At 46.5% G+C, this 122,373-nt stretch overlaps 36 non-coding genes and 12 pseudogenes across 36 annotated transcripts; all 48 read left to right on the top strand.

Annotated features, from left to right (window-relative positions):
- The first annotated feature begins 1,312 nt into the window (after positions 1–1,312).
- Positions 1,313–1,431, top strand: LOC147103876 (5S ribosomal RNA; annotated as a pseudogene).
- A 2,423-nt stretch (positions 1,432–3,854) lies between these two features.
- LOC147103875 (5S ribosomal RNA) lies at positions 3,855–3,973 on the top strand. The gene has a single exon (XR_015072607.1). It is a non-coding gene; the product is annotated as a 5S ribosomal RNA (ribosomal RNA).
- A 2,431-nt stretch (positions 3,974–6,404) lies between these two features.
- Positions 6,405–6,523, top strand: LOC147103874 (5S ribosomal RNA). Its single transcript, XR_015072568.1, has one exon. It is a non-coding gene; the product is annotated as a 5S ribosomal RNA (ribosomal RNA).
- A 2,427-nt stretch (positions 6,524–8,950) lies between these two features.
- LOC147103873 (5S ribosomal RNA) lies at positions 8,951–9,069 on the top strand (annotated as a pseudogene).
- A 2,435-nt stretch (positions 9,070–11,504) lies between these two features.
- On the top strand, positions 11,505–11,623 carry LOC147103872 (5S ribosomal RNA; annotated as a pseudogene).
- A 2,423-nt stretch (positions 11,624–14,046) lies between these two features.
- Positions 14,047–14,165, top strand: LOC147103871 (5S ribosomal RNA). The gene has a single exon (XR_015072463.1). It is a non-coding gene; the product is annotated as a 5S ribosomal RNA (ribosomal RNA).
- Positions 14,166–16,580: 2,415 nt separating this feature from the next.
- LOC147103870 (5S ribosomal RNA) lies at positions 16,581–16,699 on the top strand. The gene has a single exon (XR_015072770.1). It is a non-coding gene; the product is annotated as a 5S ribosomal RNA (ribosomal RNA).
- A 2,433-nt stretch (positions 16,700–19,132) lies between these two features.
- LOC147103869 (5S ribosomal RNA) lies at positions 19,133–19,251 on the top strand. The gene has a single exon (XR_015072567.1). It is a non-coding gene; the product is annotated as a 5S ribosomal RNA (ribosomal RNA).
- A 2,435-nt stretch (positions 19,252–21,686) lies between these two features.
- LOC147103868 (5S ribosomal RNA) lies at positions 21,687–21,806 on the top strand (annotated as a pseudogene).
- A 2,435-nt stretch (positions 21,807–24,241) lies between these two features.
- Positions 24,242–24,360, top strand: LOC147103867 (5S ribosomal RNA). Its single transcript, XR_015072765.1, has one exon. It is a non-coding gene; the product is annotated as a 5S ribosomal RNA (ribosomal RNA).
- Positions 24,361–26,773: 2,413 nt separating this feature from the next.
- LOC147103866 (5S ribosomal RNA) lies at positions 26,774–26,892 on the top strand (annotated as a pseudogene).
- A 2,423-nt stretch (positions 26,893–29,315) lies between these two features.
- On the top strand, positions 29,316–29,434 carry LOC147103865 (5S ribosomal RNA). The gene has a single exon (XR_015072606.1). It is a non-coding gene; the product is annotated as a 5S ribosomal RNA (ribosomal RNA).
- A 2,431-nt stretch (positions 29,435–31,865) lies between these two features.
- Positions 31,866–31,984, top strand: LOC147103864 (5S ribosomal RNA). The gene has a single exon (XR_015072566.1). It is a non-coding gene; the product is annotated as a 5S ribosomal RNA (ribosomal RNA).
- Positions 31,985–34,419: 2,435 nt separating this feature from the next.
- LOC147103863 (5S ribosomal RNA) lies at positions 34,420–34,538 on the top strand. Its single transcript, XR_015072754.1, has one exon. It is a non-coding gene; the product is annotated as a 5S ribosomal RNA (ribosomal RNA).
- A 2,423-nt stretch (positions 34,539–36,961) lies between these two features.
- Positions 36,962–37,080, top strand: LOC147103862 (5S ribosomal RNA). The gene has a single exon (XR_015072462.1). It is a non-coding gene; the product is annotated as a 5S ribosomal RNA (ribosomal RNA).
- Positions 37,081–39,495: 2,415 nt separating this feature from the next.
- Positions 39,496–39,614, top strand: LOC147103861 (5S ribosomal RNA). Its single transcript, XR_015072769.1, has one exon. It is a non-coding gene; the product is annotated as a 5S ribosomal RNA (ribosomal RNA).
- Positions 39,615–42,055: 2,441 nt separating this feature from the next.
- Positions 42,056–42,174, top strand: LOC147103860 (5S ribosomal RNA). Its single transcript, XR_015072564.1, has one exon. It is a non-coding gene; the product is annotated as a 5S ribosomal RNA (ribosomal RNA).
- A 2,435-nt stretch (positions 42,175–44,609) lies between these two features.
- Positions 44,610–44,729, top strand: LOC147103859 (5S ribosomal RNA; annotated as a pseudogene).
- Positions 44,730–47,164: 2,435 nt separating this feature from the next.
- LOC147103858 (5S ribosomal RNA) lies at positions 47,165–47,283 on the top strand. Its single transcript, XR_015072563.1, has one exon. It is a non-coding gene; the product is annotated as a 5S ribosomal RNA (ribosomal RNA).
- A 2,435-nt stretch (positions 47,284–49,718) lies between these two features.
- Positions 49,719–49,837, top strand: LOC147103857 (5S ribosomal RNA; annotated as a pseudogene).
- A 2,429-nt stretch (positions 49,838–52,266) lies between these two features.
- On the top strand, positions 52,267–52,385 carry LOC147103856 (5S ribosomal RNA; annotated as a pseudogene).
- A 2,423-nt stretch (positions 52,386–54,808) lies between these two features.
- Positions 54,809–54,927, top strand: LOC147103855 (5S ribosomal RNA). The gene has a single exon (XR_015072612.1). It is a non-coding gene; the product is annotated as a 5S ribosomal RNA (ribosomal RNA).
- Positions 54,928–57,309: 2,382 nt separating this feature from the next.
- On the top strand, positions 57,310–57,428 carry LOC147103854 (5S ribosomal RNA; annotated as a pseudogene).
- A 2,426-nt stretch (positions 57,429–59,854) lies between these two features.
- LOC147103853 (5S ribosomal RNA) lies at positions 59,855–59,973 on the top strand. The gene has a single exon (XR_015072674.1). It is a non-coding gene; the product is annotated as a 5S ribosomal RNA (ribosomal RNA).
- Positions 59,974–62,376: 2,403 nt separating this feature from the next.
- Positions 62,377–62,495, top strand: LOC147103852 (5S ribosomal RNA). The gene has a single exon (XR_015072672.1). It is a non-coding gene; the product is annotated as a 5S ribosomal RNA (ribosomal RNA).
- A 2,429-nt stretch (positions 62,496–64,924) lies between these two features.
- LOC147103851 (5S ribosomal RNA) lies at positions 64,925–65,043 on the top strand. The gene has a single exon (XR_015072409.1). It is a non-coding gene; the product is annotated as a 5S ribosomal RNA (ribosomal RNA).
- A 2,429-nt stretch (positions 65,044–67,472) lies between these two features.
- Positions 67,473–67,591, top strand: LOC147103850 (5S ribosomal RNA). Its single transcript, XR_015072774.1, has one exon. It is a non-coding gene; the product is annotated as a 5S ribosomal RNA (ribosomal RNA).
- Positions 67,592–70,020: 2,429 nt separating this feature from the next.
- LOC147103849 (5S ribosomal RNA) lies at positions 70,021–70,139 on the top strand. Its single transcript, XR_015072671.1, has one exon. It is a non-coding gene; the product is annotated as a 5S ribosomal RNA (ribosomal RNA).
- Positions 70,140–72,568: 2,429 nt separating this feature from the next.
- LOC147103848 (5S ribosomal RNA) lies at positions 72,569–72,687 on the top strand. The gene has a single exon (XR_015072562.1). It is a non-coding gene; the product is annotated as a 5S ribosomal RNA (ribosomal RNA).
- Positions 72,688–75,122: 2,435 nt separating this feature from the next.
- On the top strand, positions 75,123–75,241 carry LOC147103847 (5S ribosomal RNA). Its single transcript, XR_015072561.1, has one exon. It is a non-coding gene; the product is annotated as a 5S ribosomal RNA (ribosomal RNA).
- A 2,427-nt stretch (positions 75,242–77,668) lies between these two features.
- Positions 77,669–77,787, top strand: LOC147103846 (5S ribosomal RNA). Its single transcript, XR_015072623.1, has one exon. It is a non-coding gene; the product is annotated as a 5S ribosomal RNA (ribosomal RNA).
- A 2,404-nt stretch (positions 77,788–80,191) lies between these two features.
- LOC147103845 (5S ribosomal RNA) lies at positions 80,192–80,310 on the top strand. Its single transcript, XR_015072882.1, has one exon. It is a non-coding gene; the product is annotated as a 5S ribosomal RNA (ribosomal RNA).
- A 2,413-nt stretch (positions 80,311–82,723) lies between these two features.
- LOC147103844 (5S ribosomal RNA) lies at positions 82,724–82,842 on the top strand (annotated as a pseudogene).
- A 2,423-nt stretch (positions 82,843–85,265) lies between these two features.
- Positions 85,266–85,384, top strand: LOC147103843 (5S ribosomal RNA). The gene has a single exon (XR_015072605.1). It is a non-coding gene; the product is annotated as a 5S ribosomal RNA (ribosomal RNA).
- Positions 85,385–87,815: 2,431 nt separating this feature from the next.
- LOC147103842 (5S ribosomal RNA) lies at positions 87,816–87,934 on the top strand. The gene has a single exon (XR_015072753.1). It is a non-coding gene; the product is annotated as a 5S ribosomal RNA (ribosomal RNA).
- Positions 87,935–90,357: 2,423 nt separating this feature from the next.
- On the top strand, positions 90,358–90,476 carry LOC147103841 (5S ribosomal RNA). The gene has a single exon (XR_015072460.1). It is a non-coding gene; the product is annotated as a 5S ribosomal RNA (ribosomal RNA).
- A 2,415-nt stretch (positions 90,477–92,891) lies between these two features.
- Positions 92,892–93,010, top strand: LOC147103840 (5S ribosomal RNA). The gene has a single exon (XR_015072768.1). It is a non-coding gene; the product is annotated as a 5S ribosomal RNA (ribosomal RNA).
- A 2,443-nt stretch (positions 93,011–95,453) lies between these two features.
- On the top strand, positions 95,454–95,572 carry LOC147103839 (5S ribosomal RNA). Its single transcript, XR_015072560.1, has one exon. It is a non-coding gene; the product is annotated as a 5S ribosomal RNA (ribosomal RNA).
- A 2,435-nt stretch (positions 95,573–98,007) lies between these two features.
- On the top strand, positions 98,008–98,127 carry LOC147103838 (5S ribosomal RNA; annotated as a pseudogene).
- A 2,435-nt stretch (positions 98,128–100,562) lies between these two features.
- On the top strand, positions 100,563–100,682 carry LOC147103837 (5S ribosomal RNA; annotated as a pseudogene).
- Positions 100,683–103,117: 2,435 nt separating this feature from the next.
- Positions 103,118–103,236, top strand: LOC147103836 (5S ribosomal RNA). The gene has a single exon (XR_015072829.1). It is a non-coding gene; the product is annotated as a 5S ribosomal RNA (ribosomal RNA).
- Positions 103,237–105,671: 2,435 nt separating this feature from the next.
- On the top strand, positions 105,672–105,790 carry LOC147103835 (5S ribosomal RNA). The gene has a single exon (XR_015072622.1). It is a non-coding gene; the product is annotated as a 5S ribosomal RNA (ribosomal RNA).
- Positions 105,791–108,203: 2,413 nt separating this feature from the next.
- On the top strand, positions 108,204–108,322 carry LOC147103834 (5S ribosomal RNA). The gene has a single exon (XR_015072454.1). It is a non-coding gene; the product is annotated as a 5S ribosomal RNA (ribosomal RNA).
- A 2,390-nt stretch (positions 108,323–110,712) lies between these two features.
- LOC147103833 (5S ribosomal RNA) lies at positions 110,713–110,831 on the top strand. The gene has a single exon (XR_015072670.1). It is a non-coding gene; the product is annotated as a 5S ribosomal RNA (ribosomal RNA).
- A 2,426-nt stretch (positions 110,832–113,257) lies between these two features.
- LOC147103832 (5S ribosomal RNA) lies at positions 113,258–113,376 on the top strand. The gene has a single exon (XR_015072599.1). It is a non-coding gene; the product is annotated as a 5S ribosomal RNA (ribosomal RNA).
- A 2,414-nt stretch (positions 113,377–115,790) lies between these two features.
- Positions 115,791–115,909, top strand: LOC147103831 (5S ribosomal RNA). Its single transcript, XR_015072467.1, has one exon. It is a non-coding gene; the product is annotated as a 5S ribosomal RNA (ribosomal RNA).
- A 2,424-nt stretch (positions 115,910–118,333) lies between these two features.
- LOC147103830 (5S ribosomal RNA) lies at positions 118,334–118,452 on the top strand. The gene has a single exon (XR_015072669.1). It is a non-coding gene; the product is annotated as a 5S ribosomal RNA (ribosomal RNA).
- A 2,413-nt stretch (positions 118,453–120,865) lies between these two features.
- LOC147103829 (5S ribosomal RNA) lies at positions 120,866–120,984 on the top strand. The gene has a single exon (XR_015072466.1). It is a non-coding gene; the product is annotated as a 5S ribosomal RNA (ribosomal RNA).
- The last annotated feature ends 1,389 nt before the right edge of the window (positions 120,985–122,373 follow it).

Raw genomic sequence — 122,373 nt, 5'->3', positions numbered from 1 at the left:
GCTGCGGCCTAACTAGTGTTTTATACAGTTGAAGCATAACCTCCCCGCTCTTATATTCTACGCCTCGGCTAATAAAGGCAAGTATCCCGTATGCCTGCTTAACCACTTTATCTACCTGTCCTGCTACCTTCAGGGATCTGTGGACATGCACTCCAAGGTCCCGCTGATCCTCTGCATTTCTCAGTGTCCTACCATTTATTGTGTATTCCAACTGAATTCCATTTGCCACTGTTCTGCCCACTAGACGAGTCCATTGATATCTTCCTGCAGTCTACAGCATTCTGTTTCATTATTAACCACACGGCCAATTTTTGTATCATCTGCAAACTTCTTAATCATACTTCCTACATTCAAATCCAAATCATTGATATATACCAGAAAAAGCAAAGGGCCCAGTACTGAGTCGGTGCAGGCTCGATGGGCCGAAATGGCCTCTATCTGCACTGTGGGGTTTCTGTGATTCTGTGAGCCCTGCGGAACCCCACTGGAAACAGCCTTCCGGTCACAAAAACACCCTTCGACCATTACCCTTTGTTTCCTGCCTCTGAGCCAATTTTGGATCCAACTTGCCACTTTGCCTTGGATCCCATGGGCTTTTACTTTCGTGACCAATCTGGCATGCGGGACCTTATCAAAAGCCTTGCTAAAATCCATATAGACTACATCAAAGGCACTACCCTCATCGACCCTCCTTGTTACCTCCTCGAAAAATTGAATTGCGTTAGTCAGACACGACCTTCCGTTAAGAAATCCATGCTGACTGTCCCTGATTAATCCGTGTCTTTCTAAATGAAGATTTCTCCTGTCCCTCAGAACTTTTTCCAATAATTTTCCCACCACCGAGGTTAGGCTGACTGTCCTGTAATTATGCGGTCTATCCCTCTCTCCCTTTTGAAAGAGCGGTAGCACGTTAGCAGTCCTCCAGTGGTCGGGCACCACACCTGTAGCCAGAGAGGATTGTAAAATGATGGTGAGAGCCTGTGCTATTTGGTGTCTTACTTCTCTTAAGAGTGTGGGATAGATTTGATGCGGGCCTGGGTATTTGTCCAGTTTGAAAGATGCTACAGCCCTTAAGACTTGGTGTTTGAGCATGTTTATTTGATGTAATATTTGAATAGAAGGCAATGAAGGGTTGGGCTTGTAGTTTGTTTGTGTGGGAGGCAGAGCAGCAAGAAGAGGTGGAGGGGGGGTGGGGGGTTGCGGGAGGAGTAAAATTTGTAAATGTAAATTGAGTGTTGAATACTTGTATGAATGCGTAGAAGAGAAAAAAATGGGCGACAGCTTTAAGTAAAGAGAAAGCCAGCTAGCATATGCCTACGGCCATACTAGTCTGAATGCGCCCGATCTCGTCTGATCTCGGAAGCTAAGCAGCGTCAGGCCTGGTTAGTACTTGGATGGGAGACTGCCTGGGAATATCGGGTGCAGTAGGCTTTTGCTGCCGCCACAGGCTGCTCAACGTTTTGCACACACACGCGCACACACTGCTCTTAATCAATCAACATCCTTTTTGCTGCTCTCTCTCTCTCTGTCTCTCTCTCTCGCTTTCCTTTGACCATTTCTTCGCTGCACATTCTCCTGCTGCTACACAAATGCAAGGGGCTCCAGACACAGGGCCGAAATAAGCAGAAGAAGAAAATAAGATAGCCAAAATACACACACTGGCGGAGGGCCACCAGGACACAGCAGCAGAGAGGAGAGACAAGGTGCATAGAAAACTCGGAGGGACAAACAGCAACAGAACAAAGAAGAATGTAGAAAGAGCAGCAGTTAAATTCAGGAAAAAAGCAAAGCCAACTAGCATGCTGTTGAAATGCATGTGTGTTAATGCGAGGAGTGTTACAAATAAGATTGACGAGTTGCAGGCGCAAGTTGCCACATGGGGTTAGGCAATAGTAGCCATAACGGAGACCTGGCTTCAAAATGGGCGGAATTGGAAACTAAACAATCCTGGCTACAATGTAATAACATTTGTAGAAGTCGTGTGGGCAGATGTCACATGATCAGGCAGAATCATAGAAATTTACAGCACAGAAGGAGGCCATTCGGCCCATCTTGTCCGTGCCAGCCGACAAAGAGCAATCCACCCAAATCCCACTTTACAGCACTTGGTCCGTAGCCTTGTAGGTTACGGCAGTTCAAGTGCATATCCAAGTACTTTTTAAACGTGATGAGGGTTTCTGCCTCTACCACCCTTTCAGGCAGTGCATTCCAGACCCCCACCATTCACTGGGTGAAAAAATGTCTCCTCAAATTCCCTGTAAACCTCCTACCAATTACTTGAAATCTATTATTGACCCTTCTGCTAAGGGAAATAGGTCCTTCCTATCCACTCTATCTCGGCCCCTCATAATTTTACACACCTCAATTAGGTCTCGCCTCAGCCTCCTGTATTCCAAAGAAAACAACCCCAGCCTATCCAATCTTTCCTCATAGCTAAAATTCCCCAGCCCAGGCAACATCCTCGGAAATCTCCTCTGCACCTTCTCTAGTGCAATCGCATCCTTCTTGTAATGTGGTGACCAGAACTGCACGCGGCACTCTAGCTGCGGCCTAACTAGTGTTTTATACAGTTGAAGCATAACCTCCCCGCTCTTATATTCTACGCCTCGGCTAATAAAGGCAAGTATCCCGTATGCCTGCTTAACCACTTTATCTACCTGTCCTGCTACCTTCAGGGATCTGTGGACATGCACTCCAAGGTCCCGCTGATCCTCTGCATTTCTCAGTGTCCTACCATTTATTGTGTATTCCAACTGAATTCCATTTGCCACTGTTCTGCCCACTAGACGAGTCCATTGATATCTTCCTGCAGTCTACAGCATTCTGTTTCATTATTAACCACACGGCCAATTTTTGTATCATCTGCAAACTTCTTAATCATACTTCCTACATTCAAATCCAAATCATTGATATATACCAGAAAAAGCAAAGGGCCCAGTACTGAGTCGGTGCAGGCTCGATGGGCCGAAATGGCCTCTATCTGCACTGTGGGGTTTCTGTGATTCTGTGAGCCCTGCGGAACCCCACTGGAAACAGCCTTCCGGTCACAAAAACACCCTTCGACCATTACCCTTTGTTTCCTGCCTCTGAGCCAATTTTGGATCCAACTTGCCACTTTGCCTTGGATCCCATGGGCTTTTACTTTCGTGACCAATCTGGCATGCGGGACCTTATCAAAAGCCTTGCTAAAATCCATATAGACTACATCAAAGGCACTACCCTCATCGACCCTCCTTGTTACCTCCTCGAAAAATTGAATTGCGTTAGTCAGACACGACCTTCCGTTAAGAAATCCATGCTGACTGTCCCTGATTAATCCGTGTCTTTCTAAATGAAGATTTCTCCTGTCCCTCAGAACTTTTTCCAATAATTTTCCCACCACCGAGGTTAGGCTGACTGGCCTGTAATTATGCGGTCTATCCCTCTCTCCCTTTTGAAAGAACGGTAGCACGTTAGCAGTCCTCCAGTGGTCGGGCACCACACCTGTAGCCAGAGAGGATTGTAAAATGATGGTGAGAGCCTGTGCTATTTGGTGTCTTACTTCTCTTAAGAGTGTGGGATAGATTTGATGCGGGCCTGGGTATTTGTCCAGTTTGAAAGATGCTACAGCCCTTAAGACTTGGTGTTTGAGCATGTTTATTTGATGTAATATTTGAATAGAAGGCAATGAAGGGTTGGGCTTGTAGTTTGTTTGTGTGGGAGGCAGAGCAGCAAGAAGAGGTGGAGGGGGGGTGGGGGGTTGCGGGAGGAGTAAAATTTGTAAATGTAAATTGAGTGTTGAATACTTGTATGAATGCGTAGAAGAGAAAAAAATGGGCGACAGCTTTAAGTAAAGAGAAAGCCAGCTAGCATATGCCTACGGCCATACTAGTCTGAATGTGCCCGATCTCGTCTGATCTCGGAAGCTAAGCAGAGTCAGGCCTGGTTAGTACTTGGATGGGAGACCGCCTGGGAATACCAGGTGCAGTAGGCTTTTGCTGCCGCCACAGGCTGCTCAACGTTTTGCACACACACGCGCACACACTGCTCTTAATCAATCAACATCCTTTTTGCTGCTCTCTCTCTCTCTCTCTCTCTGTCTCTCTCTCTCGCTTTCCTTTGACCATTTCTTCGCTGCACATTCTCCTGCTGCTACACAAATGCAAGGGGCTCCAGACACAGGGCCGAAATAAGCAGAAGAAGAAAATAAGATAGCCAAAATACACACACTGGCGGAGGGCCACCAGGACACAGCAGCAGAGAGGAGAGACAAGGTGCATAGAAAACTCGGAGGGACAAACAGCAACAGAACAAAGAAGAATGTCGAAAGAGCAGCAGTTAAATTCAGGAAAAAAGCAAAGCCAACTAGCATGCTGTTGAAATGCATGTGTGTTAATGCGAGGAGCGTTACAAATAAGATTGACGAGTTGCAGGCGCAAGTTGCCACATGGGGTTATGCAATAGTAGCTATAACGGAGACCTGGCTTCAAAATGGGCGGAATTGGAAACTAAACAATCCTGGCTACAATGTAATAACATTTGTAGAAGTCGTGTGGGCAGATGTCACATGATCAGGCAGAATCATAGAAATTTACAGCACAGAAGGAGGCCATTCGGCCCATCTTGTCCGTGCCAGCCGACAAAGAGCAATCCACCCAAATCCCACTTTACAGCACTTGGTCCGTAGCCTTGTAGGTTACGGCAGTTCAAGTGCATATCCAAGTACTTTTTAAACGTGATGAGGGTTTCTGCCTCTACCACCCTTTCAGGCAGTGCATTCCAGACCCCCACCATTCACTGGGTGAAAAAATGTCTCCTCAAATTCCCTGTAAACCTCCTACCAATTACTTGAAATCTATTATTGACCCTTCTGCTAAGGGAAATAGGTCCTTCCTATCCACTCTATCTCGGCCCCTCATAATTTTACACACCTCAATTAGGTCTCGCCTCAGCCTCCTGTGTTCCAAAGAAAACAACCCCAGCCTATCCAATCTTTCCTCATAACTAAAATTCCCCAGCCCAGGCAACATCCTCGGAAATCTCCTCTGCACCTTCTCTAGTGCAATCGCATCCTTCTTGTAATGTGGTGACCAGAACTGCACGCGGCACTCTAGCTGCGGCCTAACTAGTGTTTTATACAGTTGAAGCATAACCTCCCCGCTCTTATATTCTACGCCTCGGCTAATAAAGGCAAGTATCCCGTATGCCTGCTTAACCACTTTATCTACCTGTCCTGCTACCTTCAGGGATCTGTGGACATGCACTCCAAGGTCCCGCTGATCCTCTGCATTTCTCAGTGTCCTACCATTTATTGTGTATTCCAACTGAATTCCATTTGCCACTGTTCTGCCCACTAGACGAGTCCATTGATATCTTCCTGCAGTCTACAGCATTCTGTTTCATTATTAACCACACGGCCAATTTTTGTATCATCTGCAAACTTCTTAATCATACTTCCTACATTCAAATCCAAATCATTGATATATACCAGAAAAAGCAAAGGGCCCAGTACTGAGTCGGTGCAGGCTCGATGGGCCGAAATGGCCTCTATCTGCACTGTGGGGTTTCTGTGATTCTCTGAGCCCTGCGGAACCCCACTGGAAACAGCCTTCCGGTCACAAAAACACCCTTCGACCATTACCCTTTGTTTCCTGCCTCTGAGCCAATTTTGGATCCAACTTGCCACTTTGCCTTGGATCCCATGGGCTTTTACTTTCGTGACCAATCTGGCATGCGGGACCTTATCAAAAGCCTTGCTAAAATCCATATAGACTACATCAAAGGCACTACCCTCATCGACCCTCCTTGTTACCTCCTCGAAAAATTGAATTGCGTTAGTCAGACACGACCTTCCGTTAAGAAATCCATGCTGACTGTCCCTGATTAATCCGTGTCTTTCTAAATGAAGATTTCTCCTGTCCCTCAGAACTTTTTCCAATAATTTTCCCACCACCGAGGTTAGGCTGACTGGCCTGTAATTATGCGGTCTATCCCTCTCTCCCTTTTGAAAGAACGGTAGCACGTTAGCAGTCCTCCAGTGGTCGGGCACCACACCTGTAGCCAGAGAGGATTGTAAAATGATGGTGAGAGCCTGTGCTATTTGGTGTCTTACTTCTCTTAAGAGTGTGGGATAGATTTGATGCGGGCCTGGGTATTTGTCCAGTTTGAAAGATGCTACAGCCCTTAAGACTTGGTGTTTGAGCATGTTTATTTGATGTAATATTTGAATAGAAGGCAATGAAGGGTTGGGCTTGTAGTTTGTTTGTGTGGGAGGCAGAGCAGCAAGAAGAGGTGGAGGGGGGGTGGGGGGTTGCGGGAGGAGTAAAATTTGTAAATGTAAATTGAGTGTTGAATACTTGTATGAATGCGTAGAAGAGAAAAAAATGGGCGACAGCTTTAAGTAAAGAGAAAGCCAGCTAGCATATGCCTACGGCCATACTAGTCTGAATGCGCCCGATCTCGTCTGATCTCGGAAGCTAAGCAGAGTCAGGCCTGGTTAGTACTTGGATGGGAGACCGCCTGGGAATACCGGGTGCAGTAGGCTTTTGCTGCCGCCACAGGCTGCTCAACGTTTTGCACACACACGCGCACACACTGCTCTTAATCAATCAACATCCTTTTTGCTGCTCTCTCTCTCTCTCTCTGTCTCTCTCTCTCGCTTTCCTTTGACCATTTCTTCGCTGCACATTCTCCTGCTGCTACACAAATGCAAGGGGCTCCAGACACAGGGCCGAAATAAGCAGAAGAAGAAAATAAGATAGCCAAAATACACACACTGGCGGAGGGCCACCAGGACACAGCAGCAGAGAGGAGAGACAAGGTGCATAGAAAACTCGGAGGGACAAACAGCAACAGAACAAAGAAGAATGTAGAAAGAGCAGCAGTTAAATTCAGGAAAAAAGCAAAGCCAACTAGCATGCTGTTGAAATGCATGTGTGTTAATGCGAGGAGCGTTACAAATAAGATTGACGAGTTGCAGGCGCAAGTTGCCACATGGGGTTATGCAATAGTAGCTATAACGGAGACCTGGCTTCAAAATGGGCGGAATTGGAAACTAAACAATCCTGGCTACAATGTAATAACATTTGTAGAAGTCGTGTGGGCAGATGTCACATGATCAGGCAGAATCATAGAAATTTACAGCACAGAAGGAGGCCATTCGGCCCATCTTGTCCGTGCCAGCCGACAAAGAGCAATCCACCCAAATCCCACTTTACAGCACTTGGTCCGTAGCCTTGTAGGTTACGGCAGTTCAAGTGCATATCCAAGTACTTTTTAAACGTGATGAGGGTTTCTGCCTCTACCACCCTTTCAGGCAGTGCATTCCAGACCCCCACCATTCACTGGGTGAAAAAATGTCTCCTCAAATTCCCTGTAAACCTCCTACCAATTACTTGAAATCTATTATTGACCCTTCTGCTAAGGGAAATAGGTCCTTCCTATCCACTCTATCTCGGCCCCTCATAATTTTACACACCTCAATTAGGTCTCGCCTCAGCCTCCTGTGTTCCAAAGAAAACAACCCCAGCCTATCCAATCTTTCCTCATAACTAAAATTCCCCAGCCCAGGCAACATCCTCGGAAATCTCCTCTGCACCTTCTCTAGTGCAATCGCATCCTTCTTGTAATGTGGTGACCAGAACTGCACGCGGCACTCTAGCTGCGGCCTAACTAGTGTTTTATACAGTTGAAGCATAACCTCCCCGCTCTTATATTCTACGCCTCGGCTAATAAAGGCAAGTATCCCGTATGCCTGCTTAACCACTTTATCTACCTGTCCTGCTACCTTCAGGGATCTGTGGACATGCACTCCAAGGTCCCGCTGATCCTCTGCATTTCTCAGTGTCCTACCATTTATTGTGTATTCCAACTGAATTCCATTTGCCACTGTTCTGCCCACTAGACGAGTCCATTGATATCTTCCTGCAGTCTACAGCATTCTGTTTCATTATTAACCACACGGCCAATTTTTGTATCATCTGCAAACTTCTTAATCATACTTCCTACATTCAAATCCAAATCATTGATATATACCAGAAAAAGCAAAGGGCCCAGTACTGAGTCGGTGCAGGCTCGATGGGCCGAAATGGCCTCTATCTGCACTGTGGGGTTTCTGTGATTCTCTGAGCCCTGCGGAACCCCACTGGAAACAGCCTTCCGGTCACAAAAACACCCTTCGACCATTACCCTTTGTTTCCTGCCTCTGAGCCAATTTTGGATCCAACTTGCCACTTTGCCTTGGATCCCATGGGCTTTTACTTTCGTGACCAATCTGGCATGCGGGACCTTATCAAAAGCCTTGCTAAAATCCATATAGACTACATCAAAGGCACTACCCTCATCGACCCTCCTTGTTACCTCCTCGAAAAATTGAATTGCGTTAGTCAGACACGACCTTCCGTTAAGAAATCCATGCTGACTGTCCCTGATTAATCCGTGTCTTTCTAAATGAAGATTTCTCCTGTCCCTCAGAACTTTTTCCAATAATTTTCCCACCACCGAGGTTAGGCTGACTGGCCTGTAATTATGCGGTCTATCCCTCTCTCCCTTTTGAAAGAACGGTAGCACGTTAGCAGTCCTCCAGTGGTCGGGCACCACACCTGTAGCCAGAGAGGATTGTAAAATGATGGTGAGAGCCTGTGCTATTTGGTGTCTTACTTCTCTTAAGAGTGTGGGATAGATTTGATGCGGGCCTGGGTATTTGTCCAGTTTGAAAGATGCTACAGCCCTTAAGACTTGGTGTTTGAGCATGTTTATTTGATGTAATATTTGAATAGAAGGCAATGAAGGGTTGGGCTTGTAGTTTGTTTGTGTGGGAGGCAGAGCAGCAAGAAGAGGTGGAGGGGGGGTGGGGGGTTGCGGGAGGAGTAAAATTTGTAAATGTAAATTGAGTGTTGAATACTTGTATGAATGCGTAGAAGAGAAAAAAATGGGCGACAGCTTTAAGTAAAGAGAAAGCCAGCTAGCATATGCCTACGGCCATACTAGTCTGAATGTGCCCGATCTCGTCTGATCTCGGAAGCTAAGCAGAGTCAGGCCTGGTTAGTACTTGGATGGGAGGCCGCCTGGGAATACCGGGTGCAGTAGGCTTTTGCTGCCGCCACAGGCTGCTCAACGTTTTGCACACACACGCGCACACACTGCTCTTAATCAATCAACATCCTTTTTGCTGCTCTCTCTCTCTCTCTCTCTCTCTCTGTCTCTCTCTCTCGCTTTCCTTTGACCATTTCTTCGCTGCACATTCTCCTGCTGCTACACAAATGCAAGGGGCTCCAGACACAGGGCCGAAATAAGCAGAAGAAGAAAATAAGATAGCCAAAATACACACACTGGCGGAGGGCCACCAGGACACAGCAGCAGAGAGGAGAGACAAGGTGCATAGAAAACTCGGAGGGACAAACAGCAACAGAACAAAGAAGAATGTAGAAAGAGCAGCAGTTAAATTCAGGAAAAAAGCAAAGCCAACTAGCATGCTGTTGAAATGCATGTGTGTTAATGCGAGGAGCGTTACAAATAAGATTGACGAGTTGCAGGCGCAAGTTGCCACATGGGGTTATGCAATAGTAGCTATAACGGAGACCTGGCTTCAAAATGGGCGGAATTGGAAACTAAACAATCCTGGCTACAATGTAATAACATTTGTAGAAGTCGTGTGGGCAGATGTCACATGATCAGGCAGAATCATAGAAATTTACAGCACAGAAGGAGGCCATTCGGCCCATCTTGTCCGTGCCAGCCGACAAAGAGCAATCCACCCAAATCCCACTTTACAGCACTTGGTCCGTAGCCTTGTAGGTTACGGCAGTTCAAGTGCATATCCAAGTACTTTTTAAACGTGATGAGGGTTTCTGCCTCTACCACCCTTTCAGGCAGTGCATTCCAGACCCCCACCATTCACTGGGTGAAAAAATGTCTCCTCAAATTCCCTGTAAACCTCCTACCAATTACTTGAAATCTATTATTGACCCTTCTGCTAAGGGAAATAGGTCCTTCCTATCCACTCTATCTCGGCCCCTCATAATTTTACACACCTCAATTAGGTCTCGCCTCAGCCTCCTGTGTTCCAAAGAAAACAACCCCAGCCTATCCAATCTTTCCTCATAACTAAAATTCCCCAGCCCAGGCAACATCCTCGGAAATCTCCTCTGCACCTTCTCTAGTGCAATCGCATCCTTCTTGTAATGTGGTGACCAGAACTGCACGCGGCACTCTAGCTGCGGCCTAACTAGTGTTTTATACAGTTGAAGCATAACCTCCCCGCTCTTATATTCTACGCCTCGGCTAATAAAGGCAAGTATCCCGTATGCCTGCTTAACCACTTTATCTACCTGTCCTGCTACCTTCAGGGATCTGTGGACATGCACTCCAAGGTCCCGCTGATCCTCTGCATTTCTCAGTGTCCTACCATTTATTGTGTATTCCAACTGAATTCCATTTGCCACTGTTCTGCCCACTAGACGAGTCCATTGATATCTTCCTGCAGTCTACAGCATTCTGTTTCATTATTAACCACACGGCCAATTTTTGTATCATCTGCAAACTTCTTAATCATACTTCCTACATTCAAATCCAAATCATTGATATATACCAGAAAAAGCAAAGGGCCCAGTACTGAGTCGGTGCAGGCTCGATGGGCCGAAATGGCCTCTATCTGCACTGTGGGGTTTCTGTGATTCTCTGAGCCCTGCGGAACCCCACTGGAAACAGCCTTCCGGTCACAAAAACACCCTTCGACCATTACCCTTTGTTTCCTGCCTCTGAGCCAATTTTGGATCCAACTTGCCACTTTGCCTTGGATCCCATGGGCTTTTACTTTCGTGACCAATCTGGCATGCGGGACCTTATCAAAAGCCTTGCTAAAATCCATATAGACTACATCAAAGGCACTACCCTCATCGACCCTCCTTGTTACCTCCTCGAAAAATTGAATTGCGTTAGTCAGACACGACCTTCCGTTAAGAAATCCATGCTGACTGTCCCTGATTAATCCGTGTCTTTCTAAATGAAGATTTCTCCTGTCCCTCAGAACTTTTTCCAATAATTTTCCCACCACCGAGGTTAGGCTGACTGGCCTGTAATTATGCGGTCTATCCCTCTCTCCCTTTTGAAAGAACGGTAGCACGTTAGCAGTCCTCCAGTGGTCGGGCACCACACCTGTAGCCAGAGAGGATTGTAAAATGATGGTGAGAGCCTGTGCTATTTGGTGTCTTACTTCTCTTAAGAGTGTGGGATAGATTTGATGCGGGCCTGGGTATTTGTCCAGTTTGAAAGATGCTACAGCCCTTAAGACTTGGTGTTTGAGCATGTTTATTTGATGTAATATTTGAATAGAAGGCAATGAAGGGTTGGGCTTGTAGTTTGTTTGTGTGGGAGGCAGAGCAGCAAGAAGAGGTGGAGGGGGGGTGGGGGGTTGCGGGAGGAGTAAAATTTGTAAATGTAAATTGAGTGTTGAATACTTGTATGAATGCGTAGAAGAGAAAAAAATGGGCGACAGCTTTAAGTAAAGAGAAAGCCAGCTAGCATATGCCTACGGCCATACTAGTCTGAATGCGCCCGATCTCGTCTGATCTAGGAAGCTAAGCAGAGTCAGGCCTGGTTAGTACTTGGATGGGAGACCGCCTGGGAATACCGGGTGCAGTAGGCTTTTGCTGCCGCCACAGGCTGCTCAACGTTTTGCACACACACGCGCACACACTGCTCTTAATCAATCAACATCCTTTTTGCTGCTCTCTCTCTCTCTGTCTCTCTCTCTCGCTTTCCTTTGACCATTTCTTCGCTGCACATTCTCCTGCTGCTACACAAATGCAAGGGGCTCCAGACACAGGGCCGAAATAAGCAGAAGAAGAAAATAAGATAGCCAAAATACACACACTGGCGGAGGGCCACCAGGACACAGCAGCAGAGAGGAGAGACAAGGTGCATAGAAAACTCGGAGGGACAAACAGCAACAGAACAAAGAAGAATGTAGAAAGAGCAGCAGTTAAATTCAGGAAAAAAGCAAAGCCAACTAGCATGCTGTTGAAATGCATGTGTGTTAATGCGAGGAGTGTTACAAATAAGATTGACGAGTTGCAGGCGCAAGTTGCCACATGGGGTTATGCAATAGTAGCCATAACGGAGACCTGGCTTCAAAATGGGCGGAATTGGAAACTAAACAATCCTGGCTACAATGTAATAACATTTGTAGAAGTCGTGTGGGCAGATGTCACATGATCAGGCAGAATCATAGAAATTTACAGCACAGAAGGAGGCCATTCGGCCCATCTTGTCCGTGCCAGCCGACAAAGAGCAATCCACCCAAATCCCACTTTACAGCACTTGGTCCGTAGCCTTGTAGGTTACGGCAGTTCAAGTGCATATCCAAGTACTTTTTAAACGTGATGAGGGTTTCTGCCTCTACCACCCTTTCAGGCAGTGCATTCCAGACCCCCACCATTCACTGGGTGAAAAAATGTCTCCTCAAATTCCCTGTAAACCTCCTACCAATTACTTGAAATCTATTATTGACCCTTCTGCTAAGGGAAATAGGTCCTTCCTATCCACTCTATCTCGGCCCCTCATAATTTTACACACCTCAATTAGGTCTCGCCTCAGCCTCCTGTGTTCCAAAGAAAACAACCCCAGCCTATCCAATCTTTCCTCATAACTAAAATTCCCCAGCCCAGGCAACATCCTCGGAAATCTCCTCTGCACCTTCTCTCGTGCAATCGCATCCTTCTTGTAATGTGGTGACCAGAACTGCACGCGGCACTCTAGCTGCGGCCTAACTAGTGTTTTATACAGTTGAAGCATAACCTCCCCGCTCTTATATTCTACGCCTCGGCTAATAAAGGCAAGTATCCCGTATGCCTGCTTAACCACTTTATCTACCTGTCCTGCTACCTTCAGGGATCTGTGGACATGCACTCCAAGGTCCCGCTGATCCTCTGCATTTCTCAGTGTCCTACCATTTATTGTGTATTCCAACTGAATTCCATTTGCCACTGTTCTGCCCACTAGACGAGTCCATTGATATCTTCCTGCAGTCTACAGCATTCTGTTTCATTATTAACCACACGGCCAATTTTTGTATCATCTGCAAACTTCTTAATCATACTTCCTACATTCAAATCCAAATCATTGATATATACCAGAAAAAGCAAAGGGCCCAGTACTGAGTCGGTGCAGGCTCGATGGGCCGAAATGGCCTCTATCTGCACTGTGGGGTTTCTGTGATTCTGTGAGCCCTGCGGAACCCCACTGGAAACAGCCTTCCGGTCACAAAAACACCCTTCGACCATTACCCTTTGTTTCCTGCCTCTGAGCCAATTTTGGATCCAACTTGCCACTTTGCCTTGGATCCCATGGGCTTTTACTTTCGTGACCAATCTGGCATGCGGGACCTTATCAAAAGCCTTGCTAAAATCCATATAGACTACATCAAAGGCACTACCCTCATCGACCCTCCTTGTTACCTCCTCGAAAAATTGAATTGCGTTAGTCAGACACGACCTTCCGTTAAGAAATCCATGCTGACTGTCCCTGATTAATCCGTGTCTTTCTAAATGAAGATTTCTCCTGTCCCTCAGAACTTTTTCCAATAATTTTCCCACCACCGAGGTTAGGCTGACTGGCCTGTAATTATGCGGTCTATCCCTCTCTCCCTTTTGAAAGAACGGTAGCACGTTAGCAGTCCTCCAGTGGTCGGGCACCACACCTGTAGCCAGAGAGGATTGTAAAATGATGGTGAGAGCCTGTGCTATTTGGTGTCTTACTTCTCTTAAGAGTGTGGGATAGATTTGATGCGGGCCTGGGTATTTGTCCAGTTTGAAAGATGCTACAGCCCTTAAGACTTGGTGTTTGAGCATGTTTATTTGATGTAATATTTGAATAGAAGGCAATGAAGGGTTGGGCTTGTAGTTTGTTTGTGTGGGAGGCAGAGCAGCAAGAAGAGGTGGAGGGGGGGTGGGGGGTTGCGGGAGGAGTAAAATTTGTAAATGTAAATTGAGTGTTGAATACTTGTATGAATGCGTAGAAGAGAAAAAAATGGGCGACAGCTTTAAGTAAAGAGAAAGCCAGCTAGCATATGCCTACGGCCATACTAGTCTGAATGCGCCCGATCTCATCTGATCTCGGAAGCTAAGCAGAGTCAGGCCTGGTTAGTACTTGGATGGGAGACCGCCTGGGAATACCGGGTGCAGTAGGCTTTTGCTGCCGCCACAGGCTGCTCAACGTTTTGCACACACGCACACACACTGCTCTTAATCAATCAACATCCTTTTTGCTGCTCTCTCTCTCTCTCTCTCTTGCTTTCCTTTGACCATTTCTTCGCTGCACATTCTCCTGCTGCTACACAAATGCAAGGGGCTCCAGACACAGGGCCAAAATAAGCAGAAGAAGAAAATAAGATAGCCAAAATACACACACTGGCGGAGGGCCACCAGGACACAGCAGCAGAGAGGAGAGACAAGGTGCATAGAAAACTCGGAGGGACAAACAGCAACAGAACAAAGAAGAATGTCGAAAGAGCAGCAGTTAAATTCAGGAAAAAAGCAAAGCCAACTAGCATGCTGTTGAAATGCATGTGTGTTAATGCGAGGAGCGTTACAAATAAGATTGACGAGTTGCAGGCGCAAGTTGCCACATGGGGTTATGCAATAGTAGCTATAACGGAGACCTGGCTTCAAAATGGGCGGAATTGGAAACTAAACAATCCTGGCTACAATGTAATAACATTTGTAGAAGTCGTGTGGGCAGATGTCACATGATCAGGCAGAATCATAGAAATTTACAGCACAGAAGGAGGCCATTCGGCCCATCTTGTCCGTGCCAGCCGACAAAGAGCAATCCACCCAAATCCCACTTTACAGCACTTGGTCCGTAGCCTTGTAGGTTACGGCAGTTCAAGTGCATATCCAAGTACTTTTTAAACGTGATGAGGGTTTCTGCCTCTACCACCCTTTCAGGCAGTGCATTCCAGACCCCCACCATTCACTGGGTGAAAAAATGTCTCCTCAAATTCCCTGTAAACCTCCTACCAATTACTTGAAATCTTTTATTGACCCTTCTGCTAAGGGAAATAGGTCCTTCCTATCCACTCTATCTCGGCCCCTCATAATTTTACACACCTCAATTAGGTCTCGCCTCAGCCTCCTGTGTTCCAAAGAAAACAACCCCAGCCTATCCAATCTTTCCTCATAACTAAAATTCCCCAGCCCAGGCAACATCCTCGGAAATCTCCTCTGCACCTTCTCTAGTGCAATCGCATCCTTCTTGTAATGTGGTGACCAGAACTGCACGCGGCACTCTAGCTGCGGCCTAACTAGTGTTTTATACAGTTGAAGCATAACCTCCCCGCTCTTATATTCTACGCCTCGGCTAATAAAGGCAAGTATCCCGTATGCCTGCTTAACCACTTTATCTACCTGTCCTGCTACCTTCAGGGATCTGTGGACATGCACTCCAAGGTCCCGCTGATCCTCTGCATTTCTCAGTGTTCTACCATTTATTGTGTATTCCAACTGAATTCCATTTGCCACTGTTCTGCCCACTAGACGAGTCCATTGATATCTTCCTGCAGTCTACAGCATTCTGTTTCATTATTAACCACACGGCCAATTTTTGTATCATCTGCAAACTTCTTAATCATACTTCCTACATTCAAATCCAAATCATTGATATATACCAGAAAAAGCAAAGGGCCCAGTACTGAGTCGGTGCAGGCTCGATGGGCCGAAATGGCCTCTATCTGCACTGTGGGGTTTCTGTGATTCTGTGAGCCCTGCGGAACCCCACTGGAAACAGCCTTCCGGTCACAAAAACACCCTTCGACCATTACCCTTTGTTTCCTGCCTCTGAGCCAATTTTGGATCCAACTTGCCACTTTGCCTTGGATCCCATGGGCTTTTACTTTCGTGACCAATCTGGCATGCGGGACCTTATCAAAAGCCTTGCTAAAATCCATATAGACTACATCAAAGGCACTACCCTCATCGACCCTCCTTGTTACCTCCTCGAAAAATTGAATTGCGTTAGTCAGACACGACCTTCCGTTAAGAAATCCATGCTGACTGTCCCTGATTAATCCGTGTCTTTCTAAATGAAGATTTCTCCTGTCCCTCAGAACTTTTTCCAATAATTTTCCCACCACCGAGGTTAGGCTGACTGGCCTGTAATTATGCGGTCTATCCCTCTCTCCCTTTTGAAAGAACGGTAGCACGTTAGCAGTCCTCCAGTGGTCGGGCACCACACCTGTAGCCAGAGAGGATTGTAAAATGATGGTGAGAGCCTGTGCTATTTGCTGTCTTACTTCTCTTAAGAGTGTGGGATAGATTTGATGCGGGCCTGGGTATTTGTCCAGTTTGAAAGATACTACAGCCCTTAAGACTTGGTGTTTGAGCATGTTTATTTGATGTAATATTTGAATAGAAGGCAATGAAGGGTTGGGCTTGTAGTTTGTTTGTGTGGGAGGCAGAGCAGCAAGAAGAGGTGGAGGGGGGGTGGGGGGTTGCGGGAGGAGTAAAATTTGTAAATGTAAATTGAGTGTTGAATACTTGTATGAATGCGTAGAAGAGAAAAAAATGGGCGACAGCTTTAAGTAAAGAGAAAGCCAGCTAGCATATGCCTATGGCCATACTAGTCTGAATGCGCCCGATCTCGTCTGATCTCGGAAGCTAAGCAGAGTCAGGCCTGGTTAGTACTTGAATGGGAGACCGCCTGGGAATACCGGGTGCAGTAGGCTTTTGCTGCCGCCACAGGCTGCTCAATGTTTTGCACACACACGCGCACACACTGCTCTTAATCAATCAACATCCTTTTTGCTGCTCTCTCTCTCTCTCTCTCTCTCTCTCTCTCTCTCTCGCTTTCCTTTGACCATTTCTTCGCTGCACATTCTCCTGCTGCTACACAAATGCAAGGGGCTCCAGACACAGGGCCGAAATAAGCAGAAGAAGAAAATAAGATAGCCAAAATACACACACTGGCGGAGGGCCACCAGGACACAGCAGCAGAGAGGAGAGACAAGGTGCATAGAAAACTCGGAGGGACAAACAGCAACAGAACAAAGAAGAATGTAGAAAGAGCAGCAGTTAAATTCAGGAAAAAAGCAAAGGCAACTAGCATGTTGTTGAAATGCATGTGTGTTAATGCGAGGAGCGTTACAAATAAGATTGACGAGTTGCAGGCGCAAGTTGCCACATGGGGTTATGCAATAGTAGCTATAACGGAGACCTGGCTTCAAAATGGGCGGAATTGGAAACTAAACAATCCTGGCTACAATGTAATAACATTTGTAGAAGTCGTGTGGGCAGATGTCACATGATCAGGCAGAATCATAGAAATTTACAGCACAGAAGGAGGCCATTCGGCCCATCTTGTCCGTGCCAGCCGACAAAGAGCAATCCACCCAAATCCCACTTTACAGCACTTGGTCCGTAGCCTTGTAGGTTACGGCAGTTCAAGTGCATATCCAAGTACTTTTTAAACGTGATGAGGGTTTCTGCCTCTACCACCCTTTCAGGCAGTGCATTCCAGACCCCCACCATTCACTGGGTGAAAAAATGTCTCCTCAAATTCCCTGTAAACCTCCTACCAATTACTTGAAATCTATTATTGACCCTTCTGCTAAGGGAAATAGGTCCTTCCTATCCACTCTATCTCGGCCCCTCATAATTTTACACACCTCAATTAGGTCTCGCCTCAGCCTCCTGTGTTCCAAAGAAAACAACCCCAGCCTATCCAATCTTTCCTCATAACTAAAATTCCCCAGCCCAGGCAACATCCTCGGAAATCTCCTCTGCACCTTCTCTAGTGCAATCGCATCCTTCTTGTAATGTGGTGACCAGAACTGCACGCGGCACTCTAGCTGCGGCCTAACTAGTGTTTTATACAGTTGAAGCATAACCTCCCCGCTCTTATATTCTACGCCTCGGCTAATAAAGGCAAGTATCCCGTATGCCTGCTTAACCACTTTATCTACCTGTCCTGCTACCTTCAGGGATCTGTGGACATGCACTCCAAGGTCCCGCTGATCCTCTGCATTTCTCAGTGTCCTACCATTTATTGTGTATTCCAACTGAATTCCATTTGCCACTGTTCTGCCCACTAGACGAGTCCATTGATATCTTCCTGCAGTCTACAGCATTCTGTTTCATTATTAACCACACGGCCAATTTTTGTATCATCTGCAAACTTCTTAATCATACTTCCTACATTCAAATCCAAATCATTGATATATACCAGAAAAAGCAAAGGGCCCAGTACTGAGTCGGTGCAGGCTCGATGGGCCGAAATGGCCTCTATCTGCACTGTGGGGTTTCTGTGATTCTCTGAGCCCTGCGGAACCCCACTGGAAACAGCCTTCCGGTCACAAAAACACCCTTCGACCATTACCCTTTGTTTCCTGCCTCTGAGCCAATTTTGGATCCAACTTGCCACTTTGCCTTGGATCCCATGGGCTTTTACTTTCGTGACCAATCTGGCATGCGGGACCTTATCAAAAGCCTTGCTAAAATCCATATAGACTACATCAAAGGCACTACCCTCATCGACCCTCCTTGTTACCTCCTCGAAAAATTGAATTGCGTTAGTCAGACACGACCTTCCGTTAAGAAATCCATGCTGACTGTCCCTGATTAATCCGTGTCTTTCTAAATGAAGATTTCTCCTGTCCCTCAGAACTTTTTCCAATAATTTTCCCACCACCGAGGTTAGGCTGACTGGCCTGTAATTATGCGGTCTATCCCTCTCTCCCTTTTGAAAGAACGGTAGCACGTTAGCAGTCCTCCAGTGGTCGGGCACCACACCTGTAGCCAGAGAGGATTGTAAAATGATGGTGAGAGCCTGTGCTATTTGGTGTCTTACTTCTCTTAAGAGTGTGGGATAGATTTGATGCGGGCCTGGGTATTTGTCCAGTTTGAAAGATACTACAGCCCTTAAGACTTGGTGTTTGAGCATGTTTATTTGATGTAATATTTGAATAGAAGGCAATGAAGGGTTGGGCTTGTAGTTTGTTTGTGTGGGAGGCAGAGCAGCAAGAAGAGGTGGAGGGGGGGTGGGGGGTTGCGGGAGGAGTAAAATTTGTAAATGTAAATTGAGTGTTGAATACTTGTATGAATGCGTAGAAGAGAAAAAAATGGGCGACAGCTTTAAGTAAAGAGAAAGCCAGCTAGCATATGCCTACGGCCATACTAGTCTGAATGCGCCCGATCTCGTCTGATCTCGGAAGCTAAGCAGAGTCAGGCCTGGTTAGTACTTGGATGGGAGACCGCCTGGGAATACCGGGTGCAGTAGGCTTTTGCTGCCGCCACAGGCTGCTCAACGTTTTGCACACACACGCGCACACACTGCTCTTAATCAATCAACATCCTTTTTGCTGCTCTCTCTCTCTCTCTCTCTCTCTCTGTCTCTCTCTCTCGCTTTCCTTTGACCATTTCTTCGCTGCACATTCTCCTGCTGCTACACAAATGCAAGGGGCTCCAGACACAGGGCCGAAATAAGCAGAAGAAGAAAATAAGATAGCCAAAATACACACACTGGCGGAGGGCCACCAGGACACAGCAGCAGAGAGGAGAGACAAGGTGCATAGAAAACTCGGAGGGACAAACAGCAACAGAACAAAGAAGAATGTAGAAAGAGCAGCAGTTAAATTCAGGAAAAAAGCAAAGCCAACTAGCATGCTGTTGAAATGCATGTGTGTTAATGCGAGGAGCGTTACAAATAAGATTGACGAGTTGCAGGCGCAAGTTGCCACATGGGGTTATGCAATAGTAGCTATAACGGAGACCTGGCTTCAAAATGGGCGGAATTGGAAACTAAACAATCCTGGCTACAATGTAATAACATTTGTAGAAGTCGTGTGGGCAGATGTCACATGATCAGGCAGAATCATAGAAATTTACAGCACAGAAGGAGGCCATTCGGCCCATCTTGTCCGTGCCAGCCGACAAAGAGCAATCCACCCAAATCCCACTTTACAGCACTTGGTCCGTAGCCTTGTAGGTTACGGCAGTTCAAGTGCATATCCAAGTACTTTTTAAACGTGATGAGGGTTTCTGCCTCTACCACCCTTTCAGGCAGTGCATTCCAGACCCCCACCATTCACTGGGTGAAAAAATGTCTCCTCAAATTCCCTGTAAACCTCCTACCAATTACTTGAAATCTATTATTGACCCTTCTGCTAAGGGAAATAGGTCCTTCCTATCCACTCTATCTCGGCCCCTCATAATTTTACACACCTCAATTAGGTCTCGCCTCAGCCTCCTGTGTTCCAAAGAAAACAACCCCAGCCTATCCAATCTTTCCTCATAACTAAAATTCCCCAGCCCAGGCAACATCCTCGGAAATCTCCTCTGCACCTTCTCTAGTGCAATCGCATCCTTCTTGTAATGTGGTGACCAGAACTGCACGCGGCACTCTAGCTGCGGCCTAACTAGTGTTTTATACAGTTGAAGCATAACCTCCCCGCTCTTATATTCTACGCCTCGGCTAATAAAGGCAAGTATCCCGTATGCCTGCTTAACCACTTTATCTACCTGTCCTGCTACCTTCAGGGATCTGTGGACATGCACTCCAAGGTCCCGCTGATCCTCTGCATTTCTCAGTGTCCTACCATTTATTGTGTATTCCAACTGAATTCCATTTGCCACTGTTCTGCCCACTAGACGAGTCCATTGATATCTTCCTGCAGTCTACAGCATTCTGTTTCATTATTAACCACACGGCCAATTTTTGTATCATCTGCAAACTTCTTAATCATACTTCCTACATTCAAATCCAAATCATTGATATATACCAGAAAAAGCAAAGGGCCCAGTACTGAGTCGGTGCAGGCTCGATGGGCCGAAATGGCCTCTATCTGCACTGTGGGGTTTCTGTGATTCTCTGAGCCCTGCGGAACCCCACTGGAAACAGCCTTCCGGTCACAAAAACACCCTTCGACCATTACCCTTTGTTTCCTGCCTCTGAGCCAATTTTGGATCCAACTTGCCACTTTGCCTTGGATCCCATGGGCTTTTACTTTCGTGACCAATCTGGCATGCGGGACCTTATCAAAAGCCTTGCTAAAATCCATATAGACTACATCAAAGGCACTACCCTCATCGACCCTCCTTGTTACCTCCTCGAAAAATTGAATTGCGTTAGTCAGACACGACCTTCCGTTAAGAAATCCATGCTGACTGTCCCTGATTAATCCGTGTCTTTCTAAATGAAGATTTCTCCTGTCCCTCAGAACTTTTTCCAATAATTTTCCCACCACCGAGGTTAGGCTGACTGGCCTGTAATTATGCGGTCTATCCCTCTCTCCCTTTTGAAAGAACGGTAGCACGTTAGCAGTCCTCCAGTGGTCGGGCACCACACCTGTAGCCAGAGAGGATTGTAAAATGATGGTGAGAGCCTGTGCTATTTGGTGTCTTACTTCTCTTAAGAGTGTGGGATAGATTTGATGCGGGCCTGGGTATTTGTCCAGTTTGAAAGATACTACAGCCCTTAAGACTTGGTGTTTGAGCATGTTTATTTGATGTAATATTTGAATAGAAGGCAATGAAGGGTTGGGCTTGTAGTTTGTTTGTGTGGGAGGCAGAGCAGCAAGAAGAGGTGGAGGGGGGCTGGGGGGTTGCGGGAGGAGTAAAATTTGTAAATGTAAATTGAGTGTTGAATACTTGTATGAATGCGTAGAAGAGAAAAAAATGGGCGACAGCTTTAAGTAAAGAGAAAGCCAGCTAGCATATGCCTACGGCCATACTAGTCTGAATGCGCCCGATCTCGTCTGATCTCGTGAAACTAAGCAGAGTCAGGCCTGGTTAGTACTTGGATGGGAGACCGCCTGGGAATACCGGGTGCAGTAGGCTTTTGCTGCCGCCACAGGCTGCTCAACGTTTTGCACACACACGCGCACACACTGCTCTTAATCAATCAACATCCTTTTTGCTGCTCTCTCTCTCTCTCTCTCTCTCTCTGTCTCTCTCTCTCGCTTTCCTTTGACCATTTCTTCGCTGCACATTCTCCTGCTGCTACACAAATGCAAGGGGCTCCAGACACAGGGCCGAAATAAGCAGAAGAAGAAAATAAGATAGCCAAAATACACACACTGGCGGAGGGCCACCAGGACACAGCAGCAGAGAGGAGAGACAAGGTGCATAGAAAACTCGGAGGGACAAACAGCAACAGAACAAAGAAGAATGTAGAAAGAGCAGCAGTTAAATTCAGGAAAAAAGCAAAGCCAACTAGCATGCTGTTGAAATGCATGTGTGTTAATGCGAGGAGCGTTACAAATAAGATTGACGAGTTGCAGGCGCAAGTTGCCACATGGGGTTATGCAATAGTAGCTATAACGGAGACCTGGCTTCAAAATGGGCGGAATTGGAAACTAAACAATCCTGGCTACAATGTAATAACATTTGTAGAAGTCGTGTGGGCAGATGTCACATGATCAGGCAGAATCATAGAAATTTACAGCACAGAAGGAGGCCATTCGGCCCATCTTGTCCGTGCCAGCCGACAAAGAGCAATCCACCCAAATCCCACTTTACAGCACTTGGTCCGTAGCCTTGTAGGTTACGGCAGTTCAAGTGCATATCCAAGTACTTTTTAAACGTGATGAGGGTTTCTGCCTCTACCACCCTTTCAGGCAGTGCATTCCAGACCCCCACCATTCACTGGGTGAAAAAATGTCTCCTCAAATTCCCTGTAAACCTCCTACCAATTACTTGAAATCTATTATTGACCCTTCTGCTAAGGGAAATAGGTCCTTCCTATCCACTCTATCTCGGCCCCTCATAATTTTACACACCTCAATTAGGTCTCGCCTCAGCCTCCTGTGTTCCAAAGAAAACAACCCCAGCCTATCCAATCTTTCCTCATAACTAAAATTCCCCAGCCCAGGCAACATCCTCGGAAATCTCCTCTGCACCTTCTCTAGTGCAATCGCATCCTTCTTGTAATGTGGTGACCAGAACTGCACGCGGCACTCTAGCTGCGGCCTAACTAGTGTTTTATACAGTTGAAGCATAACCTCCCCGCTCTTATATTCTACGCCTCGGCTAATAAAGGCAAGTATCCCGTATGCCTGCTTAACCACTTTATCTACCTGTCCTGCTACCTTCAGGGATCTGTGGACATGCACTCCAAGGTCCCGCTGATCCTCTGCATTTCTCAGTGTCCTACCATTTATTGTGTATTCCAACTGAATTCCATTTGCCACTGTTCTGCCCACTAGACGAGTCCATTGATATCTTCCTGCAGTCTACAGCATTCTGTTTCATTATTAACCACACGGCCAATTTTTGTATCATCTGCAAACTTCTTAATCATACTTCCTACATTCAAATCCAAATCATTGATATATACCAGAAAAAGCAAAGGGCCCAGTACTGAGTCGGTGCAGGCTCGATGGGCCGAAATGGCCTCTATCTGCACTGTGGGGTTTCTGTGATTCTCTGAGCCCTGCGGAACCCCACTGGAAACAGCCTTCCGGTCACAAAAACACCCTTCGACCATTACCCTTTGTTTCCTGCCTCTGAGCCAATTTTGGATCCAACTTGCCACTTTGCCTTGGATCCCATGGGCTTTTACTTTCGTGACCAATCTGGCATGCGGGACCTTATCAAAAGCCTTGCTAAAATCCATATAGACTACATCAAAGGCACTACCCTCATCGACCCTCCTTGTTACCTCCTCGAAAAATTGAATTGCGTTAGTCAGACACGACCTTCCGTTAAGAAATCCATGCTGACTGTCCCTGATTAATCCGTGTCTTTCTAAATGAAGATTTCTCCTGTCCCTCAGAACTTTTTCCAATAATTTACCCACCACCGAGGTTAGGCTGACTGGCCTGTAATTATGCGGTCTATCCCTCTCTCCCTTTTGAAAGAACGGTAGCACGTTAGCAGTCCTCCAGTGGTCGGGCACCACACCTGTAGCCAGAGAGGATTGTAAAATGATGGTGAGAGCCTGTGCTATTTGGTGTCTTACTTCTCTTAAGAGTGTGGGATAGATTTGATGCGGGCCTGGGTATTTGTCCAGTTTGAAAGATGCTACAGCCCTTAAGACTTGGTGTTTGAGCATGTTTATTTGATGTAATATTTGAATAGAAGGCAATGAAGGGTTGGGCTTGTAGTTTGTTTGTGTGGGAGGCAGAGCAGCAAGAAGAGGTGGAGGGGGGGTGGGGGGTTGCGGGAGGAGTAAAATTTGTAAATGTAAATTGAGTGTTGAATACTTGTATGAATGCGTAGAAGAGAAAAAAATGGGCGACAGCTTTAAGTAAAGAGAAAGCCAGCCAGCATATGCCTACAGCCATACTAGTCTGAATGCGCCCGATCTCGTCTGATTTCGGAAGCTAAGCAGAGTCAGGCCTGGTTAGTACTTGGATGGGAGACCGCCTGGGAATACCAGGTGCAGTAGGCTTTTGCTGCCGCTACAGGCTGCTCAACGTTTTGCACACACACGCGCACACACTGCTCTTAATCAATCAACATCCTTTTTGCTGCTCTCTCTCTCTCTCTCGCTTTCCTTTGACCATTTCTTCGCTGCACATTCTCCTGCTGCTACACAAATGCAAGGGGCTCCAGACACAGGGCCGAAATAAGCAGAAGAAGAAAATAAGATAGCCAAAATACACACACTGGCGGAGGGCCACCAGGACACAGCAGCAGAGAGGTGAGACAAGGTGCATAGAAAACTCGGAGGGACAAACAGCAACAGAACAAAGAAGAATGTAGAAAGAGCAGCAGTTAAATTCAGGAAAAAAGCAAAGCCAACTAGCATGCTGTTGAAATGCATGTGTGTTAATGCGAGGAGCGTTACAAATAAGATTGACGAGTTGCAGGCGCAAGTTGCCACATGGGGTTATGCAATAGTAGCCATAACGGAGACCTGGCTTCAAAATGGGCGGAATTGGAAACTAAACAATCCTGGCTACAATGTAATAACATTTGTAGAAGTCGTGTGGGCAGATGTCACATGATCAGGCAGAATCATAGAAATTTACAGCACAGAAGGAGGCCATTCGGCCCATCTTGTCCGTGCCAGCCGACAAAGAGCAATCCACCCAAATCCCACTTTACAGCACTTGGTCCGTAGCCTTGTAGGTTACGGCAGTTCAAGTGCATATCCAAGTACTTTTTAAACGTGATGAGGGTTTCTGCCTCTACCACCCTTTCAGGCAGTGCATTCCAGACCCCCACCATTCACTGGGTGAAAAAATGTCTCCTCAAATTCCCTGTAAACCTCCTACCAATTACTTGAAATCTATTATTGACCCTTCTGCTAAGGGAAATAGGTCCTTCCTATCCACTCTATCTCGGCCCCTCATAATTTTACACACCTCAATTAGGTCTCGCCTCAGCCTCCTGTGTTCCAAAGAAAACAACCCCAGCCTATCCAATCTTTCCTCATAACTAAAATTCCCCAGCCCAGGCAACATCCTCGGAAATCTCCTCTGCACCTTCTCTAGTGCAATCGCATCCTTCTTGTAATGTGGTGACCAGAACTGCACGCGGCACTCTAGCTGCGGCCTAACTAGTGTTTTATACAGTTGAAGCATAACCTCCCCGCTCTTATATTCTACGCCTCGGCTAATAAAGGCAAGTATCCCGTATGCCTGCTTAACCACTTTATCTACCTGTCCTGCTACCTTCAGGGATCTGTGGACATGCACTCCAAGGTCCCGCTGATCCTCTGCATTTCTCAGTGTCCTACCATTTATTGTGTATTCCAACTGAATTCCATTTGCCACTGTTCTGCCCACTAGACGAGTCCATTGATATCTTCCTGCAGTCTACAGCATTCTGTTTCATTATTAACCACACGGCCAATTTTTGTATCATCTGCAAACTTCTTAATCATACTTCCTACATTCAAATCCAAATCATTGATATATACCAGAAAAAGCAAAGGGCCCAGTACTGAGTCGGTGCAGGCTCGATGGGCCGAAATGGCCTCTATCTGCACTGTGGGGTTTCTGTGATTCTGTGAGCCCTGCGGAACCCCACTGGAAACAGCCTTCCGGTCACAAAAACACCCTTCGACCATTACCCTTTGTTTCCTGCCTCTGAGCCAATTTTGGATCCAACTTGCCACTTTGCCTTGGATCCCATGGGCTTTTACTTTCGTGACCAATCTGGCATGCGGGACCTTATCAAAAGCCTTGCTAAAATCCATATAGACTACATCAAAGGCACTACCCTCATCGACCCTCCTTGTTACCTCCTCGAAAAATTGAATTGCGTTAGTCAGACACGACCTTCCGTTAAGAAATCCATGCTGACTGTCCCTGATTAATCCGTGTCTTTCTAAATGAAGATTTCTCCTGTCCCTCAGAACTTTTTCCAATAATTTTCCCACCACCGAGGTTAGGCTGACTGTCCTGTAATTATGCGGTCTATCCCTCTCTCCCTTTTGAAAGAGCGGTAGCACGTTAGCAGTCCTCCAGTGGTCGGGCACCACACCTGTAGCCAGAGAGGATTGTAAAATGATGGTGAGAGCCTGTGCTATTTGGTGTCTTACTTCTCTTAAGAGTGTGGGATAGATTTGATGCGGGCCTGGGTATTTGTCCAGTTTGAAAGATGCTACAGCCCTTAAGACTTGGTGTTTGAGCATGTTTATTTGATGTAATATTTGAATAGAAGGCAATGAAGGGTTGGGCTTGTAGTTTGTTTGTGTGGGAGGCAGAGCAGCAAGAAGAGGTGGAGGGGGGGTGGGGGGTTGCGGGAGGAGTAAAATTTGTAAATGTAAATTGAGTGTTGAATACTTGTATGAATGCGTAGAAGAGAAAAAAATGGGCGACAGCTTTAAGTAAAGAGAAAGCCAGCTAGCATATGCCTACGGCCATACTAGTCTGAATGCGCCCGATCTCGTCTGATCTCGGAAGCTAAGCAGCGTCAGGCCTGGTTAGTACTTGGATGGGAGACTGCCTGGGAATACCAGGTGCAGTAGGCTTTTGCTGCCGCCACAGGCTGCTCAACGTTTTGCACACACACGCGCACACACTGCTCTTAATCAATCAACATCCTTTTTGCTGCTCTCTCTCTCTCTGTCTCTCTCTCTCGCTTTCCTTTGACCATTTCTTCGCTGCACATTCTCCTGCTGCTACACAAATGCAAGGGGCTCCAGACACAGGGCCGAAATAAGCAGAAGAAGAAAATAAGATAGCCAAAATACACACACTGGCGGAGGGCCACCAGGACACAGCAGCAGAGAGGAGAGACAAGGTGCATAGAAAACTCGGAGGGACAAACAGCAACAGAACAAAGAAGAATGTAGAAAGAGCAGCAGTTAAATTCAGGAAAAAAGCAAAGCCAACTAGCATGCTGTTGAAATGCATGTGTGTTAATGCGAGGAGTGTTACAAATAAGATTGACGAGTTGCAGGCGCAAGTTGCCACATGGGGTTAGGCAATAGTAGCCATAACGGAGACCTGGCTTCAAAATGGGCGGAATTGGAAACTAAACAATCCTGGCTACAATGTAATAACATTTGTAGAAGTCGTGTGGGCAGATGTCACATGATCAGGCAGAATCATAGAAATTTACAGCACAGAAGGAGGCCATTCGGCCCATCTTGTCCGTGCCAGCCGACAAAGAGCAATCCACCCAAATCCCACTTTACAGCACTTGGTCCGTAGCCTTGTAGGTTACGGCAGTTCAAGTGCATATCCAAGTACTTTTTAAACGTGATGAGGGTTTCTGCCTCTACCACCCTTTCAGGCAGTGCATTCCAGACCCCCACCATTCACTGGGTGAAAAAATGTCTCCTCAAATTCCCTGTAAACCTCCTACCAATTACTTGAAATCTATTATTGACCCTTCTGCTAAGGGAAATAGGTCCTTCCTATCCACTCTATCTCGGCCCCTCATAATTTTACACACCTCAATTAGGTCTCGCCTCAGCCTCCTGTATTCCAAAGAAAACAACCCCAGCCTATCCAATCTTTCCTCATAGCTAAAATTCCCCAGCCCAGGCAACATCCTCGGAAATCTCCTCTGCACCTTCTCTAGTGCAATCGCATCCTTCTTGTAATGTGGTGACCAGAACTGCACGCGGCACTCTAGCTGCGGCCTAACTAGTGTTTTATACAGTTGAAGCATAACCTCCCCGCTCTTATATTCTACGCCTCGGCTAATAAAGGCAAGTATCCCGTATGCCTGCTTAACCACTTTATCTACCTGTCCTGCTACCTTCAGGGATCTGTGGACATGCACTCCAAGGTCCCGCTGATCCTCTGCATTTCTCAGTGTCCTACCATTTATTGTGTATTCCAACTGAATTCCATTTGCCACTGTTCTGCCCACTAGACGAGTCCATTGATATCTTCCTGCAGTCTACAGCATTCTGTTTCATTATTAACCACACGGCCAATTTTTGTATCATCTGCAAACTTCTTAATCATACTTCCTACATTCAAATCCAAATCATTGATATATACCAGAAAAAGCAAAGGGCCCAGTACTGAGTCGGTGCAGGCTCGATGGGCCGAAATGGCCTCTATCTGCACTGTGGGGTTTCTGTGATTCTGTGAGCCCTGCGGAACCCCACTGGAAACAGCCTTCCGGTCACAAAAACACCCTTCGACCATTACCCTTTGTTTCCTGCCTCTGAGCCAATTTTGGATCCAACTTGCCACTTTGCCTTGGATCCCATGGGCTTTTACTTTCGTGACCAATCTGGCATGCGGGACCTTATCAAAAGCCTTGCTAAAATCCATATAGACTACATCAAAGGCACTACCCTCATCGACCCTCCTTGTTACCTCCTCGAAAAATTGAATTGCGTTAGTCAGACACGACCTTCCGTTAAGAAATCCATGCTGACTGTCCCTGATTAATCCGTGTCTTTCTAAATGAAGATTTCTCCTGTCCCTCAGAACTTTTTCCAATAATTTTCCCACCACCGAGGTTAGGCTGACTGGCCTGTAATTATGCGGTCTATCCCTCTCTCCCTTTTGAAAGAACGGTAGCACGTTAGCAGTCCTCCAGTGGTCGGGCACCACACCTGTAGCCAGAGAGGATTGTAAAATGATGGTGAGAGCCTGTGCTATTTGGTGTCTTACTTCTCTTAAGAGTGTGGGATAGATTTGATGCGGGCCTGGGTATTTGTCCAGTTTGAAAGATGCTACAGCCCTTAAGACTTGGTGTTTGAGCATGTTTATTTGATGTAATATTTGAATAGAAGGCAATGAAGGGTTGGGCTTGTAGTTTGTTTGTGTGGGAGGCAGAGCAGCAAGAAGAGGTGGAGGGGGGGTGGGGGGTTGCGGGAGGAGTAAAATTTGTAAATGTAAATTGAGTGTTGAATACTTGTATGAATGCGTAGAAGAGAAAAAAATGGGCGACAGCTTTAAGTAAAGAGAAAGCCAGCTAGCATATGCCTACGGCCATACTAGTCTGAATGTGCCCGATCTCGTCTGATCTCGGAAGCTAAGCAGAGTCAGGCCTGGTTAGTACTTGGATGGGAGACCGCCTGGGAATACCAGGTGCAGTAGGCTTTTGCTGCCGCCACAGGCTGCTCAACGTTTTGCACACACACGCGCACACACTGCTCTTAATCAATCAACATCCTTTTTGCTGCTCTCTCTCTCTCTCTCTCTCTGTCTCTCTCTCTCGCTTTCCTTTGACCATTTCTTCGCTGCACATTCTCCTGCTGCTACACAAATGCAAGGGGCTCCAGACACAGGGCCGAAATAAGCAGAAGAAGAAAATAAGATAGCCAAAATACACACACTGGCGGAGGGCCACCAGGACACAGCAGCAGAGAGGAGAGACAAGGTGCATAGAAAACTCGGAGGGACAAACAGCAACAGAACAAAGAAGAATGTCGAAAGAGCAGCAGTTAAATTCAGGAAAAAAGCAAAGCCAACTAGCATGCTGTTGAAATGCATGTGTGTTAATGCGAGGAGCGTTACAAATAAGATTGACGAGTTGCAGGCGCAAGTTGCCACATGGGGTTATGCAATAGTAGCTATAACGGAGACCTGGCTTCAAAATGGGCGGAATTGGAAACTAAACAATCCTGGCTACAATGTAATAACATTTGTAGAAGTCGTGTGGGCAGATGTCACATGATCAGGCAGAATCATAGAAATTTACAGCACAGAAGGAGGCCATTCGGCCCATCTTGTCCGTGCCAGCCGACAAAGAGCAATCCACCCAAATCCCACTTTACAGCACTTGGTCCGTAGCCTTGTAGGTTACGGCAGTTCAAGTGCATATCCAAGTACTTTTTAAACGTGATGAGGGTTTCTGCCTCTACCACCCTTTCAGGCAGTGCATTCCAGACCCCCACCATTCACTGGGTGAAAAAATGTCTCCTCAAATTCCCTGTAAACCTCCTACCAATTACTTGAAATCTATTATTGACCCTTCTGCTAAGGGAAATAGGTCCTTCCTATCCACTCTATCTCGGCCCCTCATAATTTTACACACCTCAATTAGGTCTCGCCTCAGCCTCCTGTGTTCCAAAGAAAACAACCCCAGCCTATCCAATCTTTCCTCATAACTAAAATTCCCCAGCCCAGGCAACATCCTCGGAAATCTCCTCTGCACCTTCTCTAGTGCAATCGCATCCTTCTTGTAATGTGGTGACCAGAACTGCACGCGGCACTCTAGCTGCGGCCTAACTAGTGTTTTATACAGTTGAAGCATAACCTCCCCGCTCTTATATTCTACGCCTCGGCTAATAAAGGCAAGTATCCCGTATGCCTGCTTAACCACTTTATCTACCTGTCCTGCTACCTTCAGGGATCTGTGGACATGCACTCCAAGGTCCCGCTGATCCTCTGCATTTCTCAGTGTCCTACCATTTATTGTGTATTCCAACTGAATTCCATTTGCCACTGTTCTGCCCACTAGACGAGTCCATTGATATCTTCCTGCAGTCTACAGCATTCTGTTTCATTATTAACCACACGGCCAATTTTTGTATCATCTGCAAACTTCTTAATCATACTTCCTACATTCAAATCCAAATCATTGATATATACCAGAAAAAGCAAAGGGCCCAGTACTGAGTCGGTGCAGGCTCGATGGGCCGAAATGGCCTCTATCTGCACTGTGGGGTTTCTGTGATTCTCTGAGCCCTGCGGAACCCCACTGGAAACAGCCTTCCGGTCACAAAAACACCCTTCGACCATTACCCTTTGTTTCCTGCCTCTGAGCCAATTTTGGATCCAACTTGCCACTTTGCCTTGGATCCCATGGGCTTTTACTTTCGTGACCAATCTGGCATGCGGGACCTTATCAAAAGCCTTGCTAAAATCCATATAGACTACATCAAAGGCACTACCCTCATCGACCCTCCTTGTTACCTCCTCGAAAAATTGAATTGCGTTAGTCAGACACGACCTTCCGTTAAGAAATCCATGCTGACTGTCCCTGATTAATCCGTGTCTTTCTAAATGAAGATTTCTCCTGTCCCTCAGAACTTTTTCCAATAATTTTCCCACCACCGAGGTTAGGCTGACTGGCCTGTAATTATGCGGTCTATCCCTCTCTCCCTTTTGAAAGAACGGTAGCACGTTAGCAGTCCTCCAGTGGTCGGGCACCACACCTGTAGCCAGAGAGGATTGTAAAATGATGGTGAGAGCCTGTGCTATTTGGTGTCTTACTTCTCTTAAGAGTGTGGGATAGATTTGATGCGGGCCTGGGTATTTGTCCAGTTTGAAAGATACTACAGCCCTTAAGACTTGGTGTTTGAGCATGTTTATTTGATGTAATATTTGAATAGAAGGCAATGAAGGGTTGGGCTTGTAGTTTGTTTGTGTGGGAGGCAGAGCAGCAAGAAGAGGTGGAGGGGGGGTGGGGGGTTGCGGGAGGAGTAAAATTTGTAAATGTAAATTGAGTGTTGAATACTTGTATGAATGCGTAGAAGAGAAAAAAATGGGCGACAGCTTTAAGTAAAGAGAAAGCCAGCTAGCATATGCCTACGGCCATACTAGTCTGAATGCGCCCGATCTCGTCTGATCTCGGAAGCTAAGCAGAGTCAGGCCTGGTTAGTACTTGGATGGGAGACCGCCTGGGAATACCGGGTGCAGTAGGCTTTTGCTGCCGCCACAGGCTGCTCAACGTTTTGCACACACACGCGCACACACTGCTCTTAATCAATCAACATCCTTTTTGCTGCTCTCTCTCTCTCTCTCTCTCTCTCTGTCTCTCTCTCTCGCTTTCCTTTGACCATTTCTTCGCTGCACATTCTCCTGCTGCTACACAAATGCAAGGGGCTCCAGACACAGGGCCGAAATAAGCAGAAGAAGAAAATAAGATAGCCAAAATACACACACTGGCGGAGGGCCACCAGGACACAGCAGCAGAGAGGAGAGACAAGGTGCATAGAAAACTCGGAGGGACAAACAGCAACAGAACAAAGAAGAATGTAGAAAGAGCAGCAGTTAAATTCAGGAAAAAAGCAAAGCCAACTAGCATGCTGTTGAAATGCATGTGTGTTAATGCGAGGAGCGTTACAAATAAGATTGACGAGTTGCAGGCGCAAGTTGCCACATGGGGTTATGCAATAGTAGCTATAACGGAGACCTGGCTTCAAAATGGGCGGAATTGGAAACTAAACAATCCTGGCTACAATGTAATAACATTTGTAGAAGTCGTGTGGGCAGATGTCACATGATCAGGCAGAATCATAGAAATTTACAGCACAGAAGGAGGCCATTCGGCCCATCTTGTCCGTGCCAGCCGACAAAGAGCAATCCACCCAAATCCCACTTTACAGCACTTGGTCCGTAGCCTTGTAGGTTACGGCAGTTCAAGTGCATATCCAAGTACTTTTTAAACGTGATGAGGGTTTCTGCCTCTACCACCCTTTCAGGCAGTGCATTCCAGACCCCCACCATTCACTGGGTGAAAAAATGTCTCCTCAAATTCCCTGTAAACCTCCTACCAATTACTTGAAATCTATTATTGACCCTTCTGCTAAGGGAAATAGGTCCTTCCTATCCACTCTATCTCGGCCCCTCATAATTTTACACACCTCAATTAGGTCTCGCCTCAGCCTCCTGTGTTCCAAAGAAAACAACCCCAGCCTATCCAATCTTTCCTCATAACTAAAATTCCCCAGCCCAGGCAACATCCTCGGAAATCTCCTCTGCACCTTCTCTAGTGCAATCGCATCCTTCTTGTAATGTGGTGACCAGAACTGCACGCGGCACTCTAGCTGCGGCCTAACTAGTGTTTTATACAGTTGAAGCATAACCTCCCCGCTCTTATATTCTACGCCTCGGCTAATAAAGGCAAGTATCCCGTATGCCTGCTTAACCACTTTATCTACCTGTCCTGCTACCTTCAGGGATCTGTGGACATGCACTCCAAGGTCCCGCTGATCCTCTGCATTTCTCAGTGTCCTACCATTTATTGTGTATTCCAACTGAATTCCATTTGCCACTGTTCTGCCCACTAGACGAGTCCATTGATATCTTCCTGCAGTCTACAGCATTCTGTTTCATTATTAACCACACGGCCAATTTTTGTATCATCTGCAAACTTCTTAATCATACTTCCTACATTCAAATCCAAATCATTGATATATACCAGAAAAAGCAAAGGGCCCAGTACTGAGTCGGTGCAGGCTCGATGGGCCGAAATGGCCTCTATCTGCACTGTGGGGTTTCTGTGATTCTCTGAGCCCTGCGGAACCCCACTGGAAACAGCCTTCCGGTCACAAAAACACCCTTCGACCATTACCCTTTGTTTCCTGCCTCTGAGCCAATTTTGGATCCAACTTGCCACTTTGCCTTGGATCCCATGGGCTTTTACTTTCGTGACCAATCTGGCATGCGGGACCTTATCAAAAGCCTTGCTAAAATCCATATAGACTACATCAAAGGCACTACCCTCATCGACCCTCCTTGTTACCTCCTCGAAAAATTGAATTGCGTTAGTCAGACACGACCTTCCGTTAAGAAATCCATGCTGACTGTCCCTGATTAATCCGTGTCTTTCTAAATGAAGATTTCTCCTGTCCCTCAGAACTTTTTCCAATAATTTTCCCACCACCGAGGTTAGGCTGACTGGCCTGTAATTATGCGGTCTATCCCTCTCTCCCTTTTGAAAGAACGGTAGCACGTTAGCAGTCCTCCAGTGGTCGGGCACCACACCTGTAGCCAGAGAGGATTGTAAAATGATGGTGAGAGCCTGTGCTATTTGGTGTCTTACTTCTCTTAAGAGTGTGGGATAGATTTGATGCGGGCCTGGGTATTTGTCCAGTTTGAAAGATGCTACAGCCCTTAAGACTTGGTGTTTGAGCATGTTTATTTGATGTAATATTTGAATAGAAGGCAATGAAGGGTTGGGCTTGTAGTTTGTTTGTGTGGGAGGCAGAGCAGCAAGAAGAGGTGGAGGGGGGGTGGGGGGTTGCGGGAGGAGTAAAATTTGTAAATGTAAATTGAGTGTTGAATACTTGTATGAATGCGTAGAAGAGAAAAAAATGGGCGACAGCTTTAAGTAAAGAGAAAGCCAGCTAGCATATGCCTACGGCCATACTAGTCTGAATGTGCCCGATCTCGTCTGATCTCGGAAGCTAAGCAGAGTCAGGCCTGGTTAGTACTTGGATGGGAGACCGCCTGGGAATACCGGGTGCAGTAGGCTTTTGCTGCCGCCACAGGCTGCTCAACGTTTTGCACACACACGCGCACACACTGCTCTTAATCAATCAACATCCTTTTTGCTGCTCTCTCTCTCTCTGTCTCTCTCTCTCGCTTTCCTTTGACCATTTCTTCGCTGCACATTCTCCTGCTGCTACACAAATGCAAGGGGCTCCAGACACAGGGCCGAAATAAGCAGAAGAAGAAAATAAGATAGCCAAAATACACACACTGGCGGAGGGCCACCAGGACACAGCAGCAGAGAGGAGAGACAAGGTGCATAGAAAACTCGGAGGGACAAACAGCAACAGAACAAAGAAGAATGTAGAAAGAGCAGCAGTTAAATTCAGGAAAAAAGCAAAGCCAACTAGCATGCTGTTGAAATGCATGTGTGTTAATGCGAGGAGTGTTACAAATAAGATTGACGAGTTGCAGGCGCAAGTTGCCACATGGGGTTATGCAATAGTAGCCATAACGGAGACCTGGCTTCAAAATGGGCGGAATTGGAAACTAAACAATCCTGGCTACAATGTAATAACATTTGTAGAAGTCGTGTGGGCAGATGTCACATGATCAGGCAGAATCATAGAAATTTACAGCACAGAAGGAGGCCATTCGGCCCATCTTGTCCGTGCCAGCCGACAAAGAGCAATCCACCCAAATCCCACTTTACAGCACTTGGTCCGTAGCCTTGTAGGTTACGGCAGTTCAAGTGCATATCCAAGTACTTTTTAAACGTGATGAGGGTTTCTGCCTCTACCACCCTTTCAGGCAGTGCATTCCAGACCCCCACCATTCACTGGGTGAAAAAATGTCTCCTCAAATTCCCTGTAAACCTCCTACCAATTACTTGAAATCTATTATTGACCCTTCTGCTAAGGGAAATAGGTCCTTCCTATCCACTCTATCTCGGCCCCTCATAATTTTACACACCTCAATTAGGTCTCGCCTCAGCCTCCTGTGTTCCAAAGAAAACAACCCCAGCCTATCCAATCTTTCCTCATAACTAAAATTCCCCAGCCCAGGCAACATCCTCGGAAATCTCCTCTGCACCTTCTCTCGTGCAATCGCATCCTTCTTGTAATGTGGTGACCAGAACTGCACGCGGCACTCTAGCTGCGGCCTAACTAGTGTTTTATACAGTTGAAGCATAACCTCCCCGCTCTTATATTCTACGCCTCGGCTAATAAAGGCAAGTATCCCGTATGCCTGCTTAACCACTTTATCTACCTGTCCTGCTACCTTCAGGGATCTGTGGACATGCACTCCAAGGTCCCGCTGATCCTCTGCATTTCTCAGTGTCCTACCATTTATTGTGTATTCCAACTGAATTCCATTTGCCACTGTTCTGCCCACTAGACGAGTCCATTGATATCTTCCTGCAGTCTACAGCATTCTGTTTCATTATTAACCACACGGCCAATTTTTGTATCATCTGCAAACTTCTTAATCATACTTCCTACATTCAAATCCAAATCATTGATATATACCAGAAAAAGCAAAGGGCCCAGTACTGAGTCGGTGCAGGCTCGATGGGCCGAAATGGCCTCTATCTGCACTGTGGGGTTTCTGTGATTCTGTGAGCCCTGCGGAACCCCACTGGAAACAGCCTTCCGGTCACAAAAACACCCTTCGACCATTACCCTTTGTTTCCTGCCTCTGAGCCAATTTTGGATCCAACTTGCCACTTTGCCTTGGATCCCATGGGCTTTTACTTTCGTGACCAATCTGGCATGCGGGACCTTATCAAAAGCCTTGCTAAAATCCATATAGACTACATCAAAGGCACTACCCTCATCGACCCTCCTTGTTACCTCCTCGAAAAATTGAATTGCGTTAGTCAGACACGACCTTCCGTTAAGAAATCCATGCTGACTGTCCCTGATTAATCCGTGTCTTTCTAAATGAAGATTTCTCCTGTCCCTCAGAACTTTTTCCAATAATTTTCCCACCACCGAGGTTAGGCTGACTGGCCTGTAATTATGCGGTCTATCCCTCTCTCCCTTTTGAAAGAACGGTAGCACGTTAGCAGTCCTCCAGTGGTCGGGCACCACACCTGTAGCCAGAGAGGATTGTAAAATGATGGTGAGAGCCTGTGCTATTTGGTGTCTTACTTCTCTTAAGAGTGTGGGATAGATTTGATGCGGGCCTGGGTATTTGTCCAGTTTGAAAGATGCTACAGCCCTTAAGACTTGGTGTTTGAGCATGTTTATTTGATGTAATATTTGAATAGAAGGCAATGAAGGGTTGGGCTTGTAGTTTGTTTGTGTGGGAGGCAGAGCAGCAAGAAGAGGTGGAGGGGGGGTGGGGGGTTGCGGGAGGAGTAAAATTTGTAAATGTAAATTGAGTGTTGAATACTTGTATGAATGCGTAGAAGAGAAAAAAATGGGCGACAGCTTTAAGTAAAGAGAAAGCCAGCTAGCATATGCCTACGGCCATACTAGTCTGAATGCGCCCGATCTCATCTGATCTCGGAAGCTAAGCAGAGTCAGGCCTGGTTAGTACTTGGATGGGAGACCGCCTGGGAATACCGGGTGCAGTAGGCTTTTGCTGCCGCCACAGGCTGCTCAACGTTTTGCACACACGCGCACACACTGCTCTTAATCAATCAACATCCTTTTTGCTGCTCTCTCTCTCTCTCTCTCTTGCTTTCCTTTGACCATTTCTTCGCTGCACATTCTCCTGCTGCTACACAAATGCAAGGGGCTCCAGACACAGGGCCAAAATAAGCAGAAGAAGAAAATAAGATAGCCAAAATACACACACTGGCGGAGGGCCACCAGGACACAGCAGCAGAGAGGAGAGACAAGGTGCATAGAAAACTCGGAGGGACAAACAGCAACAGAACAAAGAAGAATGTCGAAAGAGCAGCAGTTAAATTCAGGAAAAAAGCAAAGCCAACTAGCATGCTGTTGAAATGCATGTGTGTTAATGCGAGGAGCGTTACAAATAAGATTGACGAGTTGCAGGCGCAAGTTGCCACATGGGGTTATGCAATAGTAGCTATAACGGAGACCTGGCTTCAAAATGGGCGGAATTGGAAACTAAACAATCCTGGCTACAATGTAATAACATTTGTAGAAGTCGTGTGGGCAGATGTCACATGATCAGGCAGAATCATAGAAATTTACAGCACAGAAGGAGGCCATTCGGCCCATCTTGTCCGTGCCAGCCGACAAAGAGCAATCCACCCAAATCCCACTTTACAGCACTTGGTCCGTAGCCTTGTAGGTTACGGCAGTTCAAGTGCATATCCAAGTACTTTTTAAACGTGATGAGGGTTTCTGCCTCTACCACCCTTTCAGGCAGTGCATTCCAGACCCCCACCATTCACTGGGTGAAAAAATGTCTCCTCAAATTCCCTGTAAACCTCCTACCAATTACTTGAAATCTTTTATTGACCCTTCTGCTAAGGGAAATAGGTCCTTCCTATCCACTCTATCTCGGCCCCTCATAATTTTACACACCTCAATTAGGTCTCGCCTCAGCCTCCTGTGTTCCAAAGAAAACAACCCCAGCCTATCCAATCTTTCCTCATAACTAAAATTCCCCAGCCCAGGCAACATCCTCGGAAATCTCCTCTGCACCTTCTCTAGTGCAATCGCATCCTTCTTGTAATGTGGTGACCAGAACTGCACGCGGCACTCTAGCTGCGGCCTAACTAGTGTTTTATACAGTTGAAGCATAACCTCCCCGCTCTTATATTCTACGCCTCGGCTAATAAAGGCAAGTATCCCGTATGCCTGCTTAACCACTTTATCTACCTGTCCTGCTACCTTCAGGGATCTGTGGACATGCACTCCAAGGTCCCGCTGATCCTCTGCATTTCTCAGTGTTCTACCATTTATTGTGTATTCCAACTGAATTCCATTTGCCACTGTTCTGCCCACTAGACGAGTCCATTGATATCTTCCTGCAGTCTACAGCATTCTGTTTCATTATTAACCACACGGCCAATTTTTGTATCATCTGCAAACTTCTTAATCATACTTCCTACATTCAAATCCAAATCATTGATATATACCAGAAAAAGCAAAGGGCCCAGTACTGAGTCGCTGCAGGCTCGATGGGCCGAAATGGCCTCTATCTGCACTGTGGGGTTTCTGTGATTCTGTGAGCCCTGCGGAACCCCACTGGAAACAGCCTTCCGGTCACAAAAACACCCTTCGACCATTACCCTTTGTTTCCTGCCTCTGAGCCAATTTTGGATCCAACTTGCCACTTTGCCTTGGATCCCATGGGCTTTTACTTTCGTGACCAATCTGGCATGCGGGACCTTATCAAAAGCCTTGCTAAAATCCATATAGACTACATCAAAGGCACTACCCTCATCGACCCTCCTTGTTACCTCCTCGAAAAATTGAATTGCGTTAGTCAGACACGACCTTCCGTTAAGAAATCCATGCTGACTGTCCCTGATTAATCCGTGTCTTTCTAAATGAAGATTTCTCCTGTCCCTCAGAACTTTTTCCAATAATTTTCCCACCACCGAGGTTAGGCTGACTGGCCTGTAATTATGCGGTCTATCCCTCTCTCCCTTTTGAAAGAACGGTAGCACGTTAGCAGTCCTCCAGTGGTCGGGCACCACACCTGTAGCCAGAGAGGATTGTAAAATGATGGTGAGAGCCTGTGCTATTTGGTGTCTTACTTCTCTTAAGAGTGTGGGATAGATTTGATGCGGGCCTGGGTATTTGTCCAGTTTGAAAGATACTACAGCCCTTAAGACTTGGTGTTTGAGCATGTTTATTTGATGTAATATTTGAATAGAAGGCAATGAAGGGTTGGGCTTGTAGTTTGTTTGTGTGGGAGGCAGAGCAGCAAGAAGAGGTGGAGGGGGGGTGGGGGGTTGCGGGAGGAGTAAAATTTGTAAATGTAAATTGAGTGTTGAATACTTGTATGAATGCGTAGAAGAGAAAAAAATGGGCGACAGCTTTAAGTAAAGAGAAAGCCAGCTAGCATATGCCTATGGCCATACTAGTCTGAATGCGCCCGATCTCGTCTGATCTCGGAAGCTAAGCAGAGTCAGGCCTGGTTAGTACTTGAATGGGAGACCGCCTGGGAATACCGGGTGCAGTAGGCTTTTGCTGCCGCCACAGGCTGCTCAATGTTTTGCACACACACGCGCACACACTGCTCTTAATCAATCAACATCCTTTTTGCTGCTCTCTCTCTCTCTCTCTCTCTCTCTCTCTCTCTCTCTCTCTCTCGCTTTCCTTTGACCATTTCTTCGCTGCACATTCTCCTGCTGCTACACAAATGCAAGGGGCTCCAGACACAGGGCCGAAATAAGCAGAAGAAGAAAATAAGATAGCCAAAATACACACACTGGCGGAGGGCCACCAGGACACAGCAGCAGAGAGGAGAGACAAGGTGCATAGAAAACTCGGAGGGACAAACAGCAACAGAACAAAGAAGAATGTAGAAAGAGCAGCAGTTAAATTCAGGAAAAAAGCAAAGGCAACTAGCATGCTGTTGAAATGCATGTGTGTTAATGCGAGGAGCGTTACAAATAAGATTGACGAGTTGCAGGCGCAAGTTGCCACATGGGGTTATGCAATAGTAGCTATAACGGAGACCTGGCTTCAAAATGGGCGGAATTGGAAACTAAACAATCCTGGCTACAATGTAATAACATTTGTAGAAGTCGTGTGGGCAGATGTCACATGATCAGGCAGAATCATAGAAATTTACAGCACAGAAGGAGGCCATTCGGCCCATCTTGTCCGTGCCAGCCGACAAAGAGCAATCCACCCAAATCCCACTTTACAGCACTTGGTCCGTAGCCTTGTAGGTTACGGCAGTTCAAGTGCATATCCAAGTACTTTTTAAACGTGATGAGGGTTTCTGCCTCTACCACCCTTTCAGGCAGTGCATTCCAGACCCCCACCATTCACTGGGTGAAAAAATGTCTCCTCAAATTCCCTGTAAACCTCCTACCAATTACTTGAAATCTATTATTGACCCTTCTGCTAAGGGAAATAGGTCCTTCCTATCCACTCTATCTCGGCCCCTCATAATTTTACACACCTCAATTAGGTCTCGCCTCAGCCTCCTGTGTTCCAAAGAAAACAACCCCAGCCTATCCAATCTTTCCTCATAACTAAAATTCCCCAGCCCAGGCAACATCCTCGGAAATCTCCTCTGCACCTTCTCTAGTGCAATCGCATCCTTCTTGTAATGTGGTGACCAGAACTGCACGCGGCACTCTAGCTGCGGCCTAACTAGTGTTTTATACAGTTGAAGCATAACCTCCCCGCTCTTATATTCTACGCCTCGGCTAATAAAGGCAAGTATCCCGTATGCCTGCTTAACCACTTTATCTACCTGTCCTGCTACCTTCAGGGATCTGTGGACATGCACTCCAAGGTCCCGCTGATCCTCTGCATTTCTCAGTGTCCTACCATTTATTGTGTATTCCAACTGAATTCCATTTGCCACTGTTCTGCCCACTAGACGAGTCCATTGATATCTTCCTGCAGTCTACAGCATTCTGTTTCATTATTAACCACACGGCCAATTTTTGTATCATCTGCAAACTTCTTAATCATACTTCCTACATTCAAATCCAAATCATTGATATATACCAGAAAAAGCAAAGGGCCCAGTACTGAGTCGGTGCAGGCTCGATGGGCCGAAATGGCCTCTATCTGCACTGTGGGGTTTCTGTGATTCTCTGAGCCCTGCGGAACCCCACTGGAAACAGCCTTCCGGTCACAAAAACACCCTTCGACCATTACCCTTTGTTTCCTGCCTCTGAGCCAATTTTGGATCCAACTTGCCACTTTGCCTTGGATCCCATGGGCTTTTACTTTCGTGACCAATCTGGCATGCGGGACCTTATCAAAAGCCTTGCTAAAATCCATATAGACTACATCAAAGGCACTACCCTCATCGACCCTCCTTGTTACCTCCTCGAAAAATTGAATTGCGTTAGTCAGACACGACCTTCCGTTAAGAAATCCATGCTGACTGTCCCTGATTAATCCGTGTCTTTCTAAATGAAGATTTCTCCTGTCCCTCAGAACTTTTTCCAATAATTTTCCCACCACCGAGGTTAGGCTGACTGGCCTGTAATTATGCGGTCTATCCCTCTCTCCCTTTTGAAAGAACGGTAGCACGTTAGCAGTCCTCCAGTGGTCGGGCACCACACCTGTAGCCAGAGAGGATTGTAAAATGATGGTGAGAGCCTGTGCTATTTGGTGTCTTACTTCTCTTAAGAGTGTGGGATAGATTTGATGCGGGCCTGGGTATTTGTCCAGTTTGAAAGATACTACAGCCCTTAAGACTTGGTGTTTGAGCATGTTTATTTGATGTAATATTTGAATAGAAGGCAATGAAGGGTTGGGCTTGTAGTTTGTTTGTGTGGGAGGCAGAGCAGCAAGAAGAGGTGGAGGGGGGGTGGGGGGTTGCGGGAGGAGTAAAATTTGTAAATGTAAATTGAGTGTTGAATACTTGTATGAATGCGTAGAAGAGAAAAAAATGGGCGACAGCTTTAAGTAAAGAGAAAGCCAGCTAGCATATGCCTACGGCCATACTAGTCTGAATGCGCCCGATCTCGTCTGATCTCGGAAGCTAAGCAGAGTCAGGCCTGGTTAGTACTTGGATGGGAGACCGCCTGGGAATACCGGGTGCAGTAGGCTTTTGCTGCCGCCACAGGCTGCTCAACGTTTTGCACACACACGCGCACACACTGCTCTTAATCAATCAACATCCTTTTTGCTGCTCTCTCTCTCTCTCTCTCTCTCTCTGTCTCTCTCTCTCGCTTTCCTTTGACCATTTCTTCGCTGCACATTCTCCTGCTGCTACACAAATGCAAGGGGCTCCAGACACAGGGCCGAAATAAGCAGAAGAAGAAAATAAGATAGCCAAAATACACACACTGGCGGAGGGCCACCAGGACACAGCAGCAGAGAGGAGAGACAAGGTGCATAGAAAACTCGGAGGGACAAACAGCAACAGAACAAAGAAGAATGTAGAAAGAGCAGCAGTTAAATTCAGGAAAAAAGCAAAGCCAACTAGCATGCTGTTGAAATGCATGTGTGTTAATGCGAGGAGCGTTACAAATAAGATTGACGAGTTGCAGGCGCAAGTTGCCACATGGGGTTATGCAATAGTAGCTATAACGGAGACCTGGCTTCAAAATGGGCGGAATTGGAAACTAAACAATCCTGGCTACAATGTAATAACATTTGTAGAAGTCGTGTGGGCAGATGTCACATGATCAGGCAGAATCATAGAAATTTACAGCACAGAAGGAGGCCATTCGGCCCATCTTGTCCGTGCCAGCCGACAAAGAGCAATCCACCCAAATCCCACTTTACAGCACTTGGTCCGTAGCCTTGTAGGTTACGGCAGTTCAAGTGCATATCCAAGTACTTTTTAAACGTGATGAGGGTTTCTGCCTCTACCACCCTTTCAGGCAGTGCATTCCAGACCCCCACCATTCACTGGGTGAAAAAATGTCTCCTCAAATTCCCTGTAAACCTCCTACCAATTACTTGAAATCTATTATTGACCCTTCTGCTAAGGGAAATAGGTCCTTCCTATCCACTCTATCTCGGCCCCTCATAATTTTACACACCTCAATTAGGTCTCGCCTCAGCCTCCTGTGTTCCAAAGAAAACAACCCCAGCCTATCCAATCTTTCCTCATAACTAAAATTCCCCAGCCCAGGCAACATCCTCGGAAATCTCCTCTGCACCTTCTCTAGTGCAATCGCATCCTTCTTGTAATGTGGTGACCAGAACTGCACGCGGCACTCTAGCTGCGGCCTAACTAGTGTTTTATACAGTTGAAGCATAACCTCCCCGCTCTTATATTCTACGCCTCGGCTAATAAAGGCAAGTATCCCGTATGCCTGCTTAACCACTTTATCTACCTGTCCTGCTACCTTCAGGGATCTGTGGACATGCACTCCAAGGTCCCGCTGATCCTCTGCATTTCTCAGTGTCCTACCATTTATTGTGTATTCCAACTGAATTCCATTTGCCACTGTTCTGCCCACTAGACGAGTCCATTGATATCTTCCTGCAGTCTACAGCATTCTGTTTCATTATTAACCACACGGCCAATTTTTGTATCATCTGCAAACTTCTTAATCATACTTCCTACATTCAAATCCAAATCATTGATATATACCAGAAAAAGCAAAGGGCCCAGTACTGAGTCGGTGCAGGCTCGATGGGCCGAAATGGCCTCTATCTGCACTGTGGGGTTTCTGTGATTCTCTGAGCCCTGCGGAACCCCACTGGAAACAGCCTTCCGGTCACAAAAACACCCTTCGACCATTACCCTTTGTTTCCTGCCTCTGAGCCAATTTTGGATCCAACTTGCCACTTTGCCTTGGATCCCATGGGCTTTTACTTTCGTGACCAATCTGGCATGCGGGACCTTATCAAAAGCCTTGCTAAAATCCATATAGACTACATCAAAGGCACTACCCTCATCGACCCTCCTTGTTACCTCCTCGAAAAATTGAATTGCGTTAGTCAGACACGACCTTCCGTTAAGAAATCCATGCTGACTGTCCCTGATTAATCCGTGTCTTTCTAAATGAAGATTTCTCCTGTCCCTCAGAACTTTTTCCAATAATTTTCCCACCACCGAGGTTAGGCTGACTGGCCTGTAATTATGCGGTCTATCCCTCTCTCCCTTTTGAAAGAACGGTAGCACGTTAGCAGTCCTCCAGTGGTCGGGCACCACACCTGTAGCCAGAGAGGATTGTAAAATGATGGTGAGAGCCTGTGCTATTTGGTGTCTTACTTCTCTTAAGAGTGTGGGATAGATTTGATGCGGGCCTGGGTATTTGTCCAGTTTGAAAGATACTACAGCCCTTAAGACTTGGTGTTTGAGCATGTTTATTTGATGTAATATTTGAATAGAAGGCAATGAAGGGTTGGGCTTGTAGTTTGTTTGTGTGGGAGGCAGAGCAGCAAGAAGAGGTGGAGGGGGGGTGGGGGGTTGCGGGAGGAGTAAAATTTGTAAATGTAAATTGAGTGTTGAATACTTGTATGAATGCGTAGAAGAGAAAAAAATGGGCGACAGCTTTAAGTAAAGAGAAAGCCAGCTAGCATATGCCTACGGCCATACTAGTCTGAATGCGCCCGATCTCGTCTGATCTCGTGAAGCTAAGCAGAGTCAGGCCTGGTTAGTACTTGGATGGGAGACCGCCTGGGAATACCGGGTGCAGTAGGCTTTTGCTGCCGCCACAGGCTGCTCAACGTTTTGCACACACACGCGCACACACTGCTCTTAATCAATCAACATCCTTTTTGCTGCTCTCTCTCTCTCTCTCTCTCTCTCTGTCTCTCTCTCTCGCTTTCCTTTGACCATTTCTTCGCTGCACATTCTCCTGCTGCTACACAAATGCAAGGGGCTCCAGACACAGGGCCGAAATAAGCAGAAGAAGAAAATAAGATAGCCAAAATACACACACTGGCGGAGGGCCACCAGGACACAGCAGCAGAGAGGAGAGACAAGGTGCATAGAAAACTCGGAGGGACAAACAGCAACAGAACAAAGAAGAATGTAGAAAGAGCAGCAGTTAAATTCAGGAAAAAAGCAAAGCCAACTAGCATGCTGTTGAAATGCATGTGTGTTAATGCGAGGAGCGTTACAAATAAGATTGACGAGTTGCAGGCGCAAGTTGCCACATGGGGTTATGCAATAGTAGCTATAACGGAGACCTGGCTTCAAAATGGGCGGAATTGGAAACTAAACAATCCTGGCTACAATGTAATAACATTTGTAGAAGTCGTGTGGGCAGATGTCACATGATCAGGCAGAATCATAGAAATTTACAGCACAGAAGGAGGCCATTCGGCCCATCTTGTCCGTGCCAGCCGACAAAGAGCAATCCACCCAAATCCCACTTTACAGCACTTGGTCCGTAGCCTTGTAGGTTACGGCAGTTCAAGTGCATATCCAAGTACTTTTTAAACGTGATGAGGGTTTCTGCCTCTACCACCCTTTCAGGCAGTGCATTCCAGACCCCCACCATTCACTGGGTGAAAAAATGTCTCCTCAAATTCCCTGTAAACCTCCTACCAATTACTTGAAATCTATTATTGACCCTTCTGCTAAGGGAAATAGGTCCTTCCTATCCACTCTATCTCGGCCCCTCATAATTTTACACACCTCAATTAGGTCTCGCCTCAGCCTCCTGTGTTCCAAAGAAAACAACCCCAGCCTATCCAATCTTTCCTCATAACTAAAATTCCCCAGCCCAGGCAACATCCTCGGAAATCTCCTCTGCACCTTCTCTAGTGCAATCGCATCCTTCTTGTAATGTGGTGACCAGAACTGCACGCGGCACTCTAGCTGCGGCCTAACTAGTGTTTTATACAGTTGAAGCATAACCTCCCCGCTCTTATATTCTACGCCTCGGCTAATAAAGGCAAGTATCCCGTATGCCTGCTTAACCACTTTATCTACCTGTCCTGCTACCTTCAGGGATCTGTGGACATGCACTCCAAGGTCCCGCTGATCCTCTGCATTTCTCAGTGTCCTACCATTTATTGTGTATTCCAACTGAATTCCATTTGCCACTGTTCTGCCCACTAGACGAGTCCATTGATATCTTCCTGCAGTCTACAGCATTCTGTTTCATTATTAACCACACGGCCAATTTTTGTATCATCTGCAAACTTCTTAATCATACTTCCTACATTCAAATCCAAATCATTGATATATACCAGAAAAAGCAAAGGGCCCAGTACTGAGTCGGTGCAGGCTCGATGGGCCGAAATGGCCTCTATCTGCACTGTGGGGTTTCTGTGATTCTCTGAGCCCTGCGGAACCCCACTGGAAACAGCCTTCCGGTCACAAAAACACCCTTCGACCATTACCCTTTGTTTCCTGCCTCTGAGCCAATTTTGGATCCAACTTGCCACTTTGCCTTGGATCCCATGGGCTTTTACTTTCGTGACCAATCTGGCATGCGGGACCTTATCAAAAGCCTTGCTAAAATCCATATAGACTACATCAAAGGCACTACCCTCATCGACCCTCCTTGTTACCTCCTCGAAAAATTGAATTGCGTTAGTCAGACACGACCTTCCGTTAAGAAATCCATGCTGACTGTCCCTGATTAATCCGTGTCTTTCTAAATGAAGATTTCTCCTGTCCCTCAGAACTTTTTCCAATAATTTTCCCACCACCGAGGTTAGGCTGACTGGCCTGTAATTATGCGGTCTATCCCTCTCTCCCTTTTGAAAGAACGGTAGCACGTTAGCAGTCCTCCAGTGGTCGGGCACCATACCTGTAGCCAGAGAGGATTGTAAAATGATGGTGAGAGCCTGTGCTATTTGGTGTCTTACTTCTCTTAAGAGTGTGGGATAGATTTGATGCGGGCCTGGGTATTTGTCCAGTTTGAAAGATACTACAGCCCTTAAGACTTGGTGTTTGAGCATGTTTATTTGATGTAATATTTGAATAGAAGGCAATGAAGGGTTGGGCTTGTAGTTTGTTTGTGTGGGAGGCAGAGCAGCAAGAAGAGGTGGAGGGGGGGTGGGGGGTTGCGGGAGGAGTAAAATTTGTAAATGTAAATTGAGTGTTGAATACTTGTATGAATGCGTAGAAGAGAAAAAAATGGGCGACAGCTTTAAGTAAAGAGAAAGCCAGCTAGCATATGCCTACGGCCATACTAGTCTGAATGCGCCCGATCTCGTCTGATCTCGGAAGCTAAGCAGAGTCAGGCCTGGTTAGTACTTGGATGGGAGACCGCCTGGGAATACCGGGTGCAGTAGGCTTTTGCTGCCGCCACAGGCTGCTCAACGTTTTGCACACACACGCGCACACACTGCTCTTAATCAATCAACATCCTTTTTGCTGCTCTCTCTCTCTCTCTCTCTCTCTCTGTCTCTCTCTCTCGCTTTCCTTTGACCATTTCTTCGCTGCACATTCTCCTGCTGCTACACAAATGCAAGGGGCTCCAGACACAGGGCCGAAATAAGCAGAAGAAGAAAATAAGATAGCCAAAATACACACACTGGCGGAGGGCCACCAGGACACAGCAGCAGAGAGGAGAGACAAGGTGCATAGAAAACTCGGAGGGACAAACAGCAACAGAACAAAGAAGAATGTAGAAAGAGCAGCAGTTAAATTCAGGAAAAAAGCAAAGCCAACTAGCATGCTGTTGAAATGCATGTGTGTTAATGCGAGGAGCGTTACAAATAAGATTGACGAGTTGCAGGCGCAAGTTGCCACATGGGGTTATGCAATAGTAGCTATAACGGAGACCTGGCTTCAAAATGGGCGGAATTGGAAACTAAACAATCCTGGCTACAATGTAATAACATTTGTAGAAGTCGTGTGGGCAGATGTCACATGATCAGGCAGAATCATAGAAATTTACAGCACAGAAGGAGGCCATTCGGCCCATCTTGTCCGTGCCAGCCGACAAAGAGCAATCCACCCAAATCCCACTTTACAGCACTTGGTCCGTAGCCTTGTAGGTTACGGCAGTTCAAGTGCATATCCAAGTACTTTTTAAACGTGATGAGGGTTTCTGCCTCTACCACCCTTTCAGGCAGTGCATTCCAGACCCCCACCATTCACTGGGTGAAAAAATGTCTCCTCAAATTCCCTGTAAACCTCCTACCAATTACTTGAAATCTATTATTGACCCTTCTGCTAAGGGAAATAGGTCCTTCCTATCCACTCTATCTCGGCCCCTCATAATTTTACACACCTCAATTAGGTCTCGCCTCAGCCTCCTGTGTTCCAAAGAAAACAACCCCAGCCTATCCAATCTTTCCTCATAACTCAAATTCCCCAGCCCAGGCAACATCCTCGGAAATCTCCTCTGCACCTTCTCTAGTGCAATCGCATCCTTCTTGTAATGTGGTGACCAGAACTGCACGCGGCACTCTAGCTGCGGCCTAACTAGTGTTTTATACAGTTGAAGCATAACCTCCCCGCTCTTATATTCTACGCCTCGGCTAATAAAGGCAAGTATCCCGTATGCCTGCTTAACCACTTTATCTACCTGTCCTGCTACCTTCAGGGATCTGTGGACATGCACTCCAAGGTCCCGCTGATCCTCTGCATTTCTCAGTGTCCTACCATTTATTGTGTATTCCAACTGAATTCCATTTGCCACTGTTCTGCCCACTAGACGAGTCCATTGATATCTTCCTGCAGTCTACAGCATTCTGTTTCATTATTAACCACACGGCCAATTTTTGTATCATCTGCAAACTTCTTAATCATACTTCCTACATTCAAATCCAAATCATTGATATATACCAGAAAAAGCAAAGGGCCCAGTACTGAGTCGGTGCAGGCTCGATGGGCCGAAATGGCCTCTATCTGCACTGTGGGGTTTCTGTGATTCTCTGAGCCCTGCGGAACCCCACTGGAAACAGCCTTCCGGTCACAAAAACACCCTTCGACCATTACCCTTTGTTTCCTGCCTCTGAGCCAATTTTGGATCCAACTTGCCACTTTGCCTTGGATCCCATGGGCTTTTACTTTCGTGACCAATCTGGCATGCGGGACCTTATCAAAAGCCTTGCTAAAATCCATATAGACTACATCAAAGGCACTACCCTCATCGACCCTCCTTGTTACCTCCTCGAAAAATTGAATTGCGTTAGTCAGACACGACCTTCCGTTAAGAAATCCATGCTGACTGTCCCTGATTAATCCGTGTCTTTCTAAATGAAGATTTCTCCTGTCCCTCAGAACTTTTTCCAATAATTTTCCCACCACCGAGGTTAGGCTGACTGGCCTGTAATTATGCGGTCTATCCCTCTCTCCCTTTTGAAAGAACGGTAGCACGTTAGCAGTCCTCCAGTGGTCGGGCACCACACCTGTAGCCAGAGAGGATTGTAAAATGATGGTGAGAGCCTGTGCTATTTGGTGTCTTACTTCTCTTAAGAGTGTGGGATAGATTTGATGCGGGCCTGGGTATTTGTCCAGTTTGAAAGATGCTACAGCCCTTAAGACTTGGTGTTTGAGCATGTTTATTTGATGTAATATTTGAATAGAAGGCAATGAAGGGTTGGGCTTGTAGTTTGTTTGTGTGGGAGGCAGAGCAGCAAGAAGAGGTGGAGGGGGGGTGGGGGGTTGCGGGAGGAGTAAAATTTGTAAATGTAAATTGAGTGTTGAATACTTGTATGAATGCGTAGAAGAGAAAAAAATGGGCGACAGCTTTAAGTAAAGAGAAAGCCAGCTAGCATATGCCTACGGCCATACTAGTCTGAATGTGCCTGATCTCGTCTGATCTCGGAAGCTAAGCAGAGTCAGGCCTGGTTAGTACTTGGATGGGAGACCGCCTGGGAATACCGGGTGCAGTAGGCTTTTGCTGCCGCCACAGGCTGCTCAACGTTTTGCACACACACGCGCACACACTGCTCTTAATCAATCAACATCCTTTTTGCTGCTCTCTCTCTCTCTCTCTCTGTCTCTCTCTCTCGCTTTCCTTTGACCATTTCTTCGCTGCACATTCTCCTGCTGCTACACAAATGCAAGGGGCTCCAGACACAGGGCCGAAATAAGCAGAAGAAGAAAATAAGATAGCCAAAATACACACACTGGCGGAGGGCCACCAGGACACAGCAGCAGAGAGGAGAGACAAGGTGCATAGAAAACTCGGAGGGACAAACAGCAACAGAACAAAGAAGAATGTAGAAAGAGCAGCAGTTAAATTCAGGAAAAAAGCAAAGCCAACTAGCATGCTGTTGAAATGCATGTGTGTTAATGCGAGGAGTGTTACAAATAAGATTGACGAGTTGCAGGCGCAAGTTGCCACATGGGGTTATGCAATAGTAGCCATAACGGAGACCTGGCTTCAAAATGGGCGGAATTGGAAACTAAACAATCCTGGCTACAATGTAATAACATTTGTAGAAGTCGTGTGGGCAGATGTCACATGATCAGGCAGAATCATAGAAATTTACAGCACAGAAGGAGGCCATTCGGCCCATCTTGTCCGTGCCAGCCGACAAAGAGCAATCCACCCAAATCCCACTTTACAGCACTTGGTCCGTAGCCTTGTTGGTTACGGCAGTTCAAGTGCATATCCAAGTACTTTTTAAACGTGATGAGGGTTTCTGCCTCTACCACCCTTTCAGGCAGTGCATTCCAGACCCCCACCATTCACTGGGTGAAAAAATGTCTCCTCAAATTCCCTGTAAACCTCCTACCAATTTCTTGAAATCTATTATTGACCCTTCTGCTAAGGGAAATAGGTCCTTCCTATCCACTCTATCTCGGCCCCTCATAATTTTACACACCTCAATTAGGTCTCGCCTCAGCCTCCTGTGTTCCAAAGAAAACAACCCCAGCCTATCCAATCTTTCCTCATAACTAAAATTCCCCAGCCCAGGCAACATCCTCGGAAATCTCCTCTGCACCTTCTCTAGTGCAATCGCATCCTTCTTGTAATGTGGTGACCAGAACTGCACGCGGCACTCTAGCTGCGGCCTAACTAGTGTTTTATACAGTTGAAGCATAACCTCCCCGCTCTTATATTCTACGCCTCGGCTAATAAAGGCAAGTATCCCGTATGCCTGCTTAACCACTTTATCTACCTGTCCTGCTACCTTCAGGGATCTGTGGACATGCACTCCAAGGTCCCGCTGATCCTCTGCATTTCTCAGTGTCCTACCATTTATTGTGTATTCCAACTGAATTCCATTTGCCACTGTTCTGCCCACTAGACGAGTCCATTGATATCTTCCTGCAGTCTACAGCATTCTGTTTCATTATTAACCACACGGCCAATTTTTGTATCATCTGCAAACTTCTTAATCATACTTCCTACATTCAAATCCAAATCATTGATATATACCAGAAAAAGCAAAGGGCCCAGTACTGAGTCGGTGCAGGCTCGATGGGCCGAAATGGCCTCTATCTGCACTGTGGGGTTTCTGTGATTCTGTGAGCCCTGCGGAACCCCACTGGAAACAGCCTTCCGGTCACAAAAACACCCTTCGACCATTACCCTTTGTTTCCTGCCTCTGAGCCAATTTTGGATCCAACTTGCCACTTTGCCTTGGATCCCATGGGCTTTTACTTTCGTGACCAATCTGGCATGCGGGACCTTATCAAAAGCCTTGCTAAAATCCATATAGACTACATCAAAGGCACTACCCTCATCGACCCTCCTTGTTACCTCCTCGAAAAATTGAATTGCGTTAGTCAGACACGACCTTCCGTTAAGAAATCCATGCTGACTGTCCCTGATTAATCCGTGTCTTTCTAAATGAAGATTTCTCCTGTCCCTCAGAACTTTTTCCAATAATTTTCCCACCACCGAGGTTAGGCTGACTGTCCTGTAATTATGCGGTCTATCCCTCTCTCCCTTTTGAAAGAACGGTAGCACGTTAGCAGTCCTCCAGTGGTCGGGCACCACACCTGTAGCCAGAGAGGATTGTAAAATGATGGTGAGAGCCTGTGCTATTTGGTGTCTTACTTCTCTTAAGAGTGTGGGATAGATTTGATGCGGGCCTGGGTATTTGTCCAGTTTGACAGATGCTACAGCCCTTAAGACTTGGTGTTTGAGCATGTTTATTTGATGTAATATTTGAATAGAAGGCAATGAAGGGTTGGGCTTGTAGTTTGTTTGTGTGGGAGGCAGAGCAGCAAGAAGAGGTGGAGGGGGGGTGGGGGGTTGCGGGAGGAGTAAAATTTGTAAATGTAAATTGAGTGTTGAATACTTGTATGAATGCGTAGAAGAGAAAAAAATGGGCGACAGCTTTAAGTAAAGAGAAAGCCAGCTAGCATATGCCTGCAGCCATACTAGTCTGAATACGTCTGATCTCGTCTGATCTCGGAAGCGAAGCAGAGTCAGGCCTGGTTAGTACTTGGATGGGAGACCGCCTGGGAATACCAGGTGCTGTAGGCTTTTGCTGCCGCCACAGGCTGCTCAACGTTTTGCACACACGCGCACACACTGCTCTTAATCAATCAACATCCTTTTTGCTGCTCTCTCTCTCTCTCTCTCTCTCTCTCTCGCTTTCCTTTGACCATTTCTTCGCTGCACATTCTCCTGCTGCTACACAAATGCAAGGGGCTCCAGACACAGGGCCGAAATAAGCAGAAGAAGAAAATAAGATAGCCAAAATACACACACTGGCGGAGGGCCACCAGGACACAGCAGCAGAGAGGAGAGACAAGGTGCATAGAAAACTCGGAGGGACAAACAGCAACAGAACAAAGAAGAATGTAGAAAGAGCAGCAGTTAAATTCAGGAAAAAAGGAAAGCCAACTAGCATGCTGTTGAAATGCATGTGTGTTAATGCGAGGAGTGTTACAAATAAGATTGACGAGTTGCAGGCGCAAGTTGCCACATGGGGTTATGCAATAGTAGCCATAACGGAGACCTGGCTTCAAAATGGGCGGAATTGGAAACTAAACAATCCTGGCTACAATGTAATAACATTTGTAGAAGTCGTGTGGGCAGATGTCACATGATCAGGCAGAGTCATAGAAATTTACAGCACAGAAGGAGGCCATTCGGCCCATCTTGTCCGTGCCAGCCGACAAAGAGCAATCCACCCAAATCCCACTTTACAGCACTTGGTCCGTAGCCTTGTAGGTTACGGCAGTTCAAGTGCATATCCAAGTACTTTTTAAACGTGATGAGGGTTTCTGCCTCTACCACCCTTTCAGGCAGTGCATTCCAGACCCCCACCATTCACTGGGTGAAAAAATGTCTCCTCAAATTCCCTGTAAACCTCCTACCAATTACTTGAAATCTATTATTGACCCTTCTGCTAAGGGAAATAGGTCCTTCCTATCCACTCTATCTCGGCCCCTCATAATTTTACACACCTCAATTAGGTCTCGCCTCAGCCTCCTGTGTTCCAAAGAAAACAACCCCAGCCTATCCAATCTTTCCTCATAACTAAAATTCCCCAGCCCAGGCAACATCCTCGGAAATCTCCTCTGCACCTTCTCTAGTGCAATCGCATCCTTCTTGTAATGTGGTGACCAGAACTGCACGCGGCACTCTAGCTGCGGCCTAACTAGTGTTTTATACAGTTGAAGCATAACCTCCCCGCTCTTATATTCTACGCCTCGGCTAATAAAGGCAAGTATCCCGTATGCCTGCTTAACCACTTTATCTACCTGTCCTGCTACCTTCAGGGATCTGTGGACATGCACTCCAAGGTCCCGCTGATCCTCTGCATTTCTCAGTGTCCTACCATTTATTGTGTATTCCAACTGAATTCCATTTGCCACTGTTCTGCCCACTAGACGAGTCCATTGATATCTTCCTGCAGTCTACAGCATTCTGTTTCATTATTAACCACACGGCCAATTTTTGTATCATCTGCAAACTTCTTAATCATACTTCCTACATTCAAATCCAAATCATTGATATATACCAGAAAAAGCAAAGGGCCCAGTACTGAGTCGGTGCAGGCTCGATGGGCCGAAATGACCTCTATCTGCACTGTGGGGTTTCTGTGATTCTGTGAGCCCTGCGGAACCCCACTGGAAACAGCCTTCCGGTCACAAAAACACCCTTCGACCATTACCCTTTGTTTCCTGCCTCTGAGCCAATTTTGGATCCAACTTGCCACTTTGCCTTGGATCCCATGGGCTTTTACTTTCGTGACCAATCTGGCATGCGGGACCTTATCAAAAGCCTTGCTAAAATCCATATAGACTACATCAAAGGCACTACCCTCATCGACCCTCCTTGTTACCTCCTCGAAAAATTGAATTGCGTTAGTCAGACACGACCTTCCGTTAAGAAATCCATGCTGACTGTCCCTGATTAATCCGTGTCTTTCTAAATGAAGATTTCTCCTGTCCCTCAGAACTTTTTCCAATAATTTTCCCACCACCGAGGTTAGGCTGACTGTCCTGTAATTATGCGGTCTATCCCTCTCTCCCTTTTGAAAGAACGGTAGCACGTTAGCAGTCCTCCAGTGGTCGGGCACCACACCTGTAGCCAGAGAGGATTGTAAAATGATGGTGAGAGCCTGTGCTATTTGGTGTCTTACTTCCCTTAAGAGTGTGGGATAGATTTGATGCGGGCCTGGGTATTTGTCCAGTTTGAAAGATGCTACAGCCCTTAAGACTTGGTGTTTGAGCATGTTTATTTGATGTAATATTTGAATAGAAGGCAATGAAGGGTTGGGCTTGTAGTTTGTTTGTGTGGGAGGCAGAGCAGCAAGAAGAGGTGGAGGGGGGGTGGGGGGTTGCGGGAGGAGTAAAATTTGTAAATGTAAATTGAGTGTTGAATACTTGTATGAATGCGTAGAAGAGAAAAAAATGGGCGACAGCTTTAAGTAAAGAGAAAGCCAGCCAGCATATGCCTACAGCCATACTAGTCTGAATGTGCCCGATCTCGTCTGATCTCGGAAGCTAAGCAGAGTCAGGCCTGGTTAGTACTTGGATGGGAGACCGCCTGGGAATACCAGGTGCAGTAGGCTTTTGCTGCCGCCACAGGCTGCTCAACGTTTTGCACACACACGCGCACACACTGCTCTTAATCAATCAACATCCTTTTTGCTGCTCTCTCTCTCTCTCTCGCTTTCCTTTGACCATTTCTTCGCTGCACATTCTCCTGCTGCTACACAAATGCAAGGGGCTCCAGACACAGGGCCGAAATAAGCAGAAGAAGAAAATAAGATAGCCAAAATATACACACTGGCGGAGGGCCACCAGGACACAGCAGCAGAGAGGAGAGACAAGGTGCATAGAAAACTCGGAGGGACAAACAGCAACAGAACAAAGAAGAATGTAGAAAGAGCAGCAGTTAAATTCAGGAAAAAAGCAAAGCCAACTAGCATGCTGTTGAAATGCATGTGTGTTAATGCGAGGAGTGTTACAAATAAGATTGACGAGTTGCAGGCGCAAGTTGCCACATGGGGTTATGCAATAGTAGCCATAACGGAGACCTGGCTTCAAAATGGGCGGAATTGGAAACTAAACAATCCTGGCTACAATGTAATAACATTTGTAGAAGTCGTGTGGGCAGATGTCACATGATCAGGCAGAGTCATAGAAATTTACAGCACAGAAGGAGGCCATTCGGCCCATCTTGTCCGTGCCAGCCGACAAAGAGCAATCCACCCAAATCCCACTTTACAGCACTTGGTCCGTAGCCTTGTAGGTTACGGCAGTTCAAGTGCATATCCAAGTACTTTTTAAACGTGATGAGGGTTTCTGCCTCTACCACCCTTTCAGGCAGTGCATTCCAGACCCCCACCATTCACTGGGTGAAAAAATGTCTCCTCAAATTCCCTGTAAACCTCCTACCAATTACTTGAAATCTATTATTGACCCTTCTGCTAAGGGAAATAGGTCCTTCCTATCCACTCTATCTCGGCCCCTCATAATTTTACACACCTCAATTAGGTCTCGCCTCAGCCTCCTGTGTTCCAAAGAAAACAACCCCAGCCTATCCAATCTTTCCTCATAACTAAAATTCCCCAGCCCAGGCAACATCCTCGGAAATCTCCTCTGCACCTTCTCTAGTGCAATCGCATCCTTCTTGTAATGTGGTGACCAGAACTGCACGCGGCACTCTAGCTGCGGCCTAACTAGTGTTTTATACAGTTGAAGCATAACCTCCCCGCTCTTATATTCTACGCCTCGGCTAATAAAGGCAAGTATCCCGTATGCCTGCTTAACCACTTTATCTACCTGTCCTGCTACCTTCAGGGATCTGTGGACATGCACTCCAAGGTCCCGCTGATCCTCTGCATTTCTCAGTGTCCTACCATTTATTGTGTATTCCAACTGAATTCCATTTGCCACTGTTCTGCCCACTAGACGAGTCCATTGATATCTTCCTGCAGTCTACAGCATTCTGTTTCATTATTAACCACACGGCCAATTTTTGTATCATCTGCAAACTTCTTAATCATACTTCCTACATTCAAATCCAAATCATTGATATATACCAGCAAAAGCAAAGGGCCCAGTACTGAGTCGGTGCAGGCTCGATGGGCCGAAATGGCCTCTATCTGCACTGTGGGGTTTCTGTGACAGCCTTCCGGTCACAAAAACACCCTTCGACCATTACCCTTTGTTTCCTGCCTCTGAGCCAATTTTGGATCCAACTTGCCACTTTGCCTTGGATCCCATGGGCTTTTACTTTCATGACCAATCTGGCTTGCGGGACCTTATCAAAAGCCTTGCTAAAATCCATATAGACTACATCAAAGGCACTACCCTCATCGACCCTCCTTGTTACCTCCTCGAAAAATTGAATTGCGTTAGTCAGACACGACCTTCCGTTAAGAAATCCATGCTGACTGTCCCTGATTAATCCGTGTCTTTCTAAATGAAGATTTCTCCTGTCCCTCAGAACTTTTTCCAATAATTTTCCCACCACCGAGGTTAGGCTGACTGGCCTGTAATTATGCGGTCTATCCCTCTCTCCCTTTTGAAAGAACGGTAGCACGTTAGCAGTCCTCCAGTGGTCGGGCACCACACCTGTAGCCAGAGAGGATTGTAAAATGATGGTGAGAGCCTGTGCTATTTGGTGTCTTACTTCTCTTAAGAGTGTGGGATAGATTTGATGCGGGCCTGGGTATTTGTCCAGTTTGAAAGATGCTACAGCCCTTAAGACTTGGTGTTTGAGCATGTTTATTTGATGTAATATTTGAATAGAAGGCAATGAAGGGTTGGGCTTGTAGTTTGTTTGTGTGGGAGGCAGAGCAGCAAGAAGAGGTGGAGGGGGGGTGGGGGGTTGCGGGAGGAGTAAAATTTGTAAATGTAAATTGAGTGTTGAATACTTGTATGAATGCGTAGAAGAGAAAAAAATGGGCGACAGCTTTAAGTAAAGAGAAAGCCAGCTAGCATATGCCTACGGCCATACTAGTCTGAATGCGCCCGATCTCGTCTGATCTCGGAAGCTAACCAGAGTCAGGCCTGGTTAGTACTTGGATGGGAGACTGCCTGGGAATACCAGGTGCAGTAGGCTTTTGCTGCCGCCACAGGCTGCTCAACGTTTTGCACACACACGCGCACACACTGCTCTTAATCAATCAACATCCTTTTTGCTGCTCTCTCTCTCTCTCTCTCTCTCTCTCTCGCTTTCCTTTGACCATTTCTTCGCTGCACATTCTCCTGCTGCTACACAAATGCAAGGGGCTCCAGACACAGGGCCGAAATAAGCAGAAGAAGAAAATAAGATAGCCAAAATACACACACTGGCGGAGGGCCACCAGGACACAGCAGCAGAGAGGAGAGACAAGGTGCATAGAAAACTCGGAGGGACAAACAGCAACAGAACAAAGAAGAATGTAGAAAGAGCAGCAGTTAAATTCAGGAAAAAAGCAAAGCCAACTAGCATGCTGTTGAAATGCATGTGTGTTAAAACGAGGAGTGTTACAAATAAGATTGACGAGTTGCAGGCGCAAGTTGCCACATGGGGTTATGCAATAGTAGCCATAACGGAGACCTGGCTTCAAAATGGGCGGAATTGGAAACTAAACAATCCTGGCTACAATGTAATAACATTTGTAGAAGTCGTGTGGGCAGATGTCACATGATCAGGCAGAATCATAGAAATTTACAGCACAGAAGGAGGCCATTCGGCCCATCTTGTCCGTGCCAGCCGACAAAGAGCAATCCACCCAAATCCCACTTTACAGCACTTGGTCCGTAGCCTTGTAGGTTACGGCAGTTCAAGTGCATATCCAAGTACTTTTTAAACGTGATGAGGGTTTCTGCCTCTACCACCCTTTCAGGCAGTGCATTCCAGACCCCCACCATTCACTGGGTGAAAAAATGTCTCCTCAAATTCCCTGTAAACCTCCTACCAATTACTTGAAATCTATTATTGACCCTTCTGCTAAGGGAAATAGGTCCTTCCTATCCACTCTATCTCGGCCCCTCATAATTTTACACACCTCAATTAGGTCTCGCCTCAGCCTCCTGTGTTCCAAAGAAAACAACCCCAGCCTATCCAATCTTTCCTCATAACTAAAATTCCCCAGCCCAGGCAACATCCTCGGAAATCTCCTCTGCACCTTCTCTAGTGCAATCGCATCCTTCTTGTAATGTGGTGACCAGAACTGCACGCGGCACTCTAGCTGCGGCCTAACTAGTGTTTTATACAGTTGAAGCATAACCTCCCCGCTCTTATATTCTACGCCTCGGCTAATAAAGGCAAGTATCCCGTATGCCTGCTTAACCACTTTATCTACCTGTCCTGCTACCTTCAGGGATCTGTGGACATGCACTCCAAGGTCCCGCTGATCCTCTGCATTTCTCAGTGTCCTACCATTTATTGTGTATTCCAACTGAATTCCATTTGCCACTGTTCTGCCCACTAGACGAGTCCATTGATATCTTCCTGCAGTCTACAGCATTCTGTTTCATTATTAACCACACGGCCAATTTTTGTATCATCTGCAAACTTCTTAATCATACTTCCTACATTCAAATCCAAATCATTGATATATACCAGAAAAAGCAAAGGGCCCAGTACTGAGTCGGTGCAGGCTCGATGGGCCGAAATGGCCTCTATCTGCACTGTGGGGTTTCTGTGATTCTGTGAGCCCTGCGGAACCCCACTGGAAACAGCCTTCCGGTCACAAAAACACCCTTCCGACCATTACCCTTTGTTTCCTGCCTCTGAGCCAATTTTGGATCCAACTTGCCACTTTGCCTTGGATCCCATGGGCTTTTACTTTCGTGACCAATCTGGCATGCGGGACCTTATCAAAAGCCTTGCTAAAATCCATATAGACTACATCAAAGGCACTACCCTCATCGACCCTCCTTGTTACCTCCTCGAAAAATTGAATTGCGTTAGTCAGACACGACCTTCCGTTAAGAAATCCATGCTGACTGTCCCTGATTAATCCGTGTCTTTCTAAATGAAGATTTCTCCTGTCCCTCAGAACTTTTTCCAATAATTTTCCCACCACCGAGGTTAGGCTGACTGGCCTGTAATTATGCGGTCTATCCCTCTCTCCCTTTTGAAAGAGCGGTAGCACGTTAGCAGTCCTCCAGTGGTCGGGCACCACACCTGTAGCCAGAGAGGATTGTAAAATGATGGTGAGAGCCTGTGCTATTTGGTGTCTTACTTCTCTTAAGAGTGTGGGATAGATTTGATGCGGGCCTGGGTATTTGTCCAGTTTGAAAGATGCTACAGCCCTTAAGACTTGGTGTTTGAGCATGTTTATTTGATGTAATATTTGAATAGAAGGCAATGAAGGGTTGGGCTTGTAGTTTGTTTGTGTGGGAGGCAGAGCAGCAAGAAGAGGTGGAGGGGGGGTGGGGGGTTGCGGGAGGAGTAAAATTTGTAAATGTAAATTGAGTGTTGAATACTTGTATGAATGCGTAGAAGAGAAAAAAATGGGCGACAGCTTTAAGTAAAGAGAAAGCCAGCTAGCATATGCCTACGGCCATACTAGTCTGAATGCGCCCGATCTCGTCTGATCTCGGAAGCTAAGCAGAGTCAGGCCTGGTTAGTACTTGGATGGGAGACTGCCTGGGAATACCAGGTGCAGTAGGCTTTTGCTGCCGCCACAGGCTGCTCAACGTTTTGCGCACACACTGCTCTTAATCAATCAACATCCTTTTTGCTGCTCTCTCTCTCTCTCTCGCTTTCCTTTGACCATTTCTTCGCTGCACATTCTCCTGCTGCTACACAAATGCAAGGGGCTCCAGACACAGGGCCGAAATAAGCAGAAGAAGAAAATAAGATAGCCAAAATACACACACTGGCGGAGGGCCACCAGGACACAGCAGCAGAGAGGAGAGACAAGGTGCATAGAAAACTCGGAGGGACAAACAGCAACAGAACAAAGAAGAATGTAGAAAGAGCAGCAGTTAAATTCAGGAAAAAAGCAAAGCCAACTAGCATGCTGTTGAAATGCATGTGTGTTAATGCGAGGAGTGTTACAAATAAGATTGACGAGTTGCAGGCGCAAGTTGCCACATGGGGTTATGCAATAGTAGCCATAACGGAGACCTGGCTTCAAAATGGGCGGAATTGGAAACTAAACAATCCTGGCTACAATGTAATAACATTTGTAGAAGTCGTGTGGGCAGATGTCACATGATCAGGCAGAATCATAGAAATTTACAGCACAGAAGGAGGCCATTCGGCCCATCTTGTCCGTGCCAGCCGACAAAGAGCAATCCACCCAAATCCCACTTTACAGCACTTGGTCCGTAGCCTTGTAGGTTACGGCAGTTCAAGTGCATATCCAAGTACTTTTTAAACGTGATGAGGGTTTCTGCCTCTACCACCCTTTCAGGCAGTGCATTCCAGACCCCCACCATTCACTGGGTGAAAAAATGTCTCCTCAAATTCCCTGTAAACCTCCTACCAATTACTTGAAATCTATTATTGACCCTTCTGCTAAGGGAAATAGGTCCTTCCTATCCACTCTATCTCGGCCCCTCATAATTTTACACACCTCAATTAGGTCTCGCCTCAGCCTCCTGTATTCCAAAGAAAACAACCCCAGCCTATCCAATCTTTCCTCATAGCTAAAATTCCCCAGCCCAGGCAACATCCTCGGAAATCTCCTCTGCACCTTCTCTAGTGCAATCGCATCCTTCTTGTAATGTGGTGACCAGAACTGCACGCGGCACTCTAGCTGCGGCCTAACTAGTGTTTTATACAGTTGAAGCATAACCTCCCCGCTCTTATATTCTACGCCTCGGCTAATAAAGGCAAGTATCCCGTATGCCTGCTTAACCACTTTATCTACCTGTCCTGCTACCTTCAGGGATCTGTGGACATGCACTCCAAGGTCCCGCTGATCCTCTGCATTTCTCAGTGTCCTACCATTTATTGTGTATTCCAACTGAATTCCATTTGCCACTGTTCTGCCCACTAGACGAGTCCATTGATATCTTCCTGCAGTCTACAGCATTCTGTTTCATTATTAACCACACGGCCAATTTTTGTATCATCTGCAAACTTCTTAATCATACTTCCTACATTCAAATCCAAATCATTGATATATACCAGAAAAAGCAAAGGGCCCAGTACTGAGTCGGTGCAGGCTCGATGGGCCGAAATGGCCTCTATCTGCACTGTGGGGTTTCTGTGATTCTCTGAGCCCTGCGGAACCCCACTGGAAACAGCCTTCCGGTCACAAAAACACCCTTCGACCATTACCCTTTGTTTCCTGCCTCTGAGCCAATTTTGGATCCAACTTGCCACTTTGCCTTGGATCCCATGGGCTTTTACTTTCGTGACCAATCTGGCATGCGGGACCTTATCAAAAGCCTTGCTAAAATCCATATAGACTACATCAAAGGCACTACCCTCATCGACCCTCCTTGTTACCTCCTCGAAAAATTGAATTGCGTTAGTCAGACACGACCTTCCGTTAAGAAATCCATGCTGACTGTCCCTGATTAATCCGTGTCTTTCTAAATGAAGATTTCTCCTGTCCCTCAGAACTTTTTCCAATAATTTTCCCACCACCGAGGTTAGGCTGACTGGCCTGTAATTATGCGGTCTATCCCTCTCTCCCTTTTGAAAGAACGGTAGCACGTTAGCAGTCCTCCAGTGGTCGGGCACCACACCTGTAGCCAGAGAGGATTGTAAAATGATGGTGAGAGCCTGTGCTATTTGGTGTCTTACTTCTCTTAAGAGTGTGGGATAGATTTGATGCGGGCCTGGGTATTTGTCCAGTTTGAAAGATGCTACAGCCCTTAAGACTTGGTGTTTGAGCATGTTTATTTGATGTAATATTTGAATAGAAGGCAATGAAGGGTTGGGCTTGTAGTTTGTTTGTGTGGGAGGCAGAGCAGCAAGAAGAGGTGGAGGGGGGGTGGGGGGTTGCGGGAGGAGTAAAATTTGTAAATGTAAATTGAGTGTTGAATACTTGTATGAATGCGTAGAAGAGAAAAAAATGGGCGACAGCTTTAAGTAAAGAGAAAGCCAGCTAGCATATGCCTACGGCCATACTAGTCTGAATGCGCCCGATCTCGTCTGATCTCGGAAGCTAAGCAGAGTCAGGCCTGGTTAGTACTTGGATGGGAGACTGCCTGGGAATACCAGGTGCAGTAGGCTTTTGCTGCCGCCACAGGCTGCTCAACGTTTTGCACACACACGCGCACACACTGCTCTTAATCAATCAACATCCTTTTTGCTGCTCTCTCTCTCTCTCTCTCTGTCTCTCTCTCTCGCTTTCCTTTGACCATTTCTTCGCTGCACATTCTCCTGCTGCTACACAAATGCAAGGGGCTCCAGACACAGGGCCGAAATAAGCAGAAGAAGAAAATAAGATAGCCAAAATACACACACTGGCGGAGGGCCACCAGGACACAGCAGCAGAGAGGAGAGACAAGGTGCATAGAAAACTCGGAGGGACAAACAGCAACAGAACAAAGAAGAATGTAGAAAGAGCAGCAGTTAAATTCAGGAAAAAAGCAAAGCCAACTAGCATGCTGTTGAAATGCATGTGTGTTAATGCGAGGAGCGTTACAAATGAGATTGACGAGTTGCAGGCGCAAGTTGCCACATGGGGTTATGCAATAGTAGCCATAACGGAGACCTGGCTTCAAAATGGGCGGAATTGGAAACTAAACAATCCTGGCTACAATGTAATAACATTTGTAGAAGTCGTGTGGGCAGATGTCACATGATCAGGCAGAATCATAGAAATTTACAGCACAGAAGGAGGCCATTCGGCCCATCTTGTCCGTGCCAGCCGACAAAGAGCAATCCACCCAAATCCCACTTTACAGCACTTGGTCCGTAGCCTTGTAGGTTACGGCAGTTCAAGTGCATATCCAAGTACTTTTTAAACGTGATGAGGGTTTCTGCCTCTACCACCCTTTCAGGCAGTGCATTCCAGACCCCCACCATTCACTGGGTGAAAAAATGTCTCCTCAAATTCCCTGTAAACCTCCTACCAATTACTTGAAATCTATTATTGACCCTTCTGCTAAGGGAAATAGGTCCTTCCTATCCACTCTATCTCGGCCCCTCATAATTTTACACACCTCAATTAGGTCTCGCCTCAGCCTCCTGTGTTCCAAAGAAAACAACCCCAGCCTATCCAATCTTTCCTCATAGCTAAAATTCCCCAGCCCAGGCAACATCCTCGGAAATCTCCTCTGCACCTTCTCTAGTGCAATCGCATCCTTCTTGTAATGTGGTGACCAGAACTGCACGCGGCACTCTAGCTGCGGCCTAACTAGTGTTTTATACAGTTGAAGCATAACCTCCCCGCTCTTATATTCTACGCCTCGGCTAATAAAGGCAAGTATCCCGTATGCCTGCTTAACCACTTTATCTACCTGTCCTGCTACCTTCAGGGATCTGTGGACATGCACTCCAAGGTCCCGCTGATCCTCTGCATTTCTCAGTGTCCTACCATTTATTGTGTATTCCAACTGAATTCCATTTGCCACTGTTCTGCCCACTAGACGAGTCCATTGATATCTTCCTGCAGTCTACAGCATTCTGTTTCATTATTAACCACACGGCCAATTTTTGTATCATCTGCAAACTTCTTAATCATACTTCCTACATTCAAATCCAAATCATTGATATATACCAGAAAAAGCAAAGGGCCCAGTACTGAGTCGGTGCAGGCTCGATGGGCCGAAATGGCCTCTATCTGCACTGTGGGGTTTCTGTGATTCTGTGAGCCCTGCGGAACCCCACTGGAAACAGCCTTCCGGTCACAAAAACACCCTTCGACCATTACCCTTTGTTTCCTGCCTCTGAGCCAATTTTGGATCCAACTTGCCACTTTGCCTTGGATCCCATGGGCTTTTACTTTCGTGACCAATCTGGCATGCGGGACCTTATCAAAAGCCTTGCTAAAATCCATATAGACTACATCAAAGGCACTACCCTCATCGACCCTCCTTGTTACCTCCTCGAAAAATTGAATTGCGTTAGTCAGACACGACCTTCCGTTAAGAAATCCACGCTGACTGTCCCTGATTAATCCGTGTCTTTCTAAATGAAGATTTCTCCTGTCCCTCAGAACTTTTTCCAATAATTTTCCCACCACCGAGGTTAGGCTGACTGGCCTGTAATTATGCGGTCTATCCCTCTCTCCCTTTTGAAAGAACGGTAGCACGTTAGCAGTCCTCCAGTGGTCGGGCACCACACCTGTAGCCAGAGAGGATTGTAAAATGATGGTGAGAGCCTGTGCTATTTGGTGTCTTACTTCTCTTAAGAGTGTGGGATAGATTTGATGCGGGCCTGGGTATTTGTCCAGTTTGAAAGATACTACAGCCCTTAAGACTTGGTGTTTGAGCATGTTTATTTGATGTAATATTTGAATAGAAGGCAATGAAGGGTTGGGCTTGTAGTTTGTTTGTGTGGGAGGCAGAGCAGCAAGAAGAGGTGGAGGGGGGGTGGGGGGTTGCGGGAGGAGTAAAATTTGTAAATGTAAATTGAGTGTTGAATACTTGTATGAATGCGTAGAAGAGAAAAAAATGGGCGACAGCTTTAAGTAAAGAGAAAGCCAGCTAGCATATGCCTACGGCCATACTAGTCTGAATGCGCCCGATCTCGTCTGATCTCGGAAGCTAAGCAGAGTCAGGCCTGGTTAGTACTTGGATGGGAGACCGCCTGGGAATACCAGGTGCAGTAGGCTTTTGCTGCCGCCACAGGCTGCTCAACGTTTTGCACACACACGCGCACACACTGCTCTTAATCAATCAACATCCTTTTTGCTGCTCTCTCTCTCTCTCTCTCTGTCTCTCTCTCTCGCTTTCCTTTGACCATTTCTTCGCTGCACATTCTCCTGCTGCTACACAAATGCAAGGGGCTCCAGACACAGGGCCGAAATAAGCAGAAGAAGAAAATAAGATAGCCAAAATACACACACTGGCGGAGGGCCACCAGGACACAGCAGCAGAGAGGAGAGACAAGGTGCATAGAAAACTCGGAGGGACAAACAGCAACAGAACAAAGAAGAATGTAGAAAGAGCAGCAGTTAAATTCAGGAAAAAAGCAAAGCCAACTAGCATGCTGTTGAAATGCATGTGTGTTAATGCGAGGAGCGTTACAAATGAGATTGACGAGTTGCAGGCGCAAGTTGCCACATGGGGTTATGCAATAGTAGCCATAACGGAGACCTGGCTTCAAAATGGGCGGAATTGGAAACTAAACAATCCTGGCTACAATGTAATAACATTTGTAGAAGTCGTGTGGGCAGATGTCACATGATCAGGCAGAATCATAGAAATTTACAGCACAGAAGGAGGCCATTCGGCCCATCTTGTCCGTGCCAGCCGACAAAGAGCAATCCACCCAAATCCCACTTTACAGCACTTGGTCCGTAGCCTTGTAGGTTACGGCAGTTCAAGTGCATATCCAAGTACTTTTTAAACGTGATGAGGGTTTCTGCCTCTACCACCCTTTCAGGCAGTGCATTCCAGACCCCCACCATTCACTGGGTGAAAAAATGTCTCCTCAAATTCCCTGTAAACCTCCTACCAATTACTTGAAATCTATTATTGACCCTTCTGCTAAGGGAAATAGGTCCTTCCTATCCACTCTATCTCGGCCCCTCATAATTTTACACACCTCAATTAGGTCTCGCCTCAGCCTCCTGTATTCCAAAGAAAACAACCCCAGCCTATCCAATCTTTCCTCATAGCTAAAATTCCCCAGCCCAGGCAACATCCTCGGAAATCTCCTCTGCACCTTCTCTAGTGCAATCGCATCCTTCTTGTAATGTGGTGACCAGAACTGCACGCGGCACTCTAGCTGCGGCCTAACTAGTGTTTTATACAGTTGAAGCATAACCTCCCCGCTCTTATATTCTACGCCTCGGCTAATAAAGGCAAGTATCCCGTATGCCTGCTTAACCACTTTATCTACCTGTCCTGCTACCTTCAGGGATCTGTGGACATGCACTCCAAGGTCCCGCTGATCCTCTGCATTTCTCAGTGTCCTACCATTTATTGTGTATTCCAACTGAATTCCATTTGCCACTGTTCTGCCCACTAGACGAGTCCATTGATATCTTCCTGCAGTCTACAGCATTCTGTTTCATTATTAACCACACGGCCAATTTTTGTATCATCTGCAAACTTCTTAATCATACTTCCTACATTCAAATCCAAATCATTGATATATACCAGAAAAAGCAAAGGGCCCAGTACTGAGTCGGTGCAGGCTCGATGGGCCGAAATGGCCTCTATCTGCACTGTGGGGTTTCTGTGATTCTCTGAGCCCTGCGGAACCCCACTGGAAACAGCCTTCCGGTCACAAAAACACCCTTCGACCATTACCCTTTGTTTCCTGCCTCTGAGCCAATTTTGGATCCAACTTGCCACTTTGCCTTGGATCCCATGGGCTTTTACTTTCGTGACCAATCTGGCATGCGGGACCTTATCAAAAGCCTTGCTAAAATCCATATAGACTACATCAAAGGCACTACCCTCATCGACCCTCCTTGTTACCTCCTCGAAAAATTGAATTGCGTTAGTCAGACACGACCTTCCGTTAAGAAATCCATGCTGACTGTCCCTGATTAATCCGTGTCTTTCTAAATGAAGATTTCTCCTGTCCCTCAGAACTTTTTCCAATAATTTTCCCACCACCGAGGTTAGGCTGACTGGCCTGTAATTATGCGGTCTATCCCTCTCTCCCTTTTGAAAGAACGGTAGCACGTTAGCAGTCCTCCAGTGGTCGGGCACCACACCTGTAGCCAGAGAGGATTGTAAAATGATGGTGAGAGCCTGTGCTATTTGGTGTCTTACTTCTCTTAAGAGTGTGGGATAGATTTGATGCGGGCCTGGGTATTTGTCCAGTTTGAAAGATGCTACAGCCCTTAAGACTTGGTGTTTGAGCATGTTTATTTGATGTAATATTTGAATAGAAGGCAATGAAGGGTTGGGCTTGTAGTTTGTTTGTGTGGGAGGCAGAGCAGCAAGAAGAGGTGGAGGGGGGGTGGGGGGTTGCGGGAGGAGTAAAATTTGTAAATGTAAATTGAGTGTTGAATACTTGTATGAATGCGTAGAAGAGAAAAAAATGGGCGACAGCTTTAAGTAAAGAGAAAGCCAGCTAGCATATGCCTACGGCCATACTAGTCTGAATGCGCCCGATCTTGTCTGATCTCGGAAGCTAAGCAGAGTCAGGCCTGGTTAGTACTTGGATGGGAGACCGCCTGGGAATACCAGGTGCAGTAGGCTTTTGCTGCCGCCACAGGCTGCTCAACGTTTTGCACACACACGCGCACACACTGCTCTTAATCAATCAACATCCTTTTTGCTGCTCTCTCTCTCTCTCTCTCTGTCTCTCTCTCTCGCTTTCCTTTGACCATTTCTTCGCTGCACATTCTCCTGCTGCTACACAAATGCAAGGGGCTCCAGACACAGGGCCGAAATAAGCAGAAGAAGAAAATAAGATAGCCAAAATACACACACTGGCGGAGGGCCACCAGGACACAGCAGCAGAGAGGAGAGACAAGGTGCATAGAAAACTCGGAGGGACAAACAGCAACAGAACAAAGAAGAATGTAGAAAGAGCAGCAGTTAAATTCAGGAAAAAAGCAAAGCCAACTAGCATGCTGTTGAAATGCATGTGTGTTAATGCGAGGAGCGTTACAAATGAGATTGACGAGTTGCAGGCGCAAGTTGCCACATGGGGTTATGCAATAGTAGCCATAACGGAGACCTGGCTTCAAAATGGGCGGAATTGGAAACTAAACAATCCTGGCTACAATGTAATAACATTTGTAGAAGTCGTGTGGGCAGATGTCACATGATCAGGCAGAATCATAGAAATTTACAGCACAGAAGGAGGCCATTCGGCCCATCTTGTCCGTGCCAGCCGACAAAGAGCAATCCACCCAAATCCCACTTTACAGCACTTGGTCCGTAGCCTTGTAGGTTACGGCAGTTCAAGTGCATATCCAAGTACTTTTTAAACGTGATGAGGGTTTCTGCCTCTACCACCCTTTCAGGCAGTGCATTCCAGACCCCCACCATTCACTGGGTGAAAAAATGTCTCCTCAAATTCCCTGTAAACCTCCTACCAATTACTTGAAATCTATTATTGACCCTTCTGCTAAGGGAAATAGGTCCTTCCTATCCACTCTATCTCGGCCCCTCATAATTTTACACACCTCAATTAGGTCTCGCCTCAGCCTCCTGTGTTCCAAAGAAAACAACCCCAGCCTATCCAATCTTTCCTCATAACTAAAATTCCCCAGCCCAGGCAACATCCTCGGAAATCTCCTCTGCACCTTCTCTAGTGCAATCGCATCCTTCTTGTAATGTGGTGACCAGAACTGCACGCGGCACTCTAGCTGCGGCCTAACTAGTGTTTTATACAGTTGAAGCATAACCTCCCCGCTCTTATATTCTACGCCTCGGCTAATAAAGGCAAGTATCCCGTATGCCTGCTTAACCACTTTATCTACCTGTCCTGCTACCTTCAGGGATCTGTGGACATGCACTCCAAGGTCCCGCTGATCCTCTGCATTTCTCAGTGTCCTACCATTTATTGTGTATTCCAACTGAATTCCATTTGCCACTGTTCTGCCCACTAGACGAGTCCATTGATATCTTCCTGCAGTCTACAGCATTCTGTTTCATTATTAACCACACGGCCAATTTTTGTATCATCTGCAAACTTCTTAATCATACTTCCTACATTCAAATCCAAATCATTGATATATACCAGAAAAAGCAAAGGGCCCAGTACTGAGTCGGTGCAGGCTCGATGGGCCGAAATGGCCTCTATCTGCACTGTGGGGTTTCTGTGATTCTGTGAGCCCTGCGGAACCCCACTGGAAACAGCCTTCCGGTCACAAAAACACCCTTCGACCATTACCCTTTGTTTCCTGCCTCTGAGCCAATTTTGGATCCAACTTGCCACTTTGCCTTGGATCCCATGGGCTTTTACTTTCGTGACCAATCTGGCATGCGGGACCTTATCAAAAGCCTTGCTAAAATCCATATAGACTACATCAAAGGCACTACCCTCATCGACCCTCCTTGTTACCTCCTCGAAAAATTGAATTGCGTTAGTCAGACACGACCTTCCGTTAAGAAATCCATGCTGACTGTCCCTGATTAATCCGTGTCTTTCTAAATGAAGATTTCTCCTGTCCCTCAGAACTTTTTCCAATAATTTTCCCACCACCGAGGTTAGGCTGACTGGCCTGTAATTATGCGGTCTATCCCTCTCTCCCTTTTGAAAGAACGGTAGCACGTTAGCAGTCCTCCAGTGGTCGGGCACCACACCTGTAGCCAGAGAGGATTGTAAAATGATGGTGAGAGCCTGTGCTATTTGGTGTCTTACTTCTCTTAAGAGTGTGGGATAGATTTGATGCGGGCCTGGGTATTTGTCCAGTTTGAAAGATGCTACAGCCCTTAAGACTTGGTGTTTGAGCATGTTTATTTGATGTAATATTTGAATAGAAGGCAATGAAGGGTTGGGCTTGTAGTTTGTTTGTGTGGGAGGCAGAGCAGCAAGAAGAGGTGGAGGGGGGGTGGGGGGTTGCGGGAGGAGTAAAATTTGTAAATGTAAATTGAGTGTTGAATACTTGTATGAATGCGTAGAAGAGAAAAAAATGGGCGACAGCTTTAAGTAAAGAGAAAGCCAGCTAGCATATGCCTACGGCCATACTAGTCTGAATGCGCCCGATCTCGTCTGATCTCGGAAGCTAAGCAGAGTCAGGCCTGGTTAGTACTTGGATGGGAGACTGCCTGGGAATACCAGGTGCAGTAGGCTTTTGCTGCCGCCACAGGCTGCTCAACGTTTTGCACACACACGCGCACACACTGCTCTTAATCAATCAACATCCTTTTTGCTGCTCTCTCTCTCTCTCTCTCTGTCTCTCTCTCTCGCTTTCCTTTGACCATTTCTTCGCTGCACATTCTCCTGCTGCTACACAAATGCAAGGGGCTCCAGACACAGGGCCGAAATAAGCAGAAGAAGAAAATAAGATAGCCAAAATACACACACTGGCGGAGGGCCACCAGGACACAGCAGCAGAGAGGAGAGACAAGGTGCATAGAAAACTCGGAGGGACAAACAGCAACAGAACAAAGAAGAATGTAGAAAGAGCAGCAGTTAAATTCAGGAAAAAAGCAAAGCCAACTAGCATGCTGTTGAAATGCATGTGTGTTAATGCGAGGAGCGTTACAAATGAGATTGACGAGTTGCAGGCGCAAGTTGCCACATGGGGTTATGCAATAGTAGCCATAACGGAGACCTGGCTTCAAAATGGGCGGAATTGGAAACTAAACAATCCTGGCTACAATGTAATAACATTTGTAGAAGTCGTGTGGGCAGATGTCACATGATCAGGCAGAATCATAGAAATTTACAGCACAGAAGGAGGCCATTCGGCCCATCTTGTCCGTGCCAGCCGACAAAGAGCAATCCACCCAAATCCCACTTTACAGCACTTGGTCCGTAGCCTTGTAGGTTACGGCAGTTCAAGTGCATATCCAAGTACTTTTTAAACGTGATGAGGGTTTCTGCCTCTACCACCCTTTCAGGCAGTGCATTCCAGACCCCCACCATTCACTGGGTGAAAAAATGTCTCCTCAAATTCCCTGTAAACCTCCTACCAATTACTTGAAATCTATTATTGACCCTTCTGCTAAGGGAAATAGGTCCTTCCTATCCACTCTATCTCGGCCCCTCATAATTTTACACACCTCAATTAGGTCTCGCCTCAGCCTCCTGTATTCCAAAGAAAACAACCCCAGCCTATCCAATCTTTCCTCATAGCTAAAATTCCCCAGCCCAGGCAACATCCTCGGAAATCTCCTCTGCACCTTCTCTAGTGCAATCGCATCCTTCTTGTAATGTGGTGACCAGAACTGCACGCGGCACTCTAGCTGCGGCCTAACTAGTGTTTTATACAGTTGAAGCATAACCTCCCCGCTCTTATATTCTACGCCTCGGCTAATAAAGGCAAGTATCCCGTATGCCTGCTTAACCACTTTATCTACCTGTCCTGCTACCTTCAGGGATCTGTGGACATGCACTCCAAGGTCCCGCTGATCCTCTGCATTTCTCAGTGTCCTACCATTTATTGTGTATTCCAACTGAATTCCATTTGCCACTGTTCTGCCCACTAGACGAGTCCATTGATATCTTCCTGCAGTCTACAGCATTCTGTTTCATTATTAACCACACGGCCAATTTTTGTATCATCTGCAAACTTCTTAATCATACTTCCTACATTCAAATCCAAATCATTGATATATACCAGAAAAAGCAAAGGGCCCAGTACTGAGTCGGTGCAGGCTCGATGGGCCGAAATGGCCTCTATCTGCACTGTGGGGTTTCTGTGATTCTGTGAGCCCTGCGGAACCCCACTGGAAACAGCCTTCCGGTCACAAAAACACCCTTCGACCATTACCCTTTGTTTCCTGCCTCTGAGCCAATTTTGGATCCAACTTGCCACTTTGCCTTGGATCCCATGGGCTTTTACTTTCGTGACCAATCTGGCATGCGGGACCTTATCAAAAGCCTTGCTAAAATCCATATAGACTACATCAAAGGCACTACCCTCATCGACCCTCCTTGTTACCTCCTCGAAAAATTGAATTGCGTTAGTCAGACACGACCTTCCGTTAAGAAATCCACGCTGACTGTCCCTGATTAATCCGTGTCTTTCTAAATGAAGATTTCTCCTGTCCCTCAGAACTTTTTCCAATAATTTTCCCACCACCGAGGTTAGGCTGACTGGCCTGTAATTATGCGGTCTATCCCTCTCTCCCTTTTGAAAGAACGGTAGCACGTTAGCAGTCCTCCAGTGGTCGGGCACCACACCTGTAGCCAGAGAGGATTGTAAAATGATGGTGAGAGCCTGTGCTATTTGGTGTCTTACTTCTCTTAAGAGTGTGGGATAGATTTGATGCGGGCCTGGGTATTTGTCCAGTTTGAAAGATACTACAGCCCTTAAGACTTGGTGTTTGAGCATGTTTATTTGATGTAATATTTGAATAGAAGGCAATGAAGGGTTGGGCTTGTAGTTTGTTTGTGTGGGAGGCAGAGCAGCAAGAAGAGGTGGAGGGGGGGTGGGGGGTTGCGGGAGGAGTAAAATTTGTAAATGTAAATTGAGTGTTGAATACTTGTATGAATGCGTAGAAGAGAAAAAAATGGGCGACAGCTTTAAGTAAAGAGAAAGCCAGCTAGCATATGCCTACGGCCATACTAGTCTGAATGCGCCCGATCTCGTCTGATCTCGGAAGCTAAGCAGAGTCAGGCCTGGTTAGTACTTGGATGGGAGACCGCCTGGGAATACCGGGTGCAGTAGGCTTTTGCTGCCGCCACAGGCTGCTCAACGTTTTGCACACACACGCGCACACACTGCTCTTAATCAATCAACATCCTTTTTGCTGCTCTCTCTCTCTCTCTCTCTCTCTCTGTCTCTCTCTCTCGCTTTCCTTTGACCATTTCTTCGCTGCACATTCTCCTGCTGCTACACAAATGCAAGGGGCTCCAGACACAGGGCCGAAATAAGCAGAAGAAGAAAATAAGATAGCCAAAATACACACACTGGCGGAGGGCCACCAGGACACAGCAGCAGAGAGGAGAGACAAGGTGCATAGAAAACTCGGAGGGACAAACAGCAACAGAACAAAGAAGAATGTAGAAAGAGCAGCAGTTAAATTCAGGAAAAAAGCAAAGCCAACTAGCATGCTGTTGAAATGCATGTGTGTTAATGCGAGGAGTGTTACAAATAAGATTGACGAGTTGCAGGCGCAAGTTGCCACATGGGGTTATGCAATAGTAGCTATAACGGAGACCTGGCTTCAAAATGGGCGGAATTGGAAACTAAACAATCCTGGCTACAATGTAATAACATTTGTAGAAGTCGTGTGGGCAGATGTCACATGATCAGGCAGAATCATAGAAATTTACAGCACAGAAGGAGGCCATTCGGCCCATCTTGTCCGTGCCAGCCGACAAAGAGCAATCCACCCAAATCCCACTTTACAGCACTTGGTCCGTAGCCTTGTAGGTTACGGCAGTTCAAGTGCATATCCAAGTACTTTTTAAACGTGATGAGGGTTTCTGCCTCTACCACCCTTTCAGGCAGTGCATTCCAGACCCCCACCATTCACTGGGTGAAAAAATGTCTCCTCAAATTCCCTGTAAACCTCCTACCAATTACTTGAAATCTATTATTGACCCTTCTGCTAAGGGAAATAGGTCCTTCCTATCCACTCTATCTCGGCCCCTCATAATTTTACACACCTCAATTAGGTCTCGCCTCAGCCTCCTGTGTTCCAAAGAAAACAACCCCAGCCTATCCAATCTTTCCTCATAACTAAAATTCCCCAGCCCAGGCAACATCCTCGGAAATCTCCTCTGCACCTTCTCTAGTGCAATCGCATCCTTCTTGTAATGTGGTGACCAGAACTGCACGCGGCACTCTAGCTGCGGCCTAACTAGTGTTTTATACAGTTGAAGCATAACCTCCCCGCTCTTATATTCTACGCCTCGGCTAATAAAGGCAAGTATCCCGTATGCCTGCTTAACCACTTTATCTACCTGTCCTGCTACCTTCAGGGATCTGTGGACATGCACTCCAAGGTCCCGCTGATCCTCTGCATTTCTCAGTGTCCTACCATTTATTGTGTATTCCAACTGAATTCCATTTGCCACTGTTCTGCCCACTAGACGAGTCCATTGATATCTTCCTGCAGTCTACAGCATTCTGTTTCATTATTAACCACACGGCCAATTTTTGTATCATCTGCAAACTTCTTAATCATACTTCCTACATTCAAATCCAAATCATTGATATATACCAGAAAAAGCAAAGGGCCCAGTACTGAGTCGGTGCAGGCTCGATGGGCCGAAATGGCCTCTATCTGCACTGTGGGGTTTCTGTGATTCTGTGAGCCCTGCGGAACCCCACTGGAAACAGCCTTCCGGTCACAAAAACACCCTTCGACCATTACCCTTTGTTTCCTGCCTCTGAGCCAATTTTGGATCCAACTTGCCACTTTGCCTTGGATCCCATGGGCTTTTACTTTCGTGACCAATCTGGCATGCGGGACCTTATCAAAAGCCTTGCTAAAATCCATATAGACTACATCAAAGGCACTACCCTCATCGACCCTCCTTGTTACCTCCTCGAAAAATTGAATTGCGTTAGTCAGACACGACCTTCCGTTAAGAAATCCATGCTGACTGTCCCTGATTAATCCGTGTCTTTCTAAATGAAGATTTCTCCTGTCCCTCAGAACTTTTTCCAATAATTTTCCCACCACCGAGGTTAGGCTGACTGGCCTGTAATTATGCGGTCTATCCCTCTCTCCCTTTTGAAAGAACGGTAGCACGTTAGCAGTCCTCCAGTGGTCGGGCACCACACCTGTAGCCAGAGAGGATTGTAAAATGATGGTGAGAGCCTGTGCTATTTGGTGTCTTACTTCTCTTAAGAGTGTGGGATAGATTTGATGCGGGCCTGGGTATTTGTCCAGTTTGAAAGATACTACAGCCCTTAAGACTTGGTGTTTGAGCATGTTTATTTGATGTAATATTTGAATAGAAGGCAATGAAGGGTTGGGCTTGTAGTTTGTTTGTGTGGGAGGCAGAGCAGCAAGAAGAGGTGGAGGGGGGGTGGGGGGTTGCGGGAGGAGTAAAATTTGTAAATGTAAATTGAGTGTTGAATACTTGTATGAATGCGTAGAAGAGAAAAAAATGGGCGACAGCTTTAAGTAAAGAGAAAGCCAGCTAGCATATGCCTACGGCCATACTAGTCTGAATGCGCCCGATCTCGTCTGATCTCGGAAGCTAAGCAGAGTCAGGCCTGGTTAGTACTTGGATGGGAGACCGCCTGGGAATACCGGGTGCAGTAGGCTTTTGCTGCCGCCACAGGCTGCTCAACGTTTTGCACACACGCGCACACACTGCTCTTAATCAATCAACATCCTTTTTGCTGCTCTCTCTCTCTCTCTCTCTGTCTCTCTCTCTCGCTTTCCTTTGACCATTTCTTCGCTGCACATTCTCCTGCTGCTACACAAATGCAAGGGGCTCCAGACACAGGGCCGAAATAAGCAGAAGAAGAAAATAAGATAGCCAAAATACACACACTGGCGGAGGGCCACCAGGACACAGCAGCAGAGAGGAGAGACAAGGTGCATAGAAAACTCGGAGGGACAAACAGCAACAGAACAAAGAAGAATGTAGAAAGAGCAGCAGTTAAATTCAGGAAAAAAGCAAAGCCAACTAGCATGCTGTTGAAATGCATGTGTGTTAATGCGAGGAGTGTTACAAATAAGATTGACGAGTTGCAGGCGCAAGTTGCCACATGGGGTTATGCAATAGTAGCCATAACGGAGACCTGGCTTCAAAATGGGCGGAATTGGAAACTAAACAATCCTGGCTACAATGTAATAACATTTGTAGAAGTCGTGTGGGCAGATGTCACATGATCAGGCAGAATCATAGAAATTTACAGCACAGAAGGAGGCCATTCGGCCCATCTTGTCCGTGCCAGCCGACAAAGAGCAATCCACCCAAATCCCACTTTACAGCACTTGGTCCGTAGCCTTGTTGGTTACGGCAGTTCAAGTGCATATCCAAGTACTTTTTAAACGTGATGAGGGTTTCTGCCTCTACCACCCTTTCAGGCAGTGCATTCCAGACCCCCACCATTCACTGGGTGAAAAAATGTCTCCTCAAATTCCCTGTAAACCTCCTACCAATTACTTGAAATCTATTATTGACCCTTCTGCTAAGGGAAATAGGTCCTTCCTATCCACTCTATCTCGGCCCCTCATAATTTTACACACCTCAATTAGGTCTCGCCTCAGCCTCCTGTGTTCCAAAGAAAACAACCCCAGCCTATCCAATCTTTCCTCATAACTAAAATTCCCCAGCCCAGGCAACATCCTCGGAAATCTCCTCTGCACCTTCTCTAGTGCAATCGCATCCTTCTTGTAATGTGGTGACCAGAACTGCACGCGGCACTCTAGCTGCGGCCTAACTAGTGTTTTATACAGTTGAAGCATAACCTCCCCGCTCTTATATTCTACGCCTCGGCTAATAAAGGCAAGTATCCCGTATGCCTGCTTAACCACTTTATCTACCTGTCCTGCTACCTTCAGGGATCTGTGGACATGCACTCCAAGGTCCCGCTGATCCTCTGCATTTCTCAGTGTCCTACCATTTATTGTGTATTCCAACTGAATTCCATTTGCCACTGTTCTGCCCACTAGACGAGTCCATTGATATCTTCCTGCAGTCTACAGCATTCTGTTTCATTATTAACCACACGGCCAATTTTTGTATCATCTGCAAACTTCTTAATCATACTTCCTACATTCAAATCCAAATCATTGATATATACCAGAAAAAGCAAAGGGCCCAGTACTGAGTCGGTGCAGGCTCGATGGGCCGAAATGGCCTCTATCTGCACTGTGGGGTTTCTGTGATTCTGTGAGCCCTGCGGAACCCCACTGGAAACAGCCTTCCGGTCACAAAAACACCCTTCGACCATTACCCTTTGTTTCCTGCCTCTGAGCCAATTTTGGATCCAACTTGCCACTTTGCCTTGGATCCCATGGGCTTTTACTTTCGTGACCAATCTGGCATGCGGGACCTTATCAAAAGCCTTGCTAAAATCCATATAGACTACATCAAAGGCACTACCCTCATCGACCCTCCTTGTTACCTCCTCGAAAAATTGAATTGCGTTAGTCAGACACGACCTTCCGTTAAGAAATCCATGCTGACTGTCCCTGATTAATCCGTGTCTTTCTAAATGAAGATTTCTCCTGTCCCTCAGAACTTTTTCCAATAATTTTCCCACCACCGAGGTTAGGCTGACTGGCCTGTAATTATGCGGTCTATCCCTCTCTCCCTTTTGAAAGAACGGTAGCACGTTAGCAGTCCTCCAGTGGTCGGGCACCACACCTGTAGCCAGAGAGGATTGTAAAATGATGGTGAGAGCCTGTGCTATTTGGTGTCTTACTTCTCTTAAGAGTGTGGGATAGATTTGATGCGGGCCTGGGTATTTGTCCAGTTTGAAAGATGCTACAGCCCTTAAGACTTGGTGTTTGAGCATGTTTATTTGATGTAATATTTGAATAGAAGGCAATGAAGGGTTGGGCTTGTAGTTTGTTTGTGTGGGAGGCAGAGCAGCAAGAAGAGGTGGAGGGGGGGTGGGGGGTTGCGGGAGGAGTAAAATTTGTAAATGTAAATTGAGTGTTGAATACTTGTATGAATGCGTAGAAGAGAAAAAAATGGGCGACAGCTTTAAGTAAAGAGAAAGCCAGCTAGCATATGCCTATGGCCATACTAGTCTGAATGCGCCCGATCTCGTCTGATCTCGGAAGCTAAGCAGAGTCAGGCCTGGTTAGTACTTGGATGGGAGACCGCCTGGGAATACCGGGTGCAGTAGGCTTTTGCTGCCGCCACAGGCTGCTCAACGTTTTGCACACACGCGCACACACTGCTCTTAATCAATCAACATCCTTTTTGCTGCTCTCTCTCTCTCTCTCTCTCTCTCGCTTTCCTTTGACCATTTCTTCGCTGCACATTCTCCTGCTGCTACACAAATGCAAGGGGCTCCAGACACAGGGCCGAAATAAGCAGAAGAAGAAAATAAGATAGCCAAAATACACACACTGGCGGAGGGCCACCAGGACACAGCAGCAGAGAGGAGAGACAAGGTGCATAGAAAACTCGGAGGGACAAACAGCAACAGAACAAAGAAGAATGTAGAAAGAGCAGCAGTTAAATTCAGGAAAAAAGCAAAGCCAACTAGCATGCTGTTGAAATGCATGTGTGTTAATGCGAGGAGCGTTACAAATAAGATTGACGAGTTGCAGGCGCAAGTTGCCACATGGGGTTATGCAATAGTAGCCATAACGGAGACCTGGCTTCAAAATGGGCGGAATTGGAAACTAAACAATCCTGGCTACAATGTAATAACATTTGTAGAAGTCGTGTGGGCAGATGTCACATGATCAGGCAGAATCATAGAAATTTACAGCACAGAAGGAGGCCATTCGGCCCATCTTGTCCGTGCCAGCCGACAAAGAGCAATCCACCCAAATCCCACTTTACAGCACTTGGTCCGTAGCCTTGTAGGTTACGGCAGTTCAAGTGCATATCCAAGTACTTTTTAAACGTGATGAGGGTTTCTGCCTCTACCACCCTTTCAGGCAGTGCATTCCAGACCCCCACCATTCACTGGGTGAAAAAATGTCTCCTCAAATTCCCTGTAAACCTCCTACCAATTACTTGAAATCTATTATTGACCCTTCTGCTAAGGGAAATAGGTCCTTCCTATCCACTCTATCTCGGCCCCTCATAATTTTACACACCTCAATTAGGTCTCACCTCAGCCTCCTGTGTTCCAAAGAAAACAACCCCAGCCTATCCAATCTTTCCTCATAACTAAAATTCCCCAGCCCAGGCAACATCCTCGGAAATCTCCTCTGCACCTTCTCTAGTGCAATCGCATCCTTCTTGTAATGTGGTGACCAGAACTGCACGCGGCACTCTAGCTGCGGCCTAACTAGTGTTTTATACAGTTGAAGCATAACCTCCCCGCTCTTATATTCTACGCCTCGGCTAATAAAGGCAAGTATCCCGTATGCCTGCTTAACCACTTTATCTACCTGTCCTGCTACCTTCAGGGATCTGTGGACATGCACTCCAAGGTCCCGCTGATCCTCTGCATTTCTCAGTGTCCTACCATTTATTGTGTATTCCAACTGAATTCCATTTGCCACTGTTCTGCCCACTAGACGAGTCCATTGATATCTTCCTGCAGTCTACAGCATTCTGTTTCATTATTAACCACACGGCCAATTTTTGTATCATCTGCAAACTTCTTAATCATACTTCCTACATTCAAATCCAAATCATTGATATATACCAGAAAAAGCAAAGGGCCCAGTACTGAGTCGGTGCAGGCTCGATGGGCCGAAATGGCCTCTATCTGCACTGTGGGGTTTCTGTGATTCTGTGAGCCCTGCGGAACCCCACTGGAAACAGCCTTCCGGTCACAAAAACACCCTTGTTTCCTGCCTCTGAGCCAATTTTGGATCCAACTTGCCACTTTGCCTTGGATCCCATGGGCTTTTACTTTCGTGACCAATCTGGCATGCGGGACCTTATCAAAAGCCTTGCTAAAATCCATATAGACTACATCAAAGGCACTACCCTCATCGACCCTCCTTGTTACCTCCTCGAAAAATTGAATTGCATTAGTCAGACACGACCTTCCGTTAAGAAATCCATGCTGACTGTCCCTGATTAATCCGTGTCTTTCTAAATGAAGATTTCTCCTGTCCCTCAGAACTTTTTCCAATAATTTTCCCACCACCGAGGTTAGGCTGACTGGCCTGTAATTATGCGGTCTATCCCTCTCTCCCTTTTGAAAGAACGGTAGCACGTTAGCAGTCCTCCAGTGGTCGGGCACCACACCTGTAGCCAGAGAGGATTGTAAAATGATGGTGAGAGCCTGTGCTATTTGGTGTCTTACTTCTCTTAAGAGTGTGGGATAGATTTGATGCGGGCCTGGGTATTTGTCCAGTTTGAAAGATGCTACAGCCCTTAAGACTTGGTGTTTGAGCATGTTTATTTGATGTAATATTTGAATAGAAGGCAATGAAGGGTTGGGCTTGTAGTTTGTTTGTGTGGGAGGCAGAGCAGCAAGAAGAGGTGGAGGGGGGGTGGGGGGTTGCGGGAGGAGTAAAATTTGTAAATGTAAATTGAGTGTTGAATACTTGTATGAATGCGTAGAAGAGAAAAAAATGGGCGACAGCTTTAAGTAAAGAGAAAGCCAGCTAGCATATGCCTACGGCCATACTAGTCTGAATGCGCCCGATCTCGTCTGATCTCGGAAGCTAAGCAGAGTCAGGCCTGGTTAGTACTTGGATGGGAGACCGCCTGGGAATACCAGGTGCAGTAGGCTTTTGCTGCCGCCACAGGCTGCTCAACGTTTTGCACACACACGCGCACACACTGCTCTTAATCAATCAACATCCTTTTTGCTGCTCTCTCTCTCTCTCTCGCTTTCCTTTGACCATTTCTTCGCTGCACATTCTCCTGCTGCTACACAAATGCAAGGGGCTCCAGACACAGGGCCGAAATAAGCAGAAGAAGAAAATAAGATAGCCAAAATACACACACTGGCGGAGGGCCACCAGGACACAGCAGCAGAGAGGTGAGACAAGGTGCATAGAAAACTCGGAGGGACAAACAGCAACAGAACAAAGAAGAATGTAGAAAGAGCAGCAGTTAAATTCAGGAAAAAAGCAAAGCCAACTAGCATGCTGTTGAAATGCATGTGTGTTAATGCGAGGAGCGTTACAAATAAGATTGACGAGTTGCAGGCGCAAGTTGCCACATGGGGTTATGCAATAGTAGCCATAACGGAGACCTGGCTTCAAAATGGGCGGAATTGGAAACTAAACAATCCTGGCTACAATGTAATAACATTTGTAGAAGTCGTGTGGGCAGATGTCACATGATCAGGCAGAATCATAGAAATTTACAGCACAGAAGGAGGCCATTCGGCCCATCTTGTCCGTGCCAGCCGACAAAGAGCAATCCACCCAAATCCCACTTTACAGCACTTGGTCCGTAGCCTTGTAGGTTACGGCAGTTCAAGTGCATATCCAAGTACTTTTTAAACGTGATGAGGGTTTCTGCCTCTACCACCCTTTCAGGCAGTGCATTCCAGACCCCCACCATTCACTGGGTGAAAAAATGTCTCCTCAAATTCCCTGTAAACCTCCTACCAATTACTTGAAATCTATTATTGACCCTTCTGCTAAGGGAAATAGGTCCTTCCTATCCACTCTATCTCGGCCCCTCATAATTTTACACACCTCAATTAGGTCTCGCCTCAGCCTCCTGTGTTCCAAAGAAAACAACCCCAGCCTATCCAATCTTTCCTCATAACTAAAATTCCCCAGCCCAGGCAACATCCTCGGAAATCTCCTCTGCACCTTCTCTAGTGCAATCGCATCCTTCTTGTAATGTGGTGACCAGAACTGCACGCGGCACTCTAGCTGCGGCCTAACTAGTGTTTTATACAGTTGAAGCATAACCTCCCCGCTCTTATATTCTACGCCTCGGCTAATAAAGGCAAGTATCCCGTATGCCTGCTTAACCACTTTATCTACCTGTCCTGCTACCTTCAGGGATCTGTGGACATGCACTCCAAGGTCCCGCTGATCCTCTGCATTTCTCAGTGTCCTACCATTTATTGTGTATTCCAACTGAATTCCATTTGCCACTGTTCTGCCCACTAGACGAGTCCATTGATATCTTCCTGCAGTCTACAGCATTCTGTTTCATTATTAACCACACGGCCAATTTTTGTATCATCTGCAAACTTCTTAATCATACTTCCTACATTCAAATCCAAATCATTGATATATACCAGAAAAAGCAAAGGGCCCAGTACTGAGTCGGTGCAGGCTCGATGGGCCGAAATGGCCTCTATCTGCACTGTGGGGTTTCTGTGATTCTGTGAGCCCTGCGGAACCCCACTGGAAACAGCCTTCCGGTCACAAAAACACCCTTCGACCATTACCCTTTGTTTCCTGCCTCTGAGCCAATTTTGGATCCAACTTGCCACTTTGCCTTGGATCCCATGGGCTTTTACTTTCGTGACCAATCTGGCATGCGGGACCTTATCAAAAGCCTTGCTAAAATCCATATAGACTACATCAAAGGCACTACCCTCATCGACCCTCCTTGTTACCTCCTCGAAAAATTGAATTGCGTTAGTCAGACACGACCTTCCGTTAAGAAATCCATGCTGACTGTCCCTGATTAATCCGTGTCTTTCTAAATGAAGATTTCTCCTGTCCCTCAGAACTTTTTCCAATAATTTTCCCACCACCGAGGTTAGGCTGACTGTCCTGTAATTATGCGGTCTATCCCTCTCTCCCTTTTGAAAGAGCGGTAGCACGTTAGCAGTCCTCCAGTGGTCGGGCACCACACCTGTAGCCAGAGAGGATTGTAAAATGATGGTGAGAGCCTGTGCTATTTGGTGTCTTACTTCTCTTAAGAGTGTGGGATAGATTTGATGCGGGCCTGGGTATTTGTCCAGTTTGAAAGATGCTACAGCCCTTAAGACTTGGTGTTTGAGCATGTTTATTTGATGTAATATTTGAATAGAAGGCAATGAAGGGTTGGGCTTGTAGTTTGTTTGTGTGGGAGGCAGAGCAGCAAGAAGAGGTGGAGGGGGGGTGGGGGGTTGCGGGAGGAGTAAAATTTGTAAATGTAAATTGAGTGTTGAATACTTGTATGAATGCGTAGAAGAGAAAAAAATGGGCGACAGCTTTAAGTAAAGAGAAAGCCAGCTAGCATATGCCTACGGCCATACTAGTCTGAATGCGCCCGATCTCGTCTGATCTCGGAAACTAAACAGCGTCAGGCCTGGTTAGTACTTGGATGGGAGACTGCCTGGGAATACCAGGTGCAGTAGGCTTTTGCTGCCGCCACAGGCTGCTCAACGTTTTGCACACACACGCGCACACACTGCTCTTAATCAATCAACATCCTTTTTGCTGCTCTCTCTCTCTCTGTCTCTCTCTCTCGCTTTCCTTTGACCATTTCTTCGCTGCACATTCTCCTGCTGCTACACAAATGCAAGGGGCTCCAGACACAGGGCCGAAATAAGCAGAAGAAGAAAATAAGATAGCCAAAATACACACACTGGCGGAGGGCCACCAGGACACAGCAGCAGAGAGGAGAGACAAGGTGCATAGAAAACTCGGAGGGACAAACAGCAACAGAACAAAGAAGAATGTAGAAAGAGCAGCAGTTAAATTCAGGAAAAAAGCAAAGCCAACTAGCATGCTGTTGAAATGCATGTGTGTTAATGCGAGGAGTGTTACAAATAAGATTGACGAGTTGCAGGCGCAAGTTGCCACATGGGGTTAGGCAATAGTAGCCATAACGGAGACCTGGCTTCAAAATGGGCGGAATTGGAAACTAAACAATCCTGGCTACAATGTAATAACATTTGTAGAAGTCGTGTGGGCAGATGTCACATGATCAGGCAGAATCATAGAAATTTACAGCACAGAAGGAGGCCATTCGGCCCATCTTGTCCGTGCCAGCCGACAAAGAGCAATCCACCCAAATCCCACTTTACAGCACTTGGTCCGTAGCCTTGTAGGTTACGGCAGTTCAAGTGCATATCCAAGTACTTTTTAAACGTGATGAGGGTTTCTGCCTCTACCACCCTTTCAGGCAGTGCATTCCAGACCCCCACCATTCACTGGGTGAAAAAATGTCTCCTCAAATTCCCTGTAAACCTCCTACCAATTACTTGAAATCTATTATTGACCCTTCTGCTAAGGGAAATAGGTCCTTCCTATCCACTCTATCTCGGCCCCTCATAATTTTACACACCTCAATTAGGTCTCGCCTCAGCCTCCTGTATTCCAAAGAAAACAACCCCAGCCTATCCAATCTTTCCTCATAGCTAAAATTCCCCAGCCCAGGCAACATCCTCGGAAATCTCCTCTGCACCTTCTCTAGTGCAATCGCATCCTTCTTGTAATGTGGTGACCAGAACTGCACGCGGCACTCTAGCTGCGGCCTAACTAGTGTTTTATACAGTTGAAGCATAACCTCCCCGCTCTTATATTCTACGCCTCGGCTAATAAAGGCAAGTATCCCGTATGCCTGCTTAACCACTTTATCTACCTGTCCTGCTACCTTCAGGGATCTGTGGACATGCACTCCAAGGTCCCGCTGATCCTCTGCATTTCTCAGTGTCCTACCATTTATTGTGTATTCCAACTGAATTCCATTTGCCACTGTTCTGCCCACTAGACGAGTCCATTGATATCTTCCTGCAGTCTACAGCATTCTGTTTCATTATTAACCACACGGCCAATTTTTGTATCATCTGCAAACTTCTTAATCATACTTCCTACATTCAAATCCAAATCATTGATATATACCAGAAAAAGCAAAGGGCCCAGTACTGAGTCGGTGCAGGCTCGATGGGCCGAAATGGCCTCTATCTGCACTGTGGGGTTTCTGTGATTCTGTGAGCCCTGCGGAACCCCACTGGAAACAGCCTTCCGGTCACAAAAACACCCTTCGACCATTACCCTTTGTTTCCTGCCTCTGAGCCAATTTTGGATCCAACTTGCCACTTTGCCTTGGATCCCATGGGCTTTTACTTTCGTGACCAATCTGGCATGCGGGACCTTATCAAAAGCCTTGCTAAAATCCATATAGACTACATCAAAGGCACTACCCTCATCGACCCTCCTTGTTACCTCCTCGAAAAATTGAATTGCGTTAGTCAGACACGACCTTCCGTTAAGAAATCCATGCTGACTGTCCCTGATTAATCCGTGTCTTTCTAAATGAAGATTTCTCCTGTCCCTCAGAACTTTTTCCAATAATTTTCCCACCACCGAGGTTAGGCTGACTGGCCTGTAATTATGCGGTCTATCCCTCTCTCCCTTTTGAAAGAACGGTAGCACGTTAGCAGTCCTCCAGTGGTCGGGCACCACACCTGTAGCCAGAGAGGATTGTAAAATGATGGTGAGAGCCTGTGCTATTTGGTGTCTTACTTCTCTTAAGAGTGTGGGATAGATTTGATGCGGGCCTGGGTATTTGTCCAGTTTGAAAGATGCTACAGCCCTTAAGACTTGGTGTTTGAGCATGTTTATTTGATGTAATATTTGAATAGAAGGCAATGAAGGGTTGGGCTTGTAGTTTGTTTGTGTGGGAGGCAGAGCAGCAAGAAGAGGTGGAGGGGGGGTGGGGGGTTGCGGGAGGAGTAAAATTTGTAAATGTAAATTGAGTGTTGAATACTTGTATGAATGCGTAGAAGAGAAAAAAATGGGCGACAGCTTTAAGTAAAGAGAAAGCCAGCTAGCATATGCCTACGGCCATACTAGTCTGAATGTGCCCGATCTCGTCTGATCTCGGAAGCTAAGCAGAGTCAGGCCTGGTTAGTACTTGGATGGGAGACCGCCTGGGAATACCAGGTGCAGTAGGCTTTTGCTGCCGCCACAGGCTGCTCAACGTTTTGCACACACACGCGCACACACTGCTCTTAATCAATCAACATCCTTTTTGCTGCTCTCTCTCTCTCTCTCTCTCTGTCTCTCTCTCTCGCTTTCCTTTGACCATTTCTTCGCTGCACATTCTCCTGCTGCTACACAAATGCAAGGGGCTCCAGACACAGGGCCGAAATAAGCAGAAGAAGAAAATAAGATAGCCAAAATACACACACTGGCGGAGGGCCACCAGGACACAGCAGCAGAGAGGAGAGACAAGGTGCATAGAAAACTCGGAGGGACAAACAGCAACAGAACAAAGAAGAATGTCGAAAGAGCAGCAGTTAAATTCAGGAAAAAAGCAAAGCCAACTAGCATGCTGTTGAAATGCATGTGTGTTAATGCGAGGAGCGTTACAAATAAGATTGACGAGTTGCAGGCGCAAGTTGCCACATGGGGTTATGCAATAGTAGCTATAACGGAGACCTGGCTTCAAAATGGGCGGAATTGGAAACTAAACAATCCTGGCTACAATGTAATAACATTTGTAGAAGTCGTGTGGGCAGATGTCACATGATCAGGCAGAATCATAGAAATTTACAGCACAGAAGGAGGCCATTCGGCCCATCTTGTCCGTGCCAGCCGACAAAGAGCAATCCACCCAAATCCCACTTTACAGCACTTGGTCCGTAGCCTTGTAGGTTACGGCAGTTCAAGTGCATATCCAAGTACTTTTTAAACGTGATGAGGGTTTCTGCCTCTACCACCCTTTCAGGCAGTGCATTCCAGACCCCCACCATTCACTGGGTGAAAAAATGTCTCCTCAAATTCCCTGTAAACCTCCTACCAATTACTTGAAATCTATTATTGACCCTTCTGCTAAGGGAAATAGGTCCTTCCTATCCACTCTATCTCGGCCCCTCATAATTTTACACACCTCAATTAGGTCTCGCCTCAGCCTCCTGTGTTCCAAAGAAAACAACCCCAGCCTATCCAATCTTTCCTCATAACTAAAATTCCCCAGCCCAGGCAACATCCTCGGAAATCTCCTCTGCACCTTCTCTAGTGCAATCGCATCCTTCTTGTAATGTGGTGACCAGAACTGCACGCGGCACTCTAGCTGCGGCCTAACTAGTGTTTTATACAGTTGAAGCATAACCTCCCCGCTCTTATATTCTACGCCTCGGCTAATAAAGGCAAGTATCCCGTATGCCTGCTTAACCACTTTATCTACCTGTCCTGCTACCTTCAGGGATCTGTGGACATGCACTCCAAGGTCCCGCTGATCCTCTGCATTTCTCAGTGTCCTACCATTTATTGTGTATTCCAACTGAATTCCATTTGCCACTGTTCTGCCCACTAGACGAGTCCATTGATATCTTCCTGCAGTCTACAGCATTCTGTTTCATTATTAACCACACGGCCAATTTTTGTATCATCTGCAAACTTCTTAATCATACTTCCTACATTCAAATCCAAATCATTGATATATACCAGAAAAAGCAAAGGGCCCAGTACTGAGTCGGTGCAGGCTCGATGGGCCGAAATGGCCTCTATCTGCACTGTGGGGTTTCTGTGATTCTCTGAGCCCTGCGGAACCCCACTGGAAACAGCCTTCCGGTCACAAAAACACCCTTCGACCATTACCCTTTGTTTCCTGCCTCTGAGCCAATTTTGGATCCAACTTGCCACTTTGCCTTGGATCCCATGGGCTTTTACTTTCGTGACCAATCTGGCATGCGGGACCTTATCAAAAGCCTTGCTAAAATCCATATAGACTACATCAAAGGCACTACCCTCATCGACCCTCCTTGTTACCTCCTCGAAAAATTGAATTGCGTTAGTCAGACACGACCTTCCGTTAAGAAATCCATGCTGACTGTCCCTGATTAATCCGTGTCTTTCTAAATGAAGATTTCTCCTGTCCCTCAGAACTTTTTCCAATAATTTTCCCACCACCGAGGTTAGGCTGACTGGCCTGTAATTATGCGGTCTATCCCTCTCTCCCTTTTGAAAGAACGGTAGCACGTTAGCAGTCCTCCAGTGGTCGGGCACCACACCTGTAGCCAGAGAGGATTGTAAAATGATGGTGAGAGCCTGTGCTATTTGGTGTCTTACTTCTCTTAAGAGTGTGGGATAGATTTGATGCGGGCCTGGGTATTTGTCCAGTTTGAAAGATGCTACAGCCCTTAAGACTTGGTGTTTGAGCATGTTTATTTGATGTAATATTTGAATAGAAGGCAATGAAGGGTTGGGCTTGTAGTTTGTTTGTGTGGGAGGCAGAGCAGCAAGAAGAGGTGGAGGGGGGGTGGGGGGTTGCGGGAGGAGTAAAATTTGTAAATGTAAATTGAGTGTTGAATACTTGTATGAATGCGTAGAAGAGAAAAAAATGGGCGACAGCTTTAAGTAAAGAGAAAGCCAGCTAGCATATGCCTACGGCCATACTAGTCTGAATGTGCCCGATCTCGTCTGATCTCGGAAGCTAAGCAGAGTCAGGCCTGGTTAGTACTTGGATGGGAGACCGCCTGGGAATACCGGGTGCAGTAGGCTTTTGCTGCCGCCACAGGCTGCTCAACGTTTTGCACACACACGCGCACACACTGCTCTTAATCAATCAACATCCTTTTTGCTGCTCTCTCTCTCTCTGTCTCTCTCTCTCGCTTTCCTTTGACCATTTCTTCGCTGCACATTCTCCTGCTGCTACACAAATGCAAGGGGCTCCAGACACAGGGCCGAAATAAGCAGAAGAAGAAAATAAGATAGCCAAAATACACACACTGGCGGAGGGCCACCAGGACACAGCAGCAGAGAGGAGAGACAAGGTGCATAGAAAACTCGGAGGGACAAACAGCAACAGAACAAAGAAGAATGTAGAAAGAGCAGCAGTTAAATTCAGGAAAAAAGCAAAGCCAACTAGCATGCTGTTGAAATGCATGTGTGTTAATGCGAGGAGTGTTACAAATAAGATTGACGAGTTGCAGGCGCAAGTTGCCACATGGGGTTATGCAATAGTAGCCATAACGGAGACCTGGCTTCAAAATGGGCGGAATTGGAAACTAAACAATCCTGGCTACAATGTAATAACATTTGTAGAAGTCGTGTGGGCAGATGTCACATGATCAGGCAGAATCATAGAAATTTACAGCACAGAAGGAGGCCATTCGGCCCATCTTGTCCGTGCCAGCCGACAAAGAGCAATCCACCCAAATCCCACTTTACAGCACTTGGTCCGTAGCCTTGTAGGTTACGGCAGTTCAAGTGCATATCCAAGTACTTTTTAAACGTGATGAGGGTTTCTGCCTCTACCACCCTTTCAGGCAGTGCATTCCAGACCCCCACCATTCACTGGGTGAAAAAATGTCTCCTCAAATTCCCTGTAAACCTCCTACCAATTACTTGAAATCTATTATTGACCCTTCTGCTAAGGGAAATAGGTCCTTCCTATCCACTCTATCTCGGCCCCTCATAATTTTACACACCTCAATTAGGTCTCGCCTCAGCCTCCTGTGTTCCAAAGAAAACAACCCCAGCCTATCCAATCTTTCCTCATAACTAAAATTCCCCAGCCCAGGCAACATCCTCGGAAATCTCCTCTGCACCTTCTCTCGTGCAATCGCATCCTTCTTGTAATGTGGTGACCAGAACTGCACGCGGCACTCTAGCTGCGGCCTAACTAGTGTTTTATACAGTTGAAGCATAACCTCCCCGCTCTTATATTCTACGCCTCGGCTAATAAAGGCAAGTATCCCGTATGCCTGCTTAACCACTTTATCTACCTGTCCTGCTACCTTCAGGGATCTGTGGACATGCACTCCAAGGTCCCGCTGATCCTCTGCATTTCTCAGTGTCCTACCATTTATTGTGTATTCCAACTGAATTCCATTTGCCACTGTTCTGCCCACTAGACGAGTCCATTGATATCTTCCTGCAGTCTACAGCATTCTGTTTCATTATTAACCACACGGCCAATTTTTGTATCATCTGCAAACTTCTTAATCATACTTCCTACATTCAAATCCAAATCATTGATATATACCAGAAAAAGCAAAGGGCCCAGTACTGAGTCGGTGCAGGCTCGATGGGCCGAAATGGCCTCTATCTGCACTGTGGGGTTTCTGTGATTCTGTGAGCCCTGCGGAACCCCACTGGAAACAGCCTTCCGGTCACAAAAACACCCTTCGACCATTACCCTTTGTTTCCTGCCTCTGAGCCAATTTTGGATCCAACTTGCCACTTTGCCTTGGATCCCATGGGCTTTTACTTTCGTGACCAATCTGGCATGCGGGACCTTATCAAAAGCCTTGCTAAAATCCATATAGACTACATCAAAGGCACTACCCTCATCGACCCTCCTTGTTACCTCCTCGAAAAATTGAATTGCGTTAGTCAGACACGACCTTCCGTTAAGAAATCCATGCTGACTGTCCCTGATTAATCCGTGTCTTTCTAAATGAAGATTTCTCCTGTCCCTCAGAACTTTTTCCAATAATTTTCCCACCACCGAGGTTAGGCTGACTGGCCTGTAATTATGCGGTCTATCCCTCTCTCCCTTTTGAAAGAACGGTAGCACGTTAGCAGTCCTCCAGTGGTCGGGCACCACACCTGTAGCCAGAGAGGATTGTAAAATGATGGTGAGAGCCTGTGCTATTTGGTGTCTTACTTCTCTTAAGAGTGTGGGATAGATTTGATGCGGGCCTGGGTATTTGTCCAGTTTGAAAGATGCTACAGCCCTTAAGACTTGGTGTTTGAGCATGTTTATTTGATGTAATATTTGAATAGAAGGCAATGAAGGGTTGGGCTTGTAGTTTGTTTGTGTGGGAGGCAGAGCAGCAAGAAGAGGTGGAGGGGGGGTGGGGGGTTGCGGGAGGAGTAAAATTTGTAAATGTAAATTGAGTGTTGAATACTTGTATGAATGCGTAGAAGAGAAAAAAATGGGCGACAGCTTTAAGTAAAGAGAAAGCCAGCTAGCATATGCCTACGGCCATACTAGTCTGAATGCGCCCGATCTCATCTGATCTCGGAAGCTAAGCAGAGTCAGGCCTGGTTAGTACTTGGATGGGAGACCGCCTGGGAATACCGGGTGCAGTAGGCTTTTGCTGCCGCCACAGGCTGCTCAACGTTTTGCACACACGCGCACACACTGCTCTTAATCAATCAACATCCTTTTTGCTGCTCTCTCTCTCTCTCTCTCTTGCTTTCCTTTGACCATTTCTTCGCTGCACATTCTCCTGCTGCTACACAAATGCAAGGGGCTCCAGACACAGGGCCAAAATAAGCAGAAGAAGAAAATAAGATAGCCAAAATACACACACTGGCGGAGGGCCACCAGGACACAGCAGCAGAGAGGAGAGACAAGGTGCATAGAAAACTCGGAGGGACAAACAGCAACAGAACAAAGAAGAATGTAGAAAGAGCAGCAGTTAAATTCAGGAAAAAAGCAAAGCCAACTAGCATGCTGTTGAAATGCATGTGTGTTAATGCGAGGAGCGTTACAAATAAGATTGACGAGTTGCAGGCGCAAGTTGCCACATGGGGTTATGCAATAGTAGCTATAACGGAGACCTGGCTTCAAAATGGGCGGAATTGGAAACTAAACAATCCTGGCTACAATGTAATAACATTTGTAGAAGTCGTGTGGGCAGATGTCACATGATCAGGCAGAATCATAGAAATTTACAGCACAGAAGGAGGCCATTCGGCCCATCTTGTCCGTGCCAGCCGACAAAGAGCAATCCACCCAAATCCCACTTTACAGCACTTGGTCCGTAGCCTTGTAGGTTACGGCAGTTCAAGTGCATATCCAAGTACTTTTTAAACGTGATGAGGGTTTCTGCCTCTACCACCCTTTCAGGCAGTGCATTCCAGACCCCCACCATTCACTGGGTGAAAAAATGTCTCCTCAAATTCCCTGTAAACCTCCTACCAATTACTTGAAATCTTTTATTGACCCTTCTGCTAAGGGAAATAGGTCCTTCCTATCCACTCTATCTCGGCCCCTCATAATTTTACACACCTCAATTAGGTCTCGCCTCAGCCTCCTGTGTTCCAAAGAAAACAACCCCAGCCTATCCAATCTTTCCTCATAACTAAAATTCCCCAGCCCAGGCAACATCCTCGGAAATCTCCTCTGCACCTTCTCTAGTGCAATCGCATCCTTCTTGTAATGTGGTGACCAGAACTGCACGCGGCACTCTAGCTGCGGCCTAACTAGTGTTTTATACAGTTGAAGCATAACCTCCCCGCTCTTATATTCTACGCCTCGGCTAATAAAGGCAAGTATCCCGTATGCCTGCTTAACCACTTTATCTACCTGTCCTGCTACCTTCAGGGATCTGTGGACATGCACTCCAAGGTCCCGCTGATCCTCTGCATTTCTCAGTGTTCTACCATTTATTGTGTATTCCAACTGAATTCCATTTGCCACTGTTCTGCCCACTAGACGAGTCCATTGATATCTTCCTGCAGTCTACAGCATTCTGTTTCATTATTAACCACACGGCCAATTTTTGTATCATCTGCAAACTTCTTAATCATACTTCCTACATTCAAATCCAAATCATTGATATATACCAGAAAAAGCAAAGGGCCCAGTACTGAGTCGGTGCAGGCTCGATGGGCCGAAATGGCCTCTATCTGCACTGTGGGGTTTCTGTGATTCTGTGAGCCCTGCGGAACCCCACTGGAAACAGCCTTCCGGTCACAAAAACACCCTTCGACCATTACCCTTTGTTTCCTGCCTCTGAGCCAATTTTGGATCCAACTTGCCACTTTGCCTTGGATCCCATGGGCTTTTACTTTCGTGACCAATCTGGCATGCGGGACCTTATCAAAAGCCTTGCTAAAATCCATATAGACTACATCAAAGGCACTACCCTCATCGACCCTCCTTGTTACCTCCTCGAAAAATTGAATTGCGTTAGTCAGACACGACCTTCCGTTAAGAAATCCATGCTGACTGTCCCTGATTAATCCGTGTCTTTCTAAATGAAGATTTCTCCTGTCCCTCAGAACTTTTTCCAATAATTTTCCCACCACCGAGGTTAGGCTGACTGGCCTGTAATTATGCGGTCTATCCCTCTCTCCCTTTTGAAAGAACGGTAGCACGTTAGCAGTCCTCCAGTGGTCGGGCACCACACCTGTAGCCAGAGAGGATTGTAAAATGATGGTGAGAGCCTGTGCTATTTGGTGTCTTACTTCTCTTAAGAGTGTGGGATAGATTTGATGCGGGCCTGGGTATTTGTCCAGTTTGAAAGATACTACAGCCCTTAAGACTTGGTGTTTGAGCATGTTTATTTGATGTAATATTTGAATAGAAGGCAATGAAGGGTTGGGCTTGTAGTTTGTTTGTGTGGGAGGCAGAGCAGCAAGAAGAGGTGGAGGGGGGGTGGGGGGTTGCGGGAGGAGTAAAATTTGTAAATGTAAATTGAGTGTTGAATACTTGTATGAATGCGTAGAAGAGAAAAAAATGGGCGACAGCTTTAAGTAAAGAGAAAGCCAGCTAGCATATGCCTATGGCCATACTAGTCTGAATGCGCCCGATCTCGTCTGATCTCGGAAGCTAAGCAGAGTCAGGCCTGGTTAGTACTTGAATGGGAGACCGCCTGGGAATACCGGGTGCAGTAGGCTTTTGCTGCCGCCACAGGCTGCTCAATGTTTTGCACACACACGCGCACACACTGCTCTTAATCAATCAACATCCTTTTTGCTGCTCTCTCTCTCTCTCTCTCTCTCTCTCTCTCTCTCTCTCTCTCTCTCGCTTTCCTTTGACCATTTCTTCGCTGCACATTCTCCTGCTGCTACACAAATGCAAGGGGCTCCAGACACAGGGCCGAAATAAGCAGAAGAAGAAAATAAGATAGCCAAAATACACACACTGGCGGAGGGCCACCAGGACACAGCAGCAGAGAGGAGAGACAAGGTGCATAGAAAACTCGGAGGGACAAACAGCAACAGAACAAAGAAGAATGTAGAAAGAGCAGCAGTTAAATTCAGGAAAAAAGCAAAGGCAACTAGCATGCTGTTGAAATGCATGTGTGTTAATGCGAGGAGCGTTACAAATAAGATTGACGAGTTGCAGGCGCAAGTTGCCACATGGGGTTATGCAATAGTAGCTATAACGGAGACCTGGCTTCAAAATGGGCGGAATTGGAAACTAAACAATCCTGGCTACAATGTAATAACATTTGTAGAAGTCGTGTGGGCAGATGTCACATGATCAGGCAGAATCATAGAAATTTACAGCACAGAAGGAGGCCATTCGGCCCATCTTGTCCGTGCCAGCCGACAAAGAGCAATCCACCCAAATCCCACTTTACAGCACTTGGTCCGTAGCCTTGTAGGTTACGGCAGTTCAAGTGCATATCCAAGTACTTTTTAAACGTGATGAGGGTTTCTGCCTCTACCACCCTTTCAGGCAGTGCATTCCAGACCCCCACCATTCACTGGGTGAAAAAATGTCTCCTCAAATTCCCTGTAAACCTCCTACCAATTACTTGAAATCTATTATTGACCCTTCTGCTAAGGGAAATAGGTCCTTCCTATCCACTCTATCTCGGCCCCTCATAATTTTACACACCTCAATTAGGTCTCGCCTCAGCCTCCTGTGTTCCAAAGAAAACAACCCCAGCCTATCCAATCTTTCCTCATAACTAAAATTCCCCAGCCCAGGCAACATCCTCGGAAATCTCCTCTGCACCTTCTCTAGTGCAATCGCATCCTTCTTGTAATGTGGTGACCAGAACTGCACGCGGCACTCTAGCTGCGGCCTAACTAGTGTTTTATACAGTTGAAGCATAACCTCCCCGCTCTTATATTCTACGCCTCGGCTAATAAAGGCAAGTATCCCGTATGCCTGCTTAACCACTTTATCTACCTGTCCTGCTACCTTCAGGGATCTGTGGACATGCACTCCAAGGTCCCGCTGATCCTCTGCATTTCTCAGTGTCCTACCATTTATTGTGTATTCCAACTGAATTCCATTTGCCACTGTTCTGCCCACTAGACGAGTCCATTGATATCTTCCTGCAGTCTACAGCATTCTGTTTCATTATTAACCACACGGCCAATTTTTGTATCATCTGCAAACTTCTTAATCATACTTCCTACATTCAAATCCAAATCATTGATATATACCAGAAAAAGCAAAGGGCCCAGTACTGAGTCGGTGCAGGCTCGATGGGCCGAAATGGCCTCTATCTGCACTGTGGGGTTTCTGTGATTCTCTGAGCCCTGCGGAACCCCACTGGAAACAGCCTTCCGGTCACAAAAACACCCTTCGACCATTACCCTTTGTTTCCTGCCTCTGAGCCAATTTTGGATCCAACTTGCCACTTTGCCTTGGATCCCATGGGCTTTTACTTTCGTGACCAATCTGGCATGCGGGACCTTATCAAAAGCCTTGCTAAAATCCATATAGACTACATCAAAGGCACTACCCTCATCGACCCTCCTTGTTACCTCCTCGAAAAATTGAATTGCGTTAGTCAGACACGACCTTCCGTTAAGAAATCCATGCTGACTGTCCCTGATTAATCCGTGTCTTTCTAAATGAAGATTTCTCCTGTCCCTCAGAACTTTTTCCAATAATTTTCCCACCACCGAGGTTAGGCTGACTGGCCTGTAATTATGCGGTCTATCCCTCTCTCCCTTTTGAAAGAACGGTAGCACGTTAGCAGTCCTCCAGTGGTCGGGCACCACACCTGTAGCCAGAGAGGATTGTAAAATGATGGTGAGAGCCTGTGCTATTTGGTGTCTTACTTCTCTTAAGAGTGTGGGATAGATTTGATGCGGGCCTGGGTATTTGTCCAGTTTGAAAGATACTACAGCCCTTAAGACTTGGTGTTTGAGCATGTTTATTTGATGTAATATTTGAATAGAAGGCAATGAAGGGTTGGGCTTGTAGTTTGTTTGTGTGGGAGGCAGAGCAGCAAGAAGAGGTGGAGGGGGGGTGGGGGGTTGCGGGAGGAGTAAAATTTGTAAATGTAAATTGAGTGTTGAATACTTGTATGAATGCGTAGAAGAGAAAAAAATGGGCGACAGCTTTAAGTAAAGAGAAAGCCAGCTAGCATATGCCTACGGCCATACTAGTCTGAATGCGCCCGATCTCGTCTGATCTCGGAAGCTAAGCAGAGTCAGGCCTGGTTAGTACTTGGATGGGAGACCGCCTGGGAATACCGGGTGCAGTAGGCTTTTGCTGCCGCCACAGGCTGCTCAACGTTTTGCACACACACGCGCACACACTGCTCTTAATCAATCAACATCCTTTTTGCTGCTCTCTCTCTCTCTCTCTCTCTCTCTGTCTCTCTCTCTCGCTTTCCTTTGACCATTTCTTCGCTGCACATTCTCCTGCTGCTACACAAATGCAAGGGGCTCCAGACACAGGGCCGAAATAAGCAGAAGAAGAAAATAAGATAGCCAAAATACACACACTGGCGGAGGGCCACCAGGACACAGCAGCAGAGAGGAGAGACAAGGTGCATAGAAAACTCGGAGGGACAAACAGCAACAGAACAAAGAAGAATGTAGAAAGAGCAGCAGTTAAATTCAGGAAAAAAGCAAAGCCAACTAGCATGCTGTTGAAATGCATGTGTGTTAATGCGAGGAGCGTTACAAATAAGATTGACGAGTTGCAGGCGCAAGTTGCCACATGGGGTTATGCAATAGTAGCTATAACGGAGACCTGGCTTCAAAATGGGCGGAATTGGAAACTAAACAATCCTGGCTACAATGTAATAACATTTGTAGAAGTCGTGTGGGCAGATGTCACATGATCAGGCAGAATCATAGAAATTTACAGCACAGAAGGAGGCCATTTGGCCCATCTTGTCCGTGCCAGCCGACAAAGAGCAATCCACCCAAATCCCACTTTACAGCACTTGGTCCGTAGCCTTGTAGGTTACGGCAGTTCAAGTGCATATCCAAGTACTTTTTAAACGTGATGAGGGTTTCTGCCTCTACCACCCTTTCAGGCAGTGCATTCCAGACCCCCACCATTCACTGGGTGAAAAAATGTCTCCTCAAATTCCCTGTAAACCTCCTACCAATTACTTGAAATCTATTATTGACCCTTCTGCTAAGGGAAATAGGTCCTTCCTATCCACTCTATCTCGGCCCCTCATAATTTTACACACCTCAATTAGGTCTCGCCTCAGCCTCCTGTGTTCCAAAGAAAACAACCCCAGCCTATCCAATCTTTCCTCATAACTAAAATTCCCCAGCCCAGGCAACATCCTCGGAAATCTCCTCTGCACCTTCTCTAGTGCAATCGCATCCTTCTTGTAATGTGGTGACCAGAACTGCACGCGGCACTCTAGCTGCGGCCTAACTAGTGTTTTATACAGTTGAAGCATAACCTCCCCGCTCTTATATTCTACGCCTCGGCTAATAAAGGCAAGTATCCCGTATGCCTGCTTAACCACTTTATCTACCTGTCCTGCTACCTTCAGGGATCTGTGGACATGCACTCCAAGGTCCCGCTGATCCTCTGCATTTCTCAGTGTCCTACCATTTATTGTGTATTCCAACTGAATTCCATTTGCCACTGTTCTGCCCACTAGACGAGTCCATTGATATCTTCCTGCAGTCTACAGCATTCTGTTTCATTATTAACCACACGGCCAATTTTTGTATCATCTGCAAACTTCTTAATCATACTTCCTACATTCAAATCCAAATCATTGATATATACCAGAAAAAGCAAAGGGCCCAGTACTGAGTCGGTGCAGGCTCGATGGGCCGAAATGGCCTCTATCTGCACTGTGGGGTTTCTGTGATTCTCTGAGCCCTGCGGAACCCCACTGGAAACAGCCTTCCGGTCACAAAAACACCCTTCGACCATTACCCTTTGTTTCCTGCCTCTGAGCCAATTTTGGATCCAACTTGCCACTTTGCCTTGGATCCCATGGGCTTTTACTTTCGTGACCAATCTGGCATGCGGGACCTTATCAAAAGCCTTGCTAAAATCCATATAGACTACATCAAAGGCACTACCCTCATCGACCCTCCTTGTTACCTCCTCGAAAAATTGAATTGCGTTAGTCAGACACGACCTTCCGTTAAGAAATCCATGCTGACTGTCCCTGATTAATCCGTGTCTTTCTAAATGAAGATTTCTCCTGTCCCTCAGAACTTTTTCCAATAATTTTCCCACCACCGAGGTTAGGCTGACTGGCCTGTAATTATGCGGTCTATCCCTCTCTCCCTTTTGAAAGAACGGTAGCACGTTAGCAGTCCTCCAGTGGTCGGGCACCACACCTGTAGCCAGAGAGGATTGTAAAATGATGGTGAGAGCCTGTGCTATTTGGTGTCTTACTTCTCTTAAGAGTGTGGGATAGATTTGATGCGGGCCTGGGTATTTGTCCAGTTTGAAAGATACTACAGCCCTTAAGACTTGGTGTTTGAGCATGTTTATTTGATGTAATATTTGAATAGAAGGCAATGAAGGGTTGGGCTTGTAGTTTGTTTGTGTGGGAGGCAGAGCAGCAAGAAGAGGTGGAGGGGGGGTGGGGGGTTGCGGGAGGAGTAAAATTTGTAAATGTAAATTGAGTGTTGAATACTTGTATGAATGCGTAGAAGAGAAAAAAATGGGCGACAGCTTTAAGTAAAGAGAAAGCCAGCTAGCATATGCCTACGGCCATACTAGTCTGAATGCGCCCGATCTCGTCTGATCTCGTGAAGCTAAGCAGAGTCAGGCCTGGTTAGTACTTGGATGGGAGACCGCCTGGGAATACCGGGTGCAGTAGGCTTTTGCTGCCGCCACAGGCTGCTCAACGTTTTGCACACACACGCGCACACACTGCTCTTAATCAATCAACATCCTTTTTGCTGCTCTCTCTCTCTCTCTCTCTCTCTCTGTCTCTCTCTCTCGCTTTCCTTTGACCATTTCTTCGCTGCACATTCTCCTGCTGCTACACAAATGCAAGGGGCTCCAGACACAGGGCCGAAATAAGCAGAAGAAGAAAATAAGATAGCCAAAATACACACACTGGCGGAGGGCCACCAGGACACAGCAGCAGAGAGGAGAGACAAGGTGCATAGAAAACTCGGAGGGACAAACAGCAACAGAACAAAGAAGAATGTAGAAAGAGCAGCAGTTAAATTCAGGAAAAAAGCAAAGCCAACTAGCATGCTGTTGAAATGCATGTGTGTTAATGCGAGGAGCGTTACAAATAAGATTGACGAGTTGCAGGCGCAAGTTGCCACATGGGGTTATGCAATAGTAGCTATAACGGAGACCTGGCTTCAAAATGGGCGGAATTGGAAACTAAACAATCCTGGCTACAATGTAATAACATTTGTAGAAGTCGTGTGGGCAGATGTCACATGATCAGGCAGAATCATAGAAATTTACAGCACAGAAGGAGGCCATTCGGCCCATCTTGTCCGTGCCAGCCGACAAAGAGCAATCCACCCAAATCCCACTTTACAGCACTTGGTCCGTAGCCTTGTAGGTTACGGCAGTTCAAGTGCATATCCAAGTACTTTTTAAACGTGATGAGGGTTTCTGCCTCTACCACCCTTTCAGGCAGTGCATTCCAGACCCCCACCATTCACTGGGTGAAAAAATGTCTCCTCAAATTCCCTGTAAACCTCCTACCAATTACTTGAAATCTATTATTGACCCTTCTGCTAAGGGAAATAGGTCCTTCCTATCCACTCTATCTCGGCCCCTCATAATTTTACACACCTCAATTAGGTCTCGCCTCAGCCTCCTGTGTTCCAAAGAAAACAACCCCAGCCTATCCAATCTTTCCTCATAACTAAAATTCCCCAGCCCAGGCAACATCCTCGGAAATCTCCTCTGCACCTTCTCTAGTGCAATCGCATCCTTCTTGTAATGTGGTGACCAGAACTGCACGCGGCACTCTAGCTGCGGCCTAACTAGTGTTTTATACAGTTGAAGCATAACCTCCCCGCTCTTATATTCTACGCCTCGGCTAATAAAGGCAAGTATCCCGTATGCCTGCTTAACCACTTTATCTACCTGTCCTGCTACCTTCAGGGATCTGTGGACATGCACTCCAAGGTCCCGCTGATCCTCTGCATTTCTCAGTGTCCTACCATTTATTGTGTATTCCAACTGAATTCCATTTGCCACTGTTCTGCCCACTAGACGAGTCCATTGATATCTTCCTGCAGTCTACAGCATTCTGTTTCATTATTAACCACACGGCCAATTTTTGTATCATCTGCAAACTTCTTAATCATACTTCCTACATTCAAATCCAAATCATTGATATATACCAGAAAAAGCAAAGGGCCCAGTACTGAGTCGGTGCAGGCTCGATGGGCCGAAATGGCCTCTATCTGCACTGTGGGGTTTCTGTGATTCTCTGAGCCCTGCGGAACCCCACTGGAAACAGCCTTCCGGTCACAAAAACACCCTTCGACCATTACCCTTTGTTTCCTGCCTCTGAGCCAATTTTGGATCCAACTTGGCACTTTGCCTTGGATCCCATGGGCTTTTACTTTCGTGACCAATCTGGCATGCGGGACCTTATCAAAAGCCTTGCTAAAATCCATATAGACTACATCAAAGGCACTACCCTCATCGACCCTCCTTGTTACCTCCTCGAAAAATTGAATTGCGTTAGTCAGACACGACCTTCCGTTAAGAAATCCATGCTGACTGTCCCTGATTAATCCGTGTCTTTCTAAATGAAGATTTCTCCTGTCCCTCAGAACTTTTTCCAATAATTTTCCCACCACCGAGGTTAGGCTGACTGGCCTGTAATTATGCGGTCTATCCCTCTCTCCCTTTTGAAAGAACGGTAGCACGTTAGCAGTCCTCCAGTGGTCGGGCACCACACCTGTAGCCAGAGAGGATTGTAAAATGATGGTGAGAGCCTGTGCTATTTGGTGTCTTACTTCTCTTAAGAGTGTGGGATAGATTTGATGCGGGCCTGGGTATTTGTCCAGTTTGAAAGATACTACAGCCCTTAAGACTTGGTGTTTGAGCATGTTTATTTGATGTAATATTTGAATAGAAGGCAATGAAGGGTTGGGCTTGTAGTTTGTTTGTGTGGGAGGCAGAGCAGCAAGAAGAGGTGGAGGGGGGGTGGGGGGTTGCGGGAGGAGTAAAATTTGTAAATGTAAATTGAGTGTTGAATACTTGTATGAATGCGTAGAAGAGAAAAAAATGGGCGACAGCTTTAAGTAAAGAGAAAGCCAGCTAGCATATGCCTACGGCCATACTAGTCTGAATGCGCCCGATCTCGTCTGATCTCGTGAAGCTAAGCAGAGTCAGGCCTGGTTAGTACTTGGATGGGAGACCGCCTGGGAATACCGGGTGCAGTAGGCTTTTGCTGCCGCCACAGGCTGCTCAACGTTTTGCACACACACGCGCACACACTGCTCTTAATCAATCAACATCCTTTTTGCTGCTCTCTCTCTCTCTCTCTCTCTCTCTGTCTCTCTCTCTCGCTTTCCTTTGACCATTTCTTCGCTGCACATTCTCCTGCTGCTACACAAATGCAAGGGGCTCCAGACACAGGGCCGAAATAAGCAGAAGAAGAAAATAAGATAGCCAAAATACACACACTGGCGGAGGGCCACCAGGACACAGCAGCAGAGAGGAGAGACAAGGTGCATAGAAAACTCGGAGGGACAAACAGCAACAGAACAAAGAAGAATGTAGAAAGAGCAGCAGTTAAATTCAGGAAAAAAGCAAAGCCAACTAGCATGCTGTTGAAATGCATGTGTGTTAATGCGAGGAGCGTTACAAATAAGATTGACGAGTTGCAGGCGCAAGTTGCCACATGGGGTTATGCAATAGTAGCTATAACGGAGACCTGGCTTCAAAATGGGCGGAATTGGAAACTAAACAATCCTGGCTACAATGTAATAACATTTGTAGAAGTCGTGTGGGCAGATGTCACATGATCAGGCAGAATCATAGAAATTTACAGCACAGAAGGAGGCCATTCGGCCCATCTTGTCCGTGCCAGCCGACAAAGAGCAATCCACCCAAATCCCACTTTACAGCACTTGGTCCGTAGCCTTGTAGGTTACGGCAGTTCAAGTGCATATCCAAGTACTTTTTAAACGTGATGAGGGTTTCTGCCTCTACCACCCTTTCAGGCAGTGCATTCCAGACCCCCACCATTCACTGGGTGAAAAAATGTCTCCTCAAATTCCCTGTAAACCTCCTACCAATTACTTGAAATCTATTATTGACCCTTCTGCTAAGGGAAATAGGTCCTTCCTATCCACTCTATCTCGGCCCCTCATAATTTTACACACCTCAATTAGGTCTCGCCTCAGCCTCCTGTGTTCCAAAGAAAACAACCCCAGCCTATCCAATCTTTCCTCATAACTAAAATTCCCCAGCCCAGGCAACATCCTCGGAAATCTCCTCTGCACCTTCTCTAGTGCAATCGCATCCTTCTTGTAATGTGGTGACCAGAACTGCACGCGGCACTCTAGCTGCGGCCTAACTAGTGTTTTATACAGTTGAAGCATAACCTCCCCGCTCTTATATTCTACGCCTCGGCTAATAAAGGCAAGTATCCCGTATGCCTGCTTAACCACTTTATCTACCTGTCCTGCTACCTTCAGGGATCTGTGGACATGCACTCCAAGGTCCCGCTGATCCTCTGCATTTCTCAGTGTCCTACCATTTATTGTGTATTCCAACTGAATTCCATTTGCCACTGTTCTGCCCACTAGACGAGTCCATTGATATCTTCCTGCAGTCTACAGCATTCTGTTTCATTATTAACCACACGGCCAATTTTTGTATCATCTGCAAACTTCTTAATCATACTTCCTACATTCAAATCCAAATCATTGATATATACCAGAAAAAGCAAAGGGCCCAGTACTGAGTCGGTGCAGGCTCGATGGGCCGAAATGGCCTCTATCTGCACTGTGGGGTTTCTGTGATTCTCTGAGCCCTGCGGAACCCCACTGGAAACAGCCTTCCGGTCACAAAAACACCCTTCGACCATTACCCTTTGTTTCCTGCCTCTGAGCCAATTTTGGATCCAACTTGCCACTTTGCCTTGGATCCCATGGGCTTTTACTTTCGTGACCAATCTGGCATGCGGGACCTTATCAAAAGCCTTGCTAAAATCCATATAGACTACATCAAAGGCACTACCCTCATCGACCCTCCTTGTTACCTCCTCGAAAAATTGAATTGCGTTAGTCAGACACGACCTTCCGTTAAGAAATCCATGCTGACTGTCCCTGATTAATCCGTGTCTTTCTAAATGAAGATTTCTCCTGTCCCTCAGAACTTTTTCCAATAATTTTCCCACCACCGAGGTTAGGCTGACTGGCCTGTAATTATGCGGTCTATCCCTCTCTCCCTTTTGAAAGAACGGTAGCACGTTAGCAGTCCTCCAGTGGTCGGGCACCACACCTGTAGCCAGAGAGGATTGTAAAATGATGGTGAGAGCCTGTGCTATTTGGTGTCTTACTTCTCTTAAGAGTGTGGGATAGATTTGATGCGGGCCTGGGTATTTGTCCAGTTTGAAAGATACTACAGCCCTTAAGACTTGGTGTTTGAGCATGTTTATTTGATGTAATATTTGAATAGAAGGCAATGAAGGGTTGGGCTTGTAGTTTGTTTGTGTGGGAGGCAGAGCAGCAAGAAGAGGTGGAGGGGGGGTGGGGGGTTGCGGGAGGAGTAAAATTTGTAAATGTAAATTGAGTGTTGAATACTTGTATGAATGCGTAGAAGAGAAAAAAATGGGCGACAGCTTTAAGTAAAGAGAAAGCCAGCTAGCATATGCCTACGGCCGTACTAGTCTGAATGCGCCCGATCTCGTCTGATCTCGGAAGCTAAGCAGAGTCAGGCCTGGTTAGTACTTGGATGGGAGACCGCCTGGGAATACCGGGTGCAGTAGGCTTTTGCTGCCGCCACAGGCTGCTCAACGTTTTGCACACACACGCGCACACACTGCTCTTAATCAATCAACATCCTTTTTGCTGCTCTCTCTCTCTCTCTCTCTCTCTCTGTCTCTCTCTCTCGCTTTCCTTTGACCATTTCTTCGCTGCACATTCTCCTGCTGCTACACAAATGCAAGGGGCTCCAGACACAGGGCCGAAATAAGCAGAAGAAGAAAATAAGATAGCCAAAATACACACACTGGCGGAGTGCCACCAGGACACAGCAGCAGAGAGGAGAGACAAGGTGCATAGAAAACTCGGAGGGACAAACAGCAACAGAACAAAGAAGAATGTAGAAAGAGCAGCAGTTAAATTCAGGAAAAAAGCAAAGCCAACTAGCATGCTGTTGAAATGCATGTGTGTTAATGCGAGGAGCGTTACAAATAAGATTGACGAGTTGCAGGCGCAAGTTGCCACATGGGGTTATGCAATAGTAGCTATAACGGAGACCTGGCTTCAAAATGGGCGGAATTGGAAACTAAACAATCCTGGCTACAATGTAATAACATTTGTAGAAGTCGTGTGGGCAGATGTCACATGATCAGGCAGAATCATAGAAATTTACAGCACAGAAGGAGGCCATTCGGCCCATCTTGTCCGTGCCAGCCGACAAAGAGCAATCCACCCAAATCCCACTTTACAGCACTTGGTCCGTAGCCTTGTAGGTTACGGCAGTTCAAGTGCATATCCAAGTACTTTTTAAACGTGATGAGGGTTTCTGCCTCTACCACCCTTTCAGGCAGTGCATTCCAGACCCCCACCATTCACTGGGTGAAAAAATGTCTCCTCAAATTCCCTGTAAACCTCCTACCAATTACTTGAAATCTATTATTGACCCTTCTGCTAAGGGAAATAGGTCCTTCCTATCCACTCTATCTCGGCCCCTCATAATTTTACACACCTCAATTAGGTCTCGCCTCAGCCTCCTGTGTTCCAAAGAAAACAACCCCAGCCTATCCAATCTTTCCTCATAACTAAAATTCCCCAGCCCAGGCAACATCCTCGGAAATCTCCTCTGCACCTTCTCTAGTGCAATCGCATCCTTCTTGTAATGTGGTGACCAGAACTGCACGCGGCACTCTAGCTGCGGCCTAACTAGTGTTTTATACAGTTGAAGCATAACCTCCCCGCTCTTATATTCTACGCCTCGGCTAATAAAGGCAAGTATCCCGTATGCCTGCTTAACCACTTTATCTACCTGTCCTGCTACCTTCAGGGATCTGTGGACATGCACTCCAAGGTCCCGCTGATCCTCTGCATTTCTCAGTGTCCTACCATTTATTGTGTATTCCAACTGAATTCCATTTGCCACTGTTCTGCCCACTAGACGAGTCCATTGATATCTTCCTGCAGTCTACAGCATTCTGTTTCATTATTAACCACACGGCCAATTTTTGTATCATCTGCAAACTTCTTAATCATACTTCCTACATTCAAATCCAAATCATTGATATATACCAGAAAAAGCAAAGGGCCCAGTACTGAGTCGGTGCAGGCTCGATGGGCCGAAATGGCCTCTATCTGCACTGTGGGGTTTCTGTGATTCTCTGAGCCCTGCGGAACCCCACTGGAAACAGCCTTCCGGTCACAAAAACACCCTTCGACCATTACCCTTTGTTTCCTGCCTCTGAGCCAATTTTGGATCCAACTTGCCACTTTGCCTTGGATCCCATGGGCTTTTACTTTCGTGACCAATCTGGCATGCGGGACCTTATCAAAAGCCTTGCTAAAATCCATATAGACTACATCAAAGGCACTACCCTCATCGACCCTCCTTGTTACCTCCTCGAAAAATTGAATTGCGTTAGTCAGACACGACCTTCCGTTAAGAAATCCATGCTGACTGTCCCTGATTAATCCGTGTCTTTCTAAATGAAGATTTCTCCTGTCCCTCAGAACTTTTTCCAATAATTTTCCCACCACCGAGGTTAGGCTGACTGGCCTGTAATTATGCGGTCTATCCCTCTCTCCCTTTTGAAAGAACGGTAGCACGTTAGCAGTCCTCCAGTGGTCGGGCACCACACCTGTAGCCAGAGAGGATTGTAAAATGATGGTGAGAGCCTGTGCTATTTGGTGTCTTACTTCTCTTAAGAGTGTGGGATAGATTTGATGCGGGCCTGGGTATTTGTCCAGTTTGAAAGATGCTACAGCCCTTAAGACTTGGTGTTTGAGCATGTTTATTTGATGTAATATTTGAATAGAAGGCAATGAAGGGTTGGGCTTGTAGTTTGTTTGTGTGGGAGGCAGAGCAGCAAGAAGAGGTGGAGGGGGGGTGGGGGGTTGCGGGAGGAGTAAAATTTGTAAATGTAAATTGAGTGTTGAATACTTGTATGAATGCGTAGAAGAGAAAAAAATGGGCGACAGCTTTAAGTAAAGAGAAAGCCAGCTAGCATATGCCTATGGCCATACTAGTCTGAATGCGCCCGATCTCGTCTGATCTCGGAAGCTAAGCAGAGTCAGGCCTGGTTAGTACTTGGATGGGAGACCGCCTGGGAATACCGGGTGCAGTAGGCTTTTGCTGCCGCCACAGGCTGCTCAACGTTTTGCACACACACGCGCACACACTGCTCTTAATCAATCAACATCCTTTTTGCTGCTCTCTCTCTCTCTCTCGCTTTCCTTTGACCATTTCTTCGCTGCACATTCTCCTGCTGCTACACAAATGCAAGGGGCTCCAGACACAGGGCCGAAATAAGCAGAAGAAGAAAATAAGATAGCCAAAATATACACACTGGCGGAGGGCCACCAGGACACAGCAGCAGAGAGGAGAGACAAGGTGCATAGAAAACTCGGAGGGACAAACAGCAACAGAACAAAGAAGAATGTAGAAAGAGCAGCAGTTAAATTCAGGAAAAAAGCAAAGCCAACTAGCATGCTGTTGAAATGCATGTGTGTTAATGCGAGGAGTGTTACAAATAAGATTGACGAGTTGCAGGTGCAAGTTGCCACATGGGGTTATGCAATAGTAGCCATAACGGAGACCTGGCTTCAAAATGGGCGGAATTGGAAACTAAACAATCCTGGCTACAATGTAATAACATTTGTAGAAGTCGTGTGGGCAGATGTCACATGATCAGGCAGAATCATAGAAATTTACAGCACAGAAGGAGGCCATTCGGCCCATCTTGTCCGTGCCAGCCGACAAAGAGCAATCCACCCAAATCCCACTTTACAGCACTTGGTCCGTAGCCTTGTTGGTTACGGCAGTTCAAGTGCATATCCAAGTACTTTTTAAACGTGATGAGGGTTTCTGCCTCTACCACCCTTTCAGGCAGTGCATTCCAGACCCCCACCATTCACTGGGTGAAAAAATGTCTCCTCAAATTCCCTGTAAACCTCCTACCAATTACTTGAAATCTATTATTGACCCTTCTGCTAAGGGAAATAGGTCCTTCCTATCCACTCTATCTCGGCCCCTCATAATTTTACACACCTCAATTAGGTCTCGCCTCAGCCTCCTGTGTTCCAAAGAAAACAACCCCAGCCTATCCAATCTTTCCTCATAACTAAAATTCCCCAGCCCAGGCAACATCCTCGGAAATCTCCTCTGCACCTTCTCTAGTGCAATCGCATCCTTCTTGTAATGTGGTGACCAGAACTGCACGCGGCACTCTAGCTGCGGCCTAACTAGTGTTTTATACAGTTGAAGCATAACCTCCCCGCTCTTATATTCTACGCCTCGGCTAATAAAGGCAAGTATCCCGTATGCCTGCTTAACCACTTTATCTACCTGTCCTGCTACCTTCAGGGATCTGTGGACATGCACTCCAAGGTCCCGCTGATCCTCTGCATTTCTCAGTGTCCTACCATTTATTGTGTATTCCAACTGAATTCCATTTGCCACTGTTCTGCCCACTAGACGAGTCCATTGATATCTTCCTGCAGTCTACAGCATTCTGTTTCATTATTAACCACACGGCCAATTTTTGTATCATCTGCAAACTTCTTAATCATACTTCCTACATTCAAATCCAAATCATTGATATATACCAGAAAAAGCAAAGGGCCCAGTACTGAGTCGGTGCAGGCTCGATGGGCCGAAATGGCCTCTATCTGCACTGTGGGGTTTCTGTGATTCTGTGAGCCCTGCGGAACCCCACTGGAAACAGCCTTCCGGTCACAAAAACACCCTTCGACCATTACCCTTTGTTTCCTGCCTCTGAGCCAATTTTGGATCCAACTTGCCACTTTGCCTTGGATCCCATGGGCTTTTACTTTCGTGACCAATCTGGCATGCGGGACCTTATCAAAAGCCTTGCTAAAATCCATATAGACTACATCAAAGGCACTACCCTCATCGACCCTCCTTGTTACCTCCTCGAAAAATTGAATTGCGTTAGTCAGACACGACCTTCCGTTAAGAAATCCATGCTGACTGTCCCTGATTAATCCGTGTCTTTCTAAATGAAGATTTCTCCTGTCCCTCAGAACTTTTTCCAATAATTTTCCCACCACCGAGGTTAGGCTGACTGTCCTGTAATTATGCGGTCTATCCCTCTCTCCCTTTTGAAAGAACGGTAGCACGTTAGCAGTCCTCCAGTGGTCGGGCACCACACCTGTAGCCAGAGAGGATTGTAAAATGATGGTGAGAGCCTGTGCTATTTGGTGTCTTACTTCTCTTAAGAGTGTGGGATAGATTTGATGCGGGCCTGGGTATTTGTCCAGTTTGACAGATGCTACAGCCCTTAAGACTTGGTGTTTGAGCATGTTTATTTGATGTAATATTTGAATAGAAGGCAATGAAGGGTTGGGCTTGTAGTTTGTTTGTGTGGGAGGCAGAGCAGCAAGAAGAGGTGGAGGGGGGGTGGGGGGTTGCGGGAGGAGTAAAATTTGTAAATGTAAATTGAGTGTTGAATACTTGTATGAATGCGTAGAAGAGAAAAAAATGGGCGACAGCTTTAAGTAAAGAGAAAGCCAGCTAGCATATGCCTGCGGCCATACTAGTCTGAATACGCCCGATCTCGTCTGATCTCGGAAGCGAAGCAGAGTCAGGCCTGGTTAGTACTTGGATGGGAGACCGCCTGGGAATACCAGGTGCTGTAGGCTTTTGCTGCCGCCACAGGCTGCTCAACGTTTTGCACACACGCGCACACACTGCTCTTAATCAATCAACATCCTTTTTGCTGCTCTCTCTCTCTCTCTCTCTCTCTCTCGCTTTCCTTTGACCATTTCTTCGCTGCACATTCTCCTGCTGCTACACAAATGCAAGGGGCTCCAGACACAGGGCCGAAATAAGCAGAAGAAGAAAATAAGATAGCCAAAATACACACACTGGCGGAGGGCCACCAGGACACAGCAGCAGAGAGGAGAGACAAGGTGCATAGAAAACTCGGAGGGACAAACAGCAACAGAACAAAGAAGAATGTAGAAAGAGCAGCAGTTAAATTCAGGAAAAAAGGAAAGCCAACTAGCATGCTGTTGAAATGCATGTGTGTTAATGCGAGGAGTGTTACAAATAAGATTGACGAGTTGCAGGCGCAAGTTGCCACATGGGGTTATGCAATAGTAGCCATAACGGAGACCTGGCTTCAAAATGGGCGGAATTGGAAACTAAACAATCCTGGCTACAATGTAATAACATTTGTAGAAGTCGTGTGGGCAGATGTCACATGATCAGGCAGAGTCATAGAAATTTACAGCACAGAAGGAGGCCATTCGGCCCATCTTGTCCGTGCCAGCCGACAAAGAGCAATCCACCCAAATCCCACTTTACAGCACTTGGTCCGTAGCCTTGTAGGTTACGGCAGTTCAAGTGCATATCCAAGTACTTTTTAAACGTGATGAGGGTTTCTGCCTCTACCACCCTTTCAGGCAGTGCATTCCAGACCCCCACCATTCACTGGGTGAAAAAATGTCTCCTCAAATTCCCTGTAAACCTCCTACCAATTACTTGAAATCTATTATTGACCCTTCTGCTAAGGGAAATAGGTCCTTCCTATCCACTCTATCTCGGCCCCTCATAATTTTACACACCTCAATTAGGTCTCGCCTCAGCCTCCTGTGTTCCAAAGAAAACAACCCCAGCCTATCCAATCTTTCCTCATAACTAAAATTCCCCAGCCCAGGCAACATCCTCGGAAATCTCCTCTGCACCTTCTCTAGTGCAATCGCATCCTTCTTGTAATGTGGTGACCAGAACTGCACGCGGCACTCTAGCTGCGGCCTAACTAGTGTTTTATACAGTTGAAGCATAACCTCCCCGCTCTTATATTCTACGCCTCGGCTAATAAAGGCAAGTATCCCGTATGCCTGCTTAACCACTTTATCTACCTGTCCTGCTACCTTCAGGGATCTGTGGACATGCACTCCAAGGTCCCGCTGATCCTCTGCATTTCTCAGTGTCCTACCATTTATTGTGTATTCCAACTGAATTCCATTTGCCACTGTTCTGCCCACTAGACGAGTCCATTGATATCTTCCTGCAGTCTACAGCATTCTGTTTCATTATTAACCACACGGCCAATTTTTGTATCATCTGCAAACTTCTTAATCATACTTCCTACATTCAAATCCAAATCATTGATATATACCAGAAAAAGCAAAGGGCCCAGTACTGAGTCGGTGCAGGCTCGATGGGCCGAAATGGCCTCTATCTGCACTGTGGGGTTTCTGTGACAGCCTTCCGGTCACAAAAACACCCTTCGACCATTACCCTTTGTTTCCTGCCTCTGAGCCAATTTTGGATCCAACTTGCCACTTTGCCTTGGATCCCATGGGCTTTTACTTTCGTGACCAATCTGGCTTGCGGGACCTTATCAAAAGCCTTGCTAAAATCCATATAGACTACATCAAAGGCACTACCCTCATCGACCCTCCTTGTTACCTCCTCGAAAAATTGAATTGCGTTAGTCAGACACGACCTTCCGTTAAGAAATCCATGCTGACTGTCCCTGATTAATCCGTGTCTTTCTAAATGAAGATTTCTCCTGTCCCTCAGAACTTTTTCCAATAATTTTCCCACCACCGAGGTTAGGCTGACTGGCCTGTAATTATGCGGTCTATCCCTCTCTCCCTTTTGAAAGAACGGTAGCACGTTAGCAGTCCTCCAGTGGTCGGGCACCACACCTGTAGCCAGAGAGGATTGTAAAATGATGGTGAGAGCCTGTGCTATTTGGTGTCTTACTTCTCTTAAGAGTGTGGGATAGATTTGATGCGGGCCTGGGTATTTGTCCAGTTTGAAAGATGCTACAGCCCTTAAGACTTGGTGTTTGAGCATGTTTATTTGATGTAATATTTGAATAGAAGGCAATGAAGGGTTGGGCTTGTAGTTTGTTTGTGTGGGAGGCAGAGCAGCAAGAAGAGGTGGAGGGGGGGTGGGGGGTTGCGGGAGGAGTAAAATTTGTAAATGTAAATTGAGTGTTGAATACTTGTATGAATGCGTAGAAGAGAAAAAAATGGGCGACAGCTTTAAGTAAAGAGAAAGCCAGCTAGCATATGCCTACGGCCATACTAGTCTGAATGCGCCCGATCTCGTCTGATCTCGGAAGCTAAGCAGAGTCAGGCCTGGTTAGTACTTGGATGGGAGACTGCCTGGGAATACCAGGTGCAGTAGGCTTTTGCTGCCGCCACAGGCTGCTCAACGTTTTGCACACACACGCGCACACACTGCTCTTAATCAATCAACATCCTTTTTGCTGCTCTCTCTCTCTCTCTCTCTCTCTCTCTCGCTTTCCTTTGACCATTTCTTCGCTGCACATTCTCCTGCTGCTACACAAATGCAAGGGGCTCCAGACACAGGGCCGAAATAAGCAGAAGAAGAAAATAAGATAGCCAAAATACACACACTGGCGGAGGGCCACCAGGACACAGCAGCAGAGAGGAGAGACAAGGTGCATAGAAAACTCGGAGGGACAAACAGCAACAGAACAAAGAAGAATGTAGAAAGAGCAGCAGTTAAATTCAGGAAAAAAGCAAAGCCAACTAGCATGCTGTTGAAATGCATGTGTGTTAAAACGAGGAGTGTTACAAATAAGATTGACGAGTTGCAGGCGCAAGTTGCCACATGGGGTTATGCAATAGTAGCCATAACGGAGACCTGGCTTCAAAATGGGCGGAATTGGAAACTAAACAATCCTGGCTACAATGTAATAACATTTGTAGAAGTCGTGTGGGCAGATGTCACATGATCAGGCAGAATCATAGAAATTTACAGCACAGAAGGAGGCCATTCGGCCCATCTTGTCCGTGCCAGCCGACAAAGAGCAATCCACCCAAATCCCACTTTACAGCACTTGGTCCGTAGCCTTGTAGGTTACGGCAGTTCAAGTGCATATCCAAGTACTTTTTAAACGTGATGAGGGTTTCTGCCTCTACCACCCTTTCAGGCAGTGCATTCCAGACCCCCACCATTCACTGGGTGAAAAAATGTCTCCTCAAATTCCCTGTAAACCTCCTACCAATTACTTGAAATCTATTATTGACCCTTCTGCTAAGGGAAATAGGTCCTTCCTATCCACTCTATCTCGGCCCCTCATAATTTTACACACCTCAATTAGGTCTCGCCTCAGCCTCCTGTGTTCCAAAGAAAACAACCCCAGCCTATCCAATCTTTCCTCATAACTAAAATTCCCCAGCCCAGGCAACATCCTCGGAAATCTCCTCTGCACCTTCTCTAGTGCAATCGCATCCTTCTTGTAATGTGGTGACCAGAACTGCACGCGGCACTCTAGCTGCGGCCTAACTAGTGTTTTATACAGTTGAAGCATAACCTCCCCGCTCTTATATTCTACGCCTCGGCTAATAAAGGCAAGTATCCCGTATGCCTGCTTAACCACTTTATCTACCTGTCCTGCTACCTTCAGGGATCTGTGGACATGCACTCCAAGGTCCCGCTGATCCTCTGCATTTCTCAGTGTCCTACCATTTATTGTGTATTCCAACTGAATTCCATTTGCCACTGTTCTGCCCACTAGACGAGTCCATTGATATTTTCCTGCAGTCTACAGCATTCTGTTTCATTATTAACCACACGGCCAATTTTTGTATCATCTGCAAACTTCTTAATCATACTTCCTACATTCAAATCCAAATCATTGATATATACCAGAAAAAGCAAAGGGCCCAGTACTGAGTCGGTGCAGGCTCGATGGGCCGAAATGGCCTCTATCTGCACTGTGGGGTTTCTGTGATTCTGTGAGCCCTGCGGAACCCCACTGGAAACAGCCTTCCGGTCACAAAAACACCCTTCCGACCATTACCCTTTGTTTCCTGCCTCTGAGCCAATTTTGGATCCAACTTGCCACTTTGCCTTGGATCCCATGGGCTTTTACTTTCGTGACCAATCTGGCATGCGGGACCTTATCAAAAGCCTTGCTAAAATCCATATAGACTACATCAAAGGCACTACCCTCATCGACCCTCCTTGTTACCTCCTCGAAAAATTGAATTGCGTTAGTCAGACACGACCTTCCGTTAAGAAATCCATGCTGACTGTCCCTGATTAATCCGTGTCTTTCTAAATGAAGATTTCTCCTGTCCCTCAGAACTTTTTCCAATAATTTTCCCACCACCGAGGTTAGGCTGACTGGCCTGTAATTATGCGGTCTATCCCTCTCTCCCTTTTGAAAGAGCGGTAGCACGTTAGCAGTCCTCCAGTGGTCGGGCACCACACCTGTAGCCAGAGAGGATTGTAAAATGATGGTGAGAGCCTGTGCTATTTGGTGTCTTACTTCTCTTAAGAGTGTGGGATAGATTTGATGCGGGCCTGGGTATTTGTCCAGTTTGAAAGATGCTACAGCCCTTAAGACTTGGTGTTTGAGCATGTTTATTTGATGTAATATTTGAATAGAAGGCAATGAAGGGTTGGGCTTGTAGTTTGTTTGTGTGGGAGGCAGAGCAGCAAGAAGAGGTGGAGGGGGGGTGGGGGGTTGCGGGAGGAGTAAAATTTGTAAATGTAAATTGAGTGTTGAATACTTGTATGAATGTGTAGAAGAGAAAAAAATGGGCGACAGCTTTAAGTAAAGAGAAAGCCAGCTAGCATATGCCTACGGCCATACTAGTCTGAATGCGCCCGATCTCATCTGATCTCGGAAGCTAAGCAGAGTCAGGCCTGGTTAGTACTTGGATGGGAGACTGCCTGGGAATACCAGGTGCAGTAGGCTTTTGCTGCCGCCACAGGCTGCTCAACGTTTTGCACACACACGCGCACACACTGCTCTTAATCAATCAACATCCTTTTTGCTGCTCTCTCTCTCTCTCTCGCTTTCCTTTGACCATTTCTTCGCTGCACATTCTCCTGCTGCTACACAAATGCAAGGGGCTCCAGACACAGGGCCAAAATAAGCAGAAGAAGAAAATAAGATAGCCAAAATACACACACTGGCGGAGGGCCACCAGGACACAGCAGCAGAGAGGAGAGACAAGGTGCATAGAAAACTCGGAGGGACAAACAGCAACAGAACAAAGAAGAATGTAGAAAGAGCAGCAGTTAAATTCAGGAAAAAAGCAAAGCCAACTAGCATGCTGTTGAAATGCATGTGTGTTAATGCGAGGAGTGTTACAAATAAGATTGACGAGTTGCAGGCGCAAGTTGCCACATGGGGTTATGCAATAGTAGCCATAACGGAGACCTGGCTTCAAAATGGGCGGAATTGGAAACTAAACAATCCTGGCTACAATGTAATAACATTTGTAGAAGTCGTGTGGGCAGATGTCACATGATCAGGCAGAATCATAGAAATTTACAGCACAGAAGGAGGCCATTCGGCCCATCTTGTCCGTGCCAGCCGACAAAGAGCAATCCACCCAAATCCCACTTTACAGCACTTGGTCCGTAGCCTTGTAGGTTACGGCAGTTCAAGTGCATATCCAAGTACTTTTTAAACGTGATGAGGGTTTCTGCCTCTACCACCCTTTCAGGCAGTGCATTCCAGACCCCCACCATTCACTGGGTGAAAAAATGTCTCCTCAAATTCCCTGTAAACCTCCTACCAATTACTTGAAATCTATTATTGACCCTTCTGCTAAGGGAAATAGGTCCTTCCTATCCACTCTATCTCGGCCCCTCATAATTTTACACACCTCAATTAGGTCTCGCCTCAGCCTCCTGTGTTCCAAAGAAAACAACCCCAGCCTATCCAATCTTTCCTCATAACTAAAATTCCCCAGCCCAGGCAACATCCTCGGAAATCTCCTCTGCACCTTCTCTAGTGCAATCGCATCCTTCTTGTAATGTGGTGACCAGAACTGCACGCGGCACTCTAGCTGCGGCCTAACTAGTGTTTTATACAGTTGAAGCATAACCTCCCCGCTCTTATATTCTACGCCTCGGCTAATAAAGGCAAGTATCCCGTATGCCTGCTTAACCACTTTATCTACCTGTCCTGCTACCTTCAGGGATCTGTGGACATGCACTCCAAGGTCCCGCTGATCCTCTGCATTTCTCAGTGTCCTACCATTTATTGTGTATTCCAACTGAATTCCATTTGCCACTGTTCTGCCCACTAGACGAGTCCATTGATATCTTCCTGCAGTCTACAGCATTCTGTTTCATTATTAACCACACGGCCAATTTTTGTATCATCTGCAAACTTCTTAATCATACTTCCTACATTCAAATCCAAATCATTGATATATACCAGAAAAAGCAAAGGGCCCAGTACTGAGTCGGTGCAGGCTCGATGGGCCGAAATGGCCTCTATCTGCACTGTGGGGTTTCTGTGATTCTGTGAGCCCTGCGGAACCCCACTGGAAACAGCCTTCCGGTCACAAAAACACCCTTCCGACCATTACCCTTTGTTTCCTGCCTCTGAGCCAATTTTGGATCCAACTTGCCACTTTGCCTTGGATCCCATGGGCTTTTACTTTCGTGACCAATCTGGCATGCGGGACCTTATCAAAAGCCTTGCTAAAATCCATATAGACTACATCAAAGGCACTACCCTCATCGACCCTCCTTGTTACCTCCTCGAAAAATTGAATTGCGTTAGTCAGACACGACCTTCCGTTAAGAAATCCATGCTGACTGTCCCTGATTAATCCGTGTCTTTCTAAATGAAGATTTCTCCTGTCCCTCAGAACTTTTTCCTATAATTTTCCCACCACCGAGGTTAGGCTGACTGTCCTGTAATTATGCGGTCTATCCCTCTCTCCCTTTTGAAAGAGCGGTAGCACGTTAGCAGTCCTCCAGTGGTCGGGCACCACACCTGTAGCCAGAGAGGATTGTAAAATGATGGTGAGAGCCTGTGCTATTTGGTGTCTTACTTCTCTTAAGAGTGTGGGATAGATTTGATGCGGGCCTGGGTATTTGTCCAGTTTGAAAGATGCTACAGCCCTTAAGACTTGGTGTTTGAGCATGTTTATTTGATGTAATATTTGAATAGAAGGCAATGAAGGGTTGGGCTTGTAGTTTGTTTGTGTGGGAGGCAGAGCAGCAAGAAGAGGTGGAGGGGGGGTGGGGGGTTGCGGGAGGAGTAAAATTTGTAAATGTAAATTGAGTGTTGAATACTTGTATGAATGCGTAGAAGAGAAAAAAATGGGCGACAGCTTTAAGTAAAGAGAAAGCCAGCCAGCATATGCCTACGGCCATACTAGTCTGAACGCGCCCGATCTCGTCTGATCTCGGAAGCTAAGCAGAGTCAGGCCTGGTTAGTACTTGGATGGGAGACCGCCTGGGAATACCAGGTGCAGTAGGCTTTTGCTGCCGCTACAGGCTGCTCAACGTTTTGCACACACACGCGCACACACTGCTCTTAATCAATCAACATCCTTTTTGCTGCTCTCTCTCTCTCTCTCTCTCTCTCTCGCTTTCCTTTGACCATTTCTTCGCTGCACATTCTCCTGCTGCTACACAAATGCAAGGGGCTCCAGACACAGGGCCGAAATAAGCAGAAGAAGAAAATAAGATAGCCAAAATACACACACTGGCGGAGGGCCACCAGGACACAGCAGCAGAGAGGAGAGACAAGGTGCATAGAAAACTCGGAGGGACAAACAGCAACAGAACAAAGAAGAATGTAGAAAGAGCAGCAGTTAAATTCAGGAAAAAAGCAAAGCCAACTAGCATGCTGTTGAAATGCATGTGTGTTAATGCGAGGAGCGTTACAAATAAGATTGACGAGTTGCAGGCGCAAGTTGCCACATGGGGTTATGCAATAGTAGCCATAACGGAGACCTGGCTTCAAAATGGGCGGAATTGGAAACTAAACAATCCTGGCTACAATGTAATAACATTTGTAGAAGTCGTGTGGGCAGATGTCACATGATCAGGCAGAATCATAGAAATTTACAGCACAGAAGGAGGCCATTCGGCCCATCTTGTCCGTGCCAGCCGACAAAGAGCAATCCACCCAAATCCCACTTTACAGCACTTGGTCCGTAGCCTTGTAGGTTACGGCAGTTCAAGTGCATATCCAAGTACTTTTTAAACGTGATGAGGGTTTCTGCCTCTACCACCCTTTCAGGCAGTGCATTCCAGACCCCCACCATTCACTGGGTGAAAAAATGTCTCCTCAAATTCCCTGTAAACCTCCTACCAATTACTTGAAATCTATTATTGACCCTTCTGCTAAGGGAAATAGGTCCTTCCTATCCACTCTATCTCGGCCCCTCATAATTTTACACACCTCAATTAGGTCTCACCTCAGCCTCCTGTGTTCCAAAGAAAACAACCCCAGCCTATCCAATCTTTCCTCATAACTAAAATTCCCCAGCCCAGGCAACATCCTCGGAAATCTCCTCTGCACCTTCTCTAGTGCAATCGCATCCTTCTTGTAATGTGGTGACCAGAACTGCACGCGGCACTCTAGCTGCGGCCTAACTAGTGTTTTATACAGTTGAAGCATAACCTCCCCGCTCTTATATTCTACGCCTCGGCTAATAAAGGCAAGTATCCCGTATGCCTGCTTAACCACTTTATCTACCTGTCCTGCTACCTTCAGGGATCTGTGGACATGCACTCCAAGGTCCCGCTGATCCTCTGCATTTCTCAGTGTCCTACCATTTATTGTGTATTCCAACTGAATTCCATTTGCCACTGTTCTGCCCACTAGACGAGTCCATTGATATCTTCCTGCAGTCTACAGCATTCTGTTTCATTATTAACCACACGGCCAATTTTTGTATCATCTGCAAACTTCTTAATCATACTTCCTACATTCAAATCCAAATCATTGATATATACCAGAAAAAGCAAAGGGCCCAGTACTGAGTCGGTGCAGGCTCGATGGGCCGAAATGGCCTCTATCTGCACTGTGGGGTTTCTGTGATTCTGTGAGCCCTGCGGAACCCCACTGGAAACAGCCTTCCGGTCACAAAAACACCCTTCCGACCATTACCCTTTGTTTCCTGCCTCTGAGCCAATTTTGGATCCAACTTGCCACTTTGCCTTGGATCCCATGGGCTTTTACTTTCGTGACCAATCTGGCATGCGGGACCTTATCAAAAGCCTTGCTAAAATCCATATAGACTACATCAAAGGCACTACCCTCATCGACCCTCCTTGTTACCTCCTCGAAAAATTGAATTGCGTTAGTCAGACACGACCTTCCGTTAAGAAATCCATGCTGACTGTCCCTGATTAATCCGTGTCTTTCTAAATGAAGATTTCTCCTGTCCCTCAGAACTTTTTCCAATAATTTTCCCACCACCGAGGTTAGGCTGACTGGCCTGTAATTATGCGGTCTATCCCTCTCTCCCTTTTGAAAGAGCGGTAGCACGTTAGCAGTCCTCCAGTGGTCGGGCACCACACCTGTAGCCAGAGAGGATTGTAAAATGATGGTGAGAGCCTGTGCTATTTGGTGTCTTACTTCTCTTAAGAGTGTGGGATAGATTTGATGCGGGCCTGGGTATTTGTCCAGTTTGAAAGATGCTACAGCCCTTAAGACTTGGTGTTTGAGCATGTTTATTTGATGTAATATTTGAATAGAAGGCAATGAAGGGTTGGGCTTGTAGTTTGTTTGTGTGGGAGGCAGAGCAGCAAGAAGAGGTGGAGGGGGGGTGGGGGGTTGCGGGAGGAGTAAAATTTGTAAATGTAAATTGAGTGTTGAATACTTGTATGAATGCGTAGAAGAGAAAAAAATGGGCGACAGCTTTAAGTAAAGAGAAAGCCAGCTAGCATATGCCTACGGCCATACTAGTCTGAATGCGCCCGATCTCGTCTGATCTCGGAAGCTAAGCAGAGTCAGGCCTGGTTAGTACTTGGATGGGAGACTGCCTGGGAATACCAGGTGCAGTAGGCTTTTGCTGCCGCCACAGGCTGCTCAACGTTTTGCACACACACGCGCACACACTGCTCTTAATCAATCAACATCCTTTTTGCTGCTCTCTCTCTCTCTCTCGCTTTCCTTTGACCATTTCTTCGCTGCACATTCTCCTGCTACTACACAAATGCAAGGGGCTCCAGACACAGGGCCAAAATAAGCAGAAGAAGAAAATAAGATAGCCAAAATACACACACTGGCGGAGGGCCACCAGGACACAGCAGCAGAGAGGAGAGACAAGGTGCATAGAAAACTCGGAGGGACAAACAGCAACAGAACAAAGAAGAATGTAGAAAGAGCAGCAGTTAAATTCAGGAAAAAAGCAAAGCCAACTAGCATGCTGTTGAAATGCATGTGTGTTAATGCGAGGAGTGTTACAAATAAGATTGACGAGTTGCAGGCGCAAGTTGCCACATGGGGTTATGCAATAGTAGCCATAACGGAGACCTGGCTTCAAAATGGGCGGAATTGGAAACTAAACAATCCTGGCTACAATGTAATAACATTTGTAGAAGTCGTGTGGGCAGATGTCACATGATCAGGCAGAATCATAGAAATTTACAGCACAGAAGGAGGCCATTCGGCCCATCTTGTCCGTGCCAGCCGACAAAGAGCAATCCACCCAAATCCCACTTTACAGCACTTGGTCCGTAGCCTTGTAGGTTACGGCAGTTCAAGTGCATATCCAAGTACTTTTTAAACGTGATGAGGGTTTCTGCCTCTACCACCCTTTCAGGCAGTGCATTCCAGACCCCCACCATTCACTGGGTGAAAAAATGTCTCCTCAAATTCCCTGTAAACCTCCTACCAATTACTTGAAATCTATTATTGACCCTTCTGCTAAGGGAAATAGGTCCTTCCTATCCACTCTATCTCGGCCCCTCATAATTTTACACACCTCAATTAGGTCTCGCCTCAGCCTCCTGTGTTCCAAAGAAAACAACCCCAGCCTATCCAATCTTTCCTCATAACTAAAATTCCCCAGCCCAGGCAACATCCTCGGAAATCTCCTCTGCACCTTCTCTAGTGCAATCGCATCCTTCTTGTAATGTGGTGACCAGAACTGCACGCGGCACTCTAGCTGCGGCCTAACTAGTGTTTTATACAGTTGAAGCATAACCTCCCCGCTCTTATATTCTACGCCTCGGCTAATAAAGGCAAGTATCCCGTATGCCTGCTTAACCACTTTATCTACCTGTCCTGCTACCTTCAGGGATCTGTGGACATGCACTCCAAGGTCCCGCTGATCCTCTGCATTTCTCAGTGTCCTACCATTTATTGTGTATTCCAACTGAATTCCATTTGCCACTGTTCTGCCCACTAGACGAGTCCATTGCTATCTTCCTGCAGTCTACAGCATTCTGTTTCATTATTAACCACACGGCCAATTTTTGTATCATCTGCAAACTTCTTAATCATACTTCCTACATTCAAATCCAAATCATTGATATATACCAGAAAAAGCAAAGGGCCCAGTACTGAGTCGGTGCAGGCTCGATGGGCCGAAATGGCCTCTATCTGCACTGTGGGGTTTCTGTGATTCTGTGAGCCCTGCGGAACCCCACTGGAAACAGCCTTCCGGTCACAAAAACACCCTTCGACCATTACCCTTTGTTTCCTGCCTCTGAGCCAATTTTGGATCCAACTTGCCACTTTGCCTTGGATCCCATGGGCTTTTACTTTCGTGACCAATCTGGCATGCGGGACCTTATCAAAAGCCTTGCTAAAATCCATATAGACTACATCAAAGGCACTACCCTCATCGACCCTCCTTGTTACCTCCTCGAAAAATTGAATTGCGTTAGTCAGACACGACCTTCCGTTAAGAAATCCATGCTGACTGTCCCTGATTAATCCGTGTCTTTCTAAATGAAGATTTCTCCTGTCCCTCAGAACTTTTTCCAATAATTTACCCACCACCGAGGTTAGGCTGACTGGCCTGTAATTATGCGGTCTATCCCTCTCTCCCTTTTGAAAGAACGGTAGCACGTTAGCAGTCCTCCAGTGGTCGGGCACCACACCTGTAGCCAGAGAGGATTGTAAAATGATGGTGAGAGCCTGTGCTATTTGGTGTCTTACTTCTCTTAAGAGTGTGGGATAGATTTGATGCGGGCCTGGGTATTTGTCCAGTTTGAAAGATGCTACAGCCCTTAAGACTTGGTGTTTGAGCATGTTTATTTGATGTAATATTTGAATAGAAGGCAATGAAGGGTTGGGCTTGTAGTTTGTTTGTGTGGGAGGCAGAGCAGCAAGAAGAGGTGGAGGGGGGGTGGGGGGTTGCGGGAGGAGTAAAATTTGTAAATGTAAATTGAGTGTTGAATACTTGTATGAATGCGTAGAAGAGAAAAAAATGGGCGACAGCTTTAAGTAAAGAGAAAGCCAGCCAGCATATGCCTACGGCCATACTAGTCTGAACGCGCCCGATCTCGTCTGATCTCGGAAGCTAAGCAGAGTCAGGCCTGGTTAGTACTTGGATGGGAGACCGCCTGGGAATACCAGGTGCAGTAGGCTTTTGCTGCCGCTACAGGCTGCTCAACGTTTTGCACACACACGCGCACACACTGCTCTTAATCAATCAACATCCTTTTTGCTGCTCTCTCTCTCTCTCTCTCTCTCTCTCGCTTTCCTTTGACCATTTCTTCGCTGCACATTCTCCTGCTACTACACAAATGCAAGGGGCTCCAGACACAGGGCCAAAATAAGCAGAAGAAGAAAATAAGATAGCCAAAATACACACACTGGCGGAGGGCCACCAGGACACAGCAGCAGAGAGGAGAGACAAGGTGCATAGAAAACTCGGAGGGACAAACAGCAACAGAACAAAGAAGAATGTAGAAAGAGCAGCAGTTAAATTCAGGAAAAAAGCAAAGCCAACTAGCATGCTGTTGAAATGCATGTGTGTTAATGCGAGGAGTGTTACAAATAAGATTGACGAGTTGCAGGCGCAAGTTGCCACATGGGGTTATGCAATAGTAGCCATAACGGAGACCTGGCTTCAAAATGGGCGGAATTGGAAACTAAACAATCCTGGCTACAATGTAATAACATTTGTAGAAGTCGTGTGGGCAGATGTCACATGATCAGGCAGAATCATAGAAATTTACAGCACAGAAGGAGGCCATTCGGCCCATCTTGTCCGTGCCAGCCGACAAAGAGCAATCCACCCAAATCCCACTTTACAGCACTTGGTCCGTAGCCTTGTAGGTTACGGCAGTTCAAGTGCATATCCAAGTACTTTTTAAACGTGATGAGGGTTTCTGCCTCTACCACCCTTTCAGGCAGTGCATTCCAGACCCCCACCATTCACTGGGTGAAAAAATGTCTCCTCAAATTCCCTGTAAACCTCCTACCAATTACTTGAAATCTATTATTGACCCTTCTGCTAAGGGAAATAGGTCCTTCCTATCCACTCTATCTCGGCCCCTCATAATTTTACACACCTCAATTAGGTCTCGCCTCAGCCTCCTGTGTTCCAAAGAAAACAACCCCAGCCTATCCAATCTTTCCTCATAACTAAAATTCCCCAGCCCAGGCAACATCCTCGGAAATCTCCTCTGCACCTTCTCTAGTGCAATCGCATCCTTCTTGTAATGTGGTGACCAGAACTGCACGCGGCACTCTAGCTGCGGCCTAACTAGTGTTTTATACAGTTGAAGCATAACCTCCCCGCTCTTATATTCTACGCCTCGGCTAATAAAGGCAAGTATCCCGTATGCCTGCTTAACCACTTTATCTACCTGTCCTGCTACCTTCAGGGATCTGTGGACATGCACTCCAAGGTCCCGCTGATCCTCTGCATTTCTCAGTGTCCTACCATTTATTGTGTATTCCAACTGAATTCCATTTGCCACTGTTCTGCCCACTAGACGAGTCCATTGATATCTTCCTGCAGTCTACAGC

This window comes from Somniosus microcephalus, chromosome 19 (assembly GCF_052327205.1).
Source record: "Somniosus microcephalus isolate GS21.2 chromosome 19, FLI_Smic_1.0, whole genome shotgun sequence".
In the NCBI taxonomy this organism is placed as follows: domain Eukaryota; kingdom Metazoa; phylum Chordata; class Chondrichthyes; order Squaliformes; family Somniosidae; genus Somniosus; species Somniosus microcephalus.
Note: the sequence above shows the minus strand (reverse complement) of the source record. Positions and strands in the feature narration are given on the sequence as shown.